Here is a 144,179-nt window from a genome sequence, read left to right on the forward strand (position 1 = left end):
GTGACTGATTGCCTTTAATTAACTTTCCCTATTTTGTTATTTTGAACAAGGGGTTAAATTGAGTTCCACTCCATCTGCAGATGTGAAGACTTAAAACATATTGATATATTATTGCATCCCAGCGACCCTGTATGCAGGATAAGCGGTTGACGATGGATGGATGGATATTATTGCATTATCTTTGATGTCAGTTGTGTCACTAATGTTGATAGGGGGCTGAAAACAAGATGTCGAGGTAACAAGTACTAGCCAATCACAGCACAGTAGGGCGGGACTTGTCGCAAAGCTGGTGGGGAAGAAAATAACAGCCCAGAGCCAGGCTCTTCATGTGGGTGAACTGCATGCAGGGTAGATTTAGTAGATATTGGGATGCATTGTATATTGTAGCGGATCTAAGTGAAATTCTTTTCAGACCATTTATACATGTGGTTACTTTTATAAATTGTTATTTTCTTGTATTGCTCTCAGTTAAGCAATTAGGTTAATTTTTCTTTTCACTTTCACAAATCCAAACTTTATCCAAACTCAACAAATCATGTTTTATTTCAAGTATACACACACACACACACACACATATATATATATATATATATATATATATATATATATATATAAATAAATGATAATATAATAATATATACGATATGAGATAGAATATATATATTGAATATATTGTTCATAACATTTTGACTTTAATGAAGAGTTTTTACAGAGTGATGCATTGCTCATTTGAATAAAATAAAGGATCAAAATGTTTCTTCCACCATCAGATATCCATATGACATAATGAAGTTTGTGCAGGTGGTGACAGTTTATTTATGGAATCTTGCCTAGTAGTGTAATTTTTTTTGCATTTTAACTATACTTTAGTATTACTCACTGTTATTAGTAGTAGTAGAAGAGCTGCATACTGCACATTGTGAAGTTATTTGTTTATAAAGGTGCTCGTGTGTACAGCAGTACGGCACGAACATGAAAGATGTGTGGAAGAACCCCCAGCCCCACGCGCGCCGTGGGTGACGACATACATGAGATTTGAGCTCTGTGGTGAACCGAGAGCCATTGGCTGAAGTTGGAAAATTCTGCATTCTGATTGGCTGCAGTGAATGTCATTTAATGTCATGCTTCTAAATACGCAATCCACTTAAGCAGTGACCTACTAACACAGATCCACGAGTCAGAATCCACCTTCAGAGGAGTTCGCCGAGGCAGGAAAACTAGGTAGGCTACTTCCTAACGTGTAGGATTTTATCGAGTTATTCATCAGTTGATGCGACTTCTAAACTTCCTCCATGTGTTTGTTACACTGTGGAAACCAGACCGAACCTTCCAACCAGGCGTAAGAAAAGGTAACGTTACAGTTTTGCAACCCGTAGCCTCACTGCTAGTGTTCCAGACAGTTGTGCGGGTGGTGTTCTGAAAACGGTCGGAGTCCAGCGGCGCACAGCTAGCTTAGATTTGTGTCATGTGTCTGACCTGCGGAGGTTAATCCCAGTTTAAAGTCAGAGGATCCACGTTAGTAACCGAACCAGGCTCAGGTTCTGTGTAACGTTATCATCCCGGTTGGTTGGCCGCTCGCTCGTGCAGAAGGTTAACGTTAACGTTACGAAGGCCTAATGATACGAGCTAGAGTTTATTAATTCAGACCAGGGTGGGAAATAAACTTTTTAAATGTGAACATAAACGCTGACAGATGTATGTTCACACTCAGCAGTGAATCCTGTTGTGTGGAATCTAGCCACTGTGATATGTTCCCAGCGTTTGGCTGCTGCTCATTTCCCATTTTGATTGCGACATAGTGTTGTAACCCAAACTGTGATGTGGCTGGCAGTCGTTATCACAGCCGTGTGGCTGCTGCAGTATTACATAGCTGCAGTTTTAGGACCCCCGCAGCTGCTGTCCGTTATCGTTTCCAACGCAAAGCTTTCTGTAAAGTAACATTACCTGATGAAGTTGGTCGTCACATTGTAACAGCTCTGTCGGGGCGGAGGTAGACCCCACGCTGCTGCCGTCGGGTCGTGAGTAAGCAAGGTAGTGATGTCATGTAGCAGTGAATGGCTACAGTGTTAAACAGCGTTCATTCTGTGGATTCAATAAGATTGAAGGCCCGTGGTGTTGCACACTGGTAAATATTGCATAATGCTGGAGGAGGCAGCGCGGCGCTGCGTTTACTGTGAAACAGACACAATGAAGGAATCTGGGGCAGAACGGCGAGCCCTCCGTTTACCACGGTGTTCCAAATTTACACTTGATGTCATATGATACGCAAAAAGGAGGATCCTGACCCATTGATCTCAGAAAATAGACAAGGAAATCTTTGGAGTGAGTTAATTTGCTGTGGCTGGTATTTCAAATAGTAAAATGGGAATTTCATAGAATTTTGTATTAATTTCGTAAATGTAGACCCAAGCCACTAACAAAGTGCAGACACAAAGTCAGGGGAGAGAGTTATTTGGGACATTTGATCTTTCTTTCTGTAACAGACATCTTTCTGCCGCAGTCATAACTAACATTAGTTATGTGGGAGTTTGTTGGATGACCGTGTCCTGTAGTTCTGTGCCTCTGTGTTTGAGCTTTTGCTGCGCCTCTTGTTCTGATTTCAACAGTTTGTAGTCCTTTCTTACTTCTCTGGATATACAGAGAAGTATGTGAGTTTGGATGCCCAAAACAGACTAAACTGCCTTTTTAACTAGGCTAGCACTCTACTTTAAACCGTTTTTAAAAGAGTAGTAAGTAGTAAGTAGCAGGGGTTACTTCAAAACTATATGCAGATTATATTTAAGATGATAATGAGTTGTAATAATCCACTATTGAAATCATCAAAGTACAAATTAATCAAGATATTGGACTGAAAATACAAAGCATTGTTCTTGTCTTAATATTACACCTTTTTATATTTGTATTTTGTAATATTTGTACCATGTTCCTTGTACTTTTTAAAAAGTGGAATTGGTGATTATTATGTGATTTCAGACTGAAGAAAACAATATTCACTCGTTGTGCCTACCATTCTCAAAATTGTACGATATATATATATTTTTTTAACCTTAACCTTTTTAAGCATCTGAGGAATCATGCTTGACTCAAAATGGAACTAATTCTGTTATGTTCCTTTCTTACATTTTAAGTTCATTTGAACTTGTAATCTCAGCAGTACTGAGACGTGAGATATACAACCAACTATAACCAGATACAAGGGTTAGTGGAAATACATTGCTTTAACTTTATCGTTAACCTGAACTTGACACTGACATCTAAACCACCTTTCACTGTCTGTTATTCCACAGATCTCCTCAACTGAAGTGGATTAATCCAATGTGGCAGTTACTGTATGCATACAAGCAGTATGGTGTACCGGTAAAGACCTGTTAACAGTCACCAGCAGTGATAATATGCAATCAATTAAGCAAGAGGTGGACTCCAATGAGTCCTACAGTGGAGATGATTCCCTGGTCCTGGCTGTCGCCTTACAAGGGGCTAACAGAGACCTGATGGGCCACAAAATCTCTGCAATTCCGTTTAAGGCTAAAGCTACCTGTCGCAGGAAAAGGGAGTTTATCCCAGAGGAGAAGAAAGACAACCTTTATTGGGAGAGGCGCCGCAAAAACAATGAGGCAGCCAAACGGTCCAGGGAGAAGAGACGTATAAATGACATGGTGCTTGAGAACAAGCTGATGGCCCTTGGAGAAGAAAATGCCTCCCTCAAGGCTGAGCTGCTGTCGTTGAAACTGAAGTTTGGCCTGGTGAGCTCGACAGCATATGCTCAAGAAGTCCAAAAGTTATCCAACTCCACCACTGTAAACCCCTACCAAGAGTTTGTTCCACTCAGTGCTGGCCAAGGTTCTTCCAGCAAAGATTTGGAGCCTGTTCACCTGCGCAGCAGCTGCATATCAGTCATCAAGCATTCACCTCACATCCCAGAGACATGTATTGCAACCACAAAGGGTAGCTTTAGTATCTGCCAGACTTCAGACGTCAAGCAAGAACCAGCAGAGAATGGCAGCTATGCACAGGAGAGCAGTAGTCCCTATGAACTCTATAGAAACTACAGGGCCAGTCCATTGTCTGGAGTCTACTCCCAGCCTGCTTCATTCCTGCAGATCACCAGATCATCCAGTAACTCCCCCAGGAGCTCAGATGATGGCGCTGTAAGCAAATCATCAGATGGTGAGGATGAGCAGCAGGTCCCCAAAGGGTTAATATCATATATAGGTGATCCAAAAAGCGTCATTGTCTCCACACACAAAGTGCCAGATGCCAGTTCTTCAGCTTTGCCCCATAAACTGCGGATCAAAGCCAGAACCATCCAAATCAAAGTGGAGGCCATCGACCCTGAATATGAGTCTTCTGGAAAGACCTCCTCTCCCATCAACAATTCAGAGGGAAGATGCTACCAGACCACTCAGGATTTTTCAGCATACACCCAGTCCCCCCCGTGCCCTTTGTCATTACAGGTCACTAACATGCAAGGCTGGATCCACCGGTCTGAGAAAAAGCATAAAAGCAGCACAAAGACACTGCAGAATGGCTGCAAAAGTAGCAGGCTGACCCCGAGCCCCGCCTCAAACAAAGCCGTTGACCTTGTAAAAGAATTGTCCTATGCACACTCAGATGCTGAGGACTTGTATATGAAATAGGGCCTTTCTGACCTCTCTGCCAAAGTGGCCTGTCCGAGGAGACTGATCACAACACAGCCAGGGTCTGTGATAGACAACCAAATGCACCACTGATCATCAAGAGTCATTATCAAAGCCATGTTCCTCTGAATGACCTTGGTATGGTTCACATTTCCACAGTATTTGCTGTTGCATTTTTTGGTTGATATTAGGGGTAAAAATATTTGGATTACTGTAAATTTTTAAATGAAAGGTGTTCAAGTAATGGCATGTGCATAGTTTCATTGAAGGCAGCTTGATCAGGGATTGGAAAAGAAGTAATAGCAACTGAAATTAATAGATGATTGAAAACCGTATTTCTGTGGAGAGCAGCAGAGTGGTGCGAATGACATGACTATTCACTATATGTTCCATGTTTAACAGGTAAACATGTATTAACAGCAAGTTAAAGCAGGAGCAGATAAGAAAACAGGGCAACCCGTTCTCACTCTCAACCAGGCCTGTCACAATAATTACATTATCGACTTATGTATGATACCTCATTTTAGCCAATATTGCCTGTTTACTTGCATGTTATTTTACATGAGAATGAAGATTGCAGCATTTCAGACAGTCGCGCTGTGTCTGTCCTCTTGTTTCCACAGGGCACGGCTGCGTCCGGTGTTATGAGTTTTACATGCCTGTCGAGAATTGCATGCACCTCCAAAAACTGCTTTTAAATGCAATAATATCCTTTTGTGGGCTACATCAATGGTGATAAATGATTGTAAGTATATCTTTTATGAATATTTACAGTTAATATTTGATTACACTTCGTATAAGAAGCATTCCTTATGATTCAGCAAAAATATGTGGTGATAACTGCGGTTGATCAGGGAGCACAACAAATTGTCTGAAATGGATCTTAAGAGGTGGATGCATAATTCGGCAGAACAGATGTTGTAGGCTACCTGCCGAGATTTGCATCCACCTCCTTTTCTCAGCATGAATTAGCGTTACCACCCGCGAGGTGCATGCAATTCTTGGCAAGCATTTAGATTTCAGGATAACACCAGAAGCGGACATCTTGTGTCTGTCTGCAGAACAAATGCAGCGGGTCTGTTTTGTGTGCCAAGCAGCACGGAGCAGATGAACAGGGCAAGAAGTCAAACACAGAAACAGCATAGAGAATCCAGTCAGTTTTCAAAATAAAACCACACATACTGCAGATCTTACATCAACAAGAAACATAATTAAGAGACAAAAGAAAACATTTAACTACATAGCCTACATAACGAAGGTAGAAGCACAAAAATCAAGGACTAATGACCAAATCAATAAAAGTCAGCAAAATCAGTCAGGTTAAAATCTCCACTTTGAAACACATCCAGTGGGATTTGAAGCTGTACTGAGTTGTTTTGGTTGTGTGGATTTATTTATTTAGGAGATTTCTAATTTATGAATATTCTTAAGAATAAAAAATAAGTTGCTCTTTAAAAGGGTGTGCTTCCATTATTATGCTATTATCATTAAATAATTGGCATAAAATGGTCTTAAAATGACAATATTGTTTATCGCAATTATTTCTGGGACACTATCGTCCAACAGAAGTAGCTATCGGGACTCCCAAGTCGCCACAGACGGACACAAGACTTCATGGTGTCACCTTTTAATGCAATGGGAGGCCTTTTAAGGTCATTGTTTAACTCTACAAGTAGGCCTAGTTTAAATAAGTGTTTCACCCAGTGCTGGTTTCCCATGTGAAACAAATGTGGTTAATGTTGATTCTTTTTTGCTTATGTAACTTAAGATATTTAACAGCATACTTATTTTAACCCAAACCATGATCTTTGACTCGACCTAACCAAGACGTTTTTGTGCATAAACCTAACCAAACTACCATTTCACATTAATGTGCCGTTTCACAATGTTAATTGCATGTTTTTGTTTCTAAGACTAGCCAGATGTTGGATATTTGTTATTACTAACTTGACTGTCGAGCCCGGCAAAATTATGCTAAAGGGGTAACTAGTGCGTTAAAAAGCAATGCTTGAGGTGTCTGTGACGAGTTGAGAGTGAGAATGTGTTGAACAGGGAACTTTTTAATAAAATATAATCAACTATAGTTATAAAACAATTTGTGCTCACTGCAGTAGAGGTAGCCCAAATAAAGGATTTGTGGGTACTATTTGAGAATTTACAGTTAATTGTTAATCACTAATGTGTCACAGACATCATTGATGAGGACATTATGTGTGAAGCTTTTATTTTAATTTTTCCAAATGAATCATGACTCTTGTCTGTATATACCTGTCACTGAACACTGTTGTGCTTTGATTTAATGGAGCTGGAAAAGGCCCCAGATATTAACGACCAGCTCCAGTCTGCCCTGCTGCCGCTATCATTACAGGTTTGGTTGGGTGGCACTTTAGCAAATGTTGCCAAAGGTCTGCAGTCTGGCCATTCTTTGCCTTAAAACTGAAATCTGTAATGTATTGAATTTAGTGTGGTTTTTTAATCCATTTGTATGTTGGTGCTCTGCTTTAGAGGAATGCTCGGTAATGCTTTATTTTATGGGTTTATAATAAATAAATAAATGTAAAAAAAAATAATTATATATATATATATATATATATATATATATATATATATATATATATATAATAATTTTTTTTTAATAAATTCCAAGACATTTCCTGGATTTAATTATGTTAGTGTACTAATTAGAGGAAAATATGTTTAATTGTTACACTTCCAATTACTCATTAAAATATACAGCTAATGTAAACACAGCATGTCAGCTATACATGCAGAAGTATGAGTTTGTCCATAGATGCACTTACACAAAGAATACATTTTTCAATAATGAATGAGACTTTGGGCATTCTTATTTTCCCTATAATTAATATCAAATTACAAATTATTTTCAGGAAGCTTTCTAAGAATCTATTAGAATATTATGGACCATAAAATGCAGCATTTCTGTTCTCTCCTGGCCTTGGTTGACTATGTTCATGCTTACCTTCATCACTTAAGTAATCAATACTGGATTCTTGTATATGTTGCAGTCAGTGACATTGTCACTGCATTCCAGCAGTGAGTTGAAACGCCTTCACAGACACCACACTACATACTCCCTTGTCTCTGCTGTAGTTTAAAAGAGCAGAAAGTTCCATATTTTTGATTACCTAAGTTTAGCGTAACTTTATAGACATTGCTTCTGTTTTTGTTTTGTAGCAGATTTTTGTTGATTATTTAAACCTTCCAGGCTGCTGATTAAACCAAGAATGTGACACTGACTGGATGGTGATTGCCATCTGATGTTACTGAAGAGTGTAACTGGATTTTATAAAGCACTGACATATTCTTCCACATTATACCCTTACAGTTCTTGTAATCGTAATATTAAATGTTAAATCCAGAACTGGCAGGGTTTCATCAAATTAATCTCTCCTAGTTATTTGGGGTAATAATATCATACCTTGTGACCTTCTCTGGTTTTCAATGTAAAACTGCTGACTGCCCTAGTTGATATGTCAAATAATCATTTCAGAAGAATGGTTTGTGCATTTGTTGTCATGGATTGGAATATCTCTATAATTATGGTGATAACTATTTGCCTAGCAGCCTGAAGTCCAGCTATTTGTATCTGAACACATTTCTCAAGATGTATTGTAATGGTGAGGGTTTTTTAAATAATAAATTTACTGTCACTGAATCATGTATTTCAGTTTTTATTTTTACAGACACACCATTTCTACAAAAATAAACTACCTTAAGATAGTGTTGTGTCCTCACAGAAAAATTGCTTTTCATTGCATCTCACATCTCCACGCTGGTGAAGAAAGCTCAGAAACGACTGTATTTCCCACATTCCCACACCAAGTTCTTTTCAGCTTTTACTGCTGAAACCAGAGAAGAGTCCCCTCAGCCAGCTGTCCTGAGTTTCTCTGCAGTAACAAGTTCCCAACAGCCTCAGGACAGCAACACCAACTCAAGCAGACCAAACCAAATTATCAACAAGCAGAAAGAAAAATATATTGAATACTGGAAAGAAACAACCAAAACACAAAGTAAATTACAATGTTATCTGACCCTAAAAAGAGAATTCACACTGGCAAATTGCCTGAGTACAATAAAATGTCCCAAACTAAGAAAAATGTTGACAACATCCAGACTGAGCTGCACTTTCTAAATGCCCTAAATACAAAACACTAAGAGAAAAACACTTTGCAAATATACCCCGAATTCAAATTCATACCAGACACACAGAAACTCCCCTATTTACTGGGAGAAATGCCCAAATGTGAAATAATTGCTGCAAAATATCTCATCATGCCATGAACTGATGACAACCAGTGGAATCTTAGACTGATAAATAATTGTACAAATTTTCAAATTATTATTATATTGATTGTTTGATATTTTAGTAATTGTTGTGTTTTTAAATCTCACATTTGATACTGATATTTTTCTTTTTTTTAATGAACTAATTTATTTAAAAATAATTCTCTGTTAATATACACACACATGTTTACAGATTTATCTATTTATCTATTTATTTTAATTTTTATATATTATTATAATAACACACACTACACTGTGTCATTTACTTAGTTTTTTTTTTTTTTTTTTTTAACACACAAACACGCTTACAGTTTTTTTTATTTTAAACCATATATATTTAAACCATAAATATATTATTTTCATTTTCTAACACACACATGCTTATTGTTTTACTTATTTTAAATATTTATTTTTACAGAATGTTTATATTTTATTTAATTTTTTATTGTTATTATTTTATTTTGTATTAACACATACAAATACAACTTTTGCTGTTTTATTTCCTTATCTAATAAAATGTATGAAATTAATTGTCCTTATGTACTTTATATGTGTCTCACAACCACAGTTCCAGAGCCAGAAACACCTGCAGAAAGTGAGTAACACGGGAACAGCTGATTGTTGAAGCAGGGTAAGTGCATCCCGAGTAAAGCCCAACAGGACTCTTTCATCCACCCATATTTTCATCATCTCAAAAATCATTGTTTACTGTATGAATCAAATAGCAACCAATGTGAATTAGAGAAAAGTAACAGGCTAATTTCCATCAGAAGGAAGCCATGCTCTGTTCATTCTGTTAACATGCTAGAATCAATCCGGAAATCACATGACTGATGTAAATGCTCTGTACTTGTATAGCGCCTTTCTAGTCTTTTTGACCACTCAAAGCGCTTTTACACTACATCTGCATTCACCATTCACACTCATTCATACACTGCCGGAACAGCTGGCAATTCGGGGTTCAGTATCTTGCCCAAGGACACTTCGACACACAGCCTGGAGGAGCCGGGATTGAATGCCAACCTTCCAATTAACGGCCAACCCGCTCTACCGCCTGAGCCACAGTCGCCCCAAACACCAACTCAAGCATCTACATTTGCTCTGCAGAGACTAAATACGCTTTTAATATGCTTTAAATACAATGTTAATTGAAAATTACACTTGCTGGTGTAACAACTGGCTTGTTATAGGGCGATGCAGGCTGCTTTCCAACACGGCGTGTCAGTCTATGCGCTCACTGGATTTACATTTGTTCAACAATAAAGCCTTGAACTGATAAGGTATTTACCTGATTTTTTTAAATATCTGTCCAGCTCATTAATAGGCTATCTGTCACAAGTGTCCTTCTCTTTGTACCACAAAGGAGACCATGGCTCTTCTGCGTAACCGCAAGCAATGACAGCTCATTTTGGTTAATGAAGCAAAATGCAGATAACAGACTAGTTAAGTTATGAAGGTATGAATGGCAAATGTAAGTTAAAATAAGATTAATGGGCCAAAGAAAATACACAAGCAAAGAGTTAAAGTACAGTTTTAAACAAGAAATGTGAAAAGTTGCCAACAACTTTTTTTTAAATTTAATTTTAATTAACTTTTCTTTATTACATACAATTCAACATACAAAAAATCTGAGGGCAGGACATCCAAATTTCCAATATATTTTTAGATTTTAAGATAATTTCTTCTGTTCTGTTAAATTATGTAACCCAAACAGCAAAACATGGAAATATAATGATACAGATGTAACATTTAGACAGAAATATTAAATTTAATGCAAATTTTCTAAATGATGAACATTGTTGTAATATGATAAGAAAAACATTTTCTTCAGTGAAGGCAAATGAGGAAATTGGTTCTTATGGAAAGAAGTGGGAATTTATCAAATATAAAGTAAGAGAATATTCAATTGATTATGGTAAAAGAATGAGAAAGAAGCAAAAATTTAAAAAACTACTGATAAATGACATCAATGAGTGTTGTAAAAGCAATGGGTTATTGGATATAAACAAGAAGAAGAACTAGTTAGGTTACAAGCTAAATTAGTTGAATTATATCTGAATAAAGCAAAAGGAGTACATATAAGATCCAGAGCAAGACGGCTAGAAGATGGTAAAAAAAATAGTTCTTATTTTAGTAGATTGGAATGTTAATACAGTTGTGACCAAACACACATAAATAGCAAATGAAATATATACGTTTTTAGAAGCAAATTCAGAAAAAAAATACATACATATACATAAAAATAGTACTGAAAGACTTTCAAGAGTTGACACTGTTAAGGTTCGAAATAGATTTTTTATAATTTTTGTTGTTTCCTAAAATGAAAGTTCATTTGAAAACAATGATTATCCATGTAATGAATTCTTAAGAGTAAGATTTAATTTGGATTGTAATGTTTGTACATTTTGTCAGACTGATAATGAACATCTTTTCTACAGCTGTAATGTAGTTAAGTTGTTGTGGCACAGAATATTTGATTGGTTAGGTACAAAGAATGTAACACCTGTGTTTGATTACCATAAGGTAAAGTTTGGCTGTTTTATGGAAAACAAAGATATTGAGTTCTTATCTTCATCGTAGCAAAGTTTTATATTATATAAGTGTAGATTTTGCTGCCCAAACTGTTTAATGCATTTATTAATGATTTGAAGATTTTTTTTTCGGTCATTGAAAATGCAGGAAAACAATAATGCCTTAAGATTCTCTGAGTTACTTTCATTTTATTTTGATTGAATCCCCTTAATTTATGTTATTTTATTTTTATTGATTTATATATTTTTATTTATTTATTTTGCCTATTTATTTAGTTTTGCTAATTTATTTTTGGTTGCATGCTGCTTAGTTGTACTTTAACGTTAGGTCTATGTAACGTTACAATGACGCCTGTTTGTTTATTGAAGATGCAAATAAAGTGGTTAAAAAAACAAAACAAAAAACAAAAAACAATTACATGTGCTGCAATTGTCTCATGTGATGCTGCTCAGCCAATCAAATCTGTGCATTCCGATTAGCACTCCGAGTCGAGTCTGCGTGATTCACTAGAGACGTTTTGGAAACACAAATTGAGGAGATGAAAGAAAAAAGACATTTCACATGGCTTTTAATCAAGAATGTAGAGATTCTGACATGTATATTCTTCCCTGGGGCAGACCAAAATATCTCATAGATCTCCAATCCTAGCTGGCAGGACTAGAGCTAGAGCTCACATTTCTGAACAAGAGGAATTAGAAAAGTAAGAGGGAATGAAAGAGAAGAGGAGGCATTACAACTGTTTATTTGTTAAGATGTGTTGAGTGTTTATGATAAAATAGTGTTGTGGTGGCAGCCCAGCTGACGGTGAGTGTCCTGGTTTTTTCTCCATTTAATCAGTTTTTCTGCCTTTTACTTGTTTCCCCTTCGAGGGAACTCGAACTGCGTCGGTTACGACACTATGGGACACTCAGGTCTGAACGTGAATGAAATCACTCCAATCTGGCTTGTTGCTAGAACGGTAAGGTGTGACGGAATAACCGGAGGAGTATAAAGCACACCTGTACACACTCATCATTAGCTTTTTTCTATTCAGCAGGCACTCTGTATGTTGTTTGAAGAAAGCTCCAGTCCTACAAGCAGTATGTCTTACCTGAAGAAGAAGTCTACCAGCATGTCCGGCAATCAGATGTACAGAAGGTGTGTTGTTTTCTTGCATCACGGATGTACCGCTGAGGCGGCCCGGCGGCTTCACTCATGGGTTCACAGCGTGATCTGTCGGAGGATTTCGGGACGGCTGAGGCTTTTTCCCGACCGTCATCCGCTGGCTCTGACGCTTCCTTTCCTCGTTCGGGAGCCCGTTCTCGGCTTCTCCCGCTCGCGGTTTGGATCCGGAGACGCTGCAGCAATCCGACTCCGAGGAGGCGGACGTGCTCAGCGTAGTGGACGATGACTTCCGGGTGTCGGGGCGGCGTCATCTGGCGGCGCCCGACAATGACGTGCTGCTGGAGGTGGTGACTAGAGCCGTGGCTAAGCTCAACATCAACTGGCCACAGGAGGAGAAGACACCACAGGCTAGTGGTAAGCTTGATGAAAGGTTTCTTAAGCACCACACGCCACCTCCACGCCGGTCTCTGCCATTCTTTTCTGATTTACATGATGAACTGAGTAATCATGGGGCAGACCCTTCTCTACATGGCTTTCCACACCCCGATCACTGAATTACAGTAATGTGATGGGGGTTAGGGACCGTGGTTATGGGAGGATGCCTCGGGTAGAGGATGCGCTTGCGAGCTATCTCTCCCCTCGACTTGCGTCCTCCCTGGAAAAGCCGGCGTTACCATCCAAACCATGTCGACCTGCTACAGGAGATAGTTCAGATGGTCCCTCTGAGGAAAATCTGGCGGAGCTTCGCAGAACCACGGAGCGTTAGACGCAGGGCGAAGCGTTCCGCCAGTACCTCCCTCGCCAGTCTGGACCCAAGGCAGCTGATGCTGCCAGGCGTAGGTCCCTTCCCTTTATGAGCTCCTACGGAGAGGAGAGGAAGCAGAGTGTCGCTTCTCGGGGGCCCCCCCGAGGAGCTGGGGCAGCGAGACGGCGCTCTCACCCTCAGCCGTCTGAGAGACGCGATCTGAGGACCGTCATCCAGTCACGATGGAGCTCAGGGAAGACCGCACCCCCCCACCCCCCCGGAGGCCTACCGAGGTCCCCTCCGCCGTGGCAACAGGTGATGTTATCCCGCCGTTTACACGTTCAGGACACACCTGCCACCATCGAGTCCACGCTGTACTGCCTGCCCCGAAGGTCTGCAGTCAGGCGGTGTCCCGACTCACTCACCGTGGATCTTCGGCGGCTCCCCCCTGCCATTCTGGGGCTTCAGGGGTCCACCAGAAGATCACACGAGACACCGACCACCAGCCCCGAGGGGCTGGTTCTGTTGGCAGACTTTGCAGAGGCTTGGCGGAGCCTGACGAACATTTCTCCGTGGGTCCTGCGCACTGCCATAGATGGGTATCGACTACAGTTCAAAACCCGCCCTCCAAATTCAACAGAAGAGAGGGGGTGGTTTGGACTGTGGTCCGCCCGGAGCAAGGTCCGGTGTTGGGACAGGAAGTTCGTACTCTGCTGAGGAAAGGGGCCGTGGAACGTGTCTCCCCCCCAGACAGAGACGCCGGTTCTACAGCCGGTACTTCATAGTCCCCAAGAAGGACGGAGGGCTGCGTGCCCTATTTTGGATCTGCGGGTTCTAACCGGTCTCTGAGGAGATTCAGGTTCAAGATGCTCATCATCCCCGCCATCGTGACGCACATCCAATCTGAGGATTGGTTCGTCACGATAGATCTAAAGGACGCCTGTATCCAGGTCTCCATCCGTCCTTCTCACAGGAAGTTCCTGAGGTTTGCCTTTGGGGGTGTGGCTTACCAGTATCGGTATCGGTTCTTCCATTCGGCCTGGCACTTCCCCTCGCACATTCACCTAGTGTATGGATGCAGCACTGGCCCCGCTGAGGCTCCAGGGCATCCGGATTTCAACTTCATCGACGACTGGCTCATCCTAGCCCAGTCTCGAGAGTTGGCGGTTCGGCATCGAGATGTCGTTCTGGCTCATCTGCGGTGTTTAGGGCTGAGGCTCAACGCAAAGAAGAGCGAGCTGGCGCCCACCCAACGGACTACGTTCCTAGGGGTTGTGTGGGATTCGACAACGATGCGGGCACAATTGTCTCCGGCACGTGTCGACACCATATTGGCTACCGTGAAAGTGGTGAAGTTAGGCCACGCCATCACTATGAACGAGTGTTGGGTCTCCTGGCGGCTGCGTCCAGTGTAATACCATCTGGACTGCTGCACATGAGACCCCTGCAGTGGTGGCTAAGGAACAAGGGTTTTTCCCCGAGGGGAAATCCTCTCCGTCTGATTTGGGTTATGCGCAAGTGTCTTCGTTCCCTATCAGTTTGGAAGGAAACTTGGTTCCTGTCCCAGGGGCCCGTGCTGGGAGGGTCTTGTCGCCGGCTGGTTATTTCGACAGACGCCTCCCTCACGGGCTGGGGCGCGGTCATGGACGGCCGCTTTGCAAGGGGATCCTGGCAGGTGCATCAATCCTAGTGGCATATCAACTGTCTCGAGATGTTGGCGGTGTTCCAGGCTCTAAGGAGTTTCCTGCCCGATCTCCAAGGTCACCACGTCCTGGTTCGTTCCGAAGAGAACAACACAGCGGTGGTGGCCTATCTGAATCACCAGGGCGGTCTGCGCTCGCGCCCTCTGGACAGACTGGCGCGTCAGATCCTCCTGTGGTCCCAGCAGAGGTTACTATCGCTCAGGGCGATGTATCTCCCGGGGACGCAGAATCAGGGAGCAGACCTGCTGTCGAGGCAGGGGCTGAGGCCCGGGGAATGGAGACTTCACCCCGAAGTGGTGGAGCTCTTGTGCGAAGAGTTCGGCCCCATAGACTTTCAATTCAATTCAATTTTATTTATATAGCGCCAAATCACAACAACAGTTATCTCACAGCGCTTTTCATAAAAGAGCAGGTCTAGACCGTACTCTGTGATGTTATTTACAGAAGCCCAACAGTTCCCACCAAGAGCAAGCACTAGGCGACAGAGGCAGAAACCTCGAGCAGAACCATGGCTCAGAGTGGGCGGCCATCTGCCTCGACCGGTTGGGGTGAGAGAGAGAGAGAGAGATGTAAGGAGAGAGAGATGTAAGGAGAGAGAGAGAGGGGAGGGAGGCAGCCTACACAATATACACACAGAGGTACACACAGTGAAGGTAATGTTGCTATAGACCAAATGAAAAATGGTACAGATATTTATAATAGTGTTAATGGTAACCATCGTAATGTTAATGATTATAATAACAATAATAACAATAAGACTAGCAACAATAGTCGTTGTAGCAGAGGGTGTCGAGCAGGAACACGGGGGCAGCAGGTGACCCACAGCCACAGCTCCAGACTCCACAGCTCCAGAGCCAGAAAACCTGCAGGAAGTGATAGGAGGAGAGAGAGAGAGACGAGAAAGCACAAGACTACCAGAAAGGGGAGAAGTTGTGTTAGTAACATGCAATAATGGGATAAGGTTGCATACAGAGGGAGAGAAAGTAGAGGAGAGAGGAGCTCAGTGCATCATGGGAAATCCCCCGGCAGTCTAGGCCTATAGCAGCATAACTAAGGGATGGTTCAGGACTACCTGAGCCAGCCCTAACTATAAGCTTTATCAAAGAGGAAAGTCTTAAGCCTACTCTTAAATGTGGAGATGGTGTCTGCCTCCTGAACCCAAACTGGAACCTGGTTCCACAGGAGAGGAGCTTGATAGCTGAACGCTCTGGCTCCTAGTCTACTTTTGGAGACTCTAGGAACCACAAGTAACCCTGCATTCTGGGAGCGCAGTGCTCTGGTGGGGTAGTAAGGTACTATGAGCTCTTTAAGATAAGATGGTGCCTGACCATTAAGAGCTTTGTAGGTAAGAAGAATGATTTTAAATTATATTCTGGATTTTACTGGAAGCCAATGCAAAGAAGCTAAAACAGGAGAAATGTGATCTCTTTTCCTGGTTCCTGTCAGAACACGTGCTGCAGCATTCTGGATCAGCTGAAGAGTCTTAATGGACTTTTTCGAGCAGCCTGATAATAAGGAATTGCAGTAATCCAGCCTAGAAGTAACAAATGCATGGACTAGTTTTTCTGCATCATTTTTAGACAGGATGTTCCTGATTTTCGCAATATTACGTAGGTGAAAAAAGGCGGTCCTTGAAATTTGCTTAATGTGAGACTTAAACGACATGTCCTGATCAAAGATAACTCCAAGATTCCTCACAGTGGTGCTGGAGGCCAAGGTGATGCCATCCAGGGAAACTATATCTTTAGATAATGCGTCACGGAGGTGCTTAGGCCCCAGAGCAATAACTTCAGTTTTATCTGAGTTTAACATGAGAAAATTACAGGTCATCCAGGTTTTAACATCCTGAAGGCACATTTGAAGTTTAGCTAACTGATGAGTTTCATCTGGCTTGATCGATAGATATAACTGAGTATCATCTGCATAACAATGAAAGCTTATGGAATGTTTCCTGATAATATTGCCTAAAGGAAGCATATATAAAGTGAAGAGGATTGGTCCAAGGACAGATCCTTGAGGAACTCCATGAGTAACTTTGGCGTGCATGGAGGACTCATCGTTAACATGTACAAACTGAAATCGATCTGATAAATAGGACTTAAACCAGCTTAGAGCGGTTCCTTTAATGCCAATGAAATATTCCAGTCTCTGCAATAGGATCTGATGGTCAATGGTATCAAATGCAGCACTAAGATATAATAAAACCAGTACAGAGACAAGTCCTTTGTCTGATGCAATAAGGAGGTCATTAGTAATTTTCACCAGTGCTGTCTCTGTGCTATGATGAGCTCTAAATCCTGACTGAAAATCCTCAAATAAACTATTGCTCTGTAGAAAGTCACACAGCTGTTTAGCAACTGCTTTCTCCAGAACCTTAGAGAGAAATGGAAGGTTAGATATAGGTCTATAGTTGGCTAAAACATCCGGATCAAGTTTGGGCTTTTTCAGAAGAGGTTTAATTACAGCTACTTTAAAGTACTGTGGTACATAGCCTGTTGATAAAGATAGATTGATCATATCTAGTATAGAGGTGCTGACTAAGGGTAGAACATCTTTAAGCACCTAGTCGGGATGGGGTCTAAGAGGCAGGTTGATGGTTTAGATGAAGAAATTATTGAAGTTAGTTGGTAAAGATTGAGGGAAGCAAAACAGTCTAAACATGTATCTGGTTCTACAGCTGTTTCTAAGGTTCCTGAGTTAAGACATAAGTCGGTGCCAATTGAGGGCAGGTCTTGGTGAATTTTGTCTCTAATAGCTAGAATTTTATCATTAAAGAAGCTCATGAAATCGTAACTACTGAGAGCTATGGGAATACTTGGCTCAATAGAGCTGTGACTCTCTGTCAGCCTGGCTACAGTGCTGAAAAGAAACCTGGGGTTGTTCCTATTTTCCTCTATTAATGACGAGTAGTACGCTGCTCTGGCATTACGGAGGGCCTTCCTATAAGTTTTAAGACTATCTTGCCAATTAAACGAGAATTTTCCACTTTGGTAGAATGCCAATTCCTCTCAAGTTTCCGTGATATTTGCTTTAATTTGCGAGTTTCAGTATTATACCATGGAGCTAACCGTCTTTGTTTTAGTATTTTCTTTTTTAGAGGGGCTACAGAGTCGAGTGTCATTCGCAGCGAGCCTGCAGCACTATCAACAAGATGATCGATTTGGGAGGGACTGAAATTAGCATAGGAGTCCTCCGTTACTTTGTGACTAGATAATGTATTTAGAGCTGATGGAATCGCATCCTTAAATTTAGCTATGGCACTATCAGACAGACATCTTGTATAGAAATTTTTGCCCAATGGCGAGTAGTTCAGCAATACAAACTCAAAAGTTATCAAACAGTGGTCGGATAAAGAGGGATTCTGTGGGAACACCACTAAATGTTCAATTTCAATACCATACACCAAAACAAGGTCGAGGGTGTGGTTAAAACAGTGAGTCGGTTCATGAACACTCTGAGAGAAGCCGATGGAATCTAACAGAGAGATAAACGCAGTACTGAAGCTGTCATTCTCAACGTCCACATGAATATTAAAGTCCCCTACAATAATAACTTTGTCCGTTTTAAGGACTAAAGTTGACAAAAACTCTGCAAATTCAGATAAGAATTCAGAATACGGGCCAGGTGCTCGGTACACTATAACAAAAAGAATTGGTTGCAGTGATTTCCAACTTGAGTGCGAAAGACTAAGAACAAGACTTTCAAATGAGTTATAGTTTAGTTTAGGTTTAGAGCTGATTAGTAGGCTAGAGTCGAAGATAGCTGCAACTCCACCTCCTCGGCCTGTGCCTCGAGGAATGTGAGTATTAATATGACTGGGAGGGGTGGATTCATTTAGGCTAACATATTCTCCATCACCCAGCCAGGTTTCAGTAAGACCAAATAAATCAATATCATAATCTGATATTAGTTCATTTACTAGTACACCTTTAGAAGAGAGAGATCTGATGTTTAAGAGTCCACATTTAACTCTCCTATTCGTTTGCACTATTGCTCTTGTGGTTTTAATTTTTATGAGGTTTTTATGCACAGCTCCTCTTCTGTTTACCTTTTTAAATAATTTCGATGGTCGGGGGGCAGACACCGTCACTATAGGATTTTCACTAAGTAACTCCTGAAATGGAGGAGCAGAGAAGTGTGTTAGACTGCGACTCTGCGTAGGGTTTTGGGTGGGTAACTGCTGAAAAAGAAGGGCAGAGAAGTGTGTTAAACTGCGACTCTGCCTCCTGGTCTCAACTCTGGGTTGTCATGGATTTGGTCCACTAATAAACTTGGCCAGATTTCTAGAAATGAGAGCTGCTCCTTCCCAAGTGGGATGGATGCCGTCTCTCCGGATCAGACCAGGTCTTCCCCAGAAAGTCTGCCAATGATCAACAAAGCCCACATCGTTTGCTGGACACCACCTCGACATGCGGCTATACATGTCATCACTGGTCAGATTTGGCAGGGGTCCAGAGAAAACTACGGTGTCCGACATTGTTTTTGCATATGTACACACCGACTCAACATTAATCTTAGTGACCTCCGATTGGCGTAACCGGGAGTCATTACCGCCGACGTGAATAACAATCTTACTGTATTTACGTTTATCCTTAGCCAGCAGTTTCAAATAAGACTCAATGTCGCCCGCTCTGGCCCCAGGGATGCACTTAACTATGGCCGCTGGCTTCGCTAAATTCACATTTCTCAAAATGGAGCTGCCAATGATCAGAGTTGGTTTCTCAGCGGGTGTGTCGCTGAGTGGGGAAAATCTGTTAGAAACGTGAACAGGTTGATGATGCCCCGTGGACTTTGAATGCTTACGACTATTCCTCCTTCGGACAGTCACCCAGCCCCCCTTTCCTGGCTGCACAGGGGATGCCGGAGGACGGCTACTAGAGGCTAACTCAGGCCGTTCCGCACCGACTACCGGGGACTGGCTAGCTACAGTAGCTAAAGACTGATCTACCAAGGTGCGGAGCCGGACTTCTAAGTCACTGAGCCTCGCCTCCATGTCTATAAATAAACTACACTTATTACATGTACCATTACCGCTAAAGGAGGCAGAGGAGTAACTAAACATCTGACACACCGAGCAGGAGAAAGTAGGAGAGAGAGAGGGAGAAGGAGAAGCCATCGCTAGCTGCTAAGCTAAAGTCGCTAACGGCTAAGCTAAATTACTGTAGCGTCAGTTACCAAAACTTTAGAACAACTATGGGATTGAACAGCAGTCACTAAAAGATGGAAAGAACTGTGAGTGCTTAGGCAAAATTACTGTAAAAAATAAGTGTTTAGCGAACAGTTGGCCGCTGTAATCAAACAAATGTAACTGTTATTTAGCGAGAGCAACAACACGGTACCAACACACAAGCACCGGAAACGGAAATGAGTCGACACGCTTACCGCAGTACGTCAGCAGTACGTCGACAGAGAACCACGGCAGAAGACAAAACATCAGACAGTGGTGTAGGACTTGGATCTGTTTGTGTCTCAAGAGACTACGCACTGCCCGCTATGGTTTCTCTCATTCCTCCAGCCCCGTTGGGTCTGGACGCCATGGTACATTCGTGGCCGAGGCTATGTCTGTACGCTTTTCCCCCAATCGCTCTGCTCCCGGGGTTCTGGAGCGGGTCCGCCAGGACAATGTCGGCCTACTGCTCATAGCCCCGTTCTCGGACATCATGTCGCTCCTGGACGGCCCGCCGTGGCGGGTCCCTCTGAGGAGAGACCTGCTGTCCCCGGGTTCTTCACCCTTGCCCCGCCATATGGCGACTGTGGGTCTGGCCCCTGAGGGGGCACAGTACCTAGAGGCGGGTCTAACAGCCGGAGCAGTCGAGACCCTCCTGAGCTCCAGGGCCCTGTCCACACGGAGGATGTACGGCCTGAAGTGGAGTGTTTTCTCCACTTGGTGTAGGGAGCGGTTGGTGGACCCTGTTACCTGCCCGGTGGTTCAGGTACTTGAGTTCCTCCAGGACCGGTTCTCTGCTGGTCCCCGCAAAGCCTGGAGTTTGCCCCGGGGAATATTAGGGCTATCCTGCACCCTCGTTCAGGATACATCCCTAAAGTGCCTTCTTGTGCGGCAGGGTCCACAGTGCTGCAGGCATTTCATCCTCCACCTCATGTGACGGCAGACTTTATCTGCTATGCCCTGTCAGAGCACTGAGTATTTACACTCTGAGGTCCTCCCGTTGGAGGAAGGCTGACCAGCTGCTAGTGTGTTTTGGGTCTCCCAGGGCCGGGCTCCCTGCATCCAAACATACTATTAGCAACTGGATTGTTCAGACTATTTCCCTGGCCTATCAGGTGCGCCGTTTGCCTTCACCTGTGGCTGTGAGGGCTCATTCTACCAGAGGCATGGCGGCCTCTCGAGCCCTCCTTTCCGGGGCCTCTTTGCAGGATGTTTGTTTAGCAGCTGGCTGGGCCACTCCGCACACATTCATTCGGTTTTACAGTCTTGACCTTCCTTCGGCACCTGGCACTCGTGCGCTCTCCTCTTAGTCGTGCCACTTTATTGCACACTGGGGCAGGCGGGGTATTCGGCACGGTTTAGTGGGTATCTCGTTCTCATAGTGTCGTAACCGACGCAGTTCGAGTTCCCTCGAAGGGGAACGTCTCGGGTTACGTATGTAACCCTGGTTCCCCGAGAAGGGGAACGAGACACTGCGTCGGCCCGCCGCACCTCTCTCCCCGCCTGAAGCGCCTGCTTCATAGTTTAAGCTAATGATGAGTGTGTACAGGTGTGCTTTATACTCCTCTGGTTATTCCGTCACACCTTACCATTCTAGCAACAAGCCAATAGGATTGGAGTGATTTCATTCACGTTCAGACCTGCTTCGCCTATAGGCGTTCCCATAGTGTCGTAACCGACGCAGTGTCTCGTTCCCCTTCTCGGGGAACCAGGGTTACATACGTAACCCGAGACGTTTTCTGTTCTCTGCCTGCCTCCCTGTGTTTTCTCCCCTGTGTGCTCTCTCTCTCTCCCTCTGCTCCTGAGCCCAGCCAACTACCTGCACCTGCATCTCATCAGCCACCTCGTCAGCCTGCCACACCTGCCAGTAATCACCTCATAACTGAATGTATTTCAACCCTGGTTCTCCATACCATCCTCGCTTGATCGTCGTTGCTCCATACCCGGTGCCACCCCCACGTTCAGGCTCTCCTGTTTCTTGTTTTATTCTCACATTTTCCGTGCTTTGTCTCTGTTATCCCTAACCCTGTCTCTCTGTCTGTTTCCCTCCCAGGTTCACTCACCCTCGTCCTCCGTTCAGTCGGCTGGTCCTCTCCTCCTCGGACCTCCCCCACGGCGTCCTCCCTGTCCTCCCTGTCCTCCCACCGTTCCTCGCTACCTCGGCCCCAGTGTTCCCCAGCTCCCTGGCCCCCAGGCTCCTTGGTTCCCCGTGCCTGTGTTTCCCTGACGTCCTCCTCTCCCTCCACTCCAGTCCCTCTCACCCTTTTTCCCTCAATAAACCTCCTTCCCTCAGAGTGCTGCATTTGGGTCCTCTCTGTCCACCCACAACACGACCTCGTAACAAAATTGGTTAAGACTACACTTCAAGCTACACTTTTAATTTCATTTTTTTCTGAAATTAAGCAATTTATTTTAGTTTACTTCAAATTTGAATTTATTATTAGAGTAGTTATTATTTATTAGCCCTCGAGTTTGATGTGAAAACTGACTATTGATGTGTATATGTTTATGATTATTTCATTGCATTTAGAGGGAGCAAGAAAAGAGAAAGAGAGATCGCATTGCTTACAGCTTCAGGGTGTATCTGCGACTTCTGAATTGTCCCTATAGCAAAATTCTCTCAATAAAAAAATATTTATTTATATTGGCCTGTTTTTTAAAAATGGGCCAATGATCAGCCCATAAACCATAGGCCTATACTGACATTGGGCTAGTGGGCCCCTCTGCTCAAGCTGTTTCTTGCGTCTATCATAATTTTCCAAATGTGCGAAAATTCAAAATCTAATTATTCTATCTAATTATTATCAATAGTAATTATAAAATGTATAATAAATGTATGCTATGTACATAATTTACTGTTGCTTTATAGACCTACTTTGGGTAGGCAGAAATGGGTGAGGGGGGGCTAAAACATGAAAGATTTCTGTGCTGGGCTAAGCCCCCAATGTTTCAAGAGCCTGGAAACGCCCCTGTTCCGGACCTTTGCTTCGGGAATTTTCCTCTAACCACTACTTTAGACATCTTGTCACAGTTGTTTTAACATGTTACTTTTGTAAAGATTGTGCATCAGAAATGACGAGTGGAACTGTTATCTGCTTTAGGACTTGAAGGGTAATGTGTTTGCGATACATCTGCACACAAGCAACATCGATTATTTTTAAACATCCAAAATGTAGCGTATTTGGAGAATTTGATTGGTATAGGCTGCAAATAAGTCATGTGACGACAGCACGTGACTGAGTTCAAAGTTGAAAGTCAAAAGCACTGCAGTTCCTCAACATGGCGGTCCTGATGGGACGCAGAGCTCTGTGGCAAGCCTTCCACGGGCACGCAGCGACCGTCTCCTGCTCGAGACGGCAGGTTTTCTCCGCGCAAGTCTGGTCTTCTTCTCGCCTGAACGGCCAAGTAGCGGTGACACGACAGTACAGCGCAGACTCCAAGGATGACCTGCGCGTGAGATACCTGGACGGAGAAGACGCCGGTAAGTTCCAGTACAGTCTGTAACAACTGTTGCAGTTGGGGCGAGTTCAATCTCAAAACGGTTTCCAACGTTTTCGGATTGAAGGACATGTTTCCTTGCAACATTGTGCAACGTTCCGCAACGGGCTTCAAGGTATGTTTTCTTCTGTTTGGTGGGCGTGGCACAGTTGTTACCCAATCAGCTGCGACAAGTTTGTAAACACAACGGTAAAAAGGCAGGGAAATGCAGTGCGCTTGCGTACACAACAGGGTGAAAAGGCACCACCGATTCTGCTGCGTTTTGAACTAGCCCCTGGTGTTATTGTTGAAACGATAGTCACGTTAGCGTTCCAACAAACGGAAAGTGACCGTGAAATGATGGATGGACAGCCGTCCAGATGCAAACAGAAAGGGAGCCCCTTCCATCAACAGAGTAGAGGGTGCGCTGTGACGTGTACCACAGCCCCCTGAGCTCAGTCAGCAGGTGGTTCCTGTAGCGGCCGGCATCAAGTCTGGCATCGAGCCAAATGTTTTTCATGGCGGGCCAGAACTAAGTCCAATTATTTCAAATCCTTGTAAACTTGCGTGCACGCTTAGCTCAGTCGGTACTGTGCGGGACTCCTGATAGGAAGGATGCAAGGTCGAACTGCGGATATATATTTTTTCTACTTGTTATACAAATTGAATAATAAGGACACTTTTGCATAGGCTCACAATAGTGCTGCAGTGTGTGTGTGTGTGTGTGTGTGTGTGTGTGTGTCTAGTGAAAGTCCTTCATAACTCTTCAAAGTAAAAGCTCTTAATAAACTCGACATAAAGCATTGCTGCAAAAAACGTTCTTGCGCTTTAATTTTGTAGGCACAATCACGAGATTATGTGAGTCACTGTAGCTGTCATCACTGAGATCTATTTCAGCACCAGCCGCTATCTATTTATTTTTTATTTTTCTGCTATCAAAGCAATTTGGCCACGGGCTAGATGATATTGCCTATTGCCGAAAGCTGCTGTATACAGTTGCAGGCTGTAGAGTGATAATAAATCAGACAGTTTTCCTAAATCATTTGACTTTTAATCTCCATGCAAGTACTTTTGTTTTATTTGTACAGGTTTGAGATGTCTGTCTCAGATGTGCATAAACCAACATGCCTAACGTGTGCAAAAACACTTGTAAACTGAAACCATATTCACAGCACTGAACTGTGTTCCACTGTCTCTGAGTCAACTGATACTACTTCCTGATTTGAGAGGTAGATGGATCATGTCATGGCTGATGCCTAATCTGCTTAATTGATATTTTAGTATTTTTAAACCTGGGCTATTTTCACATATTTCGTTGTCTAAATGACTAGTAGGTACAAACGGTTTTGGAATCCGTGCAGTAGATCAAAGTGGCATCCAAAAAAGTGCTTCTTTTTGCGACTGACAGGCTCAGACTGTTATATCAAGTATCTGATAAGATCATGGGAAGGATCCCTTCGGAGGTCTCCTGCTGACATCCATTGTTTTTAACAGGAAACTGAAGTCTCACTCAAGGATAATTCTCATTTTGAAATCTTGTGAGAGGTGAGTTGTTCCAGGAAGATACTGGTGGAAACGAGTGGCAGAGTTGGAGAGAGGAGTTTGTTTTGTTGGAGTAACGTTAGGAGATAACATCTTGCTAATGCTAGTTCCTTTACGTATACAACATTCTCCTCTCCCTCGTTTCCACCAGCTTTTCCAACTCGCCTCTCACAAGATTTTGAGCAAGAATTGTCCAAGAGTGAGACTTTAGTTTCCAGGTTAAAAACAAAGGCTGTCTTTGGGAGTCAATCTCACATAGCTTGAAGCTGTACTTGCGTGAACCATATTTCTGCCCTGCATAAAAACAACAACAGAATACTATTAGTATATTGTACATTAGGCTTGGCGATCTTCTCTATTTTCATATTGTCTGATCAAACCACCAGAAACATCTGTAAATGCACAGTACAGTGTTTCCCACAGAATTAATGTCTTTTCAGACGATAAGTGACACTCAGCGTGTGTAGTCACCATAGTCACTTGACCCCACATGTGAACAGACAGGGAGACGAGCGCTCCTCAAGTAAATGGTAGGAGCTCTATGGATAGTAACCCTTACAACGGCTTCTGTGCGCTACACAGCTTCTGTTGCTTATTTAAAATTATACATAATGTTACCTGATACATACGTGCAGTCGATACTGACTATGTACAGTAACAGCTGTATTCTAACGTTAACATAGCTCTCCTTATTAGCTAGGCTCCATGCTTGCTTATAACTTATTTGAAGGTGGGTCTCTGACATTGACAGCTTTGTGTTAAGAACATAGACTAACTTCTCAGAATTTACTTGAATTATTTAGTTTTTCTATAAACACATGGCTCCATTTCCGTCTGAGTGTGAGAGAGAGAGTAAGCGGAGGTGTGGAGCGAATCTATGTGCTGCGCGCAGTTCCACAATCAATCTCAATTTTACTCATATTAAATAGTATACAGGATGTGGCAGTCAGCGTTGATATTGTGGCGTGTTGTGTCGCCACAAATAAATCAATTAATGGGAAACACTGCAGATTCTGGAGACTTTTATATCATCTTAGTTCTGATAGTGAGTTGGTTCAAACAGCTTCAATATCGGTGCATGAAGACCCAATCGCTGATCATCCCTTCAATCATAAGCCTATTGTACATCCTATATACATCTACTGTACAGTATGGATTTGGGACACAGCATTTCAGTTTTCATGATGGGGTCTTTGCTTATGTTTTCCAGTGGTGATAAGCTGCTCTTCAGTAATGTACCTGTGTGTCCCTGTTAATCTGTATGTTGTAACACTGTTTTTCAGGTATTGTTGTTGTTGGGATAAATCGACCCAAGGCCAAAAATGCAATAAGCAAAAATCTGGTCAAAATGGTATGTATTTCTCTTTAACTTGTATTTAAAGGAAACCTGCTTTATGGGTTGGTTGTAGGCTAGTGTGCACTAGGGTTACAGAGGCTATGTTCAGACTGCAGGCCAATGTTACCCAAATCTGATTTTTCTTCTTTTTTTGTTTTTGCTCGTATGTGACTCAGATCTGATCTTTTTATAACTGTGTGAACAGGACAAGTCACCTGGAATCTGATCTTTTCCAGTTCGGATTTGGGCCACTTCAGATCGGATCTTTTTGAATGCCGACCTGAGTGTGGACACTCGGTATTGATGCGACTTTGACGTCACTGTAGAGCAGCTGTTCTGCTGTAAATGGAGTGCGCTGAATGAAAAAGCTCCACAAAAAGCCATAATTAAACACGTGGCTCTCTTCCTCCTCTACCTCGCCATTTCTTACACCTGAACTCCACCGGACGGCGAGCTCTCTTCTGAGTTATGTGCATGCTATTTGTCCGAGCGGACACAGTGGGGATAGAGGGGGAGACAGAGGGAGTGAGTTGTGGGGCAGTTGCGTTGTACAGCGCCAGAAACCGTAAAGAAAAGAACAGAAAGTTGTAAACGCTTGTCATAACTTAGGAGAAATGTGACCCAAGGGACAATGGAAAAAAAGTCTCCTGTGAGCTAACCGGAGCTAACATCTGTGGCTCCTTGTTTACTTCTGTAGCCTGCAACAGTGTGCTGTGAGTGACTTTGTAATATTCTTTGGCGCATGTGGGTCACTTTCAGGCTGGGGACAGTACACACTGGAGTCTGATATGGGCCACATTTAAACAACAATGTGAACTGTCAAACAAGAAAAATCGGAATTGAGCATTAAGGCCTGCAGTCTGAACGTAGCCTTAGAGACATTAGCTTGGTGGTTTCTTATACTTGTGTCGTATGTTTTATTTCTTTTCTTCATTTCTCACCCACCTGCCAACCCAATCCACTTACTTGACGCGCAGATCCGAATGACACACTGAGATTTCCAATGTGTACATGGCAGCTCCTCTGAGCCTCAGGAAACTATGGTTACCCATAATACCCATGTATGTGTATGTTTGCAGATACTTTATGAAGCCTCATTTTAGCTTAACTATGATGAATCAACAGTGTATTGAAAGTGGTCAGTAGCTCAAAAAAAATATTTTTGTATACCTTTTAACTGGCGTCAAGCACTCAGGTTTAGTTTTTTTTTGATCTTGCTTATACTTTCTGATGCCTGACTTTGTCTTAATATATGCTCCAGTTTATTATATGTTTGTTCTGTAAAATAAAGTGAGAAATGTTAAGTGCAATTTTATAGAAATAAATGTTTTGTCTTTCAGATGTTTGAGGCTGTGGAGGATATCAAGAAGAATAACAAAGTGCGCAGTGTCATTTTATGTAGTTTGGTTCCTGGGGTTTTCTGTGCAGGTACTGTGACCTTGTTTATTGCCCTATGATTTCAACAATGCACAGTTTATAAAAATCTGTGTTTTCCCTTGCATTATTCAGCTTAATTCAGTTTTATTTATATAGTGCTAATTCACAAAAAAGATTATTTGTTTTTGGGACAGACAGAAAATTAGTAATGGTACTGATAATTCTAGTAATTCTGATGATGATGATGATGATAGGGCTAATATTAATAATTGTAGCAGCAGAAGTCGAGCAGGAACACAGGGGCAGTAGGAAGCCTGCAACCGCAGATCCAGACTCCACAGCTCCAGAGCCAGAAACACCTGCAGGAAGTGATAGGAGGAGAGAGGAGAGGGAGGAAAAGCACAAGACTACCGGAAAGGGAAGAAGTCGAGTTGGTAACATGCATTAATGGGATGAGATTGCATACAGAGGGAGAGAAAGTAGAGGAGAGAGGAGCTCAGTGCATCATAGGAAATCCCCCCAGCAGTCTAGGCCTATAGCAGCATAACTAAGGGATGTCCAACGAAGGTTAAAATCAAGGGCAACTGGACTTGGTTGAAGATACTGGAAGACGTTTCGTCCCTCATCCAAAAGACTTCTTCAGTTCTGACTGACTGGCAGGGAAACTCAGCTATTTAACCTCAGTGGGGTCATTGTTGGTATCTTCACCTGAGGCCAGTAGGTTACGTTTGTTGAGTTTCCTGGGAAGTGATGAAAGGACCGCATTGTAAGTGGTGGCGTAGACCCCCCTCCTCGGTTCAATGACGGCTTCTCGACCCGGGTGTAGATGGCTTCCTTGACACCTCTTTCAAACCATCCATCTTCTCTGTCTAAAATGTCCACCTCAACAAACTAGTTGATAGTAAGGTACTATGAGCTCTTTAAGATAAGATGGTTCCTGAACATTAAGAGATAAATTCCATTGTGGATTTTACAGGGAGCCAGTGCAGAGAAGCTAAGACAGGAGAAATATTAAAGCTGAAAGCAGCGTTGGGCGGGCCCTCGTGCCATAATGCCATGTTAGTTTTGTGGTGCACATTGGCCGGAGGTAGCGAGATGCGGCTCCGAATTATCGAACGTTTTGGACTGGTTACGAAGATGTTAAACGTGACTTCCTCTGTAACCATATATAGCACTGGAGAACACCTGCTAATCATATGTGTACCGGTACATGAAGTATGGACCGTGCTGTGAAAATGTGTAAATAAAATTATTTTTGTTAGTAAGGTCATTAGGGCTGCAACTAATGATTATTTTCGTAGTCAACTAATCTGTTAATTATTAAACAATTGTTTTTTTCCACCCCCGAACCAAACATTTTAACAAATTAAATATATTTCAAGTGAATTACCGATCTCCAACACGCAGCCTAACTAGCTAACGTTACCATTAAGCAAACAAGGTTTACTATTCAGAATGAACACTAGTATCAACACCAGGGGGAAACCAGGGAAGAAGACAAGACAGCGTAGGCTACTCTTATAATTCACTGATTTACTATTGCATTTAACGTATTTGCTAACGCAACTAAAAGAGTGTTCTCTTAGCCAGCATCATCCAAAACCAAGAGTGCAAATAACTGCTGAGGTTGCTCCAAGATAACAGCCAGACCTTATCACCCAAAACAATAAGCTCACAATCTGATTTATTGCCAAGTAGGTATGAACTATAAAATGTTTAACTTTTTAACGAAGATTTTTGCTTTAGAACTATATAAATAAAAGCACATTAAAAGCAAGTGCTATAACCACAACTGTACACTAACGTAACGTAACGTAATGTCTATTGAGAATTATAAAGCGACAGCCCCCTTTCATAATACTTATGTAGTTTATTTGTGAGTAAGTGCTTACAAGTTTTATAATCAGAGAATGTTCTGTAGGCTACATTATGAGCCAGATGTTTCTTGAATTACTTTAAAATGTTAAACCATTACTCAGATCAAAATCAGAAGGAGCTTTATTGTCAAGTAGTGTTTTACACATATGAGGAATTTGCTTTGGTGATAAGGTACTACACGTAGACAAACATACAGTTGTTCCGTGTGTGGCTGCGTTCTGATCCACAGTGTATATAAACAGTACTCCGTGCTCCCTGCTCAGCGAACGTCAGTTAAGGGAACTTCCCTCGACAAAATTCTTCCATTGGAACACCCTGCAACATCATCAAAGCAGACTTCCGTTCCGCAGTGTGTTACCCAGGCAATGTAAACACCCTGGATACCCGCTGCTTCTGTATTGAAATTAAATATTGACTATGTATTAAAACAAAAGCTGATAACACTACAAAACTTAGAAGAAGTTATAGAAATCTATTTCTATTCCATTGAAATGTATGTAACTTGTGAATGAATGTGATTGAATTCATTTAGAAGATATGCAGCATCATTCTTAAAACGATTTATTTGAACATTGTTATTTTTAGGTAACCTAACCTGTGAATTTATCCCATAAATAATGATTACATTAGTTACAACGACAGTAATTACATATATATATTATATATAAACTCTTTTGTCTACTCCATTGTTAGTTTTTGCCGCTTGTATGAGGCAAAATGGCTGATGGGTAATCTGCCTTTGTCAGTTCGAATTGATGAACTCTTGTTCCCTTCTTCCCTACACAGTTCACAGTGGCCTTTTGAACTGAGCATGTTGGGAGCTCTGCTGTGAGAGGAGGGGAGGGGCTGCAGCATGATGGCTCTCTTGTTCTATTGGCTACTTCCACACTATATTCTGTGTTGATAGGCTTTTACTTGTGACTTGTAACAAATCAGCTAGTACTGTTGGTGGGACATTGCTCGAGGCCACCGAGTGGTGAGTACAGAGAGAGGCGGCTGCATCAGAGCCAAAGGAGCGCATTTTCTTTATATATATATATATATATATATATATATATATATATATATATATATATATATATAATCTATCTGGTTTTTTTTAAATGACCGATGCAGATTATTGGAAAAATGCTGAATATCTGCCACGATAATTGGCCAGGCTGATTATTGGTCAACCCCTAATACGGAGGCTGTCCTGCAGATGACCCGTGGAAAGAAACTTCTGGTAGTCCACTATGGTAACTTAATAACCTATTTAACAGGATAATTTACAGCACTGCATGCACTCCAACAATACATTCATGGTGAATTGCTCCCTATTAAATATTATAGTATTTTATTATCTTACAGTTGTCTTACATTCATTGTGAGTTTTCTCTACAAGTAACTCTCATTTAAATATCTCTATGAATATTTGCACGATCAAATTCACTGATATTGATGACATTTTTTTTATGTTTTCTATTTGAATTGTTTATACTTACACCACATGATTACACACTCTTTCTGATGCCAAAATGTGCTGAAATTGCAAAACACAGAATTCAGAAAAATTCAAACAGAAAACATGGAATTTTGAGAAGAAGTCAAATGGAATCTGGCAAAAATTCAGACAGATTTCACAGGAGGGCTTTTTGACTGGTGGAATCTGCTATTTGGAACGTCTTTCCATTTCAATCCGCGGTCTTCATACATTTTGCCAATTAAATGTTCATGCATCATGTTATGTATAATATTTCATATTGAGATCTTGACTCTGTAATGTGTATTTATATTCAGAAACCTGTATATTAACGTATTGTCAGATACCACACTGTGCTCTATTTTTCAGGAAGCCACAGGTGATGCAGATGCTTTGTTTCTGTGTGCAGGTGCAGACCTGAAAGAGAGGGCCAAGATGCACCAGAGTGAAGTGGGACCGTTTGTGGCCAAAGCGAGAGCACTCATCACAGAACTGGGTATGTAATGAGTGCTATAAGAATGATGGAATCCAGTGACTGTTTATGAATTCATTGTAGATTAATTTACTTTGATGCATTCTAGACAGTAGATGGCAATGCATGTTTACGCTCACACTTCTTGTGTTGCGCTATAGAAGAAGAAGAAGAAAGAAGTGAAAGAGATACATTAGTCAACAATGTACTTGAGTGGTTGTACTTGTCTGATGTAGTTGGTTTAATTTATTTGATTTATTTTTGTGAAGAAGAAAAAAAATCATCATTTTGTGTCTCTTCATTGGCACCATGTTGTTGTTTTTTTGTTTTTTTTTCAGGAAACCTGCCAATACCAACAATTGCCGCAATTGATGGAGCTGCCTTAGGAGGAGGCCTGGAAATGGCCCTTGCTTGTGACATCAGAATTGCATGTAAGGCTCAGTGGACATTATTTTGAGGTTAAAGACAAGTCTACTTCTGGTCTATGTACAAAACACTGCTAATGTTTATTAGCCGAGCAAACAGAGAATAGAAACAGCTGATGCTAACAGATGAAGCCATTTAAAATGAATGAGATGTGTAGGTTGTCTGTGTACCACCTATAAGTTAATATCTACTGATATCAAACATCTTCATCACAACTAAACACACAAACAAAAACAACATATAAAATCATGTGAGATCTGTAAAGCTTGTTGAGGTCCTCCCTCCTTCAGACAGCTGAGCACAACTCCAGCACAGTAAAGTAATCAGAGGGGAATCACTTGGTCGGATCATTTCTTCATCATCAGAAAAATAAGGAAATATCTCCTCTAAATTCATAATGGTTCACTTGCAGTAATTTATTGCTCATATGGCAGCTTAACAACTTGTTTTTCTAACCCTAGGCCAAAAACTCACCGTTTGTACAACTTTTAATAACCAGTGGGATTAGACCAGACAGCGAAAATCTCAAGTCCGTCAAACTATTTCTCTAGGAGGAGTTTGTTAAAGTACGGAGTGTGTAAATCATCCAAAAATGACCATAAAATTCAAAATGGCTGATTTCCTGTTGGGTTCAGGGAATCTCTCCAAGAAGCTTTTTGGTTCGTCTGGACATACATGTAAGTGAAACGTGCGGCGGGGGCTGCTTCGGGCGCTATGACTGTGGGTGAATGTTGTCTTGTACAGGTGTTCAGGGTGGGACTCTTAATAAACGTGTTTGTCATAGAACATAGCGCCACCTGCTGGCAACAGGAAATTACCTTCAACGAAGCAGCCCCTGCGGCACGTTTCACCTATGTGTACGAAATTTCTTTGGTACGTGTATCATGTCCAGAGTACAAAAAAGCCTCTTGGAGGTATTGCCTAAACCCAACAGGAAGTCAGCCATTTTGGATTTAATGGTCATTTTTGGATTTTTTTACACACTCCATACTTGAACGAACTCCTCCTAGGGATTTAGTCCGACCGATTTCAGATTTGTGCTGTGCACTCTAAACCCATTGAAGATTAAAAGTTGTACAAACAGTGTGTTTTCTTGGAAAGGCGTGCCCGTGGCGTCGACAATTGATGATTTGCCATAAAACAAGAATCTGTCATAACTTCAGTCTACATACTCACATCTGCACCAAACTTTACTTGTTTGATAAGAGTCATGCCCTGAACACATCTACAAGCCAAAATTCACCCATAGTCACAGCGCCACCTGCTGGCTACAGGAAGTGTCTATGTTTATGTTGTGTGAACCACTTTTTGCAGGTTGGCTATATCTACTTTAAAACTATCCCAGAAAACTCTTAACACATCGATGATGTCATGTTGTAATGAGTGTGAGTTTTCCTTCAAGGATGTATCCTTGGCGAAGTTCCATGCTTTGCTGTGAAACAGGAAGTCGTCATGACTTAATGATGCTCATGCTCAAATCTGTACCAGACTTTGTGTGCTTGATAACTGTCCTGCCCCGAACACATCTACACGCCAATATCCACTTGTAGTCGTAGCGACAAGTGCTCTGCAGCACCACAAAAGGGACACAGGAAGTGATGATTAACGCCTTCTTGCAGCGTCTCAAGCGCATAACACAGCTGCACGGGCAGAACTCCAGAATCTGCAACGCGGCCGCCTCACACCTACATGTGCAAGGGCCCGCCCAACACTGCTTGCAGCTTTAATTAAGTGTGTGACTAGATGAATATTTTTCTGTGTTGTGACAGCCTTCTTTGTGGCTATAAATGGCATTATTGATGCAGAAAGAGAGCTACACAATTGTTTATGATTGTCTAGTTACAGTTACCCTGATTCTAAATGATTTTGGCCTATTTACAAAGGGAGCTTAATATTTTAGAATACTTCTATAGCTGTTTTTCATGTTTCTGTTTCAGTCAGTACCGAATGTATACCTATTGATGTTTTATTTAATTAACAAATATTTAGTATTTATTGTATGTTATAATATATCTATACTAATAATAGTGGTGGTAGTAGTAGTATTTATGTGCAAGTAGTAATTCTGCTCCTTATACTGATTTCTCTAGCCAATACTGCAAAAATGGGACTAGTTGAGACCAAACTTGCAATTATTCCTGGAGCAGGTAAGGTTGGATTTCTTTTTTTTAAAATATATGATTTCCACTTATGTTTTGTATGTACACATCAAGACTTCAAAAAGTAAGGGTTAAAAGTATATTTATACAGAGGAAATTACTAGGCTGTACACATGGATCTGTTTGGTGAAATACACGTGATCTTGAGAGCTGCTGTCCAGTGCCATGAGATGCTACTGAGCTTCACAATCCCTATCAAAGGAGGATCTAGTGACAGAAATGCAATATAATATCCATAACCAGCGTTTCCCACAGGATTTTGTGAGACTATGGTGGGTGGACATCGACCCTCTAGTGGGGTTCCGGAGGCATGGCCACCTGGAAGAAAAATTTGTACATTAAAAGCTAAGTGCATTAATTTGGTGCACTTTAAAAGCAAAATAAAGACGGTAGATCAATGAAGAACATTACACTCCTGTTAAAAATGTTTTGCCCTAGTAAACAATTTCATAAACGGTGTATAGATGTAAATGGTAATGAAACAGCAAAAAAGTCAACTGATTTATTTGTTTCTCCAGTAACCCTAATTCAAAGAATTATTTGTAAGTAATGCCTCTAACATTTTATTTTACTTTTAATGGACGCATGTAACATGTTTAATACTAATCCTCTTAATTCCTAATCTAGTTAATCTTATTTCCATATTGAAAACCACATTGTCACATGTGTATCCTCGCTCAACATTCACCAACAACGCAATTTGATAAATTATATTGTATGTTGTGCTCGTATTGTGTACAATTAACACTTAATAGCCTCTCTTGAGGTAAGACGCTCATACTGTATCACTTGTCGTTAACCCTGCCTGTCAGCTCGCTCTGCTCCTTTTTAACTGCTTTATTATAAAGGCTCTAGAGTGAAATTTAGAGCCTAGTTTGAAGGCGTTCTCACAAACCAGTGACAGTGGAAACATTCAACACTGTTCAAACCCTTAACTTTACCATAATTGCCTCAAAAGAAAAGTGGTTGTCTCAAGTCGGATGTGTGAGTGCGTGAGTTTACAGCAGTTGAGCAAAACACGTTAGAAATCTTTAATGATAATACATTTTCAGTTAATTTTGAAACTATGGCGGAAAAAATTAGACTGTGCCAGGCCGCCATAGTCTTGTTAATTAATGGGAAAATCTGCATAAATATGTTTTCATTGGTGTATAAAGCCCTTGCGTAATAAACCGTTATGTTTTTATTACCTTAGAATGAGACATTTCTGTCTACATACACTGCGGGTCCCCCTTCCACGGACATCGCCATGTTGCGCCGTCATATTTCTACAGTAGCTGAAAACTTCAGTAATTTATTCATTATTATTATTATTGGCTAATCCATAAGTTTTTATCACAAGGGGAGATGCAGGGTGTTCAGGGTCTGTGGTTGAGGCCATGTTCCATCCAGGTTTCCCAACTCTCCTGTGCAGGTGGTACACAGCGTCTCCCCAGGGTGATTGGTGTCTCTCTTGCTAAGGAGCTCATCTTTGCTGCCCGGGTGGTGGATGGAACAGAGGCATGTCGTCTGGCTCTCGTCAGTCATTCTGTGGAACAGAATAAGAGTGGAGATGCTGCCTACCTGCGTGCTCTGGAGCTCGCCCGTGAGATCAACCCTCAGGTAACAAGACCATTTCACTGATGTGTATCAAGGAAATTATACATAAAGGGAAAAACAAAAAAGGAATTTAATGTTGACTTAATAAACAGCTTTTGTTCATTTTATATAATAATTGTAATATTTTACTCATTCATTTATATCACACCTTGTAAGCTTAAAAAGGTCTTGGATGTTTGCTCCACAGGGTCCAATTGCAATAAGGATGGCAAAACTGGCAATCAACCAGGGGATAGAGGTAAATCTTTTACCATTGCTGGCTGTTTTGCTGTATTGCTATTTTCATAACAGTGTTTCAGTTTGCAAAACTCTTATCATCTTTTGGAGTGTCTTCTCCACCCATGGCACTGCTTGGAGGTGATGTCATCACAATCATGGCCTGATGGAGAGTGGCAGGCTTATATGGACACCTGTCTTTCACCTTCCACCTCCACACTGAAAAGAACTATGATTGGTTGTTGGAATAGGGAGTAATGTGAAAGAAAAACAGGTGTGAATTCCAGATGATCAGCAGACCAGTCATTCAATTCAATAAAATTATATATATATATATACAGAGGCAAGGAAAAACTTCCTTTAAGAGGCAGAAACCTCGAGCAGAACCATGGCTCAGGGTGGGCGGCCATCTGCCTCCACCGGTTGGGGGTGAAGGAGAGAGAGAGTGGAGGGAGGCAGCCTACACAATATCTACACAGACGTACAGACAGTAAAGGTGATGTTGCTATAGACTAAATGAATAATGGTACAGATATTTACAGTAGTGTTAATGATAATAATCGTAATGTTAATGATTATAATAACAATAGGACTAATAACAATAGTTGTTGTAGCAGAGGGTGTCGAGGAGGAACACTGGGGCAGCAGGTGACTCGCAACACAGATCCAGACTCCACAGCTCCAGAGCCAGAAACACCTGCAGGAAGTGATAGGAGAGAAGAGAGGGACGAGAAAGCACAAGACTACTGGAAAGGGAAGAAGTTGAGTTAATAACATGCATTAATGGGATGAGGTTGCATACAGAGGGAGAGAAAGGAGAGGAGAGAGGAGCTCAGTGCATCATGGGAAGTCCCTCGGCAGTCTAGGCCTATAGCAGCATAACTAAGGGATGGTTCAGGACTCACCTGAGCCAGCCCTAACTATAAGCTTTATCAAAGAGGAAAGTCTTAAGCCTACTCTTAAATGTGGAGATGGTGTCTGCCTCCTGAACCCAAACTGGAACCTGGTTCCACAGGAGAGGAGCTTGATAGCTGAACGTTCTGGCTCCCATTCTACTTTTAGAGACTCTAGGAACCACAAGCAACCCTGCATTCTGGGAGCACAGTGCTCTGGTGGGGTAGTTCTTTAAGATAATATGGTGCCTGACCACCTGTCAGAGCACATGCTGCAGCATTCTGGATCAGCTGAAGAGTCTTAATGGACATTTTTGAGCAGCCTGATAACAAGGAATTGCAGTAATCCAGCCTAGAAGTAACAAACACATGGACTAGTTTTTCTGCATCCATTTTAGACAGGATGTTCCTGATTTTCGCAATATTAATTGGGTAAAAAAAGGCGATCCTTGAAATTTGCTTAATGTGAGAGTTAAACGACATGTCCTGATCAAAGATAACTCCAAGATTCCTCACGGTGGTGCTGGAGGCCAGGGAAACTATATCTTTAGATGATGCATCACGGAGGTGCTTAGGCCCCAGAACAATAACTTCAGTTTTATCTGAGTTTAACATTAGAAAATTACAGGTCATCCAGGTTTTAACATTCTGAAACATCCTGAAACATTTGAAGTTCAGCTAACTGAAGAGTATCATCTGGCTTGATCGATAGATATAACGGAGTATCATCTGCATAACAATGAACGTTTATGGAGTGTTTCTTGATAATATTGCCTAAAGGAAGCATATATAAAGTGAAGAGGATTGGTCCGAGGACAGATCTTTGTGGAACTCCATGACTAACTTTGGCGCACATGGAGGATTCATCAACCAACCGGTTGAGGCAGATGGCCGCCCATCCTGAGCCATGGTTCTGCTCAAGGATACTGCCTCTTAAAAGGAAGATTTTGCCTCTGTCGCCTACTGCTTGCTATTGGTGGGAACTGTTGGGTTTCTGCAAGTAACATCACAGAGTATGGTCTAGACCTGCTCTTTTATGAAAAGCGCTCAGAGAACTGTTGTTGTGATTTGGCGCTATATAAATAGAATTGAATTGATGGCCTTGCCGCTTTGGCCTTTTTTTGAGGGCACAAAGGTCAAATGTCAAGTGGCCCTGCCCTTGAAATGATGAGATTCCAGGCCTGATTAGTCATGTATGAGGAGAAAATATTAATCTAGATATTTTCAGCTGCTGTGTGAACATTCACAAAGATATGCAACATTCTCTTTCAGGTGGATTTATTAACAGGTCTGGCAATTGAAGAGGCATGTTATGCCCAGGTGAGTAATTCAATTACAATTTGAACTGCTGTATGAAATCTACATTTGGTTGTCAGCCTAGCCAAGACTTGTGCCACATTTGTGAAATGTCTGACTGAATGGGAAGAACATTGGCCGGCTGATATGAACTAATTGCATTTATATCGGCATTTAGAATCAAAATCAGAAACAGAAAGAGTATATTGCCAAGTAGTTTTTACATGTACGAGGAATTTGCTTTGGTGATAAGGTGCTCCACGTAGACAAATATACAGTTAACTTACATAAATGTAGAGATATATAAAAACTGGAATAAACAGATGCAAGTTATATCAGAATGAAAAAAGAATAGAGAAAAATAATCCAACTGTTTGCAGAGAAAGAACAACGTGGCAGATATTTACATGTGCATTAGTCCGGGTTTGAATTATACAGACGTATTACAACGAAGAGAATACAGTGTACATAAATATATAAATTGACAAAATATAAAAATATAGAATAACAATGATTAACAATTAACAACAAATATGTGCAATATGGCTGGTTTGTGCATGATATGAATTTAAATGAAATAATATTTACACATGCAGAGGCCGATCATTGACTTATGTCATGGTTGTTACATAGTTTGCCCACCAGAGGGCGCTCTGCAGCTCCTCTCTTCAAATAACTGCCACACCACAAAAACAACAAAAGAAAACAATCAGCTGACTGCAGTTTACCACAGCAGAGAAGCCTCTGACTGCAGTGTGCAGATCCGGGAAATTCTCAGCATGGGTGGCGTTAGTTTGACCCCGGCCACATTGAGCAATGCCCTTCTGAGAAGCCCCGTGGAGGCCATAGACTGTATTTAAAAAAAAAAAAAAAAAAAGGTCTTTGCCTCTTTTGTGGAGCACGAGTGAAGCCATGTGTGATGACTTATCAAACCTTGTATTTGTCTGTGTTTAATTGTTTAAACTGTGTTTGTTTTAGTAAAGATGATGTAGAAGTCACCCGCGTTCATTATTGATCTCTTTACAGGAAATGCTATAACTTAATGTACACAGATCTTTCAGCCCGTCAATATGGTATAGTCTGTCTCATGAGAAAAGTTAACAGTATTATTAGTATGATTGGCTAGTAACTGTATATATGCTCAATGAAATGAAGTATTTATAATATTTACAAAATGAATAGCCCTGGGCTCATTAATGCGTAATGCCGACAATTATTTTATCGCATGTTAATGCAGCGGCAATTATTATTTTGAAAGTCCGTTGCTCACTGGCTCTGAATACACATACAGTCAAACCCTGGGTCACAGGAGGGGTGGGATGTTTATCAGCCTGCAAATCACCCACCCAAACGAGCAGTGGAGGGAGGCTTCGGCAGAATACTTGGATTCAGGCAGTGGGAGAAATGAGACAGTCTCCGTGAGTAAACGGCAGCTCTATTGAGAGTAACCATGGCAATGGCTTCTAATATTGGAATATAACTAATTACTTTGAAATGACAGTAAATATAGTCATAATGTATTATATTTTGGAAGTAACTTGCCCAACACTGATCCTGTGTATGTGCCAGCCCAGCGACACATGGACGCGCACACAAAATAATGAGCAATTGTATTTGCAGCTCACCTTGCCTTCCTCTTCCAACGTACCCTGTGTTGAAAGCAAAAACAGAACAAAATCATACTCTTGATCTGCTCCCATACTGTGTTTAGATTTGTTTTTGTTTCAGACAGTCTTTTGTTCGCAACAAGAGACTTGCTCAGTACGGTAGGCTATACAGAGCATGTGTTATTTTTAAAAAGACACTGATGTGTTCCTTAGGTCAAAGTCTGCTGCCATACATTTCTATAGGTAACTTTAGCTAATATTTGCCAAAAAATGTCAAATTTAAACGCTGTTGCAGTTTTGAGTGTTAGTCATTGCAGGTTTCATCACATACATATACGTTACGTCACGGACACAACTATAACATCCAGCAATCCGCAAACTATATGTATGGCCAAAGTTTTTCAGTTGATTGTTGCTTATGAACTTACGCGTGACTCCGACTCTTTCTCCTGCTGCTGCTTCTTCTCTTGATTAATAGCTTTATTCAAGCGCTTGATTGACGTTGCTATCGAACTACTCAGTTCACAGAATGACTGATGTCTGTAGCAGTGTTGTGTTATTCTGTCGCTACTTTGCGGCGGACTGTTAACTGTTTGTGCAGCAAATACACTGACTAGACACTGACTGACAACATTTATACTTAAATGTTTTGATTACAGTTTTGCACTAGGGACAATTCAGTAGTCACTGACTCTCTCTGTCTCTGTGCATGCTGATACGGCCTAACGTTGGGGGGGGGGGGTCACATGTTGTTGTTGAGTTACATTTGGGGCTGTCAAAACAATAGAATAATGATGTCAGAATGGGTCTTTCGTCTGTCTACCGTCTGAATTTATGCTTTCTTATAGACAGACATATTTTTAAGCAGGCTATAATAGGAGCAAGTATGAGCTAACCCGAGATAACCCCTGGGCTCTTTGTTTACTTCCGTACGACAGCGTGCCGCGTGTGACATCGTATTATTCTTCTGCGCATGTGTTCTCTTTAATGGGGGTGGGGTTGGACGTTTGGCGCCCACGTTGAGCACCACCGCGATCTGCACACTGCAGTCCGGGGTACTTGCCTGAGCACGCAGAAACAATGAAGGAAAGTGGCTGTGTTTCCGTGAGTTGGTCACTTGTCACGTCAATTAAATGCCTTGCCTTCATTACTACTTCTCTCCATGACCATAATTGCTAACCCTCCTGTTTTTCATTGCTCTTGTCCCAGCTTCCTGCAGGTTCACACCAGTTTGTTTAATGTTACGGTAGTTGAGGGGTGGAGACTAGGCTGCTGACAGAAGTGATGTATTTCTGAAACAGTGTGGTGTTCCAAACTAACGGTCCTCATTTCTGATTTCTGGTCCCGTATCTGATGCCCCGAGACCATGTTGGTGCAGCAGGATCAGGTTGTGAAGACATTTGGCTACACTGTGGTGAAGCTGAGATGACCGAGAGCAGTGTCTGTTGTGTTAATGCTAATATGTTTAATAATAAATAGCTACACACAGTATATCATGCTTAAAAACTCCTTCTGCTTTCTGCCTTAATGTAAATATTCAAGCTGACAGTGTATGAGCACCCTGTATATAACTAGTCAAAAAAAAAAAAACTACACTTATTTTATTTGAATTTGACTGATGTAATGTTTCAACCACAGATGATCTTCCTCAGGTAAACCTGAAGAAGAGAACACATCTGTATTTAATAGGCAATAAATTATGAAACATCACAGAATTATCTCCTAATTTGATTTGTTTGCCAAATCATAATTTAATCAGGGACAACAAGAAAATAATTTGTTTTTAAGCAATCTTACAATACTTATTAGAGTATAAGTAAGACACTATAATATTAATGTACAATTTTGTAATCTCACTTGATGGATACCCAGCATGGACTGTATTTAAAAATACACAGTATTGCCTGGGCCCCATTTCAGAAAGCAGGATTTGTGAAAACTGTATGTTCAGCCCGAAACGCTGTTTCAGAGATTGAGATCAGATAGATCAGTAGCCATGGCAACTGATGCTGTGAACCTATCCTCCTCGGGAGATGGTTTACTTCAACAAACGCTGAGATTCTCTCCGAGTCCTTCCGTCCTGTGGTGCTTGAAGCGGCCGTCTGACATTTCCTAATTTATACTGTCGATATCAGAGCACATACATGAACGCATTCATGTCTTTAGAAACTTTAGATAGGTTAGATAGGCCATTAGTTTTTACCCGAACATGCTCTTGAACATGACCGCTTTTATCATCAATGTAGGCCTATGAACCAAGAGCATCCAGAGGATTTATCCTCAGCACTGAATAAAATCTAGAGGCTACACTTTCCTTCTTCAAAACAGTGACTGAAACACTTACCGTGGGCTTCATTACTGCAGTAGTTAAAACTAATGAGAATAAAACTGATCAACAAACGGTAATCTTTCATATTGTAGTTATTAATTAGATATGATGCAGATGGTTGTGGTGCAGCTGAGACAAGTTAATGTAGTTTTTCAGTATTAGCTGGATAGTCTGAACATGTTTGGACAGCATTTCATTAAATACGAAATGAGCAAGATTTTTTAAATGTAAAATAAACGTCTAAAACTTTACAGTCAGTTTGAAGCAAATAAAGCATGTGCTGCAGTTTGTGTACGTCCCAGCGTTTGATCTGCATTCATAAACCTATGGACACCAATTTTCATTTCCCTGAGGAAATTCAGGGTTAGCTGCTATCAATGTTTGATTGATTGATTTATTTTTGATTGATTTACTGTTTGATTTAATATTTTCAACTTTAGTTATTGTCAGGTTACAGCTGAATAAATAGGCCTATTTAAAATGAATGTAATGGGCTGTAGGAGAAGTCTAGCACTTTATCCTTCATTTGGGAAATTCCACTCTGGTAGGCCTAAAAGATGAATGAGCAACGCTGTATAAAAAGTAATATTGTTTATGTATTATGTATCCTTTCCCCACTCCTGGGTTTTAACATAAATAGCCAATCATGGTCTGCACACATTCATATTTGTAGCTCCACCCGATTAAAATGGAGGCTCTGCATTATTTACCTGTTGCTGCCGTGGTGAATTGTAATATCCGCGCACCTTTGATGTGTGTTTTTCTTTTTCTGATGATGATGATCATATTCAACATACACAGAGTTGACTGAACTACTTCTGATCGGCTGTTCAACCAAAAACTCACTTTTTGCAAAGTAACAGTACTTTTACTTGAGTACAGTTTTTGGCTACTCTACCCACGTCATTGTTAGATTTCCTGACTAACTTGCCCAACACTGCTCCATGGCATTGAGCGCCATGGCATCGAACATAATGAGCCCAAAACTCCGGCTGGAGGTTTTTTGTGCGACATGTTGTTGTTGGCAAAGGAGGGCTGGGCAGTTACTTGCTGCTAGTTGTTTCTCAGACATTGTGTTTGCTGAAGATACTGAGCTTGACTGAGTGAGAGCATGCGCAAGGAAGGGGGCTGCAATTGTGAAACTGCGTTAGAGACTGCTTCTGGCTCTGTTTGGTTGTTTTGTTCAGGTAGCGGTGGATTATTGCAGATGGCATCAGGAGCAGTAGGAGGAGCCAGTGTTACCAAGTAATTGATATTTTTTTTTTTTTTTTTTTTTTTCACATGCGTACCATGAATCAGCTAAATTTACATACGGCAGCAGCAAACACACAAACTGACGTGAATCACAGAGGAGATGGTTGCTGAGCTAGCTCCACAACAAGCTTGGTTGGAATTGCGGTCTAACGATATGAAATCCTCCCATCATGAAGCTTTTAATGTTCAGTTAGAAGGTTCTAATGTTTAGTTTTGTTGAGAGGTGTGGATTCAGCATTATGATCATTTGAGAGGCTGTAGTTTGTCTTCCACTGAGAAGTTTTTTTTACAATTAGTTTAAGGTGTGAAAATATAGCAGGGTTTCCCTGTGGAAATGGGTTAACGGATGCAGTAAGCAATGACTTGAGACTGAAGATCAAGAGTTCATCTTATTTAGTACTGACATATATGTGTTGGGGTTTTTTTTCAAGGTGATACCAACTAAAGATCGACTGGAGGGCTTGGCTGCATTCAAGGAGAAGAGGTGTCCTCACTACAAGGGGGAGTGAGGCCACACACCTTCCAGAAAAAATCACAGAATTCTGCCTTCAGCTCTCCTACGGTTCCACTGCTTCCAACATATTTATGGGTTAAGCTGTACACGTCAACACATTAACCTGTACAGTACCCAGGAGACATCTGTTTGACCGGAGGACATTAGGGTTGATCCTGGCTGGGGTTTATGCCAGTGACTTCAAAAATCAAGTGTAAAGAACTTTCTGTGTGTGTCAGCTACCACTTCAGTAGAAACCAAGCAAACTACTCAAGCACTGCCCATCATCTACAACATGAATAACTTTAAATGGTTATTGCTGTTTTCAGTACAACTGGCACTAACCAAAACCTCCATGACTAGTGAACCAATCAGAGAGCCATTGAAATTTCTGTAAGAGTCTGGATTCCCTACTCCCTGTGCTAGTTCCAAAAACACTGTACCAAGATGGATTGAGTGAAAACAGCGCATAGCCTAAATCAAGTATAAACACAATTGTTTTGGTTTTTTTCACTAATCAAAGCTTGTGCCATCAGAGTAAGGCAAAACACCTGCCTCAAAAATAACCCGTACTTCAGTTTCTAATTGAACTCATCGGCCTTGTGTGTAGTACAAAATTAGTCCATTTGAAATTATTAATTTGATTGTCCAACAGAATGCAAACCATGTCACTCAGAAGTTGGCCATCTCAAGCCCTTGCTGTACCTGGTAGGCTCATATCTGATCACATTGATAGACACTGATTTTGGAAGCTTCTTCTGTAAACAGTGGTAGCTTTAGCCCATCACTACAAAGCATCACTACTTCTACAGTGGGTACAGTCTGAACATGTTGGTTCCAAAACAACAGGAGGCTCACATGACTTTAATCAATATAATTTAAAAGATGTAATCAAAGAAACATTCTACATGTGGTGACTTTCAATAAAATAAAAAGCTCATTCTCATCTTGCCTAGAAGTTTTCAATGTATGACGCTTCAAATTGCTTAGTGATCTTTTAACACCAGAAAATGTAAATACATCTTAACGTATACATATTTGATCTAATGCCTTTTGTATGGAAATGTGTTTTATGACATCTTTCAACCCCTGGTTTGATTTCAGTTGTCAGTGACCCCTCAGATAGGCTGGACTGTAGATCAACTTTATTAACCCCACTAGGGGCAATTAGTTAAGAGCAGCATGCTTTCAACATTAATAACACAAAATACATTCAGAAGATACAAGCAGCAAGATTCTGCACATTTGAAACCCCATAAAGAGCCCCACAGGGAGTTTAAAAGTCTGATTGCCAAAGGGATAAAAGATTTGGAGTGGCAGCTCATCTTACACACAGGTAGTGCATAACGACGCCCAGAAGGCAACAGAGAGAATTAATCTGCCAGAGCATGTCCTGGAGAGGCTGGGATTCTTGCTGCCTTCTGGACTATTTGTTAGTTGCAGAAGGCATTAAGGTCTCTCTGTTTCACTCCAGTGATTTTAGAACAGATTTTTACAATGTTGTTCAGGCTGTTCCGGTCTTTAGCTGTCAGATTGTGAAACCAAATAAAAGAAAACCTTAAAACATTCTCACTAAATGGATGGAGGGTAATACAGGGCAATCTCGGAAGAAAACCTGTTAGTTGGCAAAACACATGAGATTGGGGCAGAGGTTCACCTTCCAGCAGGACAATGACCCTAAACATACAGTTAGAGCTACGATGGAATGATCAAAGCATATTAATGTTTTAGAAATACAGACATAAATTCCATTGAGAATCTGTGGCAAGAATTGAAAATTGCTGTTCACAGACGCTCTCCATCCAGTCTGACTGAGCTTGAGCTATTTTGCAAAGAAGAATGGGCAAAAGTTCCTGACTTTGACTGGCGTGACAGAGAAAGAGCCTTTTCCATGCTTACAATCATGGGGAGGGGTGACAGTCGTTAACGGGAACAACACATTTTAATTAGGGTTATTGGTTGCATTTAAAGCAATACGTTTTACATTCAATCAAAGTTTGGATGTTAACAAATAAATCAGAAAATGCAAAAGCAATTTATTGATATTCCAAAGTTATGGTCTTGACTGGTCTTGAAATAAAATCCAGAGTCCTCAATGTTTGAGACCGAGACAAGACCGGGTACAAATGAGGTCGAGTCCGAGACAAGACCAAGACCATCAAAAAGTGGTCTTAAGACTGGTCTTGAGTACTATGACACTATTGAAGACATTACTTTGATTCCCCTCCAAGCTGCACAATGATCCCCATTACTATACTTCCACTTAATCCTTATACATGATTTTAGCTTTCCTTATCCTGTTCCTTACTTCTCTATTGATTGCTTTCTTTTCCTGGCTACACTCTGTATAAAAAATTTGATTCTTTTTAGTCAGAACACTTTTTAATTCTTTAGTTCTATAGAGGGTGACAAGGGACTGGATTTTCTGTTTGATCCCAATCCCACAAAAGTCCTGTCCTGTCCCATTCCCAGAATAATGACTGCCATCCCATTTCGTTCCTGATAACAAAATCTGAAAATAGCATTTACTTACAATCAGAATCAGTGGCAGCTTTATTGCCAAGTAGTGTTTTACACATACGAGGAATTAGCTGTGGTGATAAGGTGCTACACGTAGATAAATCGTAAACGTAAAAACGTAAATAAAAAGAAATAAATATATAGATATGGAATAAACAAATGCAAGTTTTATTAAAACTGCTAATTTATATATATATACAGTGGGTACGGAAAGTATTCAGACCCCTTTAAATTTTTCACTCTTTGTTTCATTGCAGCCATTTTCCAAAAAATCAAAAAAGTTCATTTTATTTCTCAGTAATGTACACTCAGCACCCCATCTTGACAGAAAAAAACAGAAATGTAGAAATTTTTGCAAATTTAGGCCAGAAGAAGTCAAGTCAGTCTAATTTATGTAGCTTAGTATCACAACTCACAATTTCTCTGAAGGGGCTTTATAATCTATACAGCATACAACACACTTGTCTTTAGACCCATGACAATTAAGAATCAGAACAACTAAGACAGAAGAATCACTGCACATCCCACATTCAAAGCGTAAATGTTTCACCAAACCCATCTGATCAGATCACACACAAACACACAGCAACCGGTGTTATGTTGACCCTTGCTTGGATGGAACACAGCGCATACAGCTGTTTGTGGAAACCACAGGAAGATTACAACACAAATCCACTGCAAATAGGACTTTACGCATGTGAACTGATTACATTGAATTAAATAATTAATATAAAAGTAATGATCATGTGACATTTAATATTGTGGACTGCAGAAAATTGGCAGCTGGTGCTCTGGACTGAGAATGTGAAATATCTGGCTGCAGCAGAAGGCAGTTTGTTCGCCAAAGGGCTGGAGAGCGGTGCAAGAATGAGTGTCTACGGGCAACAGTGAAACATGGTGGAGGGTCCTTGCAGGTTTGGGGCTGCGTTTCTGCAGATGGAGTTGGGGATTAGGACAGAATGAATGGTCTCCTCAATTCTGAGAAGTACAGGCAGATACTTATCCATCATGTAATGCAATCAAGGAGGCATTTGATTGACCCCAGATTTTATTCTTCAGCATGACAACGAGCCCAAACATACAGCGAAAGTCATTAGGAAGTGTCTTCAGCTTAAAGAAGAACAAGGAGTCCTTGAAGTGATGGCATCATCCAGTCTGTCTGGGATTACATTAAGAGAAAGAAACAACTGAGGCTGCCTAAATCCACAAAAGAACTGGGAGGACTTCTCCAAGATATTTGGGTAAACCTACCTTCAAGAAGAACTGATGCTGTTTGAAGGAAAGGGATGGTCACACCATTGATTTCATTTAGATTTTTCTTCTGTTCACTCACTTTGTATTTTTTTGTTGTATTTTGTTAATTGATAAATATAGTCTACTAACATGTCTATTTTTAAAGGCATCTCACTTTACAGCATTATTCCACACCAGGCTGAAACTTTTGCGCAGTACTGTATGTGTGTGTGTATACAGTACACACTGAAGTGTGTGCGTACTATGTATTTTATATTGTTAATAAAAAATACATAACTCACTCTGTGATGTGAGAGATGTCACAGAGGCTACAGAGCATTCTACACTCTGGGATTAAGATTGAACATGCAGTGCTGATGGTAGGGTCAGGGTTACCATGAGGATATAAAAAGTAGGTGTGTGCGAGTCTGAACAGACTGTTGAGGCCCTGGCCAGCAGTTGCGTGCAGGCCTGCCCTGTGGCTTCATGCTGCTGCTGCACAGAGCCTGACATCAGGCTTCACATCCCCACTGTGGCTGGCCTCCTTCCGGCAGATGTCCCAGCAATAAGCCGGGGGGAATCCCACCACAAGCCAAAGTTGCGTAAAGAAAGACCGGTTCCCCAATACTGGAGGCCTGAACCCCAGCCGCTTCTCATGGGAAGCGTTAAGGGTCTAACTGTAACTGTGTCCTTCACAGCATTTGTAGTTAGTCTGTTTGTGTTATTTTTTTAGGGACACTTTTTGTCACCGCAATATAGCCCAGCCTGGTCATGCCCAGGGAGCTGCTTCTGTTTTAACTGTTTCTTAACAGGTGGTTTTGAGCCTTAAATTCCACTGGAGGTTATCTCAACGGTCTGTATATATTGCAGTAAAAAGTTTCAAACTTAGTTCATCTTTGGCTTCAGTTCAGATTTATGTTGTAGAAATTAGTGATGTCTGTACATTATCCTCAGTGGACCCTGTTTGGAAAAATGCACATCTCACATTCATTGCTGTCAGCTCCACAAACTAAATTCCCTTCACCTTCAGAGACATTTTGACATGACATACTATTAACATGTACTATGTACACTATGAGAACTGACAGTGAACCAGCAGCATGCACAATCCCTGGACCCTGAAACTGAGGTAGTTAAGCGGAATTCACAATCATTCATTTAATTATGGAAATGGATGGACAGCATTTTCCTTCAATGAATAATTTAACTTTAGTAGAGGTGTTACTTACAGGGTAGCCGTGGGGTCTTAAAAGTATTATAAAAGCATTGAAAAGGGCAGCCAAGAAAAGGCACCAACCATGGTCTCATGCAGCCTGTTGTTACTCTACATTTCTGTGTATTCCCATCTACACTGGGATTTGAAAATAAGCTGTTGACTTCCCGTTCCCTCAGTTACAGCTAATGCTCTACATACTGCCAGCTGTTTTAGTGGAGAGGATTGTTGCAAACATGTCCCTGGAAAAACGTGACGGTTGACAGGTAACTTATGCTTCTGTGTCTTATCAGTGAAGTGTGTGGATTTGCAGACTGAAGTCTCTGTTAGTGAGAACAGACGCATACATCTTCATTATATGCCTGTCTCCTGTGAAATGTCTACATCCTCACAACAATGCATTATTATAATTCATTCAGTAGAAGAGAGCAAAATTCAGCTTAATAAGTCTTTTTTTAATAGGCCTATGTATTTCATTATTTATCATTAGTTTGTTTGTATTGTACTGTATAACTTTAGTTTTGTTGTGTTATTTTGGTACAAACTACCATAAATAAGCTACAAAAAATCTGGACCTCACTAACTTCTGAACCCTGGTTACGGCCCTGTTCATTATATGTACATGTATAATGAATCTGTCAATAGAATGGTCCCAAAACAATTAAAGTGCACTCCAATTGGTCCATGTTAAAGAAAAGTCAACAAAGTCTGATAGTGCTGTAGCTAAATTTAAGGATGCGATTCCAACAGCCATACATTATCTAGTCACAAAGTAACGAAGGACTCCTATGCTAATTTCAGTCCCTCCCAAATCGATCATCTTGTTGATAGTGCTGCAGTCTCGCTGCGAATGACACTCGACTCTGTAGCCCCTCTAAAAAAGAAAATAATAAAACAAAGACGGTTAGCTCCATGGTATAATACTGAAAATTAAAGCAAATATCGCGGAAACTTCCGCGTTCCACCAAAGTGGAAAATTCTCGTTTAATTTGGCAAGATAGTCTTAAAACTTATAGGAAGGCCCTCCGTAATGCCAGAGCAGCCTACTACTCGTCATTAATAGAGGAAAATAGGAACAACCCCAAGTTTCTTTTCAGCACTGTAGTCAGGCTGACAGAGAGTCACAGCTCTATTGAGCCAAGTATTCCCATAGCTCTCAGAAGTTTCGACTTCATGAGCTTCTTTAATGACAAAATTCTAGCTATTAGAGACAAAATTCACCAAGACCTGCCCTCAACTGGCACCGACTTATCTCTTAACTCAGGAACCTTAGAAACAGCTGTAGAATGTTTAGACTGTTTTGCTTCCCTCAATCTACCTGCCTCTTAGACCCCATCCCGACTAGGTTGCTTAAAGATGTTTTACCCTTAGTCAGCACTTCTATACTAGATATGATCAATCTATCTTTATCAACAGGCTATGTACCACAGTACTTTAAAGTAGCTGTAATTAAACCTCTTATGAAAACGCCCAAACTTGATCCGAATGTTTTAGCCAACTATAGACCTATATCTAACCTTCCATTTCTCTCTAAGGTCCTGGAGAAAGCAGTTGCTAAACAGCTGTGTGACTTTCTACAGAGCAATAGTTTATTTGAGGATTTTCAGTCAGGATTTAGAGCTCATCATAGCACAGAGACAGCACTGGTGAAAATTACTAATGACCTCCTTATTGCATCAGACAAAGGACTTGTCTCTGTACTGGTTTTATTAGATCTTAGTGCTGCATTTGATACCATTGACCATCAGATCCTATTGCAGAGACTGGAACATTTCATTGGCATTAAAGGAACCGCTCTAAGCTGGTTTAAGTCCTATTTATCAGATCGATTTCAGTTTGTACATGTTAACGATGAGTCCTCCATGCATGCCAAAGTCAGTCATGGAGTTTCTCAAGGATCTGTCCTCGGACCAATCCTCTTCACTTTATATATGCTTCCCTTACGCAATATTATCAGGAAACATTCCATAAGCTTTCATTGTTATGTAGATGATACTCAGTTATATCTATCAATCAAGCCAGATGAAACTCATCAGTTAGCTAAACTTCAAATGTGCCTTCAGGATGTTAAAACTTGGATGACCTGTAATTTTCTAATGTTAAACTCAGATAAAACTGAAGTTATTGCTCTGGGGCCTAAGCACCTCCGTGACGCATTATCTAAAGATATAGTTTCCCTTGATGGCATCGCCCTGGCCTCCAGCACCACTGTGAGGAATCTTGGAGTTATCTTTGATCAGGACATGTCGTTTAAGTCTCACATTAAGCAAATTTCAAGGACCGCATTTTTTCACCTACGTAATATTGCGAAAATCAGGAACATCCTGTCTAAAAATGATGCAGAAAAACTAGTCCATGCATTTGTTACTTCTAGGCTGGATTACTGCAATTCCTTATTATCAGGCTGCTCGAAAAAGTCCGTTAAGACTCTTCAGCTGATCCAGAATGCTGCAGCAAAGGAACCAGGAAAAGAGATCACATTTCTCCTGTTTTAGCTTCTTTGCATTGGCTTCCAGTAAAATCCAGAATATAATTTAAAATCATTCTTCTTACCTACAAAGCTCTTAATGGTCAGGCACCATCTTATCTTAAAGAGCTCATAGTACCTTACTACCCCACCAGAGCACTGCGCTCCCAGAATGCAGGGTTACTTGTGGTTCCTCCAAAAGTAGACTTGGAGCCAGAGCGTTCAGCTATCAAGCTCCTCTCCTGTGGAACCAGGTTCCAGTTTGGGTTGAGGAGGCAGACACCATCTCCACATTTAAGAGTAGGCTTAAGACTTTCCTCTTTGATAAAGCTTATAGTTAGGGCTGGCTCAGGTGAGTCCTGAACCATCCCTTAGTTATGCTGCTATAGGCCTAGACTGCCGGGGAATATCCCATGATGCACTGAGCTCCTCTCTCCTCTACTTTCTCTCCTTCTGTATGCAACCTCATCCCATTACATTACATCCCGTTACTAGCACAACTTCTCCCCTTTCTGGTAGTCTGGTAGATGTAGTCGTCCCTCTCCTCTCTCCTCCTATCACTTCCTGCAGGTTTTCTGGCTCTGGAGTTGTGGAGTCTGGATCTGTGGCTGCGGGTCACCTGCTGCCCCCGTGCTCCTGCTCGACACCCTCTGCTGCAACGACTATTGTTGCTAGTCTTATTGTTATTATTGTTATTATAATCATTAACATTACGATGGTTATCATTAACACTACTATAAATATCTGTACCATTTTTCATTTAGTCTATAGCAACATTACCTTCACTGTGTGTACCTCTGTGTGTATATTGTGTAGGCTGCCTCCCTCCTCTCTCTCTCTCCTTACATCCCTCTCTTTTTCTCTCTGGTCCTCTCTCTCTCTCTTTCACCCCAACCGGTCGAGGCAGACGGCCGCCCACCCTGAGCCATGGTTCTGCTCGAGGTTTCTGCCTCTTAAAAGGAAGTTTTTCCTTGCCTCTGTCGCCTAGTGCTGCTCTTGGTGGGAACTGTTGGGCTTCTGTAAATAGCATCATAGAGTACGGTCTAGACCTGCTCTTTTATGAAAAGCGCCGTGAGATAACTGTTGTTGTGATTTGGCGCTATATAAATAAAATTGAATTGAATTGAATTGAATTGAAAAGTGGACAAAGGGTCTAGAAAGAAATATTCCTGAACAGGAACAACAAGAATACACATACACATACAGTCAAACCTGCTTTTCATATCCAACCCACCATATCAGGAAGAAGGCAATACAGTGTATTTTTTTAATATATTTTATGTGTCTTTGTTCTACTACATAATATAAATATTGTTATTATATATTAACTTTTTTCTTTATGTGGATGATTAAAACTATAATATCTGATAATAAACATTTCCTTCATTTTGGGAAAACAGTGGCCATTATTTTTATCACATGAAAGGAAAAGAAAATATCCAGAACTGAGGCCATGTTACTGAAAGCAGTCAGGAAAAAAATGCAAAAAGAGTCACATGGAAAGCAGCCTAGCTGTGCAATCATTACAAGTCATTCCTGTGGCTTCAGAAACGTTACTTTGACTCTGCTGCCACCTGCTGGTATAGCAGTGTTTCACAACTCATCAAAAACAAAGATTAACTGCTGGACTCAGCATATTTTAATCAATTTTCACAATTAAATAAGGAATTATTCCTAGCTAAGCTATGTTAAATCTCAGCTACAAATTTGCTGAGACTTTACATTCTGCACTTTTAGAACAGTGTGAACAGTGTAATGACCTAGAAACAGAGAACACACATTTTAAATAGTTATGTATATATTTTTAATAGCAAAATAACAATTCTTCTTGTTTTTATTTCACACTTGCTTTGGCAATGCAAACGTCTGTTCACCGTGCCAATGAAGTCCCACAAAATTAAATTGTTTAGGTCCGCTGATTTCATATCAAACAACATTGAGAGATACGCATTTCGGTTATAGAAATGTTTCTGTTTTCACTTTTGCGTATATTCTACAATTTGTTGATTTTTTTGTCCTAAATATTTGTGCTTTTGCATTTGTATGTGTTTGTCCTGTCCTGGCCACTGTAAAGTGATATACAGAACTTCTGAATAAATTTGGAGAATCTCATACTTTATCTTGGCATTGATGATGAGATTCTTGTTCATTTATTACAGAGATACATGTAAACTTGGTCCATATATGTTTTAGCATTAGTTAGGAATCACAATAATGGGATTTATTTATTTACAGAAACTGATAATCCAGTTTTATCTCTCTTGCTTCTGGACACTGTGCAGTAATAATCTATAATAATCCATGCTGACAGACAATGTGCAATAATAACCTATACTGCTAGACACTACTTGAACAGTTAAGTTATTTCTCATTTATACTTATTTAGCTCTTATTTATAGTTAATATTTAGCTCTTCTTTTATATTTCTTATTGAACTGGTTGTACTTGAACTTGTTTGTTTAAATTGTGAATTTTAATGCATCTTTGGGTTGTCACAAAAGTAATGTCGTGCTACACAATGACAAGAAAGTGCTTGAATCTTGAATATGCTAAAACACTTTCATTACATTTTTGGTTCAACTATAATGACCTTGCATGGTGCACCTATAATACATAAAATGCACTTATAGTATAAAACACATCTGCCAAATTAATCATTTGTGCATGCTTGTTCATAGAATAAGCTGGACTTGTATTGTTTATTACAACTTTCATATTCTTTACATTCAGGAAGGAACAAGAAAAGTAATAAAATAAATGTAATTTGCATAATTACGGTCTTTGTTCAAAAGTTCATCCTCCAGGTGAAGTCAATATTTTACAACAGAATTTATCATTCATAACCATCTCCATGATTAAATGCAGTTTTTCTCATCAACCAATAGTTTGCATAGTCTCGTAACATCCATGTGAGGAATCACTGTGCAATGTCATAATAATACTCTCGTAGTCTTGGCTCAACAACAGAAAATCCAGGCCTTTCATCCACCCTGGAAGACATGAAAACAGCAAATAGTTATCAAAAATTAGGTGTCCTACCACACAGCATATTATTCCTAGTTGGTGTAAGACAGTCTGTTGTTAATCCAACCATTACCTGATGATGATTTGCCACTTACTTGTATGTCCAGCAGGTCCTCATGAGGTCATACATCTCTGGTGGACAGTTTGCTGGGGGATCCATACGCTGTCCACTTTCAATCATCTGCATGACTTCATTTCCTTTCATTCCCTGTGAACAGTGGTACTTTAAGATTACGCAGAAATTGTTCAGTACCTCTGAAAGCAATAAAAAAATTGCTTATTGATTTTATATGAAATAATTTCTCTGGAATCTTTCATATAAGTAGTGAATCTTTTTATGTAATACCTCAGACTGCTCATTACATAACCTGAAACTTATACCCTGGGAGGACTGTGATACACACAATCAATATGTCAGTACAATTTGTAGACCACAGTAGCAGAAGTAGTCACTTTACACTATCAAACATAAAATGTCATACAACAACACCATAAGTGAACCACACATTTTCAAACATCATGTCTCAGGTTGGTTAGAACTTATTCATACCTTGTATGGTTTCTGGCCACAGGAGTAGGCCTCCCACATGAGCACCCCAAAGCTCCACACATCACTTTTGCATGAGAATTTGAAGTAGTTTATACACTCAGGAGCGTACCATTTCACTGGCCATTTCCCATGACCCTTGGCCTGGAAGAGGAACAGTGGGTGTTATTTTATGTAATGTTTCAGTTATTCTGATGCTCATGATATACATTTTTTTGTTTGACTATGATTAATGGCTGGGCGTTGAAAATATGCTCTTGGCAATGACATACAATATTAAGCAGATAGGATCTTGTTAATATTGCATGTATCCATACTTTTATTTCAATTTCTTTTCCAAAACATTATCAAAAGAACTTTATAATTATAAAATGTTGAAGGAAAAAATGTTTATGCTTGTCTATGCAACTCTTAAATACAAAAAGCCGGTTCACATAAATTCAATTAAAAAAATATTTTACAAAACCATTTCATAGAGGTTTATTAATATTGGGATATTCTTTAGACCTATTGCCCACTCTACTATTTCTCTGTAATGAGTTGGAAATAAGCCATGGGAGGTCTGGATGGGCTAATCCATCCATTCTCAGTCTACAACAAATAAACTGTATCCATCACTGTTTATCAGCTGTCTGTCAGCAGTTACCTTGTAGTAGTTTTGCTCCTCAGCGACAGCCTTGGAGAGGCCAAAGTCACTGATCTTGGCGTAGTGCTGCGTGACCAGCAGCACATTCCTGGCAGCGAGGTCCCTGTGGACAAAGTTATGCTCCTCTAGGTACTTCATCCCCATAGACACCTGGTGGACCAGCTCTGTGATGTTCTTTATGGTTGTTTGCCTGTAGATGATCAATTGCTTTTTTAACTATAAGAGTTGTTAAAATTATTTTATTTATCAAGTGATAGAGATGAAATGTTAATTGTAAAAAATCATTTGAGACACCTTTTAAACTGGAAGAAAACTTGGTAATAAAGTGTGAATAACTTAATAATATAGTTTAAATGCTTGCACCACCATCTTTAACTGAACTTAAAACTTTGATGAAACTTTCCATAAAATCTAGTTCTGTGATAACCCTCTCTACCAATTTGCTTACTGATTTGTTGTTCTAACTCTACTGGCGACCAGGATGATTCCATTGGACATGCACAGGTCGTTAGTCTACAGTTCAAGGTCTAATACACATAAAAAGACCCCCACACATAAAGGTCAAATAATTCAGTGGACACCGGCGTGCTGCTGAGCCATTCATGATAAACTTTTCATTCAACAAGACCCATATAAAGAAGCGCTGAATGCAAAGTAGGTTAGTAACAGCTCAGCATTGGCCATCTAACGTTAGCTTGCTTCTTGCTTCAGCTACGACCTATTGGAGGTTAACCCCGACTGTCCTTCGTTATGAAAAGATGAATGAGCGTTTGTTTACTTGCCAATCTTGTGGTAACGTTAATCAATTAACGTAATTATTTACTTCCCGCTGTTGTCTGACAGTATTTAATAAGCCGTCAATAATTGCATTGCACATTACATGGTTGTGCTCTGTAAGTGAAAAACAGGTTACACTGACAGTATTCCTTATAGCTGTGCAGATTTATGAACCGACTCACTGTTTTAACCACACCCTCGACCTTGTTTTGGTGTATGGTATTGAAATTGAACATTTAGTGGTGTTCCCACAGAATCCCTCTTTATCCGACCACTGTTTGATAACTTTTGAGTTTGTATTGCTGAACTACTCGCCATTGGGCAAAACATTTTATACAAGATGTCTGTCTGATAGTGCTATAGCTAAATTTAAGGATGCGATTCCATCAGCTCTAAATACATTATCTAGTCACATAGTAACGGAGGACTCCTATGCTAATTTCAGTCCCTCCCAAATCGATCATCTTGTTGATAGTGCTGCAGGCTCGCTGCGAATGACACTCGACTCTGTAGCCCCTCTAAAAAAGAAAATAATAAAACAAAGACGGTTAGCTCCATGGTATAATACTGAAACTCGCAAATTAAAGCAAATATCACGGAAACTTGAGAGGAATTGGCGTTCCACCAAACTGGAAAATTCTCGTTTAATTTGGCAAGATAGTCTTAAAACTTATAGGAAGGCCCTCCGTAATGCCAGAGCAGCGTACTACTCGTCATTAATAGAGGAAAATAGGAACAACCCCAGGTTTCTTTTCAGTACTGTAGCCAGGCTGACAGAGAGTCACAGCTCTATTGAGCCAAGTATTCCCATAGCTCTCAGTAGTTACGATTTCATGAGCTTCTTTAATGACAAAATTCTAGCTATTAGAGACAAAATTCACCAAGACCTGCCCTCAATTGGCACCGACTTATCTCTTAACTCAGGAACCTTAGAAACAGCTGTAGAACCAGATACATGTTTAGACTGTTTTGCTTCCCTCAATCTTTACCAACTAACTTCAATAATTTCTTCATCTAAACCATCAACCTGCCTCTTAGACCCCATCCCGACTAGGTTGCTTAAAGATGTTTTACCCTTAGTCAGCACCTCTATACTAGATATGATCAATCTATCTTTATCAACAGGCTATGTACCACAGTACTTTAAAGTAGATGTAATTAAACCTCTTATGAAAACGCCCAAACTTGATCCGAATGTTTTAGCCAACTATAGACCTATATCTAACCTTCCATTTCTCTCTAAGGTCCTGGAGAAAGCAGTTGCTAAACAGCTGTGTGACTTTCTACAGAGCAATAGTTTATTTGAGGATTTTCAGTCAGGATTTAGAGCTCATCATAGCACAGAGACAGCACTGGTGAAAATTACTAATGACCTCCTTATTGCATCAGACAAAGGACTTGTCTCTGTACTGGTTTTATTAGATCTTAGTGCTGCATTTGATACCATTGACCATCAGATCCTATTGCAGAGACTGGAATATTTCATTGGCATTAAAGGAACCGCTCTAAGCTGGTTTAAGTCCTATTTATCAGATCGATTTCAGTTTGTACATGTTAACGATGAGTCCTCCATGCATGCCAAAGTTACTCATGGAGTTCCTCAAAAATCTGTCCTTGGACCAATCCTCTTCACTTTATATATGCTTCCTTTAGGCAATATTATCAGGAAACATTCCATAAGCTTTCATTGTTATGCAGATGATACTCAGTTATATCTATCGATCAAGCCAGATGAAACTCATCAGTTAGCTAAACTTCAAATGTGCCTTCAGGATGTTAAAACCTGGATGACCTGTAATTTTCTCATGTTAAACTCAGATAAAACTGAAGTTATTGCTCTGGGGTCTAAGCACCTCCGTGACGCATTATCTAAAGATATAGTTTCCCTGGATGGCATCGCCTTGGCCTCCAGCACCACTGTGAGGAATCTTGGAGTTATCTTTGATCAGGACATGTCGTTTAAGTCTCACATTAAGCAAATTTCAAGGACCGCATTTTTTCACCTACGTAATATTGCGAAAATCAGGAACATCCTGTCTAAAAATGATGCAGAAAAACTAGTCCATGCATTTGTTACTTCTAGGCTGGATTACTGCAATTCCTTATTATCAGGCTGCTCGAAAAAGTCCATTAAGACTCTTCAGCTGGTCCAGAATGCTGCAGCACGTGTTCTGACAGGAACCAGGAAAAGAGATCACATTTCTCCTGTTTTAGCTTCTTTGCATTGGCTTCCAGTAAAATCCAGAATATAATTTAAAATCATTCTTCTTACCTACAAAGCTCTTAATGGTCAGGCACCATCTTATCTTAAAGAGCTCATAGTACCTTACTACCCCACCAGAGCACTGCGCTCCCAGAATGCAGGGTTACTTGTGGTTCCTAGAGTCTCCAAAAGTAGACTAGGAGCCAGAGCGTTCAGCTATCAAGCTCCTCTCCTGTGGAACCAGGTTCCAGTTTGGGTTCAGGAGGCAGACACCATCTCCACATTTAAGAGTAGGCTTAAGACTTTCCTCTTTGATAAGGCTTATAGTTAGGCCTAGACTGCCGGGGAATTTCCCATGATGCACTGAGCTCCTCTCTCCTCTACTTTCTCTCCCTCTGTATGCAACCTTATCCCATTATTGCATGTTACTAACACAACTTCTCCCCTTTCTGGTAGTCTTGTGCTTTCTCGTCTCTCTCCTCTCTCCTATCACTTCCTGCAGGTTTTCTGGCTCTGGAGCTGTGGAGTCTGGATCTGTGGTTGCGGGTCACCTGCTGGCCCTGTGTTCCTGCTCGACACCCTCTACTGCAACGACTATTGTTGCTAGTCTTATTGTTATTATTGTTATTATAATCATTAACATTACGATGGTTACCATTAACACTATTATAAATATCTGTACCATTTTTCATTTAGTCTATAGCAACATTACCTTCACTGTCTGTACCTCTGTGTGTATATTGTGTAGGCTGCCTCTCTCTCTCTCTCTCTCTCTCTCTCTCTCACCCCAACCGGTCGAGGCAGATGGCCGCCCACCCTGAGCCATGGTTCTGCTCGAGGTTTCTGCCTCTTAAAAGGAAGTTTTTCCTTGCCTCTGTCGCCTAGTGCTTGCTCTTGGTGGGAACTGTTGGGCTTCTGTAAATAGCATCATAGAGTACGGTCTAGACCTGCTCTTTTATGAAAAGCGCTGTGAGATAACTGTTGTTGTGATTTGGCGCTATATAAATAAAATTGAATTGAATTGAAGTGAATTGAATTTATAAGCAGCCTGGATTAAACGCAGCAGGTGATACAACATTCATTATTACCACGAGAGACTTGACTTGCTCAAAGACTTGTGATCACCTCTGATATATAGATGTATCAAAACTCTGTGTAACATGTCAAACCACCACAGCTATCTTGAGAAACTATCAACTTTCAGTTTAATATTTTGGAGGGCCACAGTCTATATGGATTGGGGCCATTATAAATCTATAGGTACGACCGTCAAAAAATTAAGATGAAATTGGTTGTTGTTCTTTTCATAACAATGGTAGTACACTCTTGAACAAAATCTTAAGACTAGGGGAAACATTGCAAGTACTCACATTTCGCGCTGGTGGATCATAACCGGGTTGTAAGTACTGCTTCAAAATGACAAAAGAAGAAACAGGAGCAAGAGACAAAAAATAAAGAGTAGGCAATTTATTGAAAACTGCATTTAAACTCAAACAGGCTGTTCCAGCTGATCAAAAGTTTAAGACCATAGCCCAAAAATAAACCTACAACAGAACTAAAAGTGTCAAAAAAGGACTCAGTAGTGAGTAACCCCACCGTTCTTGTTGATCACTTCAAACACTCGTTTCGGCATGCTTGATGCGACTGTTCCCAGGAGGCTGCTGGGAACGTTGCTCCATGTGGTGAAGATGGCTTCACGAAGGGCATCCACGGTCTGGAACTGATGTCCGTTTTTGTAAACTTCCCTTCCCATCCATCCCCAAATGTTCTCAATGGGATTTAGATCAGGAGAACACGCAGGATGGTGTGAGCAACGTTATTCTCCTGGAAGAAGTCCTTCGTCAGGCGGGCGTTGTGAATTGCAGTGTTGTCCTGTTGAAAGACCCAGTCATGACCCTCAGTCAAGAGGTATGCCCGCTGCAACATGTCCACATAGCCAGTCGCCGTTTGACGCCCCTGGACAACCTGAAGCGCCATTTTCCTATTGAAGGAAAAAGCACCCCAAATCAATGGAGCCTCCTCCACTGTGCCACGTAGAAAACATCTCCGGTGGGATCTCCTTGTCATGCCAGTAACGTTGGAAGCCATCAGGACCGTCCAGGTTAAATTTTTTCTCGTCAGAGAATAAAACTTTCATCCACCTTTCAATGTCCCATGTTTGGTGCTCCCTTGCAAATTCCAAACGGCAAGTTTGTGGCGTGGGAGGAGACGTGGCCTTTGAAGACGTTTTTTGTTCTTGAAGCCCTTCTCTCACAGATTACGCCCATAACTCTCAGGATCTTTTAAGAAATGTAAAATGACTGTCTTACTGCGTCCAACCTTGACAGTGATGGCGCTTTGCGAGAGGCCTTGCTTGTGCAGCTCAACAATCGTGCCACGTTCAACAAGAGAAAGCCTTTTTGCCTTTGCCATCAGGAGATCATGACAGTGTGACTGCCTGAAGATCAATGACACGAAAACTATATTTTTGTGCAGATTTGACCTTTTTATGCCTATGGTCTTAAACTTTTGATCAGCTGGAACAGCCTGTTTGAGTATAAATGCAGTTTTCAAGAAATTGCCTACTCTCTATTTTTTGTCTCTTGCTCCTGTTTCTTCTTTTGGCATTTTGAAGCAGTACTTACAACCACCAGTGCAAAATGTGAGTACTTGCAATGTTTCTCCTGGTCTTCAGATTTTGATCAAGAGTGCATAACAAAAAAATCTTTGCATTGTTACCTTGTGTACTGTTTAGTTGCCTTGATAGAGAAAAAGTACTGTATGAGAGATGCAACTTTATTACAAAGATCACTGTCCTTTACTGCCTTTTCTTTGATGTTCAATTCAGGGATCAAGAAATTGTCTCCTTTGCCACTGAGAAGAAAATTACACTGCCACAGGCCAGTATCTTTAAAAACGTAACTTAAACTAAACAGGTGTGTATCATAAATCTGAACTAAGCAATGTCTGCAGAATACCTCGTTGGAGTACATACTTGTTTTTCTGCAGGAACTTGTTAAGTGGTCCTAGCTCAGCCAGCTCCATGACCAGCATGAGGTTTTCTGCCTCACAGATACCAATCATCCGGACAATATAAGGATTGTCCAGCTGCTGCATGACATTGGCTTCTCGCAGCATTTCCTCTCGTACGGATGGGTTGTTGTCATCATTCTTTAGGATTTTGACTGCAACTGGCTTCTCTGTCCTAATACATAGGGAGGATTAGTGTTAGGATGGTTTGTATTGACACTCACAGTAAATCACATCTTTTAAACAACACAAACAAGGATCAACACAACGCATTGTTAAGGATGGGATAAGGTTAGACAAGTACACAAACTAAGTCTATATATATCAATACAATAATTCATCATTCAATCATGTACAAATAAGATAAAGGTTGTTTAAGAAGGAATTCAGAACCACTATGACAAAGAGGCCAACATTTACTGAAATGTGTCTTTCCTGTTTATATTGTACAGTCTTTTTTACAATTGAGAAGGTGCATGAGCTTTCTAGGAAAGCGTAGGTTGCAGAGATCTTTGGCCAGTTAAGGATATTAGAATTATCTTCCATCTTTCTATGTTATCTGCATCATTGACTGTCTGATGTAGGATAAAAGTGAGTTTGTAAAGTTAGAGATATGAAATCATGAGGTCTCTTATTTCAAATCCCATTACATTACATTTATTCATTTAGCTTACGCTTTCATCCAAAGTGACTTACAATTACTATATAGAGGTCACACGCCTCTGGAGCAACTAGGGGTAAAGTGTCTTGCTCAGGGACACATTGGTGTACTTGAAAGATAGGTTCACAGCTCTTCATATCTATCTTAGGTGCCCATATCAGTTTTTGTAATCCTTCGTCCTGCTCATACTGGCCATTAAATCATTTCTTTCTAATGCACTTCACAATGTAAGGGATGGGAGACAAAATCCCCTGTAACCTTTCAGTGCATATGCATTCCAAGGTTTATCTGATGTTGATGTGAGGCTTCATTAGTCTGAGTTAAACAAATCAAGTGAGTATCCTCTTTTTAATTCCCAAAATTCCCTCTTTGTGTTACTTTCCCTCCACTGCAGCACATGAACACAAAGAGTGAATTTATACTAAAAATTACAACTGTTGCCACTTGTTTGATCACTGAAGCCTCATATTTGCTTCAGATCAATATTTTAATAATTTTATGCGCAATTGCATGCATGCATTGCAGTATTAACAGGAGGAACGATTACAACAAACAAAAACTACACTTAAGCAGTTTTAAAGGGAAGTTATGGAGTTTCCAGCAGCCACTAGCGGTGTGTTTTTAAAATTGCTACCAGGCGTGTGCTCGTCCACGTGCTCGCTTGAACTCATGAGCAAGCATAATCCGAAACACAACCACTTTCCTACAGAAATCCTGCAGTAAATGCAGAAACACCATGTAGTGAACAACGGTGTGGATTTGTGCATTTTACATTGAATAAATTTGGAGCTACCCTAAATTCCTTTCTCCTCCCCAGAGAAGATGGGGAGGGGTCAAAGTTGCTTTCTCTAAGTGCTAGCCCGATCATAAAACTGGCACCTTTTTGATTCCGAAGCTGATAACGCGGGGCCTGACTGTTAAACTGACAAAGGGACACGAACCAGCCATTGGCATCTCCCTGAACAGCCTATCAAAACTGGCCCCCCACACACGTTTCCGTGGCAACTGACCTTATTCTTTGTTTTATTACCACATCCAAAAAGGAAAACCCCTGTCTCACCCAAGTGTGACATGGTCCAGACACTGAACTTTCAATGTAAAAGGACTGCAGTTTCCAAAGACTCAAAGCATTTAATTAAGTTTAATTAAATCTTTAGTTACCTGATTATGTTTGCCTCCATTTGAGTAGTTATGTTAACTGTTGTTGCTATCTGTTGTTGATATTAGTGCTGAAAAGAAGTTACTTGTGCAGTGTTTTTATTTTCAGCAAGACACTCATTCATCTAATGTAACCAATGCTTGGTCATAATACTTTCCTACAAAATTCCTTTAGAAATTATGACAAAGGAAGGTTTTACTATACTCTTAACTGCCGGCTTGAATTTAAGGATGAATCAACAATATTCCCAGTTCCTAAGGACAGACGATCTTTGATTTAATCTAAGCTTTCCTCATGTAACCTGAGCTCCCCCAAGGGGACGAAATAAGTATTACATGCCCTCGTTGGAAATGCCATTAAATCTGTAAATATCCTGACCAATAATGTGACAATTGTTTCCTGTTACCAAATGCCTAGAACAGTACAACCGTTCAACCATTGAGGTTCGATTGTGGAAAATATTTGATTATAATACGTGCAAATAGATTTCTTTTCTTTAGACATTAAGTTTAGAAAGGCAGTCCCATGGGAAACCTGAGACGCCCCCTGGGAAACCACGCCCCAGGCAACAAAAGAGCGACACGCGACCTCGCTTTGTTCTTCTCTTCGCTATTGGCTCTCTTCCACTCTGCTCTGCCCTCTGGACACTTCAGCCTTCAGTTTGTTTTATTTTCTTTATTTCTTTTGTTATCAGTCCGTTAAGTTACACTGGACTAATTCAGGAACGACCAAATTCCATTTTAAGCCTTTTTCGTCGAGCCAACTTCACCGAGGTCAGACCAAGCCACGTGGTCTCGCCAGCTACAACGAAGGAAACCTGAAACAGCTGAATTGCCAGATGGAGGAGGCGTTTTCAATCAGACACGGAGAACGTCTCGGGTTACGTATGTAACCCTGGTTCCCCGAGAAGGGGAACGAGACACTGCGTCGGTTACGACACTATGGGAACGCCTCTAGGCGAAGCAGGTCTGAACGTGAATGAAATCATTCCAATCCTATTGGCTTGTTGCTAGAACGGTAAGGTGTGACGGAATAACCGGAGGAGTATAAAGCACACCTGTACACACTCATCATTAGCTTAAACTATGAAGCAGGCGCTTCAGGCGGGGAGAGAGGTGCGGCGGGCCGACGCAGTGTCTCGTTCCCCTTCTCGGGGAACCAGGGTTACATACGTAACCCGAGACGTTCCCCTTCGAGGGAACTCGAACTGCGTCGGTTACGACGCTATGGGAACGAGATACCCACTAAACCGTGCCGAAAACCCTGCCTGCCCCTGTGTGCAATAAAGTGGCACGACTAAGAGGAGAGCGCACGAGTGCCAGGTGCCGAAGGAAGGTCAAGATTGTAAAACCGAATGAATGTGTGCGGAGTGGCCCAGCCAGCCGCTAAACAAATCCTGCAAAGAGACCCCGGAAAGGAGGGCTCGAGAGGCCGCCATGCCTCTGGTAGAATGAGCACTCACAGCCACAGGTGAAGGCAAACTGCGCACCTGATAGGCCAGGGAAATAGTCTGAACAATCCAGTTGCTAATAGGGAGAGCCCTGGGAGATCCAAAACACACTAGCAGCTGGTCAGCCTTCCTCCAACGGGAGGACCTCAGAGTGTAAATACTCAGTGCTCTGACAGGGCAGAGTAGATGAAGTCTCCTGTCCTCCGCTGTCACATGAGGTGGACGATGAAATGCCTGCAGCACTGTGGACCCTGCCGCACAAGAAGGCACTTTAGGGATGTATCCTGGACGAGGGTGCAGGATAGCCCTAATATTCCCCGGGGCAAACTCCAGGCTTTGCAGGGAAACCGAAAGCGCTTGGAGATCCCCCATGCTCCTCAGAGAGGTGATAGCAAGGAGAAAGGCCATCTTGAGGGTCAAGTGCTTAGCCTCAGCTGACTCCAGGGGTTCGAAGGGGGCCTCAGCCAACGCCCGAAGAACCACCGCCAGATCCCAAGTGGGAACCTTGGACCGAGTCGCAGGTCTCATCCTCCGGGCACCACGGAGGAAACGTACAACCAAGGGAAGTTTCCCCAAGGACCCCAGAGGGGTGTGGAAAGACGAAATAGCTGCCACGTACACCTTGAGGGTGGAAGGGGAAAGACCAGCAGAGAACCGGTCCTGGAGGAACTCAAATACCTGAACCACCGGGCAGGTAACAGGGTCCACCGACCGCTCCACTTCAGGCTGTACATCCTCCGTGTGGACGGGGCCCTGGAGCTCAGGAGGGTCTCGACTGCTCCGGCTGTTAGACCCGCCTCTAGGTACTGTGCCCCCTCAGGGGCCAGACCCACAGTCGCCATATGGCGGGGCAAGGGTGAAGAACCCGGGGACAGCAGGTCTCTCCTCAGAGGGACCCGCCACAGCGGGCCGTCCAGGAGCGACATGATGTCCAAGAACCACACCCGGGTTGGCCAGAACCGGGCTACGAGAAGTAGGCCGACATTGTCCTGGCGGACCCGCTCCAGAACCCCCGGGAGCTGGAGGAACGAGAGAAAACCATAGCGGGCAGTGCGTAGTCTCTTGAGACGCAAACAGATCCACGTCTATGGGGCCGAACTCTTCGCACAAGAGCTCCACCACTTCGGGGTGAAGTCTCCATTCCCCGGGCCTCAGCCCCTGCCTCGACAGCAGGTCTGCTCCCTGATTCTGCGTCCCCGGGAGATACATCGCCCTGAGCGATAGTAACCTCTGCTGGGACCACAGGAGGATCTGACGCGCCAGTCTGTACAGAGGGCGCGAGCGCAGACTGCCCTGGTGATTCAGATAGGCCACCACCGCTGTGTTGTCGAAACGAACCAGGACGTGGTGGCCTTGGAGATTCGGCAGGAAACTCCTTAGAGCCTGGAACACTGCCAACATCTCGAGACAGTTGATATGCCACTCGGATTAATACACCTGCCAGGATCCCCTTGCAAAGCGGCCGTCCATGACCGCGCCCCAGCCCGTCAGGGAGGCGTATGTCAAAATGACCAGCCGGCGACAAGACCCTCCCAGCACGGGCCCCTGGGACAGGAACCAAGTTTCCTTCCAAACTGATAGGGAACGAAGACACTTGCGCGTAACCCAAATCAGACAGAGAGGATTTCCCCTCGGGGAAAAACCCTTGGTCCTTAGCCACCACTGCAGGGGTCTCATGTGCAGCAGTCCAGATGGTATTACACTGGATGCAGCCGCCAGGAGACCCAACACTCGTTGAAAGTGTTTTATAGTGATGGCGTGGCCTAACTTCACCCCTTTCACGGCAGCCAATATAGTATCGACACGTGCCGGAGACAATGTGGTGCGACATGGCTGGAGGGTAACGCCGGCTCCTCCGGGGAGGACGCAAGTCGAGGGGAGAGATAGCTCGCAAGCGCATCCTCCACCCGAGGCATCCTCCCATAACCACAGTCCCTAACCCCCCATCACATTACTGTAGTTCAGTGATCGGGGTGTGGAAAGCCATGTAGAGAAGGGTCTGCCCCATGATTACTCAGTTCATCATGTAAATCAGGAAAGAATGGCAGAGACCGGCGTGGAGGTGGTGCGTGGTGCTTAAGAAACCTTTCATCAAGCTTACCACTAGCCTGTGGTGTCTTCTCCTCCTGTGGCCAGTTGATGTTGAGCTTAGCCACGGCTCTAGTCACCACCTCCAGCAGCACGTCATAGTCGGGCGCCGCCAGATGACGCCGCCCCGACACCCGGAAGTCATCGTCCACTACGCTGAGCACGTCCGCCTCCTCGGAGTCGGATTGCTGCAGCGTCTCTGGATCCAAACCGCGAGCGGGAGAAGCCGAGAACGGGCTCCCGAACGAGGAAAGGAAGCGTCGGAGCCAGCGGATGACGGTCGGGAAAAAGCCTCAGCCGTCCCGAAATCCTCCGACAGATCACGCTGTGAACCCCATGAGTGAAGCCGCCGGGCCGCCGCAGGGCCCACGCCACGGGGAAAACACATCTGGCCATCCTCAGAAAAGAGAGCCATGCGGGACCTCAGTACCCGCACGGAAAGGGCTTCGCAACGAGCGCAGGCAGCCCCCTCGAGAGCTGCCCGGGCGTGCTCCATCCCCAAACATGAGACACACATCTCATGAGACTCTCCGTGATGTACCGAGGGCAAGAAAAAAAAACACACCTTCTGTACATCTGGTTGCCGGACATGCTGGTAGACTTCTTCTTCAGGTAAGACACACTGCTTGTAGGACTGGAGCTTTCTTCAAACAATATACAGAGCGCCTGCTGAATAGAAAAAAGCTAATGATGAGGAGTATAAAGCACACCTGTACACAGGTGTGCTTTATACTCCTCCGGTTATTCCGTCACACCTTACCGTTCTAGCAACAAGCCAATAGGATTGGAGTGATTTCATTCACGTTCAGACCTGCTTCGCCTAGAGGCGTTCCCATAGTGTCGTAACCGACGCAGTTCGAGTTCCCTCGAAGGGGAACCCCAGAGAATCCCTAGCAAAAAGCCAGGATCGGGCAGCTAGCGTGGGACCCGTACAACAGGCCAAAAGCAGGCTGTCGACAAGCAGTAAGACTTAACACACGTTCTGTGATCAGATGTCCATTTCAACTCCTAAACTTTAGCATTAGTTTACTTTCATTAGCTCTTCTATGCCGTATGAGTTAAATGCTTCCCACAATCGAACCTCCAGGCTCAATTCTCATAAATTTATTAAAATGCATAACTAAAATTTTTTAGGTCTGCTACAACCAGCATGCAGGCTGTGGCTTTTCATTCAGACATGTTCAGGCTCTGTTACTTCAACATTCCCATCTCAGAGGCAGATCAACACTGGCACCGTACCTTTCATTCATAACTGTAAGCCGTTTTACTCCCCCTGTGAGTTTGCTTAATTCACTCTGGTCGGTGTTTACATTCCGCCCCAGGCCAACGTTCAGGACGCACAGAGCATGCTGGCCGACCAGGTACTGTGTGTGAGTAGCTTGTTATTGTTCTTGGTGACTTTAACAAAGGAAAGCTCTGCCAAGAACTCCCCAAATCCAGACAGTTTATAAAGTGTTCAACCAGAGAGGGGAACACTTTGGATCACTGCTACACCACAGTTAGTAGTGCCTATCACGCCGTCACACGCGCCCCACTGGGACACTCTGATCACGTCATGGTCAACCTGATTCCTGCATACAGGCAAAAAGCTCTGTAAACCTGTATTGAGGACATCAAAGAAATGGACCAATGAAGCTGTAGAGGATCTTCAGGCGTGCTTGGACTGCACTGACTGGGATGTTTTCAGGACTGCATTCCAACACGCACCACTCAGACAGCTGAGGTTGGAAAATGATGAGGCATTTAGGAGTGGGGACCAAGCTGGGTGCAGGGCGTTAAAGTACAGGTTTAGAAAGGAGGTGCCAACAGGTCTGTTGATGATGCAGTAAACATGGCCCTTCACTACATCCTCCAGCTCTGCTTTCAACACCATCATCCCGGCCCTGTTGCAGGACAAGCTCTCACAGCTGAACGTGCCTGACTCCACCTGCAGGTGGATCACAGACTTCCTAACGGACAGGAAGCAGCACATGAAGAAGGGAAAACATGTTTCTGACTCCAGGACCATCAACACCGGTTCCCCTCAAGGCTGCGTTCCTTCCCCCGTTCTCTTCTCCCTGTACACCAACAGCTGCACCTCCAGTCACCAGTCTGTCAAGCTCCTGTTTGTTTGCAGACGACACCACCCTCATTGGGCTCATCTCTGGTAGGGATGAGTCCGCCTACAGGTGGGAGATCGACCATCTGGTGACCTGGTGCAGCCACAACAGTCTGGAGCTCAACGCTCTGAAGACCGTGGAGATGGTCGTGGATTTTAGAAAGAGCCCAGCCCCACCCTCCCCCATCATCCTGAGTGACTCCCCCGTCGCCACTGTGGACTCCTTCCGCTTCCTGGGCACCATCATCTCCCAGGACCTCGAGTGGGAGCTGAACATCACCTCCCTTACCAAGAAGGCCCAGCAGAGGATGTACTTCCTGTCGCAGCTGAAGAAGTTCAGCCTGCCAAAGACAATGATGGTGCGCTTCTACACCGCCATCATTGAGTCCATCCTCACCTCCTCCATCACCATCTGGTATGGTACCATATGTCTCTGCACATGTAAACACTATTTCATTTCACATCATGCACAAACCTGGCATATTGCACACATTTGTTGTTAATTGTTAATCTTTGTTGTTGTATATTTTTATATTGTCAATTTATATATTTTGAAGCAATACGTCTGCACTACACAAACCCAGAATAACGCACATGTTCAGCAAATAGTTGTATATTCTGCAAATAGTTGTATTATTTTTCTCTATTCTTTTTAATTTTCTTTTATAACTTGCATTGTCTATTCCATATTTATATACAGTATTTCTACATTTATTTATGTCAGCTGTATGTTTGTCTGCGTGTAGCACCTTATCACCAAAGCAAATTCCTCGTATGTGTTAAACACTACTTGGCAATAAAGCTCCTTCTGATTCTGAATCTGAAACTGTACATTTGGGTTTTGTCTAATTGAAGCTACAAGGCGTTTGATTAATAGGATAAATAAATAGGGTTATATGATGATATTCCTTGTTTAAATCCCAGAAAAGAAACACAGCTCTTGTAACCTGTCAGCCACCTTTCTCATCTAATGAGGCTATGATGCATGGTGTTTCAAGATGGGATTGAGTGGTGTCTTTGGATAGCTCTATTGAAGGTTGGCAGCTCCAACACTGTTGGAGAATTTGAATTAGAATTTTCTTTAGAGAAACTAGGTAGGTAGGTAGGTAGGTAGGAAGGTAGATTTATTGTCACAATACAAGTTGTAGAGTGAAATTGAGTTTTGTAACTCCCTTCTAAAACATAGCAGACAATATACATTAATAAAGAATCAAACTAGAGAAAGAAATGTGATTGGTTATCTAGTTATCTTATCTTTTATTTTAGTCCAATTTTTTTTATTTTAAAAATTCACTGCAATTGTAGGTTGTTTCCCCTTTATGCTGTTTAATTAGTTTGGTAGTATTTTTCCAATTGTATCCTGAAGCTCAATTACTGTAACTTACTATACTTACTGTAAATCATGAGTATGATTTATGATTAGGAGAATAATATCAATAGGGTATTATGACAATATATGACAATCCATAATCATGGTATCATAAAATACTGGGTAATTAAAGTGGAGAAATGGTGCTATTTGTATGCAGGTGTAATGTGATGTGATTTAGCATACTTCCTCATCTTGTAGATGCCCTTCATGACTGTACCAAAGTTCCCAGAGCCCAGTTCTCCATCCTCCAAGAAGAGTTGGTTGCGATCGACCGTGGAACTCCGGAGTTCATCTGGATCTGCGTATGGACTCTCATATACCTCTGTGTCCATTGGCATGGCCTCTGATGGAGAAATTAACATGTCACATAAGATGAATAGTGATGGAGTGACTGACACATCAGTCTGTCTTGCAGGGATGTACTGGGACTGAAATTCAGCCCGGGACTTTGAGACGGAGAGGCCTTTTATGCGAGCACCATGATTTCTTTCCCAGCCCTGCACACTGCCCCTGTACCTGTCACTGTTTCTGGTTCCATTGACCTCCTCCTGCTGCTTCTCTTCATCGTGCTTCTCATGCAGCTCCTCCTCTTCCTTCTTCCTTCAACTGCTGTTTATAATATAGCCATGAATATATAATATAGCCTATATGCCTATACATAAATGCATTTATAAATAATCTCAGGTTATAGACTAATAGCATTACTTAGCAGTGCCTGTGCTGCCACAGAGATCGCAGAGATCACAAAACTCCCAGCTGGAAAGTAAACTCCTTTGATCGACGCCTTTGAGCCAATCAGATTTCAGCAAAAACAAGGATCGGTCCAAGTTCGGAGGGGCCGCATGTATCCCCCCTCTATATTGAAAGTATTGGTTTGGTCCAGTCTGATAGACACAGGCTGTGTCCGAAATCACCCACTACTCACCATATAGTGTACTATGTAGTAAGCTCACCATTTTGTGGTGCTCTACGAATGTACAGTGAGAATTATTATGCCATGTATCCCAGAATGCATTTTGAAAAGTAGTGTACAACCGATGGTCACTAACCAAGCCCTATATACCATCATGCATTGCGCTGATAGAAAAAACACTGCCCGATGGCAATGACGCAATTAACGGCGCCGAAATAACGATCGGGGTAGTGCTCGAAAGTGTTGTTTTAATAATGCGAGTGAGCTCACTATATATTCCTCTACATACAACTCTCTACATATAGTAGTGAATCCAAAGTTTCACAAGACCAGATTTTTTTGTCCATCACAATTTTTCTGTACATCATCCAGATGTCTCTTGATTTAAGTTAAAACCTTAGAAAATTACTCAGAATTTAATGACAGAATAACAGCAGTACGAACGTTAAAACTATCTTACAGCTGTGGGTCTTTGCCGTTGTTGCTGGACTCTGCCGTGTTGGCTACAGAGGTCTGCATGTCTGAGGGCTCTGTGAGCTGATCTTGCCGGCTGGCTCGTTAGCTTTCCCCCGCGGGCTGGTTCACTAGCTCCCCCCGCTGACAGTTGCGTAGCGCCACTCCGAAAATGATTGAGCACATTTTTGATTTCGCCACATTTTTAGTAAAATTGCCAATATTCGACGCCTACACAGTTGATTTCTCACCTCAAAACTTCTCAGAAGTGGATATAGTGATGAAACAACATATGAAAATAGTAAAATAAACGTTCTGTTGTCGGCCTCTCTCTCAGCTTCTTTCCGCCCCTCGCTTGAATGCCGAAATGAATGCTGGGATATCTCTGCCGTCAAGTTCACACAAGTTACCAACCGATGCATCTTCGGTAAAATGGGCGTGTCAAGAACACTTCCGGGATTTTTAACCATTCTTGCCAAAATGTAAACTTGTGTATTGGGAAAGTACATGGGCCACAAAAGATGACGTTTCACAAGAACACAAGAACAGAAGTACAGACAAGAACACAGATTGAGAAAGGCCCAGTGTTCGCTACAGCCAAATGGGAAGCTTCCGGTTAGCAAACTGATGCAAACGCGCAAGTCCCTTAAACCTGCATTCTATCAAACAGCCAGCGACTTTTCTTTTGCAAAAAGAAGTCCGGCTCCATTAGAATAAATGGTAAAATGACCCATTTCAGCTGATTTATTACCTGAGTAAACACTTTCCTAATGAGTTAATGGTCTCAATCGCTAGTGTCAGTTCATTCAGTAAATTATTGTCTCATTTAGAGGAAAATAGACCATAAAGCAGAGTATGCCTCAGGGCGGGATTATCTATGATTGACAAGTCATTACCATAGCGACCTGTCAATCAGGCTTGAGTGACTCGTACCCATGGCACTGTGTAAATTTTGTTAGCAGCTGGCTATTCACTTTCTCTGGTGATTACATTTATTTTTAAGCCTGTTGTTTGCTAGACAAATTGTCAGCCCTGTTAAAATGACAGAGAACGTGAATAACAGATGCACCTAGCAAGCTGGCTAGCTCCACACACGGCCATTAGCTCCACTCTCTCATCCAAATATGGTCAAATATCAGCCAAACTCAGGGCTTCAAAATGGCAGTCCACAAACCGAGTGACATCACGATGACTACGTCCATTTCTAATATACAGTACTCTTGAACAATTCAATTCAGTTTTATTTATATAGCGCCAAATCATAACAACAGTTATCTCACAGCGCTTTTCATAAAAGAGCAGGTCTAGACCGTACTCTGTGATGAACACCATCTGGTTTGACCTGAAATGGACCAGCTGTTCAAGAATGTTCCCAAAATTCCCAATTGCGCCCCTGCTGTCTTGTACAGTATGTGAACTTGTAATCCAGAAGCCTAGATTGTCAGTGGCTTCACATACATTCAAACATTTCAGTTTGATCATTCTGTAGGCACCTTACTCTGTCATTGGACTGAGCCATTTTGCTACCCATATCTTCTCCATATCTGAAGTTTTTGTCAAGTTAATATGAAGCTTCAGCAGTCGGAGTTAGACAAATAAGTTAAGTACAGATGCGTGATAAGTTAAAAGAAAAGCCAATATGAATTGTCTTAGTATAGATCAGGCCACCACGAGTCTCCAGAACAGCTTCACTGCTCTGCCGTGAAACTCTGTTGGACAGATGAACACCGTTCCTCCACATCATATTTTTATTAATTAATATATTTATTATTATATTCCCTTATTTATTTTCAATCTTTATTTAATCAAGTAATGTCAGTTAGATAAAGACCTCTTGTGCAAGAGAGAACAGCAGATAGAAAGGAAAACAAACATAGTCAGACATAAAAGGACATCACTAAATAGATCTGAAGATCAAAGTTCATATCATTTGGGCTTATGGTGTACTACAAACTACTCAGACTGCTGAAGTGCATTAGAAATTGTAATTTTAATAGCTAATATAAACAGGAGGAATGACTACGACAAGGAAAAATTGTGTTCATATGGACATGCCACTTTAAGGCTTGGTTAAAGGAAGACTAAGGTTTTCCATCAGCCAGCAGTGATGGGATAAGTAGAAGCCATAGTCACAATTTATAATTTCCGTTCTTTTTTAAAGGTCCAGTGTGTTATATTTCTGATGCTCTATTGAAAGAAATACAATATAAGATCCATAACTATGTTTTCAGTGGTGTATAAAGGCCTTACATAATGAACCGTTATGTTTTTATTACCTTAGAATGAGACATTTATATCTACATAACCGCTGTGGAGGTTGCTGTATTTTGTCATCATGTTTCTACCGTAGCCGTCAACGAACAAACAGGCTACCGAGAGCGTTTCGTCATCACGCCGTTCTTCTTCTGCTTGTGTAATTCTGGTAGTGTAGACGCCCGTCACTACATTAAATACGTACAAAGAAAAAGAAGAGGGAATAATAATAATAATAATAGTAATATACAGTCTCTGAGTAGTCTTCTGGTTTATTAGAAGTAAGAAGAGAAGAGACATTTGGACAACTGAAGGAGCACACAGGTGTTATATAGCACGAGAGCCGACAGCCAGACGGAGTGGGGACAGACAGCTGAAATCACGGATTTTGTGGATTTTCCCAGATGGAAGGCTATAAAGTTAATGTGGGACAGATGTTTTCAAAGCGGCGCTGAAGTTGTCTGTTTACTGCTGGACAGGTAATTAACTTTGTTTGTCAGACTTTAGCAATATAAATGCAAACTGTTGTTTGATAGCTTTAGCAATTAGCTGGCCATAATCACAGAGAAACTTAACATGTTTCCCCTGTCAGTGATGTGAAATATGGATTCATTTCATGTCGCCTACTTATTCTCCAGCCTGTGGTTTGGCTTTGCTGGTTACGGTTACGTTAGCGAGACAACCAGCTGATCAGTAACATTAATTGGCAATAAAACCGTAATGTTAGTTTAGAGCATGGAAGCATCAGCCAGCTAAACTTTTACTGCGCTGAAAAAAATATGTAGGTGGATTGTAACTTCATGTAGTTCTTCTCCAGCGCTCTGTTATGGCTTTGTTTGTGGACAGAAATGTACCATTACCTTCCTGAGACAAACAGATGATGAATATTATTGGTAATGAAACGGTAACAGCATGGAAGCTCAGATCAGCAGCTAAACTTCACATCTTACTGCCCTGGTGGAAAACATGTATTTCTTTTTACTGCTAATGGTGATCTATAACAAGACCTGTGCCTCTCAAGTGACCAATAATGAATACTTTCCGAATTTGCATTTAAAAAACCTTATTGGATATTGCGTCCCACTGTGCACACAAATATATAATTTGTACTTTCACATGTTAAATTCCCATTAAAAATGTTGCACCGTTTTACCACAAGCTGAAATTATGTCTGTTATATTTCTAAAAATTAAAAAGACATTTTGGTAATATTTGCATGCTTAGCGAGGGGAGCCTTGATCCTCCCCAGCTAATGCCTTTGTAAACTTCATGTATTATGTGGTTTAGAATGGGCTGTGGTGCAGAAACAGTGAAGCTTACATTGTCCTGGTATCTGTCAGTGGTCATACTGGATGCACTAGATGTGATAGTTTTTGAGAATTTCTTCATTTTCATTTTCTTCTATGTTAGTCCAGATGAGCCAACACTCCCAAGATGTAAAATAATGTATTACAGGAGTATGAGACATCATGTAGCACTTCATTTCTTCATGTGGCTGTTGTTTATTAATGAAAAATTAACAATAATATTCAAAAGAACATTTGGTTTTACATAATTTATATCTCTTTTATCTCATAGATGACATCTTTGTCCTGTCTCAGGCACCATAGCTATACTGCTGGCATGGGTAGGGGAGTGGGGGTGCAATTTGCAACACTCACCACTAGATGTCACTAGAACTTACACACTGAACCTTTAAATGTACTGGGATCCTTGCATCTTACTTGCTGAGTTATTGAAGTGCCTGTAATTAGGTTTGCAAAGTGAAAAAGCCCAAAGTCCAGCCCAAAGGGAGTTCCCATCTCCCACAGAAAACAGCTCGTTTGTAGTCCAGCCGTTTCCCTTTCATCCCTGTGACGTCACAGAGACGAAAGCAAAATGCGCCTCATATAATGCTCGCCAGGCGGCTACTCTGACTCACCCTCAAAAACACTGGTGGAAAAACTGAGCTGCAGCACACACCTCCTCTCCCTTCCAAACACTAGCTACCCTCCAGGCAGTCAGTGGACATAAAGTTGTTACTGTGATGTAGAGACAGAGCTCAGTTAAAACTTTATGGATGAAAGATACTTTTGTTACAGATTAACAGTTAACTAAATGCATAGCACTGAAAGTGTATTCATTAAAAAGGCTTTAATAGACAACAATATTTAAAATGTTTAAATTTGTTTACTAATGCTTTGGCTAAACATATTAAATAACCATGAAACTGACAGCCTTTCATCCCCATCAATTACTGTCATAAATAGCCACCTATAAAAACTGAGTGTCCCTAGCCTACAATATGATAATGTCCATATTGAAATGTAAAACTTCTAGTTTTAATTGACTTGGCCTATAATGTGTAATATAATAAGTGTTGGCTTCCACCTCGGACAACAACTTTTGCTCCTTCTCCATGATACACCTCTAGACAAATGTATTTCTTTATGTAGGGAAATTGGAGCATGGCAGTATACTGATGGAAATAAATTTAGAATGATTCTAATTCACTACAATGCGCACTGCTGTAAGAACAAAATTGGCCTGTGTCCAACAGTAAATATGTGTGCACATATTAGTGAACCCAATGGGTTGTTTAATTTGCACAGACTGACCCTTTAAAGGGAAAGAAAATATACATCTGTACATTTCTACAGAAATCTAAATAATAGCAGACACTGAAAAGAGTGTGCAATACAGTATTTTTACAATACAATATTTTTACATTTTAAATAACTTACCTTTGCTGGCTTCTTGATTGTTGGGCACCCTGGTTTCATAAGGATTGTGATTATCTGTGGTGTTGTGTCGAGGTCCTATTCTCTGTTATCAGTTTATCAGAAAAGAGAGAACATTGAGTAAAAATAAAGCATATTTTCACAGTGTACACTGCTGAAATATAATCTACTCTAAGTAAATTAATTCAATACTAAACAACAATAAAATGTTACTCTTTATGGAACCTGTCAGAACCACAATCAGAAGAAGCTTTATTGCCAAGTAGTGTTTTACACATACAAGGAATTTGCCTTGTTGATAAGGTGCTACACGTAGACAAACAGTTTACATAAATAAATGTAGAAATATATAAATAAGGAATGAACAGTCTGGAAACAGTTTTCATTGTAATTGTTTTATCTTTAAGACTCCTGAAAATTATATTTTTGTAATTTGTGTCAAATTGTGTCCCCAAATTGAACAAAGCATTAAATGTTAACATTTTATTTTACTGGTAATAATTTCCTAGAAAGGATCTGATATACGAATCTGATTTCTTAGGAAAGATTCTGGAAATTACTATATAATTTGATATTAATAAGGACAACCACATTTGTGGCATCATACAAGGGACTTAAAGCTGGAGTGCATGACTTTTACATATATATGAACGTCCGTTACATTCAAGCCCTTGCCAAACAAGTTCACACAATAATGATTAAGCTGATCACTGCAAGGTAAGTCTTTAATGTAAATCTGTTTATGGCAACATTCCCATGCTGGCGCACCAGTAATGACGGGTTTTACGCTAACCAGCAATGACTGGTTTACCAGAGCTGAAGGGGGAAGTAACTCAGAGCCACATAAAGTGTAGCTTTTTGACTTAGAATTATACATTTTATTACATTTATCTGACACTTTTATCTAAAGCAACTTACAATTGCTATACATATCAGAGGTCACACACCTCTGGAGCAACTAGGGGTTAAGTGTCTTGCTCAGGGACACAATGGTGGATGGGTCACAGTGGGGGATTGAACCCGGTAAATGTGTATCAAAATCAGTTTTATAATAATTGTTTATAAATAGTAACAAATTAGATTAGTTCATACATAGTGAAATATTAAGAAACTACAGAATGCATATACAAATTGCCTGTGAAGATTGTCAGTCATCCTGGTTGTAGTTAGAGATAGCCATATCATTTTTCTTTTTTCTTAAAACTCACTTCAAACCAAACTAAACCAAGTGCACAGTACACATAAAAGGAGCAAGCTATGTACTGGGACACAGACTAAGACTGCTGTGGTTCAGGATGTAATTGCGGTGAGTAACCTCTAGATGGTGTTAGATTGTAGCCACAAAAGCGGGCCAACTATAATGTCAGACAAACTGCACACTACTGTGACCAAAAGGTGAGGAGGCAGGAGGAGTGCACCTTTTTTCGGCCAGGTATGGGAACAGTTTTGAGTCTGGAGAGAATTCCACCTGCTGCATTGTGCTAGAAAACAAAATGTAAGAGAGGTTATCAGAAGGGGACCTGGTACTGTAATTGCCATGCATATGATCATTACAGAAAAAACAGATTTAAGGGAAAGGTTCACTCCAAAGAAAGATGTGTCAAGTTTATCTCTTAGAGCATACACTGAGACATCTTACTGACTCATTCAACTGCCAACTACAGAAAGTAGAAATATACTGTATACAACATTTCCATGTTGGTTTCTCTGTCCAGTATGGCTGTCTGGAGGGAGACAAAAATGAAAGGGTTGGTTCTCCTGGTATTTATCCATGTAGACAGATTATTTGCTCAGGTTCTGAGATATCCCTCTATCCCTCTTTCTGCCTCCATCCTAATTCAGTAGAGGTCAATGATCCTGTGATACTCAGTAAATAAAATCCACAGCAACATCTCTTTCCAAGAACAGTGTCCCGGCTAATCCACAGAACACACTTTCCACAGTTTTCATATAGGGACTACTTATTTGGTAGAAAGAAGTTCACTGAAAACTGTTGAAAGCCCATTCTGTATAGATTATCTGGCAAAATCAGAAAAAAGATATTGAAATACAGTATATTCTAGGGTAATTTTTCTTTGTTTTGAGCACCACAAAATGTACAGAGAGCAGGGAAAAAATAGAACTTTTAGCCAGCAATTTATTAAATTTGTTCTCTCAAATTACTTCCCTCATGCTCTTTAACTAATAATCCATGTGCTCAAACTAATAATTAGTAGGGATGAGTAATTTATGTGCATAAATTACTCATCTCTGCTCTTAAATTTAGAAATGATTTTTATGAATTACTGATTTGTATTCCTGTGTTATGTACTAAATGCTCTTAAATTATAATAAATTCATTAATAATTCAGTGAAAATGAACTAAATGGCATTAGACATATTTGATGTGTGACATTTTACCATATGTTTAAGGGAGGGGTTACATTTTCCTTTTTTAACTTTTGATTACAGCCCTCAACGTACACTGAAATTACTCTGGAACTACGGTCTAATGTGTTGTGCTAATGGGGGGGTACCAGTACAGTAAGCACCAAAACATATGTGTAGGTACTGCACAATTCGTAATCTTACAAAGAACTAATAGGTGCCTATTATATGATTATGGGGTATCTATGACCTACTGAGCACCACCATGAGTATTTCCATCTGGATGTTTGGGGGGAATGTAGAGTGACTGTATACTGTAGTTATTTAACTATTACCTGCTCTATTACTATTAGAGGGTACATAATGACCATAAAACTGAGCGAAAATCTGGACATGTCAGGGATAGAGATGGAGTGATTTCTTTTGCTATGCTTAATTAATCTTATGGGCATACATGCCTTGTAATAAAATAATAGCTACCCAGTTGGGTTTGTTTGTATGACACCAGCCGAGCTCTGTGGTGTTGGGATTTCGTTAATAATCTCAGAGACAAATTTCTAAAACAAATAACAAATAAACTGAAAACTGAAACTATCTGCATGAATAGATTCCAGAAGGAAGTGAGAAAATGTATTTTTTGTTTTGGTTGTGGTAATTTGGTTTACATATTAGCCATCCACATGCAAGATGAACAGACATATTTTAATCTAACTCTGAAATCCTTATTCATAATTTATTTTGACAAAACATAAAAGAATTTCATCCATCATTTAAACCCATTTCACAAAGTTGTCATTAACAAAATCTCTAATCTTGGTAGTTAAAGGCAGCATCCTCATTTCCTTTCACTAATCATACGGGACATGTAAGTGAGTGGGTTGCATCACTTCCTGTTTTTTGGACACTGGCTCAGGACCATGATAATATGCAAATGCATTAATGCCACTACACACTCACACACGCAAACACACTTAAGCACAGGCAAGAACTTACCAAAGCAGAACTTATTCCAGGATGGTCCCGTGGGAGCAGCGGTCGCCCTATCAGCCCTATGAACACAGCATATAACAAATGGTGATCAGGTTTGAATATATTCCTACACTTATATAAATTATTATATATTATATATATTTTAATTAATATGCAGTGGATTTCACTTGAATGACACTCTTACTGTAGACATGTTATAATAAGCTGTGTGTATTTGTTACCAATTTCTCCATCAGGTCTTGGACAGGGCTCTGTTAGCACTCGAAGCAGGCCGTCTGGTTTGTAGGAGTAGTGCTCTACCAGCTGTGGTAAAGAAAGAAGTTCATATATCAGACACTCATTACAATGGTCAGGAGGACATGAGGACATGCATTAATAACTACACAAGACTAGCGTCTTTTAAACATTCAGAAAACAAAACTTCATTTCATTATACCCCATAAGACAGAGTTGACATTGTTATTCTTAAAGACATCCTAGTAGTAGGGCTAAACATGAAAATATTTCCCCTGAGGGTGAGGCTAAAGTAAAGGTCCTCTGATCCTCTGGGGAGCATGCTAGGCTGCAGCTACAATTTTGTTTCTAGGAATGTGGAAAATAGTCCAACTCTTTCTGAGAGTGAGATGGATATTGATGTCATGTCTTTGTGCTAGGTCCTGACTTCAGTATTTCTACACATCTGGCAATGGAGCCTGAATGTGCTCAGCACGTTTTAACACAGTGTCCATAAGGGATATGTATGAAACTATAACAAAATCATAATATTACTTCTGAAAGAATAAAATGGGTGATTGAGGCATTGAGCAACACTTCAGACACCTGCTGGGAAACCCTAAACCTAATCCTGAGAATCATAAAAAAAAGAATAACCAGTTTAACCTGCCACAGGGTGTCAAACTTCTTGCCATCTGGGATAGAGAGTTTGCCAGCCCTGTCCCTGTCAATGCGATAATGCATGACTTGTCCTTCATGTAGTAAACACAGAGCATAGGAGCCATTCAGATCCCTCTGTCGGATCCTGCACACACAAGAAGAAGAAGAAATGGAACAAAGGTCACAAAGTAGAAGAAGGTGATGTCGGTAGAAGAGAAGACAACACCTGCATGTAGTTTGCTATTCCTATTGCTCAAATCCAAATTTTTACTGAACCATTGCATTTTAGCCCAAGGTTTCAACATTATTACCACATCATACTGTGTACATACTGTGTGGTAAGAGATGGTGATAAACACTGTTTAATTAGTCCAGGGCAACGAATGTCCAAAAATATATTGTGAACAAAATATTATAAAGAGAACACAGTCATTCATTACAACAATTGTCATCAGTACAAAAAATAAATCAAGAATAATGCATACAGGAAATACATCCTTACAAGGTAAGGTTACAAGAAAAGCTTGACCTGACTTGAAGAGTCTGAAGAATAGACACGCAGTAGTTGGAATATTTATATTTGCTCTTCTTCGTAACTTCACTACCTGTACCAGTGTATCAATGTATCAATGTTCATGGTTTATGGTTTAAAAACTTTGGTGAATGGATGCACCTTTATGTAACATTTTTGATATTTTAACCTTTAAAGGGACAGATTTCAACAACAACTCTTTCTCAAATTGTTATAAATTACTCTTATTTGCTAATAGCACATAGACACAACCAATTTAAAACTTTAAAAACAAATATATTTAAATCTTTACACCAAACCAAACCACTAATTGTTTAAGTAAAAATCTGCTTTTCTATTTCCAATGTTGTGTCACATAATGATAAAACCTTTCAAATTCAGTTTGTGTCATGTATTTTCTATGTTGATTTTTACTTATATTTTACTAGTATCAAATACAAACTTTCAACAGTATTACCAAAGCAAGCCTGATAAGCTGTGCACAGAGGAAAATTACATACATCATTTCATATATTTATTTTTATCTGAAATGTGAGATAATTAATTTTATTTGCATGTGTGTATTTGTGATAAATAGTACGTACAGTGCTGTACTGTTAACTAGTAATGTATTGAACTTGTCTAATGTCTAGTCCCAGTAGCACTCGGCAGCAGATGGTTCAAAACGTTTTTATTGGTTCCATCTCTGAAAACAGCCTTGGCTGTAAATGTAGAACATCAGACTTTGATGTTGACATCAATGTGACACAAAGCTCTCATTTCACTGGGGGTATTTCAAAAGCCAGAACCGATCATTCTGCTCTGTTTTGTGTTGGTCTAGACCTGCTCTTTTATGGAGATAACTGTTGTTGTGATTTGGCACTATATAAATAAAATTGAATTGAATTGTGTTGCCATACATGCATCACATTTAGATCATTAAATCCTTACACACAGGCTCAAGCTGAAAAAACACACTCTCTTCTTCAGTTTCAATTACCTGGTTTTCTTTTTGTCTCATGGGTTTTACTAATGCTTAATGCTTGCTCTTTTTGTATTCATTACTGTTATTTCTTTTATCTTTATTGTTTTAGTCTTTAAGTATCAAAAATGTGTATATGCCCATGTAAAACACCTTGTAGCCTAGTGAAGTATAGTATTTAACCCCACTTGTTACCTTACTTATATATCAGCTATACCTTGTTGGTTGATAAATGTGTGCAGCTATTTTCAAACATTAAGATCTGAGAAAGAACCAGCACTGACATTACAGTAATAAAGACAAGCTCAGTTACAGGAACTAAACAGGAACTGAAACAGATGGCCTGTGTGTCATTATTTACAACTGTGCTGGTCCCTTTTGTCATCTAAATTATATTATATATATAAGTGAAAAAACATTACAGAAAGAAACAATGTGTTGTTGTGTTGCTGGCCACTCTTGTAAGCCCGAGCCTTGGAAGTAAATGGGAACACAAAGTTTTGTCCTACACGTTTCATGAGAAAAGGGCCAGTCACATCTCACCCTGCTGTCATTCTTTCTCTTGTTTGGCTACTTCAGGAAGTCCCTTGCAAACTGCCAGAGCGGAAACCACAGTGTGTGTGTGTGTGTGTGTGTGTGTGCGTGTGTTCCTCTTCTTAGCCGAGACCACTGCCTCTCAACTGAAGTTTCAGCTGCTATAAATACTCTACACTTGCTTCATTCAAACGTAACAAAGCAAAAGACACATTTTAAACATCTGAAGTATTGAAATAGAAATATATATAGACATATTGTACTGCTGTAGTTGTTCATTTAGGATGACAGCTTATGTAGCATTTCCATTCATTCACATTTCACACCATGACAAAGCAGAGCTATATGACAGCCATGAGGAAAGGAGCATTGCAACTGTAAGCGTTCTGTGTCCATTGTCTTAACTTTAGAGTCACTTTAGTAAATCACTATCACTATATCAGCTTCAAAACTAAAAAAATATGTTTGTGGCAAAAACAAAACAGTACATTAACAGTACAGTAACATTTTTTTAGTAAACTTTAAAACAATATATCTTAACAGACATTTTGTCACAGTTCTTTCATGCTTTTGTTAAAAGCTAAACTGTCCAGATAGACAATATCTGGGAGGGAACTATTAGAGCTAGACCTGCAAACTAACTGAGTTTCTGGATCTGGATTTGGGCTGTGCTCAGGAGGTGATACAACATGCATACATCAAGGTACTAAAAGAAAAAATAATATCAGTGTTACTTCTTCCATTGTTGTCTGTCTACCGCCACTATGCACAACCACTAACTACAATTGCCTACCAAACAGCACATAAAAAGGATGCAGTCAGTCCCACAGTTAAAAAAAAATCTTGATGTTGTAAAATATAGTGGAATAGCTGGAAGAACCTTGGCTCTTAAAAGCCCCAGGTTTACTTCCTGCAGTGGAAAAGAGCTTTGTGATATACCAGGCAGTTTAACGCATATATTACTAATCTTTAACAAAATTAAGCAGCTTTTTGAATGTCTTTGGTAATGTATTTGTAATGTATTTGCTTTTTGGACATAAACAGGATCTAAACAAAGAGCTCCAAAGACATGCAAGACATAACTGCTTTGCCTTGGTCAGCAATTATAAATCCTTTTCAGCAGTCCTCTAATTTAATTTCAATTTCCATCCCTCCTGTCATATTTTGCAGTCCCAAGTAAATCATTCAATTGAAATGAAAGCTCATTATTCATAGAAATGAAAGCAAACTCCTGCCTTACATTGGGATTGAATGCGATTTCTTCCAGACAACAGATTTTTTTTCCAAGGAAAAGAAAAGCAGAAAAGATAAAAACCAGGCTGGAGAATGATGTCTATTGACCAACAGACCTGCCATGTTTAGCAGCACCTTTGGTGTCCCGTTCAGGAATTACTTATGTTATAATTATTAATTATGTTATTAGTATTAATTATGTTTCTATGTATTGTCCCCCAGCAGTGAGATGAAATATCCAACCTTGTCTGTTTTGTTTAATTTTGCCCTAACCAATCAGTAATGGGTGAAATATCCATCCTACCAATGTCTTTTTAAGTTGCCATAGCGGCTACGGTAGCAGTTGCTAGGGGCAGTTAATGAGCGTTTTTCTCAACAATAAAGTAAATAGGTTAATTTAAGACTTTTAATAATTTCTGTAACAACCTGTACAGCTGCATAAATCTCCTTCACACTTTGAATAACAGGTTTCCCAACTACAGATACATAGGTCTTGTCTAGTAGAAATGGCCAGTGACTCATTTTATCCAGCAACATTTCAGGAATGAAGCACAAAATAAGACTTCCTCTAATCTGAAAAGAGCAACTATAGTGTTTTCAATTAGAAGCCATATCATGTTTTCATTTTTGTAAAACGGATTCCTGAGATGGTTTTAATGATATATTTGATGTCATTACAAGTATAAAATGAGGTAACCCAATCCTTTGAGGTGTTTTCTCCCAAGTAAATGTAAATGCTCCATACTTGTATAGCGCCTTTCTAGTCTTTTCGACCACTCAAAGCGCTTTTACACTACATCTGCATTCACCAGTCACAAACATTCATACACTGAGCCTAAGTGCTCAAACGGTCACGGTCAAGGACACTTCGACACGCAACCAGGGGCAGCGCCGACCTTCCGATTAACGGCCAACCCGCTCTACCACCTGAGCCACAGCCGTCCCTTTATTCATTTAGCGGACGCTTTTATCCAAAGCGACTTACAATTGCTATACATGTCAGAGATTGCACGCCTCTGGAGCAACTAGGGGTTAAGTGTTTTTGTCAGGGACACAATTTCTCACAGTGGGAATCGAACTCAGGTCTCCCACACCAAAGGCAAGCATCTTATCTATGCACCATCACCACCCTCAAGACAGGACAGTTTTTTTTAGGGTCTACATAATTCAGATAGGGTAAAATGTTTGAAATGGTTTGCTGAGGTTTGGATTTGCAAAAATAGTTGTGGGACTTGGGAGAAAAACCTGCCTGAAATGATTACTTCAAGAGTAAGAAAGTTTCCTAGAAATGAACATTTGCAATGAAGTAGGTTTTTTTCAGGCTGGGGTTTGATTTTGTGTGACGGTGGATCTGAATTAGATTATTTAATGTGGAGAATGGAATGTTTGTGAGTATATTCTTAATATTCTGGATATTGTGAGCTTTGGATAATAATTGGTGAGATTTGGATGCATTTGTTTTACATACATTTTACGCCATTTACCAAAGAACTGCCTAAACCTGTACAAAGACACTTGTGAGATACTTACAGGAATTTTCCATTTGTACGGGAGCCATTTTGAAGCCTGGGCTCAGAGTCTTCTCGTGTTATTGCTCCATGGAACCAGGGCATTTTTTCATGTGCAGTGGTGGCAATGAGCTTCTCCAGCTGAGGCCTCTGGCTGATGATGGCCTGCTCCAGAGCTGCACCCTGCACACACACAAACTATGAGCCCATGCATATAATAAGAAGAATATGCATGACAAGCCTGGTAAGCCACTTGCTTGTATCTATGGTTTTATATCTGCATGATGGCTACCCTGCGTATCCTGCGTTTCTTTGGAGCATTGGTTGTGGTATTGATCATCATGGAATTGAACACTTGAAATAGCAGTAAAGTAACAACAAAGTAAATCATTCACCGGTCATTTCAAATTAACAAATTAAAAATAATTCAAATGGGCTAAGAAACACAACAGTAAAATTATTACACAAAGTGTAGGTTAGACTGACTTCCTGTTAAACGTTGACCTACCGTACTTGAAGTTATGAATCATGTGCCATGAGGGATTGTTAGCGACATTTCAGGTATGATTGCTTTCAATTTTACCTCCAAGTAAAGGATAGATAAGGTTAGATAACCAGCTTCTTCCGCAAACTACGTGATTGTCTGACTGGTTGTGCTTCTTGACTAATTTTTAGCATTTCAAAATTTCAGTAAATACTTTGGTGAGTACAATGTAATCATAACAGATGTAATAAAACATATTTTTTATATTTTTTAATAAGTAGTCTGACTGTCTTTTGAGCTCTTGATCTACTTCACATTTTAGATATTCCAAATGACCTTTCATCTGCTTACAGGACAGAGTTGAAACTAACCTGAAGGTTCCAGGTCTGCTTGACATACTCCCTTATCAGTTTTTCCTTCAGGTCTTCAAATGGCCCAACCTTTGGCTGCATGTTCTTGGGCCTGTTGCAGGGCTTCTTTAGCAGACACACAAGCCCATCCATCTCCTGGGAGTGGTAGTCAATCACATCCACAGGGGTCCTGTGGCTTTTACCACCAGCAATAGCATATGTTTCATTGGGTTCTCTTTCAATGGTGTAGTGGTAGCAGCGGCGTGAATGCAACACAGACAGTGCAAAGCCTCCAAGATAGTTTCGGCTTTGCCGTAGCAGGTATAAGCCGTTGCTCATGCCTGTCTGCCGCAAGTAGTCTTCCGCCTCCTCCCTGGTGATATTGCCATAGAAGAATGGCAATGTATTTACCATGTCAGCCATGTTGGCTTCTGGATTTTGGCTCCCTTAAGGAAGTCCTCTCACAAAATTCATCCACCAGGATACAGTTATCCTAAAATACAAACGTACAACCATTTACACAGTGAGCAGAGAACACTACTTCTGTATATGTGATATTTAGCTTGGATTCTCCTCAGTGTACAACAAAAATGGAGCTTAAGTTCAGAAAGACCAAATGATCGTCACTGATCATTGTGAGAAGAACCACACACATTGACAGTCTTGCACCATTAAACTGTTTGCTACATCTGTCAAAATGTGCGCTTTTATGTTAAGTTTGGCCATGGTGTTTCTTGTACCATGGTATAACCCCCAGCCCCAAAATTTGCAAAAACTTGACAGGGATTGGTGTTCCAGCAATCTGGAAGAATCTCGTTTAACCTGGCAAGATAGTCTTATAGGAAGGTCCTTCATAATGTATTAAGGAAGGCTGACAAAGAGTCCTATTCCTATTACCCTTAGTGGTAACGACTTAATGAAATTCTAATTTTTATAGACAAAATCCATCATCTCCTGTCCTCAACAGGTACCAGTTTATCTTCAAAGTTAAGAACCTTAGAAAACCAGATGTAAGTTAAGCAGTCTAAACTGGTAAACTAAACTAATCTGGTTTGCTTCCCTCAATCTTTACCAACTAATTTCAATAATTTCTTCATCTAAACCATCAACCTGCCTCTTAGACCCCATCCCGACTAGGCTGCTTAAAGAAGTTTTACCCTTAGTCAGCACTTCTATACTAGATATGATCAATCTATCTTTATCAACAGGCTATGTACCACAGTACTTTAAAGTAGCTGTAATTAAACCTCTTCTGAAAAAGCCCAAACTTGATCCGGATGTTTTAGCCAACTATAGACCTATATCTAACCTTCCATTTCTCTCTAAGGTTCTGGAGAAAGCAGTTGCTAAACAGCTGTGTGACTTTCTACAGAGCAATAGTTTATTTGAGGATTTTCAGTCAGGATTTAGAGCTCATCATAGCACAGAGACAGCACTGGTGAAAATTACTAATGACCTCCTTATTGCATCAGAAAAAGGACTTGTCTCTGTACTGGTTTTATTAGATGTTAACGCTGCATTCATCACCACTGACCATCACATTCTATTACAGAGACTGGAGTATATAATTAGCATTAAATGAACTGTTCTAAGCTGGTTTAAGTCCTATTTATCAGATTGATCTCAATTTGTACATGTTAACGGTGAATCCTCTATGCACACCATACATATCAGTTCCACAAGGTTTTGTGCTTGGACCAATCCAATTCACATTATGCACACTCAGAACTAGAACAACATGTTTAATAATAATAATAATTATTACTATGATGTAATAATTAATAATATAATTTTTTATGGGTGGGAGATGTCCTGATCATCTCAAGGTCCCTGCACTTCCTTTCTTTCAGGTTTCTGGGATCCACAATCAGAGGATAGACTTTCAGTGCCAGCTGAGGAAGTTCAACCTGCCTCAGAAGCTTCTGATCCAGTTATACTCTGTCCAGTTATAACCCAGTCTGTCTTTTGCAAACTCATCACTGTCTGGTTGAGATCAGCCACCAAATAAGATGGAAACAGACTACAACAGACAGTACAGACCGTCAGGACTGCAGAAAAAATCATTGGTTCCAACCTGCTCTCCATTCAGGAAATGAGCAGGAAACATCACACCATGAACACAACCTGTTCCAACTTTTTCCCTCTGGCGCTACACTGTATACCAAAAACAACCAGACACAGGAACTGTTTCTTCCCACAGGCCATCACTCTGCTGAAAACTTAAATCAGTCAAAGAGTGTCAACACTAAAACCTGTAAGAGTAAAACATACACTTCCATTATAGATTATATTATTAGTTTAAAATTCACAATTTTGGGGTGCCCTGTACCATGTACCAAGGCTGAGTCCTTCACAGAGCCTGTCAATTACCTATGTACACACTCAAACAGAGACTGACAAACCGAAACTGTCATACAATCTGGCCTGCAGATCTAGAGCAATTTGGGGTCCAACATTACACAGCTTAGTAGTTACACTACCTGACAACTACAAATATGTTGGATTATTGAGAGCAAACTGTGTTATGTTAATAACTTGATGTATAAAGGGTCTTTATTACTCAAAAAATTAACTCTTTATGACTCTGTTTTCTTCCAGTTTAGCTCTGGATGATTACATGTAATTAGGGCCCGAGCATGAACCGTGCAAGGTCCCTAATGAAACTGAACTGAAATTTTGGGGGCCTAAACATATTCAAAAATGCACCAAACTTTGCACATAATTCAGACACAGCGAAAAATTTCGTATTTTATGGGTTTCGCACATGGGCGTGGCAAAATGGCTTGCTAGCGCCCCCTACAGAGCAGCCCCCAGACAAAGTTTTACCTACATGTACACAATTTCTGTAACACATGTATCATTTCCAGACGCATAAAAAAGCCTCTTGGAGCGATGTCCGACATCCAACAGGAAGTCGGAAATTTGGATTTAATGGTCATTTTTGCCGATTTACACACTTGTACACACTGTACTAGTCTGATCAACTTCAGATTTCCGCTGTGCAGTCTAAACCCATTGATGATTAAAAGTTGGACAAACTGTGAGTTTTCATACACGAGCATGCCCCTGGCGTGGCCTCGAAAATCAACTAAACAGGAAGTTGTTACTTCACTATATGCTCACATCTGCACCAAATTTGATATGGATAAGAGTCACGCCCTTAACACATCCATCTGCTATCATAAACTCAACGTCATAGGGCCACCTGCTGGCAACAGGAAATGTCACGTTTTATGCTATGATGGACTACTCTTAGCTGGTTGGCCATATCAACTTCAAAAGTGTCCCAGAATGCCCTTAACACGATGCAGAAGCCATGTTGTAAAACAAGTGAATTTGCAGTTAACGGTCCCACACTACGCCATGACACAGGAAGTTGTTGTAACCTGACTGTGCAAGCTCAGATCTGTACGAAATTTTACACGTTTGATAAGAGTACTGCTCTGAACACATGTACATGACGATATTCACCCATAGACATAGTGCCACCTGCTGGCAACAGGAAGTGACATTCAACAAAGCAGTCCCTACGGCACTTTTTACCTACATGTATGAAATTTATATGATTTTTTTTTTTTTTAAATCACACTCCATACCTTAACAAACTCCTCCAAGAGAATTAGTCCGACCGACTTCAGATTTTCCCTGTCTACTCTAAAGCCATTGACAATTAAAAGTGGTACAAACATTGGTGAGTTTTCGTGAAACACCGTGCCTGTGGCGTGGCGTCCAAAAACGATGATTTGCCATGAAAGAGGAAGTTCTTTTAACTTCAGTTTACTTGCTGACATCTGCACCAAACTTTACGTGCTTGATAACAGTCCCGCCCCGAACATATCTTCATGTCGTAGTGCAAAGTGCTATGTAGCACCACATTGGGGACACAGGAAGTGATCATTGTTTGTGCAGTGTCCGAAGCCCTTGGCAAAGATTCACAGCCACACTGGCAGAGCTCCAGAATCTGCAACGCGGTGGCCTCACACCTCGATGTGCTACATGTGCGAGGGACCGCCCAACGCTGCTTGCAGCTTTAACTGTGTATGATTTGCATTTTGCTGTAGTTTCTGACTGAATATAAGTACGTGTACATCTCTATGTACGCCATAAGAGAAGTTGCTGTCAGTAGCATAATGACCTGCTTCCAGAGACAAACTGTATTCCAGTATTGTTAGAAACGATACAGGGGACATTTTGAACATCACTCTGAAGATCTATAACAGAACAAAATAAGTAATGAAATGGTCAGTTTCTCCAAAATGTTCATTAAGTTTTATTCACTTTATTTTAAAGTAGAGCAATGACAGATTCATACCTTACTTGGCAAGAGCAGCACAACATATTCACTCTGCCACATAGTCAGACATAGTCAGATTACACTCAGGGTTTTGATGCCCTCATACTCAGATTTTTTATGTTATGTTTGATGTTTTGAAAGTTTTTATTCTCTGGTCTTAGATAAATACTAATATACTTCAATTTATGGTCCTTAAAATGTAGGCCTCAATGATGATAAGTTAATTTTGCTGAGCAGCAACAAACAGCACACAGATTACTAATATTGTTGTTAATAATATCTCAATGTCAAAATAAAAACACAAACAATTGCATTCATAAAATATAACACATATCTGAATCCAGGATTAGTACTTTATTTAAGAAATATGAGCGTCACACACACACAAATTTACATCTCTGCCTTTTTTCTTTTCTTCTCAAAGTAGCATCTCTCCATAATTATAACGACTCTAAAGTGGCTGGATACATTGGTTATGGTAAGGCAGACATATTTAATAATAAATATGGCCGTGTGTCAAGTCCTGAGTTCATCAGTACAAGAGTAGCTGTCTCTGCCGATATGAAAAACCAGATAAAGAAGTACCCTTCCTGCAATTTGTGGTGAAATAATAATTAAAGAATGTTTTTTCTACTTGGCTTGCCAACTGCTTCCTGTGATCATCTTTCCAGTAGCTCAAAACACACATGAAAATATGATCATGCTAGAAGAGTTACAAAACAATATAAGTCATGCCTATACAAATCTTTTCATGTCCACTATAAAGACCAGTGTTGGTATAAGAACCAGCACAAGTCCTGAATTTTAAATCTTACTGAAGTGACGTACAGAGGTATGATCAAAATGCACTTAAAAATTTAGGTAAAAATACCTCTTCTACAGAGAAATGACCATTGTGTGGATATATTATTATATTTAAAATATATTTAAAATACTGTAGCTGTTCAATATGAAGGTAGTTTTACCACCTTATTTCCAGTTAGGTATATTATATACTATATATATATACAGTTAGGTGGTTTAATACAATGGTTCCCAAACTCGGGTTTGGCCCCCTCTAAAGGGTCACAACAGAAATCTGGGGAGTCATGAGATGATTAATGTGGTTGGAAAGACGCAAGATAAAGTTGTGCTACACACATCAATAAGCAATTTTTTGTTTGAGAAAATGTATGCTTTTATCCTATTCCGTCTCAAACTGTTATTGAAATGAATTTAGTGGGAAATGTCTAACCATTCATAGACATCCCAAATAGGACAAGGGTAGAGTAGACACTGGGGTTGCAACTCTGTTTGAATCTTTAATAATGCATTGTATTTTATAAACTTCTCATGTTTTTTTATATTTATTTTTAATGTACAAAGTGACTACAGCTGTCAAAAAAAATTGTAAAAAACATTTCCCTCTGCAATGTAGTGAAGAATATGTTTTTAGCAGCAGAAAATACTAAATACTAAAGTTCCTAAAATTGAACTAAATACAGTTCTTTGTTAAATGTCCATTATTTTACACCACTAACAAAAACCTGGACAAACTCTATCATGAACATAAAAGAGTCGTAGTCAACTGAGTCCGCACCCAACATGTAAGAAATCCTTTACTGAGTCCTAACATATTAATTTAAGAAAACTCTATCAGTGGGCTATGTTAATAAAAGTGTGTTAATCAGCAACAATGTCTGCTTAACCACAACCAAGGCAATGAATTTGTCTCAGAAACACATGAAATTATTCTGTGCTGTTGTCTGTTTTATTCACTTGAAGATAATTATTAATTTCCTTAAACAATGGCAACTGCACTGGTGAAAAGTGGCCTGATCTCACCTATAAGTCAGCAAAGTGAGAGGTGAAATAACATGGTGAGATATAACACCCTGTAAGAAACTATAATTCTTGGGTTACACAAAAAAGTTGAACATTTTGGAACAAGAAGTTTTGGTGATAAAATCCAAAAAGTGTATATTAACCAGGCAAAAAAGAAAACACTAACACTGCACTTACTGAATACAATGTGATGAAGTTGTTTCCGAATGTTGACCCTCCTCTAGTTTGGTTCCTTCAATCCATCAGCAGTCCGAACAACATGTTAATAGGTCATCTTAAATTCAGCCAGCTCCTGACTCCTCAAAACCACATGAACATGTCACTCAGTTGATCTGGCGTGTTTTCCCAGCTAGAGCAAATTAACAGTCAGTGTACTGACATACACTGAGGTGGTAGAGCACTGAAACTTCCTCATTTGAACGACTTCCTTAAAATTTAATTTTTTTACTTCCCTTTTTTTATCTGAACACTGACCACCACATCTGCAGCAAGCAGGACATTATATGACAAATGCATTGACACAAGTGGCATTGCTAATGACTGCAGAGTTCAGAATGATATATTATATACATTGTTTAATTTACTATTAAATTAAATTGTGATTTAATTTATCATGATTTTTCATTTATATGTTGTTGCTTGTATAGGTGGTTGGGTACTTTAATCTGCACATCATATGTCATGCATCATATAAGTTTTCATATGTTTAACATAAAAATGTGAATCTGAAAAGTAACTAACAACTATACAGTAGCGGTCAGATGAATGGAGTGGAAGTAAAAATACAATATTTACCTCTAAAATAAAGTGGAGTAGATGTATTAAATAACTTAAGTTAACTTAAGAAAGAATTTTAAATTCAAGTAAATGTACTTATTTCCACCCATAGTTTCCTGACTGAGACACTGTTTGAGCAGTGACAGTGAAATGATGCAATCAATGATGAAACTGTGTGTTTTGGGCTGCTTCAGGCTCACACAAAAAATCTCAACTTGTTTTGACTTAATTTGTCTTTAAATGATGTATAAATTATTTAATTTGATGAATTTCTAACATGTTGTTGATTTTTGTTTTTCAATTTAAAACTGTGTCTTCAAATTGAATTAATTTGTCTTGTGCTTTAGCAACTGCAGGTTCTGTGTCATCCACAGTTTCACTTAAAAGACACCTCTGCTTAGGACATGTAGGCTGCCTGTGAGTGTGTCTGTATGTGTTGGAGTGTTAGCACTGAGCAGTGTAAGCAGGGACAGTTAGTCAGTCATGTGTCATAAGCAGAACATTGAGTTTACTCAGGAAGTGCCAGCTGGCTTTGGTGTGTTTCACACTCACAATACAGTCAGTAAAACACACACACACACACACACACAAACACACACACACAGGCCCAGAAGCTGCACCCTTTTACTGATTAGTAGTAATGTCCTACAATGTTATATCATTCAGTTTAATTGAGAAATAAAATTTCAAAAAGTGTTTTTTTCATGTAAATCTAAAATGGATGCCTTGCAACAACATGAGCAGAGATGACTTTGTATGTTGTTAAGGGTTAATGTATGTTAAGGGTTGGGGTTAGGAATGTAGTTGTGATGTTTATGGTTAGGTTAGAGTTATGGGCTAAACAATTATGCCCAAAAGTGTCCTCGCTTTCTGAACTTGCATTTCACTAATGTATTTTTCAAATGTTCTGATCACACTCGTCTTGCATACTTCTTATTCTTGTATGCCTTTTTTTGTACATTTAGATCTGGAAAGACTTCATCTGAGAGAATGAATAATTTATTGACATGTACACTTTGAAAATGACAAATTGTGAATAGTCTTTGGTGATTAGACCCCATTGTGACATCATAGTATTTAAAGGAGGTGGTGAAGCTGTTAAATTGCATCTACAACTAAGCTAATGCAATAAGAGGTTTTGAAGTCTTGAAATATAACACCAATCTGCATCAATGTGCACAGCAATCACAATTGAACATTTCTTCAGAAAATTCTTCTCTAGTTTCCAACACATGAACATGTGAACACATCCATATTTTAGGTTCTTATAAATTTCTAAAAAAAACCCAACATTAAATACTTGAGTCAAATATAATTTTCTTGATCCTGCTGCAACAATCTGTGTCAAAAGAACAAAAGAGCTATCTACAACAGAGCCTGAAAGAAATTGTGCAACGTTGTGGCATTTCAACCTAAATGGGCTACATGCAGAATAGAGTTTATCTTCAAGGTGAGTTGGCTTAAGTTTGGAACACTGAGGAATGGAAAATATCACCAAATGATGTGTACTTTCACTTTGTTGTCTTTGTAATGTCACTTTATTGTAACTATGTCAAACTGCTCATGTCTCTTCCCACTGAAGGAAGTGAAGTGTCTTCACTTCCGCAGCTGTTACTTCAGTCGAAATGTGGCCTTAAAGAGTTATGTAGGTCTCAATTTAAAGAAAATCATATTAGAGGATTTCAGTTCCACAGCATAAACAATATCATACAGACACAAAGTTAGCTTAACATAGGCAGAGAAGCCCACAGCATGTTTCTGCTTTATAGAAAGACCAAAAACAAAACTATATTTTAATATTTTTACTCTGTACTTATTTTGAGTAAATGTCTAATCAGATATTTTTATTTTTTCCGCATAACATAACCACATAACGAATACAGCTGCACAGTGCACACATGCTGTAGACTACAGAAAAACTCTTCATTTGGAAAATCTTGTATCCTACTGTATATTATTTTGAGTAATATTTGTGAAGAATTGTGCTTTAGAGAAGTTAGAGAAACACCCCTCTTCATCTCTACTGAGAACAAAATTCTGAAGTTTGCAGTTTCCAACAAACAGCCCAGTGACGTCTCTGAAGCCCCCTGGTGGCCTTTCTGCATTCTGAGTCTTTCTATCTTTTTTAATGCACCTAAATGATGTCATTCTCTGTGAGTGGCAATTGTGTGCTCTTTTTGCTTCTGTAGTGTTTATTAGGGTTCAAACCGCAAAGCGGTAGAACCCTTCTATGTTTGTCTGTCTGTTTTAGTTATTATTATTATTATTATTATTATTATCTCTGCGTCTGCTCAAATTCCCGTGAGCTGGAATGAGCTAGAAACATGAAACCTAGGGGAATAACTGGAAATGGTGTGCATAAGCTTCCATAGAAATATGTATTCAATCGGCAACACATGGTGGAGCTGTAAAAAAGGCTTAAAAATGCAAACTTTGAATGGCCGCGCCCCTCACGCCATAAATCCGATTGACTTGAAATTTCTCACACAGGTGCAGCTCAATGTGCTCTACAACAAAGCCTCAAGGACCATTAAGGTCCGCCTATAAAACTTTGCCACCAAATTTTCAGTGAATCATCATTGGATCAAGCCTATTAAAAGTATAAAGCATGTCGATATCTCAATTACTTTTCAAGACCAATGAACTTTGAAAGGACCGTGCCTCTGGACATAAATGAACACAAATCAGCAACCGTAGGGCCGATCATCACAAAACTCACAGGATATGTTCAGATAGGTGCCCCAGGTATACCCGGACAGTTTGATGTACATACGTCAATAGGGGGCGCTACAAGCACAAGAAAGGTGCTTGGCATTACACAAATTATACTTTAAATGACATATTCTCCAATCATTACAAATCTCTCAGGATATGTCCTCATAAGTAACTGACACACGCCCTGAAAGTTCAAATCAAACTGAACACCGGGAGGTGCTTTAAATGCAACAAACCGCAGGTGATCTAACGCAAATCAGGCTACAAATTACAAAATGTGTCCAATCAACATAAAACTTCTAGGATATGTCTACATCAGCACCTCACACATACACTGCAAGGTTCACTCAAATCGACCACTATGGCGCTATGAATGCACAATAACTGGACGTGGAATCATAAAAATTAAACTATTGATCAGAAAATACCTCTCCAATCATTACTAAACTTGCAGGATGTGTTTCATTACAATATTGAACCAATGTGTGAAATTATTTTGATGGCAATATTGCGAAAAAAGGTTTGAACCCGTGAATCGCCGCTTGCGGCTATATTTTTTTATTTAAAATTTTTATTGAAATGTTGATGCATGCCGTAAAGGCATTTTGTTGCCTTTTTGTGGCTAGACATTTGTATGCTCCATACTTGAGTCATTGTTATTCATAGTTTCTCATTGTTCTTTCACTGTCAAGAGCGGAAACCAATTTTGGAAATTATTTTATTATAAACCCATTTTACTATCACATAATCATAACCTGATTTTAAGACTGGATGTCCGTGATTAACCCTACAACTACCACTTGTTTGTTGCCCCATTAAAGCCAGTTTACAAAGTAAATATATTTGTAAACATAAAAAATGACAAAACACAAAACATACACATGATAAAGGTGACAAAAAGACACTAAATTCTATAAGCCTGTAAGAGCTTATAAAAGATATTATGAAAAGAGGCAAAACCAAGAGGTAATCAGTGTGACAAAATCAAAAATAAATAACAAAATCAGTTTCACTGTTCATATTTTATTGCACAAACTTCAACTTTACAGACAGTTCTGGATAGTTACTACACTCATGTATGTCATCAGATAAGTAGTTTAAATGTCAACAGCATTGCTGATATAAAAAGCAAATTTATTATCACACAATGGGAAGGCACCATTAATGTTCCCCCTTGCTTTCTTGTAGTTGGTTTGTACCTTTAAATGTTGAAATACTAAGGTCAATATAATATTATTATAATATTATGATATATAAGGTCATATTCTGTAAGTATGTGGAAAACCAAAATGACAAAAAAGAGAAAAAAGTGAGTAAAATAAATTAAAATGTAAAATGGTCATAAGTCATATAAATAAGTAAATAAATGTGCTTCTGTTTCCAGTGTTAAGCAGTAGAACCATGATAGATGATCTGTAATACACGATTGAAGATGAAACTGGCTTGTCTCAACAAACTGTATTCGACATCTTTATCTTGTGTGTGTACAATCAACAATAAGATTAGGAGCATGTTCAGTATGTGACACACTGTACACTGACATCTTCTTTTCCCTGTGACTCTGTTAACAATAATAAAGCCATAATTGCCATAAATGCATTTTTAAACCAAACCTTTTTTCTAGAAAGCTAAAGTAATGTGTGTATCACATTGGTTTCTATGGAAGCGTAATGCATTCACTTGAGAAAAAAAAAAAACTGCACTTTTTTGGAATTAACGAGTTAATTATCTCAGAATTATGAGAGAAGTCTTCATGAAAAAAATATTTTGTTCAGTTTTTCTGAATTAACGAGATCCCTCAAAATCCTGCAGGAAGCTCTCACCTGTAGTATTATTATTATTATTATGTATTACTATTGTACCATTGTATTTAGCATGCTATACCAACAATAATGTTGGATATATTCTGACATTGCTTCGGTTTCTTTAGTTGTGCCCTCTCTTTTGGTTTGTTACTATGCATCTATGTGTCCTGTTATTGTTTTATTTGTTGATATTTTTCTAAAACTGTGTACTTGATGCATTCAATAATTTGGAAACAAAGCTATCTTTTTGAAGCTTTCCAAAGCAAGTTATATATTTCTCAGAAACTATATTCAGGTTGTGCAGTGAATCACAGATAAATGAGTTAATTTAGCCTGTGTCTCAACACTATTGATCTTGTTGTTGAGTCTGGCCTTCTCTACGCTTTGAGTAATGTTACTGTCAAAGGTGAGCACATTCAAATGCTTAAGACAGTTTGACTTCCAAGTGATAAGAACAGCATACATATACAGTTGATACATGAAGCATCCATATTTAGCAACGTTATCACACTCTTAGCCTTTATTAATGTTCTCATAAAAATGCCTAAATACATTTTTGAGATATTTAAAGCAATTACACTTTTGAGGGTACAGTCCTAAATCTGTTTATATTTGTGGTGCAACATATTTACATGCTGCCTTTTTCCGACATTTGTACAGGGCCAGCTATGGCTACGTCTTCAAATACCCCCCTCCCACAAGATGATGGTTTGTGGATGTTTCTTCAGAGCCGAGGGATTCCTGAGGAAAATATTCAGAAAATGCAGCAAGATTATGTAGGTGACAGCACATTCATTCCTGCAATATATTAATTTTAATTGTTTTACATTTTACTGAATCTCTGCAGATTCTACAAGTAATCTTCATAAATTGTAACCCTATCACATTTAGTGCCAGTGCTTCCAATTTCTTTTTTTATGCCAAGCACACCTGCCTCTCCCAACAATGCATTCATGTCTTCCCTATTCTAGCCCTGTAAAATAAGATTTATGGGTATCATTAGGAGTAAATTCACTTTATATTTTGGTCTCTACTCTACATAACCAAGTAACAGTAGTTGGAGTGTAACATGCAGTAGCATCACCTTTAAACATTCAGGCAAAGTGCTGACTTATATGTTTGAAATAATAAATAAATACACAAAAGAAAATATTCTGCCCTTACAATCACTCCTTTCCATTTTATTGTGATTTGATATTATTTTAAAAAGATGGAGAAGCCAGCACAGGCCTTGGTTGGGAGCTGAAGTATGGAATCAATATGGAATAGCAATATTATGGAGTACATAACAGCAGTACTATGTGGGAGAAGTACTTTTCTTGTAATTGAGGTAAATGGTTATATAATTAAAGAGGAATATATGAAAGTAGTCCGTTCCCTGCCTAACTTTGATGTCAAGGATTTTTACTGTTAATACACTGTATTTCCAAGAAAGCCACAAAAACAGAGATTCTATTACATGCTAAAAAGCTATTTTTCCCCAATGAGAAATCGAGAAAGGGAAAGTGGGAAGAGTTCAGTCACAACATTGTTGACTTTCAGGAAGCATACCTTGATGAGGGTGTTGTGGAAGAGCTCTATGAGACACATAAATTGGGGATTTTAAGATTTTACTTGTTCACAGAGCACCTGACAAATGGAGATTAAATGTTCACATAGATGACAGAAGGAACTGATGAACAGACAGATGCAGCAAGGCTAAGTGAGCGACAGAAAAACACAATAGAAGATAATGAGCAGCTGACACAAAAAACACATGACAGTGAACAGCAGAATGGAAATCTGTTGGTAGGATAATGGTCAAGGGATTAAAGGACCATGGATATTTTCCTTCTCGGCTGGCTCAAGCCTTTACAGCAGCAATCACATTTGGTGAACACACCGTCTCTTCTGATTTATTGTTTGACTCACTAATGTTGTATCTTAGTCAGTCTGAGCTCGATCTCTTGTCCACTGCTTTACAAGAGGCACTTGTTGGTGATGATGAAGATGAGCTTCTTGATCTTATGTATCGCATGGGAGTAAAAACAGTACCAACACAAGAGAACTTGAAAGCTGTCTCCAAGTGGCCCACAAGCAAATAATCCAGCAACCAAAATATGCACTGGATAACACTGCAGCAGTGGCAGGACCAACTCTCAGGGAGTTCTTCCCCAGTGTGCTGGATATGCAGAAGATGTATGAGGATCTTAAACCATCAACCCGAAAGGTGTTAAAATTGATCACGGCCTCTCCAGCTACTCCAGCAGAGAACCAAAGTTTGCGATTTTTACATCAGTACATCAGGGGATTGGATGAGACAGGCCTCCGGGAGATGTTGAGATTCGTGACAGGGTCTGATGTCATCTGCGTTAAAGAAATTCAAGTCATATTCACCACTTTGGAAGGGTTATCACGGCGGCCTATTGCACATACTTGTGGCCCAAGTTTAGAGCTGCCATCAACTTACAACAGCTATCCTGACCTCCAAGCTGAAATGGAGACTATACTGTCCAGCAAAATAGAAGTGTCTCACTCACTCACATGTACACCCTCTTCCTTCTTGCACATAGGGAAGTAATTAGCTCAGGAGGTGTATTATGAGTTGTAATGATTTTTTATGTTTTTCTTTTTCAGTTTTATCCAGAATGTCTTTACCAAACTTACTGTGGAAACATGTTTACTGGCTGAACATTTTGTTGATGGATTTGAAACACCAAAAATATCCAGCCCATAGAAACACATGATAACAAGATACAATAATCAGTTTGATTTATTGATGATTATACAGGACCATTCAGATGCCATTTAGGTTGCCCTGTTTGCAGTGGGCCCAAAGTTTGTCAAATCACATTTTGGTCATGCTGAATAGTTCCACCATGAGGACAATTTTGCCATTTTGATCAATGGCAACATGTGTTGCAACGTTTCACAGCAGTTGCTGTTATTACCAGACTTAATCTATCTGTAGAAACATATTGAGTGGCTGAATATTTTGTTAATATACTTTAAGGTCCACTTAACCAAAAAAACAATTATAAGCCTTTTATACAATGTTTGTTATAAATGCATGTCGATACATTTTCCTTTTTAAATGAAGATACATGTACCGGTATTTTCAATGTACAAATGTACTACTTATGTAAGCCATCATTTCTGTTTAGGAGCATACTTTTTTGGACAAAAAAAGAAATGTTCGTGTAAAGTAGAATTTTCATTGAGAAAATATTATTAACTTGGACCCTGAGGTAATGTCAGCTCATGTTAAATATTTATATTGGCAGATTCTATTGGGGTTTTTTTTACTATGAGAGGGTGCTCACATTCAGTCATTTGATCCAGTAAAACAACTTGTGATTAATAAATTTGGGTACGTATGTAAGCACGTAAGCTCAATGGCTTCCTCTGGAGAGGTTGGTGGATGAAGACCATGGCAACTATGTTTGTAAATAACCCAGTATATGTTTAGCTCTACAGAAGAAATATTATTATTGAACAGTCATTTCAGTAGGCTTTATTAAGTATTTTACCTTGTTTAAGCCCTAGTGTCTTACTTCCTGTTCTGACTAGAGGTGCTTTTATTTTGAAAGCCACCCGCTGGCACCGTAACTAGTTTTCCTGCTACTTGCGACGGAGAGACTGTAATATGCACACACAGTGAAAGATTTAACGTTTTAGCACCCCTTTGAAGAGGCACAAGGTTAGTATTTATCATAATACTGTGATATTAACATCGGGGTGGTGTTTTTGAAGTAGTTTGAACAATTGTGGCTGTTTATAGCTGTGCAAATACTGGGCTTGTGAGTTAGTGCTAAACTATGCTAATGCTCTGAAACTATATGGTAAGGTAGCTAATGCGGTTGTTGTTTGTGTTGTTTATTTTGTGACCAGCTCTTATGTTGGTTTTGGGATTTCCAATAAATCTAAAATCATCAGTTCAAGTGTCAGACCATCTTTCGGAGGGATGTGCTACAATGCTTATGCTCAGAAAAACAGTGGACAGGAAAGGTAGGAAAAAGTGTGATCTATAAAAAGTAGCTGGTAGCCTAATTACATAACTAATGTTTATCGCCCTGTTCTGTTATTGAACAGTATGCTGCATGTCACAACATTTTGGCGTGTGGACAAAATCTACAGCTGAATAGCATAACACAATTTACATGTCTAAAGCATATTTCTTAACTCTGTTATTTCAAGACATGTCAACTGTATTAAGACTTTTGTCTAGGAAGTCACCGGAGAAGCTGTCACAATCTTTTAGATCTTGAAATAGGTTGATCCAGAACTGTGCATGCTCCTTCCTTAAAAATCCCCACCAATGCTCTATCCGTTGGTTATGATTGCTTGAGCCATACAAATAGCAATTTCTCGAAAAGACGTCCATATGATCATGTCTCATGAACATCTGCATCTGTTCCATGTAACAGTTCTCTGTCCCCAAGTCTGAGAGAATTCGGGTGGCTGTCCCATTCCTTGATAACACCGCATCAATAAAGTATCCAGCGATGACCTTGGGATCACTACTTGTAGAGTATGCATGTAGTCATATCACCATTTGTGAAAACCCGTCAATTGCACCATTGATGCAGATCCCATATGGTTTGAGTTTATCTTATGAATCAACATGCCATAAAAAGTTTCCAGCGCCTCAGTTGCACTCCATGGGGATCCAGTATTTTCAACAATTGCCTGATTGTCTCTTGTGTCACCATGTAGCCAGCCTGAATGCATTTCAGATGCATCATCTTATATCCGTGAAGCATACCATATCGGTTCAACTGATCCTGGAGAAACACAGCAATGTCCAGCAGATCAGAATGTCTGAACAGGCGCAAAGTGTTGAGGTGCCTACGCAAAGTTGACACACTAATAACAATACCATTTATATTACTTAAAGACAGAAGTATCTCCCAATGTCTCAAACCCAAAGTAAAATAAAACGGGATTAAACCTGAAAGGCAGGGCATATTTACTTCCATGCAATCCAGCTAAAATAGAGCTTCTGGCAGGATTTTTAGGGATCTCGTTAATTCAGAAAAACAAATTTTTTTTTCATGAAAACTTATCTCATAATTCTGAGATAATTAACCCTTAAGAGTTCCTTTAAAAAAAAAAACCTTAATTGTCCCTCGTGACAAAAAATGTGTTGTTCCCAAAAACTGCTGTAAAAATGTCATAAATTAATATTTTTTTTCACTTTAAACGAGTCAATCTTTCAAAGCTACTTCAGCCTGAAATATACATATCGAACATTAATTATGTTTGGGGGATTTTAACCCTTTAAATGCCATTATGTTGACATAACTCCACTGTTATTTTATCAAAAAAATATATAGCCACAAGCGGCAATTCGCGTTCATACCTTTTTTTGCAATATCGCTATCAAAAATATTTCACACACATGGTTCAATATTGTTACAAAACACATTCTGCAAGTTTTGTAACGACTGGACAAGCCTTTTCTGATCTATAGCCCGATTTGTTTCATTCCACGTCCAATTAATATGCATTTATAGCGCTTTCTAGTGGTCGATTTGAATGAGACTAGCAGGGTATGTGTGAGCTGCTTATGTACACATATCCTGCAAGTTTTGTGTTGATTGGACTAGCAATATGCATTTTGTAGCCTGATTTGCGTTTTAGCCCCTGCCGTTTGTTTGCATTTATAGCGCCCCCTAGTGGTCGATTTGAATGAAACTTTCAGGGTATGTTTCTGGCACTCATGTGGACATATCCTGTGAGTTTTGTGATGATTGGACCAACTGTTGTGGATCTTTGCTTATTTATGTCCTGCACCACGCCCCTTTACGAGTTTATTGATCAATATCTTAAAAACGAAAGGAGCTATCACCAAGCATTATACAACTTTATATGTGTTAAGTCCAGCGATGATCCAGAGAAAATTTGGTGGCAATCGGAGCTACGGTGTAGAAGGAGATATAAAAAATGTGTTTGCATTATGGCAAGCAGCTATAAAAAATCCTGTTTTAATGTGTTATGTATCTGTATGTGTTGGGCAATAGTTCTGTAAGAGCATCCTGCAGGTGCAGAGAAAAACACCAAATAACCTGTGCAGAGCAGAGCTCGGCCAATACCCCCTCCTACTAAAAATACAGAAAAGATCACTTAAATTTTTTCAATCACTAAAAATCAGTTAACCCCCAGACATATCATCACAAAGCCCTAACATACATACCCAGATATACCCAGAATTCGAATTCATATCAGACACACAGAAACTCCCCTGTTTACTGGGAGAAATGCCCAAATGTGAAATAATTGCTGCAAAATATGTCTCCTCAAGCCATGAAGTGAGGACAACCTACGGTGGCTCCCAGGGATCAGTGAGGAATATTTTTTTGAGGACTATGAATTTTTTTTTGAGGACTACTTTGCGTTACCTCGCAATATGTTTTGCATTGCCTCGCAATACCTATCTTCTTCCGTTGCTTCCGAGCCATAGCTGTCTTTCCGCTCATCTTGGCTCAGGCAGCTGCTCCCAGCTCCTTTTAGGTGCCCTGACCTTAAGTTACATGAGCTGTGTACAGACAGGTGCTCCATTTCAGGTAAAGTTGTGTGTTTTAAATGACACAATGTAACATCGAATGTCAGCATTTCGCTGTGGGCAAAGGGGAAAAACGCAATGATTGATAGTGAGGTGGTTCAACTCCTTTAGACTGTAATGTTACCACAACAGTGGTGTTGTCAGTGCGTTTAACGTTACGGTTTCTGTAGCGCTGCGTGATTGTCTTTCATTACAGCAGTAGGCCTGTTAATACGTTGTTTATAAACTTCAGGATTGTCGAACATTAGTTTCACAATGTTCACTTGAGTGAGTAAGCTAACTTTAATGTCATTATTGCTGCATCTGTAACATATAGACAACAACATGCAGTGTCAATTAATGGACTTTGGAATTAGCCATTGTTTATTAGAACTTTGTAGTTTACAGTAATAACATAATGCTACAGCAGTAACGTTAGCAGTGGTTAAGTGGATCTTATCCATGAGGGCCTAATGTGGACACTTTTTGCTAACATGCTGATAATTATGTGACGTTTACCATGCAAAGGATTTTCTTTCCATAATGAAAGAGTTTAAACACCTCTGCTCTGAATGTCATACATGTCCTGTCTCAGATTTGGTTAGCTTTGAAAGTTTCTGGCACCAACTTTTTCTCACCCACTGGGAAAGACTTGAAGAGACAGTAATTCCTCTGAGGTTCTTTAAAGATTCACTTACATGTGACACATTTTTATTTAATAAGATTTTCTGTTTGTCTGTTTTTTAAAAATAGTTTTGCCTTGTACAGTATATGTAATATGAGATGTCAGCTTTGTCTGGCATAAAGTAAAGAATGTAAAGAAAGGTCAAAATGACTGAACTAATAACCAACTAATGTATGTAGACATGGAGGAGGACCTTGAGGACTTCCTTAAGTCAAGGAATGTTGCAGAAGATATAAACCGAATGAAAATGGACAAGGTACTGAATGATATAACTACCCTTGAAAATGATCTTTCCAATTAATAACTTATTTACTCTCTATTGAATATATTTCCGATATATTGTAGCCTAAACATTTTTCAGATTAATGTTGTCTGCACCCATTTGAGTTGTACTCAGTTAAAAGAAATGTAAATAATTTTGGGTTTTAATTTCTAATTGCAGATTGACCAAGCTGTCTTTTGTATTATGACAGATGAAGAAAGGGCAAAATATATCTATTCATATGGCAACTGCTTGGCTGTTCTTTCATTTTGTAGACAGAGGGAAGGAAATACTGACCAAGAAGCAGTTTTAATATAGAATTGCCAAAAGACGGATGAAAAAGGCAAGGTCTCTTGGAGAACCAAGTCGAACTTCCGCTGTGCAGAATGTTGGTGCAATGGCAAGACATTTCAAATTCTAATGCTTAAAAAAGGATAGAGGTTGGGTGGCTGCATTTCCAAAACGATGACTTTCATCAAGTGAGGTCCAAGAATGGAGGAGGAACTGGGCATCTGACACTGGACAAAAACACTACAGTTGCACGGATCATGGACACTGCGAAGGATCTGTTTTTTCATGAAGGAAGATCACCAACAGATCCGCCAATAACTTTAAATTTGTAATGTAAATGCTCCGTATTTGTATAGCACCTTTCAAGTCTTTTCAACCACTCAAAGCGCTTTTACACTACATCTGCATTCACCATTCACACACTGAGCCTAAGTGCTCAAACAGAAACTAACATTCACACAAATTCAGGATTGAACCGCCGACCTTCTGATTAACAGCCAACACGCTGCTGAGCCACAGGCGCCTAGTGGTCAATTTGAATGAGACTTGTGTATGTGTGAGGTCCTTATCTAGACATATCCTGCAAGTTTTGTGTTGATTGGACAAACAAAATGCATTTTGTAGCCTGTTTTGCGTTTTATCCCCCTGCAGTTTGTTGCATTTGTTGCGCCTCCTAGTGGTCAATTTGAACCCTAATAAAATAATTTCCATAAAATACAATTCAAGGAGTATTTGATTATTATTATCATCATCATCATCATCATCATCATGGGCTGGGATGGGTCACTGATTGGCAGCAACATTGATTTTGATGCATTGGTTTTTTTCTGCAGTGGCAGATTAAAATTCATAATCATAATCATCATAATGATATATGATCATTTCCAGATTCTCCTGTGTGTCCTGTCTGTCTTGCCATCTCCAAAATGACTACTCCTGCACTACTGCTCATACTTACACTATTAGGCACACCTGATCAATTGTTTATCAACACAAATAGCTGGTCAGCCAATCACATGGCTGCAACTTAATGCATTTAAGCATGTAGACGTGGTCAAGACAACTTGCTGGAGTTCAAACATCAGAATGGTTGTTAGTGCCAGACTGGCTGGTCTGAGTATTTAAGAAACTGCTGATCTACTGGGATTTACACAACCATCTCTAGGGTTTACAGAGAATGGTCTTAAAAAGAGAAAATATAAAGTTGTGTGGACGAGAAATGCCTTGTTGATGTCAGAGGAGAATGGGTAGACTTGTTCAAGATGACAGAAAGGCAACAGTAACTCAAATAACCACTCGTCACTCGCAAGGTATGCAGAATACCATCTCTGATGCACAACACGTTGAATCCTGAAGCTGATGGCCTACTGCAGCAGAAGACCACACCGTGTGCCACTCCTGTCAGCTAAGAACAGGAAACTGAGGCTACAGTTCACACAGGCTCACCAAAGCTGGACAATAGAAGATTGGAAAAACGTTGCCTGGTCTGATGAGTCTCGATTTCAGCTGCACCATGGTTGGGTCAGATTTTGGCGTAAACAACATGAAAGCATGGATCCATCCTGCCTTGGATCAACGGTTCAGGCTGGTAGTGGTGGTGTAATGTGTGGGGTAAATTTTCTTGACACACCGAGCCCCAGTGACCATTGTACAAACGCGACATCCTACCTGAGTATTGTTGTTGTCCCTTCCTTTATGACCACAGTGTACCCATCTGATGGCTACTTCCAGCAAGATAATGCACCATGTCACAAAGCTCAAATCATCTCAAACTGGTTTCTTGAACATGACAATGAGTTCACTGAACTCCAATAGCCTCTACAGTCACCAGATCTCAATCCAATAGAGCACCTTTGGGATGTGGCGGAAGGGGAGATTCACATCATGAATGTGCAGCTGACAAATCTGCAGCAACTACTACTCCTACTACGACTACTACATGATGCTATCATGTCAATATGGACCAAAGTCTCTTAGGAATGTGTCCAACACCTTGTTGAAAATATGCCACGAAGAATTTAGGCCCTGTCTATTTGAACACGGGTATTTTCAAAACTGTGACTTTTTCTATGCGGTTTGGCCGTTCGTACCATACACATGGAAACGTAGTATCAGGTCACTGAAACCAAACATTTTTGAAAACTCCTGCCAAGGTGAAGATTTTAAGAAATGCTGCAAATGTTGCAGTGTTGCTGTGTTGACAGTAAAACCAGAGTTTTTGCCTTGTGATGTAAGAGTGCATGCACTGTTATCTGCTGTGTTTGATGTCAGATTGTGGGCCACTGCCTGCTTTGTTTCCGATATTATTAGGTACTGATTGGCCAGCATGGCTTTACGGTTAGGGTCATATTGCATGCTCTTGGCAGCGCTTGATAGCGTGTTTTTGCATTTTCATGTAGACAGAGATTATTTTTGAAACACAGGAAAAACTCCAGTTATAAAAAATACCCGCATCCGTGTGGACTAGGCCAAAGGCAGTTCTGCATGCAAAAGGGTCTCCAGTCCGGTACTAGTAAGGTGTACCTAATAAAGTGGCCGGTGAGTGTATAACCATGGCTGCAGTGCACCTGCATAAACAACCTGAATGAGAACAAAAACAATGTCCCAAGTTTGTTTTGGTTCTCGCTGCTCATCGTTTTCATTCCTGGATTAGTTCATAATGCAGCGTGTGGCCTTCAAAGAGAAAAGACTATGAAGATGATGTTGGATACACGCGTGAGCATCCACACACACACGCACACACACAGACCTTTCTTTTACACAGACACCATCATCCAACATCAATATGACACACACATCATTTCATGAGCAAGACACCCTCGCAGAAAACAGTTAAGTGTAAAATTTTGCTGCATGCTATAAAAGGGAAAAAAGTAGCACAAACTGAAAATTTGAGCTATATACATTCAACACAGCCAAAATGGCTTGAAAATAAAAAAGGAATGGCACAAAATGTCCCGAGGAACTCTTAAGGGTTAACTCATTAATTCAAAAAATCATAAGCTCACAAATATTTGCAAAAAACACACTATAAACAGGAAATTATATCATATCTTAGGTTTGGAATGCCCGATCGACACCAAATTTGGAGCATTAAAGTGGGACGCCCCCCTGAGTGCCTGTGTTCCTCTATAACCAAAAGTGACATTAACATGAAACCTGAGCGGAAGTATTCAGCATGGTCCCTTCACTACATGCACCAAATTTGACCCAAATATGCCCATAGGTGGTGCTGTTATTGCAGATTAAAGACATCAAAAAAATCCCATTGACGTACATGCATTTTATATCTCCATAACCACAAGTCAAATTGATACCAAATTTGGGTCATTTGTTCCCCATGGGCCCCTGATAACACCTAAAAAATTTGCTGCAATTCGGCTTATAGGTGGCGCTATGATCGAAACTCAAATGCCATGGAACAAGCCCATTTATTTCAATGGGATTTGGAACTAAAGGACATTTTGCCTCATAACTACATGCCACTAAATTGCACATTCATAAACCTTATGTCTACGTGTTCGGGGGATAGTGCCGATTCCTATGATATAGGACACGCCTCTGTGCGATGACGTTTTCAATTTCGCTAAATTGTGAAAACTGAAAAACCTATTTTAATTAACTCCTCTGAAACCAAAAGTCCGATCGACACCAAACTTGGCCAGACCATCTCTGGCCCGAGCCGATAAAAGTTTGTAGAGGGAATCTTAATATGCCAAAAGACGTCCGAATTATAACCTAAATTTTTTTCCCCATACGCAAATAACTGGATATCATGTCATATCTTCCATTTGCAATGGCCGATCTATACCTAACTCGGGGACCTTATCAGCCGCGCCCTTCTGACAGGCTGTGTGAAATTTGGTGTCAATCGGCCTCTACGTGGAGCTAAGCTACTAAGCATTTATCAAATAACACTGCCATAGACATACATTCATTTAAGATCTCCATAACCGCAAGTGCTCGTTTATTCTCCATCGGTTTATTCAATACCCCCGAGAGGCGGCGGGGTGCCCGGGTCGAGGGGGGCGACTGGCGCCAGGAGGCTTGGAAGTTTTTCCTTGCCTCTGTCACCAAGTGCTGCTGTTGGGTTTCTGTCAGTAATATGACGGAGTGCGGTCTAGACCTGGTCTTTTATAAAAAGCACTATGAGATAGCTGTTGTTGTGATTTGGGGCTATATAAATAAAATTTAACTGAATTGAATAAATAAAATTGAAAAACCACAGGCAATATATAAGAGGTGGGACACATGAGGAGTAATCCCAACAGGACACAAGCTGGATAAACAAACACAGACAACTTCAAACTCAAGTAGGAAACAGAGCGAGACACTTAGACACGGACCAAACTCATAGAGAACTCAGAAAAAAATGTAACTTGACACAGACAGGTACCAAAGATACTACGATCAGAATACAGAAACAGACCAACTGGTGAACCAGAATAAAAAATAAACAGAACACAGAATAGACCTAAATGGGAAACACTGGACTAGAGAACAGATCTAAGAACCAAGATTCAAACCTAAGAACTAAAACACAGAACCAGGACTAAACACTAAGGCATGAAGTAAGACACAGAACTAAGATCTTAGATTAAAAAAAACAAAACAGGAATGAGATAGAACTAAGCTGATCATGTAAATAACCATTACGGCTGGCACGAATGTAATTTTTTGAGCTTTGACGCTTTCATAGTAATTAAAAGCGAATAATCGAAGTCCAGAGTGAGACAGTCTGATCCGAGCAGGTCCAGAGCACAATTCGGGAATAGTTTAGCCGGCGGGGGTCCAAGCGGAGAGCACACAGGATGATCAGTGTTTCCGGTAGCGGAACTAAATCTGACGCGCAAAATTCACTTTTAATTTTAATTATAGCGAAAAAATGCTCTTCTTCTACAATCGGCCTAATATAATTAGGCTTATTTAAATGCGTTCGAGCGTTCAAGTCTCCACAGAGTAATACATTTCCCATGGTTTTATAATGGTTAACTTCCTCCTCAAGAATAGAGAAAATATCTGGGTTGTAGTAGGGGGATTCTGATGGAGGTATATAGATGGCACACATGTAGACATGTTGCTCAGCACAAATAATCTGTTTGTTAATTTTCAACCATATATAAGATTCTTTTTTTTTAATAACTGTGATGGACTGGCTCAGTTCTGATTTACACCATATAATCATGCCTCCTGAATCTCTGCCTTGGGTTATTGTAAGATTTTTTGTTGATGTTATAATAATCTCAGTGTAGCCGTGAGGACGACCAGTGGAAACATCTTCTCTGCACCATGTCTCTTGTAAAACTATGAGTCTTTTAACTCGCTATTAAAATCTGGATTTCTGCTCTTTAAACCAAAAGCTGATGATCTCAGACCTTGAATGTTCCAACATGTTATTGTAAACGATTTCATCTCTAAGTGTAATCTGTTCAAAAATCCTCGAGGAAAGGGCTGTGTCATCCTTCAGCAGGTGTAGTGGGAGTCTGGCTGGATGTGGTCTGGATCTGAGAGGCGGGCACAGGGGGTTGTGTGGAGTTCAATCTGGCTTGTAGACTGAGCCTGTCCCTGTTCTGTAGCTATTCTCTCAGAGTAGCCAACTCAGTTCTGCAGTTGTCTCTGTTCTTCCTAAGTTCCTTCACCTCCTCACTGAGATGATCCAGCTGTCTTCTCTGACAAGTTAGTTCTTGTTGAAACTCTCTCAGCTGTGAGTTGACACTGTCCTGTTCTTTCATGGCCTGGAAGACAGGGACAGTAGGAGAGGTAGGCTGCTGTTGGTCTAGCTGCTCTCTGATCTGTACCAGTTCTATTTCCATCTGGGAGAAGTGTTCTCTCATGATGTCCAGGGCTCAGAGTGCTGTAGGAGGAGAGGATCAGTGTCAGCATCTGCAGGCTGTCTGTCTGGAGCAGGGACAGAACAGACTTAAGACAGTTTGAGCTCGACTTTCCTGGCATTTCCATTTCATGGCAGTTCCATTTTTGAACAGGTTTATTGTTATTCTGCTGGTGTCAGAGTCATTTTCTTCCAGTATACGTATTTTCCATCCATTACAAATGCCTGCTCTCTTTATTGCTGGGTAATGAGAGTTGAACACATTCAGCCAGGCATATGGTTCATCTGTCCAGAAGATTAAATTGCAGGATCTTCCATCTTTGTAGTGGTCCAGGAACAGGATTTCTGATCTTTCTCGAAGTAATGTTTGTTTATATTTTCCCCTTGCAGTTTTGCTTTTGATAGCTGGGGGGTAGTCAATGGTTTCAGAGTGTGTAGACATCATGAAACAGTTGTTGATCTTCAAGCTTCTGTGTTCTGTGTTTAAAACAGCACTACTGTTGTTTGATGCCGTTGCTAGGTAACCACATTCCAGTGTTAGCTTGTTAGCTATTAGCTTGAGTGTTTCAGATGGGACTTGTTTTATGGTAATTAATGCAAAAACTTACTAATTTCAGTGTCCAGTAGTTTGCTGTAACTTGCTTGAGTCCCTCTATCCTCTTCTTGTTTGTTTTTGTTCAGTTTGATGCTCTGTTTTGAGCTCTGTTTTCTGAGCTCCTTCTTCAAACTGCATCTCTTTTCCTTCTTTCTCTTTCTTTCTCCTTTTTCCTCTTTTTCTCTTCTCTGGTGTATTCTGATCACTTCTTTTGCATTTTCCTCATAAAAGACCAAAAACAAGCGTTTTGTTTAGCAGCAAGTCTTAAACATGACTTCTCAACAACAACGGAATTCGGAACTCTTCATTCTTCATTTTACCGTCTAGCTTAACTATAGACCTGATTTATTCCGGCTATGAGTAACCCACTTCTACACCATTCACCTGAGAGACTGAATCGAATAACTTTTCGGTAACAAAGCTCTTTTAGTGACCGAGTAGCGGTAGCTTTCACACACGCTACATTTTCCCAAGCATTTCTGAAGGATCGGTAAGTCACGCCACCACCACACACGGACCGGTATGTGTAGCCGACAGAAGCACTTCCTGTGACATCACGTACGATCCTTGGGCTGATGCAGAGCTTTGCTGCAGGGGAGTAAAGACATGCACGATAGAGTTTACTTTCTATTGTGATAGTTACTGTAACACCTCTTGTGAGAAGGATCAGGGTCCAGCCTGGACAGCTCTTCCCTCTACTGAGGAGGAAACTTTTATGTGTAGTGGTAGAAACTTGTTTCCATGAGATGAGATGGTTCTCCATTTGTTGCATAAGGAAATACATTTAGCTGCAATGATATGGCACTAAGTAGGAGAGTTTCTGTGTGTCTGATTTAGCTCTCTCTCGCGCACACACTGTTTGGAGCAGGTTTTATTCTTTCTTCAATTGTTACTGTGAAATGAAGTTAGTTCAATACAAACTAGGCCTATAGCCTACATATATATAATGACCTAACTATAAAATCTTAAAAAATTAAAAGTAGCTTAGATGTAACTAAGTTACTTTTGCCACGTTGCTGTAGCTTAGCTTGCTACATTTCACTGGGGGGTAGCTTCATTTAATGTAAAGTAGTTTTCCAAGTAGCTTGCCCAACACTGTATAGTATTTAATTTGTTTGGATGGATTTCCATTAATGAGAACCTGTTAGATTCCTTTGTCTATTAGAGGTATGTAATCATTCAAAAACTGTCTATCTGATGACTAGTCTAGGGCTATGGTTAGACGTCTATTAACTAGCCTAGACCCATTTTCACCGTCTATTAGATGTATATGTTCAATAGAGGTCTAATTGATGACTGGACTATTTTTGGGCTATGGTTAGACGTCTACCAAACTTTCAGGGACAGCCCAAATTCAGCCGTTTTAGCGTAGACAGCTCCAAGCAGGCAACAGCATAATTTTACCGTCTAGGTTTACTATAGACCTGATTTAGTCCGGCTATGAGTAACCCACTTCTAGCCACAACAACTTTACATGTGGTTACATGACGTTTTTGCCAAAATAACTTGCAAGGTGTATGATATGCATCACGTAAGCAAGGTCTACAGTGATTACAAGGTTTTTTGTTTCATTTCTTTCACATGTTTTATGTGCAGCCTGTGTGTAGCCGTGATTTAGCTCGTAGACAGACCTGCTATTTGTAGCCCACTTTTAGTCTAAGTGGTCAAAAATGATTAATAATGGTTTTTGTCCTGGCAGCATGTGAGATGGTTGATATCCCATTATTTTTTCAATGTCAATAATATCTACAAGATATTAAGTTTCATTTAATTGACATGGTAGTAACCACAATTTAGCTCTTGTGGCAACGTGTAGTCTGCTTTTAGCCCACCCAGCGAAATACAGGGAATAAGTGGTCTAAAATCAACAGCTTGGCTGTAGCCCTGTTTCAGACCAAAGTGGTTACATGTAGTTTTCACCCATGCAGCTGTTGAGGTGTGTGATATCTTGTCATCAAATGCAAGTAAACGTTTGAAACATTTCAACTATCTTTATTTTTGCTGAAACGTTCACTGCATTAACTTTCATTTTAATTGAAAACAAAATGCAATTACTATTTTCATATCATTTTTCAATGCGAGACTTAAAAGTTAGACATCAGAGTTGCCAGATCTCGCGATAAACAAATCCGCCATTTTCAAACGAGGGATACGTTACGACTTCGGCCTTACAGCGAGCAACGGCAAGAGTTTACTGCGAAAAGCGAAAAGACATTTACTTTGGTCTTGTAAGTATCTGTGTCTTTGTTTGACATGTCTTCATTATTTATCTACATTATTTGTTAACGTGTGTAGAAACCGTGACATTTCAGCGGGTAACAGTGTAGAATAAGGCACGTTGTGGTTAGCTTGCATGCAAGTCTTACTTATATTCATATTCCTACATATTCAACATTTATGGATCCCATTTCCCCGAGAGACTGGGGCCAACAGAGAGACCCATCTGATGCTCTTGCCGCATCAAGTAGCACCTTAGATGAAGGTCTAGATTTGGATGTAGCCAACCCATTTATTTTGTCATTATTTATGTTTTTATTACCACATGTTGTTAAAATTGGTAGTATTTTCATATAAACTGTTTTGTATTTATAATATATCAATAATTCCTTTATATTTTCATCATGTTGTATTTTCTTAAGTTGTCTACGTTGTAATCCTTTTTCTTAATAAAATCTTTATATTTAATTTGTTTGGACGGATTACCATTTATGAGAGCCTGTTATGTTTGAGTAAAAACAAGCCTTTAGCCACTATTCTGTTGTCTATTAGGAGGTAGATATGTAGTCATTCAAAAGCTGTGTATTTGGTCTATTATTGGGCTATAGTTAAACGTCTAACTTTTCACTGACAGCCCAAATTCAACCTTGTTTTAGCCTAGACCCATTTTCACCAATACACGTCTATATGTAGCCGTTCAGTGGTGGTCTGATTGATGACTAGACTATTTTTGGGCTGTGGTTAAACGGCTATTAACTTTTCACTGACAGCCCAAATTCAACCTTGTTTTAGCATAGACGTCTGGGCTCTGTTTAGACAAAAAAAACCCTGCTAGCTGGGGTCCCCGCGACGCGCGACATATTTTGGTTCGGTGGATCACCTGATCATTAGGGATCTCTGTTTGTGTCGTTACGTCCTCTGCATTACCCACGTCCTTCTGTGGGTCTACCGGGGTATCTGCCCCTACGACTGATCATCTAACTTCACCAGGCTAACTCGTCCTACACTCGCCGTCTCCGCTCCGTTTCATATAGCCTACTAAAAGGATTTAATCTAAAACGGTCAGGATGCTGTGATTAAAAGAATCGTACTGACCTTGTGGAGTGCAGTCCATTTATTCCAGGCAGTCCTGTCTGTCACCCAATTGCATTATTATTCTTTACGGTCGCCTAGAATTTTAACCTAATTTGCAAAAAGAGCATCAATGTCAAAAGAACTGAGCGTGTTCTCACGGCTCAGGAGTAGCATCGCTGCTTTTAAATGTTTATAGATGCAGAATATGTAGGTACTTCCGTTCCGGAGCTCCTGGATTGCTGGATCACTTCCTTTTGGTCGATAACAATAAATACCAAAATTAGATTACGTCGAGATATGGTCCATTTCCATTAGTGTATGTTTTGTGGTTATCGATAATTTTTATATTTCAATATAAAAATCCGATGTAAAATAAATACAACCTAAAAGCTTTACATGCCTTAAACATATCACCAGCAGGTGGTGCTGCTACATTAGCAGTTGATTTTTGGACAACCACCACACTGGACAGTCTGTGCTTAAGTCTCTTAATTGATGTCTATGAAGATTGTCAGTCATCCAGGTCATAGTTATCCAACGAAGGTTAACATCAAGGGCAACTGGACTTGGTTGAAGATACTGGAAGATGACCCAGAACTGAAGAAGTCCTTTGGATGAGGGACGAAACGTCTTCCAGTATCTTCAACCAAGTCCAGTTGCCCTTGCTTTTAACCTTCGTTGGATAAGTCTCTTAATTGCATCCACCTTTGTCCAGCCCACCAGGGATGCATAGAGAGACGCAAGAAAATCTGTTAATATACTATTGAAACTCTTGTCTAAAGGTGACCAACTAGGTGATAACATTTTTTAATAGAATCTCAACTGTATATTACAGGAGGAAAGTAAAATAAGTTTGATTCTGATCAAGGGAAAAAGTTTCAAGGTTTGGTTCAAGGTTTGTTTAATCCTAATGTTAGTCCTTTCCCAGCAACCAATAGCCGTCATTTCACAATAACTTTACATGTTATCATGTAAGCAAGGTCTACAGTGATTACAAGTGTTTTTGTTTCATTTCTTCACGTTTTATGCGTAGCCTGTGTGTAGCCACAATTTAGCTCGTAGACAGACCGGCTATTTGTAGCCCACTTTTAGTCAAAATGGTCAAAAATGATTAATAGTGTTTCTTGCCCTGGCAATAATATCTACAATTGACATGGTCTATCTATTCAATTAAATTTTATTTATATAATATAACAAAAGTTATCTCACAACGCTTTTCATAAAAGAGCAGGTCTAGACCGTACTCTGTGATGTTAGACTGCACTCTGTGATCTGTAGCCATGATTTAGCTCTTGTTTGGACAGGCTATGTGTAGTTAGTTTTTTGCCCACCAAGCAAAATAGAGGCAAACAGTTGTCTAAAATCTATGGCTTGGCTATACCTCTGTTTCAGACCAAATTGGTTACATGTAGTTTTCACCCATGCAGATGTTGAGGTGCGTTCAGAATCAGAATCCGCTTTATTGCCAGGTATGTGTACACATACGAGGAATTCGACTAAGGATTATACATTGATCACGATGTGCTTACTTGTACAAAAATACCATAATACAATAATAAAATAAAATCAGACACAAACTACAGAGTAGACAACACTAACATACACACTATGAACAAAACATTATAGACATATTGACAAATAGTTCAGTGATCAGAGTGCAAAGGATGCAAGAGTAAACTATTATTCTCATTATGTACATGTTGAAGGTGGATATGATATACAGGTACACATACATGTACATATGTACACGGTGTGATGGAACATAGTGCAAAGGATGCTGGAAAAAATAAATAAGACCTATGACCTTATGACCTGAGGTAGGTGTATTGGTATACAGTATATACAATATGACATAGTATGAACAGCACAGAAATAGAGAATGGTGAATAAATAAATAAGTGGAAAACAGTAAACAGGTGGCTGATTAGAGACAGAGTTACTGGATTATTGCACAGGAATTGTTCCAGACACCGTGAGTCAGAAATGAGCTGTTGGCTTGTGGGAAGAAACTGCTTTTGTGTCTGTTGGTTTTGGCATACAGTGCTCTGTAGCACCTACCAGAGGGGAGAAGGTGGAACAGGTTGTGTCCCGGGTGAGATGGATCTGCAGTGATGTTTCCTGCCCGTTTCCTGACTCTGGAAATGTAAAAGTCCTGAATGGAGAGCAGGTTGGCACCAATTATATTTTCTGCAGTCCTGACTGTCTGTTGTAGTCTGCTCCTGTCTTTTTTGGTGGCAGATCCAAACCAGACAGTGATGGACGTGCAGAGAACAGACTGGATGATGGCTGTGTAGAACTGGATCAGCAGCTCCTTAGGCAGGTTGAGCTTCCTGAGCTGACGCAGGAAGTATATCCTCTGCTGGGCCTTCTTGATGATTGTGTCAGTGTTGGGCTCCTACTTCAGGTCCTGGGATATAGTGGATCCCAGAAACCTGAAGGATTCCACAGCAGACACAGGGCTGTTGAGTATGGTGATGGGGGGCTGAGCGGGGGGGGCTCCTCCTGAAGTCCACGATCATCTCCACAGTTTTGAGCGTGTTAAGCTCTAGGTTGTTCTGGCCGCACCAGAGAGCCAGCTGACCGACCTCCCGTCTGTAGGTCGACTCATCACCGCCCTGGATGAGGCCGATGACCGATGTGTCGTCAGCGAACTTCAGGAGTTTGACAGATGGGTCCCCTGAGGTGCAATCGTTGGTGTAGAGGGAGAAGAGCAGGGGGGAGAGCACACACCCCTGGGGGGCGCCAGTGTTGATAGTCCGGGTGCTGGATTTGATGTTTCCCAGCCTCACCTGCTGACTTCTGTCAGTCAGGAAGTCTGTGATCCACTGACAGGTGGAGGCTGGCACAGTGAGCTGGGTGAGTTTGGTGCTGAGGATGTCCGGGATGATGGTATTGTCCACAAACAGGATCCTAGCATATGTCCCTGGAGAGTCGAGGTGTTGCAGGATGTGATGCAGACCCAAATTGACAGCATCATCCACTGACCTGATAGCCCTGTAGGCAAACTGCATGGGGTCCAGCAGGGGACCTGTAATGTCCTTTAGGTGGGCAAACACCAGTCTTTTAAAGGACTTCATGACTACAGATGTCAGGGCGACAGGTCTGTAGTCATTCAGTCCAGAGATGGAGGGTTTTTTTGGGACCGGGATGACTGTGGAGCATTTGAAGCAGGAGGGAACTTCACACAGCTCCAGTGATCTGTTGAAGATCTGAGTGAAGATGGGGGCCAGCTGGTCCGCACAGAGTTTCAGGCAGGATGGAAGACACCATCAGGTCCAGGAGCCTTCCTGATCTTCTGCCTTTGGAAGAGGTGGCTCACGTCCTCTTCACAGATCTTGAGTACAGGTGAGAGGTCAGAGATGGAAGGTGACTGTTTGAAGATGGCGTTGGAGTGGGGGAGAGGTGTGACTCTGGGCTTTTCAAACCTACAGTAGAAACCATTCAGCTCGTCTGCCAGTCATTGAGTACCAGCAGTGTTGGGGATGGTCTCTTGTAGTTTGTGAGTGTCCATAGGCTTCTCCACACTGACGCAGGGTCGTTGGCTGTAAAGCTGTTATTTAGCTTTTCAGCATAGCACCTCTTTGCAGCTTTGACCTCTTTAGTCAGCGTGTTCCTGGCCTGGCCCCGTTCCCACTTCTGAAGGCCTCCTCCTTGGTCTGACGAAGCTGCCTGAGTTTCGTTGTGAACCAGGGTTTTTGGTTGTTGTTGTTGTTGTGATGTGTGGAAGGTTTTAGTCGGCACACACATGTCCTCACAAAAACTGATGTAAAATGTCACAGTGTCAGTTAGTTCGTCCAGGTCAGTGGCTGCAGCCTCAAAAGCACTCCAGTCAGTGCAGTCAAAGCAGGCCTGTAACTCCAGCTTTGACTCGTTGGTTTAGCAGATTTCAGTTTTTGCCTGTGTGTCGGGATAAGATGAACCAGACAGTGATCAGAGAGTCCCAAGGCTGCACGGGGAACAGAGCGATGTGTAGCAGTGGTCCAGTGTGTTAGTGTCCCTGGTGGGACACTTAATATGCTGTCTGTACTTTGGGAGTTCATGACTGAGGTTAGCTTTGTTAAAGTCCCCAAGAACAATGAGCAGGGAGTCTGGATGTTTTTTCTCCACGTTAGTTATCTGGTCAGCCAGGTGTAGTAACGCCTCACTAACACAGGCCTGAGGTGGAATGTAAACAGTGACCAGAACAAACGAGGAAAACTCCCGCGGTGAATAAAACGGTTTACAGTTTATAAATAATGTCTCTAAGTGAGGGCTGCATGATGTCTTCAACACTGTGACATCTGTGCACCAACCTTCATTTATATAGAAACAGAGTCCGCCTAACCTTGTTTTTCCCATGAGCTCCCTTTTGCAATCCGCGCGGATGAGATTAAATCCCGGTAGGTGAAGTGCGCTGTCCGGGATGCGCTCGGTGAGCCAGGATTCGACTGAGGGCAGCAGATCTGCAGAAGTCTGAGTTGGTTCTGTTGAGGAGCAGCAGTTCGTCCATTATGTTGGCCAGAGAGCGAACATTCGCCAGGTGGATTGAAAGGAGCGCAGTGCAAAATCTCCGCTGTCTCAGCTTAACCAGCGCGCCTGCTCGTTTTCCCCTGCGCCGTTTCCGAAGGATCACAAACAGAGCTGCTGCTCCTCCAACTAATACCTCTGGGAAAGTTCCAGGGTCAATAAGGAGCGGTGGAATAGTATGAGCAGTAGAAAGTCCAATGTTTAAGAGCTCTTCTCTGGTAAAAGTTACCAGAGAGGGACGGCAGAAAACAGCGTTAATTAACAAAAACGAAAAAAGCACTACGGAGCGTAATCCCAAGGCGGCCGTCTGTGGCGCCATCTTGGAAGCATTTGGACTTTCACTCCATTTATGTGACAGCTGAGCATGCATCTACCACCAACTAAACTGACTGCTTGCTTCCTTTTTGATCCACTGTTTCGTTTGTATGACTGGGTAGCTGGTGGTGTTTCATCTCTTGAGGTAGTATTCATAGTGCCAGTGGACTCTACATTGACCAGGGTCACTGGTGATCCCTCCCCAGTGTGCGCACTCTGTTTTTCAAAAGACAGCCAATGGCTCTGTGTCCCTCTTGCTCACAACAAAAGCAGTGGATGCAGCTGTCATTACCTTGGGCTATACACTGCTGGTATTTTCCTTTAATTTCTGACTTGACCGGTGGTTTTGTGTGTGGGGGTGTGGCACAAGTGTTTTTTGAGGACACTTTGACATGCAGCCTGGGATTGAACCCCTCACCTTCCGATTAACTGCCAACCCACTCTATCTCCTGAGCCACAGCCACTGCATGTAAGGCAGTGTGGTTAGCTTGTACTTCTGCCTGCATCTGAACAGCTTTCTGTCTGTCTCTATCCTGCTGTGCTGCATTGACACTGATCTTGGTTTGTGTGTCTGGCCCAAACGGTTTTGTCTCTCTGAGTCCTCACTAACTGACCGTGTTATCTCTAGAAAGAAGTCGTCAGTGACACTCATGTTTGAGATGTGTGGTTTAATATCTCTTCTGATGTATGCGTATTTCTCATTCATTCCTTGGTAGAATGAATGGAGAAATACTCCCTGCACCTGTTTACTGTCATACTGGAATCCTGCACTTTGTCTGGAAGCAAATAGGCCACGTTGTTTCAACCTCATCAGCTTGTCCATAAACTGTTGTGGACATTCTCGGTCATTTTGTCTTGCGTTTCTCAGCTCCTGACACAACTCTGAACTGCTTTTATCTCTAAGATGTGCCCTTAGAAAACGCTTCAGTTCATCTACCGTCAGGCTCTCTTTGGTGATAAGCATATTTTTGAATGTACCTGGCTTAATTATGTTAAGCACAGTTCTAATGATCTCAGCTTCTGTAAACCTTTCGTTTAGCCCCTCATCAATTTGTTTGCACAAGCTGTTAAAACTCAAATCTGAATCAGAAATTTGACCACCATGAATCTTATATTCTCTACGTGGAAGAAATGCTGCAACATCAGTCACGTGATCAACATCCACTGGTGTTGGGGCTGTTTTACTCATCACTGGTGCTACCACTACTGGTTCAGTCTCTGGCACCAGATCAGTGCCTCTTCACCAGATGCTTGACTGTGTCCATCAGCAACCGCCTGAAGGGAATGCAGTTCATCAATGAGGTCACGAATGATAAGCAGGCGCGCCATCCCTTGGTCGTCCAGATCCCTCAATTGTTTACTTCTCAGGAAGTCAACAATGAAGTCAAAGAGTTACACATCGGTCGCTTCCTCGACTGGAAAATCTTCTTCCACCTCAACTTGGCACGATACTGCAAGCTTGAACAGTAGATCTGTGTTGGCAGTGCTGCCGGCAGCGCTGGGATGTCCCATCGCAATTCTCGTAGAGTGGTCATTTGTAGATCCCTGAAGTCTGTCGCTTAGTTCATCAGCTCAGGAAACAGGGAATAAAGATACAGCAGTTCTTGGATGATTAGCACCAGTCCACCAGGAGGCACCAATCCTGGACGAGCCCCCAAAATTGGTTGCCTCCCTAACTTGACAGCCAGGGTGGCAGTAGTTCCTTCGATCTGTGCTGTAATAAAGAATAGAAGAGACACACACGTTGAGCTGGTCTTAACTTCTCGGCAACTTATTTCACAGCACTGAGCTAGTAACAGTTTCTGTTCTAAGGCTACAACTCTACTAAAGCTACGTCACCCACATCCACTTCATATTCCAATATGTATTCCCAACACTTTCATTGTACCAGAAAAGCAATATAGAATTCAGTTGAGTTTGCATTTTACCAGGATAAACCAATTAAATGACCATTAATGATAGCAGTTGACACCTTTCTCGTCTTTTTACAGTGTGAATATTTCACTTAAGATGGCAAATTTCTGTTACACAAGCTTTCCCAAAAGCTGTATTAAAGTGTGGCCATAACTCACTGTGGCAGCCTAATTTTGCCACTGTATTTAAGACTGTATTCACCACAATTACATTTGACTCATTTAACCATTTTTAAGGCACTGTGTTTGCTATTATGCTTTCCATATACATGCAGTTGCTGTTTTGAATAGTAACTACCTCACAATTGGCTTGGTATTTGGCAATAAACCACAACACATGTCCTTATGAATAACATGATAACTAGGACATAACCTCTTGTGTAAAAGAAATACCATTAAAAAAGTGCTTAAAAGTTTAAGTGCATTTCATTTTGAGTTTACATGGTTTTCTGTTGTTATGAATCAACATTCTCTACACGACTTCTCCCGACACGTCCGCTAGCATTAGCTAGTTAGCATACAGGCTTCTAGGTCTGTTAACACAGAATTCTCTAACAACACATTCCGTAACTTGACACGTGTAACAAGATATAATAGATTACATGTTCCACTACCACGTACACTAAATTTATGCCGTGTTTTCTGACCTGTGATAAAGAATAAAAGAGACACACACGTTGAGCTGGTCTTAACTTCACGGCAGCAGGATTTATTCTGCCCCAATGCGTGGCTGAGATACTATCTTTTACCACCCAAATGTGATGTGCCCTCTAGTGGCATGGCTGTCAAATAACCAAATGTTGACTCAAAATGAAATAAAAGTAGGATGAAGTGAGTGATGAAATCAATTATAAGAACAACACACAAAACAAAAAAAGTGGTGTCTGTTTTTCTTTCTCTCTTTTTACATATTCTTCTATTAACTGCCTTTCAGGTTTCATGTTTTCAACCCTCTATACGATCTTACTTTGTTGCTGAGCAGAAAAGTGCTAGTTTAAGTCCAGGATTCCGTATTTAGGTCAGATGACATTTATCAATATCAATATCAATATCAGTTTTATTTATCAACCAAGGTTGACCAAGGTGCTTTACAGGTTAAAATACAACAACAAGACACTACTTATGCAGCAGAAGTACAGCAATAAAACATTATAATATATAGTATATGATATATAGTGATGTTAAAATTGCCGGGAATAATAACAGACTTAACTCAAAGGAAAAGCCAAAGAAAAGAGATGTGTTTTTAACAGTGATTTAAAACGTTCAAGAGTTGAGGCAGTTCTGATATGGACTGGGAGGTTATTCCACAGGTTAGGGGCAGCTACACTAAAGGCCCAATCACCTCTGGTTTTAAGTCTGCTTCTTTTATTTTTTATTTTTTATTTTTTAAAACCTGTCCAGCCTGGTATAGAGTATGATGACCTGGATACCATATTGTGCCAGACAGATTTTACTTTAACAAGAGAGTATTAATATACTCCTTTGTCTGTTTTATTATTTATTTAATTATGTATTGATTTGTGACTGGGCCACAAACAGACAGCACAGAGAAAGGACAAGACCTATAAGAGAAGGGGGATGGAAGGTGGGGACAACAGGGAAAAGCAGTGGGAAACACCAATTGCAGAAAGCAACGAAACCTGCAATAGAACAGAGAGGGGGGCTTGGGGAGGAGAAAAACAACAACAAACTAACACAACAAAAACAAACAATAAAAATAATAATAATAGTAAAAGACAACCAGCCGAACAGCAGCAATAAACAGCTGACATAGTATGACAACTAAGAGAAAAATGAAAACAAGAAACAGTCCAGCACATTAAATAAGCAACACAGCAGAGCCACGAGAGTAGGAACAACAACAATTAATTTAAATAAGTAACTGAAAGAAAAGCATCAGGAATAATTCTACCAGGGACAACCTAAATTTGTTTGTGTCTATGTGTGCGACTGTGTGTGTCTGTGTGCGAATTTGTCTGTATGGTATGTGTGTGTGTACGTGTGTGCGCATGAGCCTGTTAAAGAATGTAGTTGTTAGTGAGAGTGGGACGCCATGACTGTGCCACACCTACCCCAGCAACAGGCAGGCAAGAACCCCAATAGCCAATAGGGGTGAAAAAAAAAAAAAATCAATCAAAAAAACAAAGACTCCCAGATGCACCGCGATGCAAGACCCCGACCCAAATGCCGACGGAACGCAAGAAGCATAACCCGCGGAAGAGCAGCGCCCGGACCGACCGCGGCACGCACACAACATAGACCAGTGCCACCTACCCGTCAAGGGCTGAGAACTCCAGGCACAAGCCCAGAACAAACCGGAGAGCAGCCCTGCCCCGCAATCACACTGCACATCCCGAAAACTAACTATATACCTCAGCATCCAGAGGAGTCCAACAACTGGCCGACAGAGAGATGGGGAAGCATGGATCCGAGTCCAACGAAGCAAAACAGGGACGCAAACTGGTCCCTCCAAGTCAACGAGGAAATGCCTTCCCCAGACTCCAATGCACAAACTAAACGCCCAGCAGCCATTCAAGACCCTGCCCAGGGGAAAAGCACAATGCATCAAGATGCATCGACAATCGCCCTACAATCCCACCGCAGCCCTCCAAACCGCTGTCCCGCTAAATCTGCTTCTGGGTACATCCAGGAGGAGGAGATTGGCGGATCTCAGGACTCTAGCTGGAGTATGTACATACTTTGTTAAGTACAATGGAGCCAGTCTATTAAGGCATTTAAAAGTAAGATTTTAAAATCAATGTCATCCTGGATAACCTGTGTCCTCTATCCACCAAGCCTGCTCGCCCAAACCAGTCCCACTCGTGGCTAACTGATACCGTCCATGGGCTCTGTACTGATCTCAGAGCAGCTGAAAGAAAATGGCGAGAAACCAAAGACCCCAACGGCCTTAAGGGCTACCAATTGCTCCTATCCTCCTTCTCAACAAGCATCAGTGCTGCCAAAACTGCGTTCTATAATAACAGAATTAGCAGTGCCACAAGGAAATTATTTTCCACTTTTAAAGCGCTACTAAATCCTCCTCCACCTCCACCACCCACAAACTTGTCTGCTGATACCTTTGCTGCCTTCTTCACAGGCAAAGTGGCGGCTATACCTAGCCAATTCTCTGAAACATTCAAACTCAAACATTGTAGCAGTCCTACTACATCTTTTCCTCTGCCCTCCCAGGTCAGTGGTTCTTCACTCTCCTCGTTTACTCCTCTCACAGAGAGCGAAGTATCAGAACTCTTGACCCGTAGCCGTCCAACTACATGCCCACTGGACCCAATTCCTCCAAGCCATATCTCCTACGGTGGTCCCGACTCACTCATGCGATAAACACTTCTCTGGCTTCAGGAACCTTCCCGACCTTTCAAAAAGCCCTCACTTGACCCTACTCAAGTTGAGAACTATCGACCAGTGTCTCTTCTACCATTCTTATCCAAAACTATTGAATGGTCAGTACTCAAACAGGTCTCAGAATTCCTCTCACGGAATGACCTCCTACATCCATATCAGTCTGGTTTGTGCCTTCTTCGTTGTGCCCACTCTACTGAAACGGCTCTTCTGTCTGTAACAGAAGCCCTAAGGTCAGCTAAAGCTGCAGCCCAATCCTCGGTTCTTATCCTGCTTGACCTATCAGCTGCCTTTGACACAGTCAACCACAGGATCCCGCTATCCGCTCTCTCAGCAATGGGCATCTCGAGTAAAGCACTCCTGTGGTTCGAATCCTACCTCTCGGGGCGTTCCTACAATGTTTTGTGGCAAGGACAATTATCCTTCTTCCACTGCCTCTCCACAGGGGTGCCCCAGACTCAGTGCTAGGGCCCCTTCTCTTCTAAATTTACACCACCTCACTGGGTCCGATCATTCGCTCGCACTGCTTCTCTTACCACTGCCACCGCCTCGCCGCGGATCACGGACTGTCTCTCGGACATATCTGCATGGATGAAGGCTTGCCATCTTCAACTAAACCTCTCTAAGACTGAACTCTTAGTCATTCCAGCCAAGCAATCTATCCACCATAACATCACACTACAAATTGACTCCTCAACCATCACTCCAACTAAGGTGGTGAGAAACTTGGGTGTCATGATTGATGACCAGCTGTCCTTTTCATACCATGTTGCTGCTGTCTCTCGGTCATGCCGCTTTGCTCTATACAACATAAGGAAAATCAGGCCCTACCTCACTCAGTACGGCACCCAGCTTCTGGTACAGGCCATGGTTATCTCTTGCCTCGACTATTTATTTTTTATTTTATTTTTATTTATTTATTTATTTGACAGGGACAATGCAAACAAACATAGTGTCAAAACAAAGCTTGTCACTGAAATGCTGCATATAAATTTTATAGCTAATGCTAATTTTCAACTCCTGTCCCTGGTTGGGATTTTATACACATTAGAATTTACATACTTTACAAAAATTATATAAACATGATATATAAACATGCATATCATATACAACTCTTACCTACTTACAATAATTAAAAATGAGTACACTTTTGGTTTGTCTTTAACCAGTTTTTAAGCCTGGAAGTAAACATTTGATGAGTTCCAGAGTTTAGAGCTCTTCACAGAGAAAGTCGTCTGTCCAAAGCTGGTCCTGCAGTATGGTATTTTACAGTCATGATTTGTGGAGCTCCTAGTGACTCGAATGCTGTTTTGTCTCTCACCAAATGAATTTAGTGGCTCAGGTGCTAAGTGATTAATGCACTTGTGAATCAATTTAAGGAAGCAAAGATTGCTAAAGCTATCAAAATTCATTAAATTATATTTCTTAAGGATGGTACAGTGATGATGGCGTATTCGTTTTTTATCCATAATTTTTATTGCTCGGTTGTATAGAGAGCCTATGCGTTTGGTTGCAGTGAGAGCGGCTTGTGCCCATGCTGTCATGCAGTATGATATATGAGAAAAAAATCATAGCATGCATGTACAGCAGGGCTGCCTGGTTTGGTATGTAAATGCTCCGTAGTTGTATAGCGCCTTTCTAGTCTTTTCGACCACTCAGAGCTTTTACACTACATCTGCATTCACCAGTCATACACATTCATACACTGAGTGTGTATGAATGTGTACGAACACTAAGTGCTCAAACGGAAACTAACATTCACACACTGGCAGAACAGCCGCCAGGGGCAAATCGGGGTTCAGTATCTTGCCCAAGGACACTTCGACACGCAACCAGGGATTGAACCGCCAACCTTCCGATTAACGGCTCACCCGCTCTATCTCCTGAGCCGCCCCATGTAGCTATGTAGCTTCTGATTAGTTTGAAACAGTTGAGATTACTTTGTATTGTTTTTGAGATTTTCTTTATATGCTTGTCAAATTTAAGTTGAGGATCTAAAACTAATCCTAGATATTTAAATTCTGTAACTGGATGGATTTCTTTATTTTGTAAATTAATATTAAATCTTTCTTTTAAAACAAGTTTTTTAATGGAAAAGCACATCGAGACTGTTTTTGAGAGATTTAGAACTAGCTGATTTTGAATGAGCCACTGTTGGATGTCAGACATACTGGTGGACAGTACAGCTGTAGCCTGCTAAGTTGACTTGGCGGTTGCATAAAGAACTGCATCATCTGCATAGAGCTGACAACTGGCACTTGAGCAGTGCAGAGGTAAGTCATTTATAAAGAGACTAAACAGCAAAGGGTCAAGTATAGAGCCTTGCGTATGGGATGCCCATTTTTATGTTTGAGAGTGCAGATATGTCTTGATTAACTTTAACACACTGTACTCTAGACTGGAGATAAGATGTAAACCACAACACTGCCTCATCTGAGAAATTAAAATTTAACATTTTAGATAAAAGCAAACTGTGGTTGACCGTATCGAATGCCTTTTTAAGGTCGATAAATACAGCTCCCCCAAAACTGCCCTTGTCCAGGGACTTTTTACATTTTCAATTAAACAGCAGTTAGCTATTTCAGTTGAATAACCTGGTCTAAACCCAAACTGGTGTGGATGGAGGAGCTGTCTGGCTTCGAAGTGGTCAATCAGTTGCGCTGCTACAACTTTTTCAATTATTTTAGATAAAACTGGTTAAATCGATATAGGGCGATAGTTGCTCATTGAGTCTTGGCTACCACTTTTGAACACAGGGATGATTATTCCTTTTTTCCACGCACTGGGAAATGTACTGGTTCTTATGGAAAGATTAACAAGATGGGTTTCTACTTATCATCTTTACATCTTTATACTTATACTTATATCTACTTTTTAAGAAAACAGCTATTCATCCTAAAAATGTCATTGAATTTGGAATTTATTGGAATGTGTTGAGGTGACTCTCAATGAATGATTGAGAGAATCGACTGGCTGGAAATCTTTTGATAATTCTTCAACTGATTGTACAAAATATGAATTTTATTGTGGTGGCAGCCCGGCTGACGGTGAGTGTCCTGGTTTTTTCTCCTTTTTATCAGTTTTTCTGCTTTTTTCCTTGGTTTCCTGTTCTTTGCCTGCCTCCCTGTGTTTTCTCCCCTGTGTGCTCTCTCTCTCCCTCTGCTCCTGAGCCCAGCCAACTACCTGCACCTGCATCTCATCAGCCACCTCGTCAGCCTGCCACACCTGCCAGTAATCACCTCATGACTGCCTGTATATCAACCCCGGTTTTCCACACCATCCTCGCTTGATCGTCGTTGCTCCATACCTGGTGCCACTTCTGTGTTCAGGCTTCCATGTTTCTTGGTTTTTCACACTTACCCTGTGCCTTGTCGTTGTCTTCCCTAACTTTGTCTCTCTGTCTGTTTCCCTCCCAGGTACACTCTCCCTCGTCCTCCGTTCGGCTGGACTCATCCACTGGCCCACTCCTCTTCGGACTTCCCTCACGGCGTCCTCCCTGTTCCCCCGCCTCTCCTCGCTTCCTCGGCCCCTGTGTTCCCCGGCTCCCTGGCCCCCTGTCTCCTTGGTTCCCCGTGCCTGTACTTCCCAGACGTCCTCCTCTCCCTCCACTCCAGTCCCTTTCACCCTTTTCCCCCCAATAAACCTCCTTCCCTCTGAGTGCTGCATTTGGGTCCTCTCTGTCAACACACCACACCCCGTAACAAATTGAATTAATCAGCCATAGTGGCACTATCGGTTATACTATTGCCATTGATAAGTTCTGTAATCTTTTTGTGTTTATTTGATTTGTTAGTCAGATTGTTTAAATGCTTCCAAAGTGAATTATTGTTGCCTTTAGCACTGTCAATTAGTTGAGTGTAATATGTGGCTTTTGCTTTCCGCAGCTAAAATACAACTTTATTCCTTAAACTTCTGTAAATGAAGAGATCAGTATTAAGTTTAGATTTTAGAGATCTTTAAAAAAAAAAGCTAAATCTCGCTTTTTCATGAGTTTTCATATTTCATTATTTATCCAGGGCACCGTAGATTCTTTTTGTTTAGATTTTATTTGCTTTGTAAATTTTCATCATTACAATCAGACTTGTAATAGCTGTGGTCATGGAATTACAGCACTCCTCTACCTCATCTAGTGTCATAATTTGTTCGCAGTTTATGTCTTTAAGTTCCCTTTCAAATTGCACAATTTTACTTTTAGGAATAATGAACTGTGTTTTTTCATGATCAGGTTTACCAAAGTACTGCAGGTGCTTCTTCGTCAGTTTCCTAACAGTCAAAGTCATGTTGTGGTCCGAGAGTCCAGTAATCAAATTGTAAGTCCTTGGTATTCGTTCTGGTCTGTTAGTAAATGCCAAGTCAATGAGGGTCTTCGTCTGCCTTGTTATTGTGGTGTATAACATATGTGCATCTGGCCATTACGTGCATCCGGCCATTACAGTTTAACATAATGCTCTGCAGCTGGTGAGAGGGACAGTGAACCCTTATGGGGAGGTAATGATTGATGGGTGCAGTGTTAGGGGAAGTAGAAATTAGGTATAAAGAGATTAGTGTGTATAAAGAGATTAGTGTGTATGAAGGGACTGTACCCTTCTGTGGTGTCTAATAGATGGTTACACTTATTCTACAGCACTGTGCCCTTATATGGTTTTTAGCAGAGACCTAAACATGTCCTATATAAGCTGTGTTCGATGTACAGAGAGACAGAGTGGTCATCGGGCTGGGTCACTCTCCAAGCTGCTGCAGAGCTTGTAATTGATGCTGAATTCTTTGATGTAATAAACTTTTATAATCAAGAACAGTGTCAAGCGGATTTCTTCTCAACACATCATCGCAGCATTATCGTTCGGACACCACAGAAATTGGCGACCACGAAGGGACCGTGTTGTGCCTGAATTCATTGTTCCATCACAGGCACCGTCGAGCTGACTCGCGCTCCAGACGCTGGCGTATATGGTGAGTTTTCTCATAAACTGTGGGCGCTGGTCAGTTCGTGTGTCTGTGTGTGCGTTGAAGGGTACACCGGTTCGATCCCGTGTGAATGCTTGCGGGTGGATGTGTGAGAAGACTCCGTTCTAAATTGTGTGTGCGTTGTGGATAACGCAAAAAGGCTGTGTGTGTGTGAATGTAATGAAGACAGATAGATAGATATAAAAGGAAGAAAAAGGAACAGCCTAGGAGTAACGGGAAGTGAGGTTTCATAACTTTGCAAAGATTAAGAATATGGGCCCTCAGATTCTTATAACCGTAAGTCATGTGGGATGGAAATTACTGTCGCGTGAAACTAGGCTTTAAGGAATAGGTAAATTGGAGTAAGGGAAAAAGAGAGAGAGTGTAACCCTGGCCAGGGTCATTCGGCTTGAATACAAATTAATAAGGATAAGGAAGAAAATATAAGGTTAAGGAAAAAGGAAAATAAGGATTAGGACGCCGCAGATCTGGACAAAAAGCCCTTGAAAGGCGATCTTAGATGGGCCGCAAATCCTGGAAAGGAACTAGGTGAATTTTCGGGTCCGTTCAAAGGAACTGGGAGCTTGTAGAAGAAAAATTTAATTGTAAGTTACCTCTCGATACATGTGTTGACGAACTATGTCCGAAGTGGCCTCTCATTAAATATCTGCAAACTCGAGGTAGCATAAATTTAGGAAGGAAAATAATAAAGGAAAAAAGGTGCGGCGGAAGCATGCTTTATAAACAGTGTGAAGAAATGCATTCTTGTTGACTGGATAGCTATTGTGTGTGTGTGTGTGGAGAGCTGCCCTGCTGTGTCTCGGTTGTGTGTGTGAGAAATAGGAGAAGCCTAGTGTGTGTGAGAGACTATGCAGAGGACAATAAGGCTAGGATTCAAGAAAACATATATATGAATAATAGAATAAATAAATAAAGAAGGAAGAGAATATACATATATATGAATAAAGAAATAGAGAAGGGAACTTGATCAAGGGGAAAACTGTGTTTTGAAATTTGGTAAAGTTATTGATTAATGCTGCTGTATGGTTTGGGTCATTTCAGAAGCAGCAGTGGGGGTTTTTCTTAGCCTAAGTTACTTTTTTGGGAAGTGCGCATTTGTTTTTCTATATTTACTTGTATTTCATTTGGGGTTTTTTATGTGTGTAAATACATTTTGAAAGGCATTTTCATTGGTATTGAAGAACGGTTGTTAATAGAGTAAGCTTTAAATAGGAGTGAAGAGTAGTGTCCCCAGCATCCCCAGTGTAAATGACACCGAAATTCCTTAGCTTGCATGTTAACGTAGATATGTTAAAAAGTTAGGGAAAATAGATTATGATTATTCAGAGAGGTAACACTCTTATTTTTGGGGGGAAATAACCTTGTGAGTACATAAAAGGACTAAAGTGTTGTTTGCCTTTTTTTGGTTTTTGTTCTCCTGTGATCTGAGAGACAAGAAGGAGAGAGAGAGAGAGAAGGAGAGAGAGGGTGCCGTCCAGCGCGCCACAGCAAAGCAGCCCCGGATCCAGTCTGGCCAGTATTGTGCAATCCACAAACTCTTTACAAACACCTGTGCATATGTGTCTATACTCATTTATAATTATTACGGATGATACACATTTAGTTTGTCTCCTTTCAGGATATTATAGACACATTTGTAACAAAGAGAGTCTATTCGTGTATACCTGCCATATTTCATGTTATGACTATCTAAGGGGAGACTTGGCAACAGACTGATCAGTTACTGTATTTGAATATTACATATGGGAGTTTTTATGCAGGGGTCGTTTGAAGTCAAGTTGTGTTGGGAATTGAGTGGTATTGAGCTTTTGGGACAAAACTAAGGTGAGAGGGTGCTTATTAGGTAGGAGTTGGCGCCGTGTGATGCTGGATAACAAGATTTTTGTGATTGCTCTGGAGTTGACAAATTCCCTTGATTTTCTGTTAGCGGATGTGGTAAGATTGCCACCTATCAACAATTAAGTAGAATTAAAAGAAAAATAAACAAATAAGTAATAAGGAAAATAATTTACAATAAAGAAATATAAAAGAGTTGTCACTATGCGGAAAAAGGACATTAAAACGTTGAAAGTAACTACTCCGGTTGATGTAGTGCAAAAAAATAATCCTCTAGTTGATGGTATTGTAAAGTTATCTGAAAAATGGCATAAGCGTTGGCCTAATATTGAACAACCATGGCCTGTGGAAGGGACTCTTAGGGTACTTAAAATAATGCAAGTACTTGTGTCCACATATAAGTCGGATCAAAACAAGGGGAAAAAGGGGAACGACGTAAAGAGAAGAGACGAAGAGAGCTGGGTGTTCTTAAGTTGTTCGAACATGAAGGTCAAAAACTGATGAAAGAGACGCAAGAAAAAATGGCAAAAGAGGCAAAGATAACAGAAAAATTAATGGCAGAAGTCAACAAACCCTTCTCACATACGGATTCAGCAAAGAGACCTCCACCATACGAGGAGGAAGCGGAGTTTAAGGATGTCTATCCTCAGCTTCCAGTGATCATTCAGGAGGGTGGTATTGCATCAGAGATGAAGATGAACGAGTCATAGAGAGAGGACAAGCAGAAACAACTATAAAGATGAATCCAAGCTCCAAAAGTAAGAAGAAAATGACACGTTTGGAAACTAAGGGTAGAGCGAGGTTTAGGAGAATGGAAGATGATGATGAACAGAGTGATGTAGAAGAGATCATGGGTGGATATGATCCTGTGATCAGACGGAGGCTGGCCAGAGCGGAAAGAAGGGGTGATGAAAGTTGGAAGAAGGATACAGGAGATCAGATCTCCGATGAAAGTGAAGATGGAGACAGCGATGAAGAGTGGGAGATTAAAGGTGCTTCATGTTCAGAGGATTTTATCCTCCAATGACTACTGAAGAAATAGAAAAAGACATGGATCGATGCATATCATGCTTGGAGAAGTCGACTTATCCAGAAGAAATAAGAGAATTGGAAGAACATCTCGAGAAGCTGACAATACAGAGGGAGAAATTGAGGAAAAAAGGGTCTCAAAAATTGGAGAAGAAATATGCATTACGCCCAAGGAAAGGGAGCACAAGTAAGAAGATGCTGCCAGTGATAATCTGGAGTATAAGCCTTTGCAGAATACCGATATGTCAGATATACTTGAGAAGTTGCCTATTCTTCAAGATGGAGCACATCCTTGGATCTCGAAGTTGGAAGAAATTACGGTAGGAACACAAACTGCCATAGGAGATATTAAGAGGCTTTTTGCTAATCTCCTGGGGATTCCAGGTATGGAAGAGTTTTTCAGAGAGCGGGACTTAATCGATATGTGGGGACTGCTGTAAATGATCCTGAGTTGTTCGCTGCAAGTAGGAATCGACTGTGGAGAGCACTGAAAGACACGTTTCCCACAAATGTGCATCCTGACAATATCTTGATTGATTCATTGGGAAAAGAAGAGAATCCGAGAGCCTATGTGTCGAGAGCTCATCAGGTGTGGAGAAATATCACAGGAAATGATCCAGAGGCGAGTCAAATGGAGCGGTCAATTTTGCGAGCTAAACTACAGATGGGGTTGCCCCCACCAGTAAGGAGCAAACTGGCAGAGGTGGTTGGACTTGGAAGCATGGCAATAGGAGTCTATACAGATCATATAGCCCATCAAGTGGATCTATATAGGAAAAAGGAACATGATCAGAAAGAACAGGACCAAGTGACTCTCAGGAAACTCAATCAAATACAACTGGTGGAAAATAAGAAGAAGGAGAAGAAACAGGCTTTGGTTATGGAGGAGCAGTGTTTACCAAAGCAACAATCACCACCACAGCTTCAGTCAAGCCAGGAACAACCGCAATTGCCCCAACCACCACTAGTGGTCCCAGTTGTTTCATATCCACAGCCAGTTTATGGACAGATGCAGAACTGGAGAGGAAGAGGACGAGGAAGCTCAAGAAGAGGAGGATTTAATCCATACTTTCAGCAATCTCCAGAAGTGTGTTACAATTGTGGACAGGTTGGTCACTTTGCCCGTGAGTGCAATAGCTCAGGAGGAAATTTCAGAGGAGGAAATTTCAGAGGAGGAAATTTCAGAGGAGGATTCAGGGGCCAGTCAAGGTCGCTTGGAGGACTGGTGAACCCTCACAGGGGCCCAGAGCCAGGATTCTAGAGGTGCCCAGAAAATCCGAAAGGGGGGTGTCAGCTGGTAGCATCAGGGCCAGAAAGAGATCCAACAATTGAGGTGAAAGTAAATAACCGACCATTGGAAGTAATGGCGGATAGCGGAGCGGCTTTCACCTGTGTTCGGCCTGAAGATGCTACACATCTTCCTATGTCCAATCAACTGATTCGGACAATCGGGTTTGAGGGAGTGAAGCAGCTGATTCCTCTCACGGAACCAATTGAGCTCTGCTATAAAAATCAGAAAACTACAATACCCATATTGGTATCAGAACATACACCTATTGCTCTACTGGGAAGAGATGCTTTGTGTAGATTGAACTGCACAATAAAATGTACACCAGATGGCTGTCTGATAGAGTGCCAAAAGAAATGGTCCACCAACTATTGATGACAACAGAGATGGAGTCCTCTGCAGTATTCTGGATTGGAAATCTCAGTGCAGATTTCTTGGAGCCGGCTAAGATATGGGAGAAATTCATTGTGGCAAACATGCCAGATGCGAAACTTCCAGAATATCCATTCCATTGTACGCTCAAGTATTTCAAGAATGCTGCCCAATCAAACCCAGAGGAATGGTTGGCTCATCAACCAAAGGAATTCAACTAAGCTCAAGTTGCATAATTTTGGGACCACAAGGAGCAGCTATGAAGGTAAACACTGATGATTATCTGGAGAAAGAATTCAAAATTGAGAAGAGTGTGCCACATGTGACTTTGTTGGTTTCTGAAGACTATGAGCAGAAACACATAGGGGAAATGATGACAGAAGCGGAGGAAGCTGTTTTTGTACCGATGAAAGAGAATTTGGCAATTTGGAGGAGTACAGATCAGCGATTTGTTAAAATCATGATTTCAGCTAAAGGAAGGACAGCCACAAGCTGTACGGATGACACATGAATCTATTTGTAGTGCCAAGATGGACTCGGATTCTATGAAAGAGGAGATGTTGCGACAAGTTCCAGAATGTTTGTGGTCTCAACACAGTACCGATATTGGACTTGTGAAATCAGCCCAACCAGTGAAAGTGGAACTTCGACCAGGAGCTAGACCTCCTTGGAAGTATCAGTATCCATTGAAGGATGAAGCAATTCAAGGAATCGAACCACAAATTGAAGGACTTTTGAAAGCAGGTGTTTTGAAGAAGACAACAAATCCTCAGAGTAACACGCCTTTGTTGCCTGTGAAGAAACCTGATGAGACTTATCGTATGGTTCATGATTTGAGAGCAGTAAATGAAGTGGTAACTGATTTTCCAGCAGAAGTTCCGGATCCACATACTTTGTTAGCCCAAATCCCTCCTGATGCAACACATTTCACGGTGTTAGATTTGTGTGGTGCATTTTTTAGTGTTCCTCTTAGTGTAGAGAGTCAGGGTTTATTTGGATTCACATATAAAGGACAGTTTTATGAGTATGAGAGATTGCCACAGGGATTTAAACACAGTCCTCATATATTTAACAAAGTATTGAAAGACGATTTGGTAGGGATAGATCAGATATTGCAGAGTACTGTGATTCAATATGTCGACGATATTATGATCTGTTCACAAGATGAAGAAACATGTCACAAAGACTCAATTAAATTGCTACAAATATTGGCAGAAAAGGGGCATAAGGCCTCACAAAAGAAGTTGCAATATTGCCAGGAGAAGGTTGTATATTTGGGTCAGACAATAACGCATGGACACAGAAGCATTTCTGATTGTCAATTGGAGGCTATTCGCAAGGCTCCAAAGCCCAGAACTGTCAGAGAGATGTTGACGTTTCTTGGTATTGCTGGTTATTCTTCAGCATGGGTTGAGGATTATTCTAGTTTAACGGGACCTTTGAGAGCTATGGTTAAGGATACTGGGAACGCTCAACTTCACAGCAATCTGTCCTGGACACAGGAAGGCCTTGTGGCATTTGAAACAATCAAACAGAGGTTACAGGAGGCGCCAGCGCTCACACTACCAGATTACTCTAAGAATTTCTTGTTGTATGTGTCTAATTCCACTGGAGGTAAATATGCATGTGCAGTCCTTTGTCAGCCGACAGGTACAGGGTCGAATCCTCAACCTATTTCCTATTATTCGACTGCATATTCAGAAGTGGAATTAGGGCTACCACTGTGCTACAGAGCAATGGTTGGAGTTTATTTAATGTATGACAAAGCATCATCCGTTACGATGGGTTACCCAGTGACAATTCTTACCCATCATAGTCTCAGGAATCTCCTGAACTATGGAAAATACACATTGACTATGCCAAGGCTTAGAGACTATCATAGGCTCTTAGAGCAGGAGGATGTCACCCTGGTAAGGTGTGATACGGTAAATCCAGCTGAGAATTTGCCAACGTCAGAGGATGGTGAGCCACATGATTGTGTTCAAGAGGCAGAGAAATACTCAAGGCTTAGATCAGACTTGCAAGCCCTTCCACTACGTGAGGCAGACCTGGAGTATTGGACTGATGGGTCTTGTTATCGTGTGGGAGAGAAATTGTGTGCTGGCTATGCAGTAGTAAAAGCTCAAGGAACGGGATTTGTTGTTGAAAAAGCTGAAGTAATACCACAGCCTGCGTCTGCACAGCTGGCAGAACTTGTGGGGCTAACAGAAGCGTGTTTGTTAGCTGACGGGCAGCGAGTGACAATATATACTGATTCGGCATATGCACATAATGTATGTCATTTGTTTGGAGCAGTGTGGAAAGGTCGGGGGTTTAAGAGAACGGATGGTTCTCCAATACAACATCACGCACAAATAATAAAACTGTTGCATGCTATGATGAGGCCTAAAGAGATAGCGATAGCTAAGTGTGCAGCTCATAAAACAGATGCGTCAAGAGTGACCAAGGGAACAAAGCTGCTGATGAAGCTGCAAAAGCTGTCACAGGAGCTGACAAATTGGGCAAGGTTTTTCTGGTCACTCATGGGGTGGACTTGGAAGACAGAATTACGCTTAAGGAAGTGATTTTGATGCAGGAAGCTGCTCTATGATTGATAAACAGTTGTGGCTGGACCGAGGTGCTGTTAAGGATTCTACGGGTCTTTGGAGAAATCACGAGGGACTGATAGTAGCACCTCTGGACCTGTTAGGTTTGATGATTCAGGAAGCACATGGGTTAGCTCATGTTGCCAGGGGGGAGGTTAGGAGAAAAATCACAAAGGAGTATGGTTTTTGGGCACCATATTTGCTTGAACAGATTGATTATGTCATAGGCAGGTGTACAATCTGTCTGAAAAATAATGTCCGCAGGGGTATGTCTGTTCCTCCTGGTTACATTCCCACCCCAAGGGGTCCTATGCGTGAGTTAGTTGTTGACTTTGTCGATATGATAAAACCAGTTGAAGGGAAAAGATACATGTTAGTGGTTGTGGATAGATTTTCACGATGGCCGGAGGCCTGTCCAACCAAGCGGAAAGACGCTCAGTCGGTTGCCAAGTTTTTGTGTAGAGGTCATAAGCAGGTGGGGACTTCCAGATCGAATATCATCAGATAATGGGAAAGAGTTTGTGGATAAAACAGTGAAATTGATTTTGCAAAAATTGGGAATCAAACAACGTCTTGGAGCAGTTTATCACCCACAAAGTCAAGGGGTGTGTGAAAAAATGAATGGGGTTTTGAAAAACCGTATTGTCAAGATTTGCCAACATACGGGTCTAAACTGGATAGCGGCGCTCCCTTTGGCGTTAATGGTGTGTCGCTCAAGTGAGCTGCGTGATTTACGTATAACGCCCCATGAATTGGTCACAGGAAGACGGATGCCTACGCCTTGTTTACGAACAAGTGGCAAGGGTCCAAGTTTGGCTCTTTTGGAAGACGAAATGAGAGCGTATGTCACGTACATGGCCAATTTCCATAAAAATTGTCCACATATGTTTCTGACAGGCAAAGGAAAGAAGAGGTGCAGGAGAAGCTCGATGAGCAAAAAAGGAGCACAGTGCAACCTGGGGACAAGGTGTTCGTGAAGGTCTTTAGGAGGAAGTGGTATAACGAACGCCGTGAGGGACCATTTGAAGTGGTTCGTAGTACTGGAACAGCTGTCCAGGTTAGAGGGTCTCCAACGTGGTATCATTTATCACATTGTGTTAAAGCGCCTAGTGAAGAGGTGCCGCGGGTGGATAGCCAAGATGGTGAAGGCTCAAGAGAGCTGGATGACAATAGGGAAGAACAGGCAGAAGGAGAGATGCATGACAACATCCAGAACCAAAACCCAGAAGGGGATATTGTCCATTCAGTGGACAATGTTGGTAATCATGTGCACACTTTTGATGATGCCAGATATGACTCTGCAATTGATGGAGAGGAAAGGAGATTTGGGGACATTGGTTTTCAATATGTCCCAGAATCAGCAGGGCCCATTTCAGTGGAAGGGGAAGTCGCAGAGGTCACCAAGGGCTGCACCTCTGTTACAGGAGAAGCCAGTGTTCCACTTAGACAAACAGCCCCAGACCAGTTCGGAAAAGAGTCAGACCAAAACGATATGAAAACTAGAATTGAAGCACCTCTAGGAAAGTCAACAACAGTTTCTAAAAGTATAAATGTAACACATTTGACTACAGTAGCGCCTCAGATGATTTCATCAACGCCAACTTCATTGTCTACGGTGGTTAAGGTTAAGTTTGGAGGTTCGGCATATCTTCCCTGTAAATGTGAGAAATGGAATACGGGTGGTAATGTACCTCCCAAGTGGTTAAATAGTCGCGGTAAAGATGTGTTGTTATCAGGACTGGAGGGTGTACCCCCTAGTCAAAGAAAGTTTTCTCTGCTTAATGATATGAGGCGGTGGAAAATTGTTGGTGACTGTTCACTTGTTTTGCGTAATGCTACCCGGGAAGACTTAGGGGAATATAGTTGTACGTATTTAAAGCCAGATTTTAAATTTGTTCCGTTTCAAAATTATTGGATACAAGGTTATGTGACCCGTAAGGTGACGCTTATGATGAAAGATTTAGAGCCTGGTGAAGTGACAACAGTCACCAAAGGAGTTCAGGAGCAGTATCCTACAGTAGTCACTCCAAGAGTGAATAATACACAGAGAACAGTTGTCATTGGGCCCTTGGAAACAACTGAAAGAGTTAATACATCAACTAATGTGATTGTTTTAGCAGAAACTGTGGAAGAAATGAATGTTACAGAGGCGATAACAACCATTGTAAATATGACACAGACACCGACTACAATTTTTCGGGAAGTAAAGGAGTTGGTAGACGTAACTCAGAAGCCTGCGTTACAGATGAAGATTGGGGAGCAAAGAATGCAAGAAAATGATGAGGAGTCATCTGAAACCGTCCAGAATATTATCCCACATGTACCAAATGAGTTCTTTACTTTTGATAAAATACCAGAAGATATGACTGATCAATATCGCTCGTTACAGAAGAGGGAAGCTACATGGAAGGCATATGGGTTTGATTCTTCTGTTTTGAAAATTACAGATGGCTGGGCAGGTAGGAATTTATGGTTCCAGCAGTTAACTCATTCTGTAAGATCAGTTAAGAAATTAGATGGTCCATGTCTGTTGAAAGTTCCCGCACCAGGCACGTGGGATTCAATTTTAGAGACAGTGGCCCAACCTCTATCCGTTATGTGCCAATCTTATGCTTTATCATGGCTGTCGTATCAGCAACAATCGTCAACAGATATAGTGATGTCGTGGTCGTCGCAGTTGTTTAGACCTAGACTTAATTGTTCTTGGATAAATGAATTACCCTATGTGAATTTGTTAGATCAGAAGGAAAATAAGTTAACGGCAATTCCTGAAGCAATGGAGGTAAGACCTGTGAGGGCTAGTAGCTGTTTTGCTCAAATAAGACGTATGATGGGCCAGGGATGTTTATGGGAATATCAGAGTGTGATGAGTATATGATGTCTTTGGATAAGCATGACCGTAAGGTTAGAGGAAACATATACGAAGTAACTTTTGCTGTGCCATCTAGTAAGAAGGGAAGGACTTTGATGGTAAGAGATCAGCTTTTGCCTGGCAATGTGACGATAGGGAATTTTCAAGATATTTGGTGGGTTTGTGGTGATAAGGCATATATATTCTTACCTTATGGATGGATAGGATGTTGTTACATGGCGACGCTAAAACTTCCGTATGAGGTGTTTACAATCCATAAAGGGGAGACACCTGCTATAGCTCATTCTGATCCGGGGGTCGGAAATAGGGTGAAAAGGAGCATGGCACAATTTCATAATCTTGAAGCCTACCATTGGAGGATAAGTCTAGGTGAGAAGTGGGGACTTGGACTTTTTCCATGGTATGGTGTAACTTTTTTGGCAGATCACATTGATAATATTACTTATACTTTGCAGGGATTTGCAAATGAAACTATACGAGGGTTTAATCTTCTGTCAAATACTCAAAGAAGTCACAGACTGACATTGTTGAAACATGACATGGCTCTTGACTATATTTTAGCCAAACAAGGAGGTTTGTGTGTGGCTATGAACTTGACGGGAGACGGTTGTTATACTTTGATCCCAGATAGTTCTGATAATATCACTAGTGTTATAGATGCATTAAAGAGTATAAGGGATGCGTTTGGTCAATCTGAGGGAGCTGGATGGTCAGCAAATACTTGGCTACAAAATCAGTTAGGACCAGTGGGAGCAGTGGTGGTTCAGATTTTGGTAGCAACCTTTGTAGCGCTGTGTTTGATGTTTTGCTTTTGTACGGTGCTATTGACTTTTGCGAAAACTATGATATTGAGATGGGTTGGAGTGGTAATGCCTGGGGAGAACACTCAGATGCCTTTGTTAACTATGGCTGATTCAGATGGAGAGGATGAAGGGGAACCAGATGAATTAATGATGGAAAATATCCATTTTAATGTTACTTTGTATTTTCATACATTGAGGTTTTAATTTTCATGTGTTATTTGCAACAAGATACTGGTTGGTGTTTTCTTTTCTTCCAGAGTATATGGGGATGTACAGATGGGGATTCAAATACTCAAACAAGGACAGTGTGGATGGACTCTGGACAAGGACGGTGTGGAAACGTCTGGATTGCATCGACACTGCTGAGGAGCTGCAGTGGAATACCTTCCTATGTCTACTTTGATATAGATATGAATACATATGCGAATGAATAATACTTAATTAACAATTATATTCTTTGTGTGTTAACTGTGTAAAGACTTGTACTTTCACTTAGGGAGTTAATATTTGGGGACCTCAGGTTTTTTTCTTTTTCTTGATGCTTAGGGATATAGGGTCTAGGCAGGGAAAGGTCTGTTGGAGGGTCCGATGGGTTGACCAGCCTGAATTCGGACATTGTTTTGATTTGTTTAATTTCCTGAGGTTTTCACATGTATTGGCTTAACTGTATTTCTGCATTGACTGATAAAGATGTCGTTCATTAATTGGACTGGAGTACCATGCGTGGCCGCCTAAGGCAGAGGGGCCGTGAGAAAATTTTCCTGTCTCGATTGTCTTGGAGGGAATTTGGAATGAAGGCTGCCGGACAGGTTTTTCGTTCTCACACTCCATAAAGTTGATATGTTGTTAAAAATAATATGCTAGAAGTGTGTGTTGGAGAAATTTATCTCTTTTTGTTTTTCGAGACTCAATTAAGTCTCGTAGGGGGGAATATGTGGTGTATAACATATGTGCATCTGGCCATTACGTGCATCCGGCCATTACAGTTTAACATAATGCTCTGCTGCTGGTGAGAGGGACAGTGAACCCTTATGGGGAGGTAATGATTGATGGGTGCAGTGTTAGGGGAAGTAGAAATTAGGTATAAAGAGATTAGTGTGTATGAAGGGACTGTACCCTTCTGTGGTGTCTAATAGATGGTTACACTTATTCTACAGCACTGTGCCCTTATATGGTTTTTAGCAGAGACCTAAACATGTCCTATATAAGCTGTGTTCGATGTACAGAGAGACAGAGTGGTCATCGGGCTGGGTCACTCTCCAAGCTGCTGCAGAGCTTGTAATTGATGCTGAATTCTTTGATGTAATAAACTTTTATAATCAAGAACAGTGTCAAGCGGATTTCTTCTCAACACATCATCGCAGCATTATCGTTCGGACACCACATTATCCTTGTGGGTCCTTCAATCATTTGTCGATAGTTGAATTTTGTCATAAGTGCTTTGAGTTTATGTTTTTGTCAGACCAGCTGATATTTTAGTCTCCATATTGTCTCTCTATAAGAGTCCAGTTGTTTAAGTAAAACATTTAATTCATCAAAAAATGTAACATTATGAGAAGGTGGATTATAGAGGACAACAAAATTAAAATTTATTGTAGGCGATAGGGTTACATTTAAGGCTAGACATTCCAGGGGGGTGTTCAGGTCAATTAAGTGACATTTAATTTATCTTTGATGTATATTAATACTCCTCCCCCCTTGCCTGTATTTCTGTCCTTTCTCAAGCACTGATACCCAGCAATGTCAATCATATTAGTTGAAATGTTACTGTGAAGCCACGATTCTGTTAAACAGAGGTAATCCAAGTTTGAGTCCTGGAGAAGTGCAGAGACCTGATCACGTTTAGGGATAAGGCTGCGTATGTTTAACTGCACACGGCATGATTGACAGTTTGGAAGAGTAGGTAATGCTTTTGTTTCTGTGCAGCGCGACTATCTGAGCCATCCAAGCGTGTTTGTAGAGTGTTGACTGTTTCCCCAGACTCAGAGAGATTACGCTCTGCTGTAGCTATAGCCGCTGCTCTGTCTACCGACCGAAAGCAAAGGCCCTCGCCGCCCCCCACAACCGTAGTAGCCCCCGGTCCAGTCCTCGGATGGGGATCTGTCAGGCGGGGTAACTCACCGGTATGATCACGGTCTGATGTCCTCACACGGGGCTCTGATGCGCTCCGCTTCCCTGCATGACGCTGCTCCGGCAGCTCCTGGCGCTCCGCGCCACTGCGTGAGACGCTGGTGTAGTCAGGGGCGGTATTCACCTGCACGGCTTCACCTGTGTCAGGCATTACCTCCACAGAGCTAGCCTGGTGTTCAAGCGTAGAGCCTGGGTTCAGATGTATGTCTCCTGCCAAAAGTATTACCACCATTATTTAGATTTATACTTGCATGCGCTCTGTCTTGACGTGACGTTGACCTGATAGCGGTGTTTCTGTCATTCTTGCACAGACTTTTAGTTGCCCAAATAGACAATGGACAATGGACAGTGGACAATGGCGTGTCCATGTCCAAAATAATAAAGTTTAGTGTGTTCACCATCGTTCAGACCAACCAGGTTGCCCTTATTATGCAGAGAAAAGTTGTAGATCTAAGCACTCAATAACATTAAAAAACACTGTAAATACAAAGGGCATGAGTGGAGCCCAACAACCCTCTCCTGCCCTCAGCAGCCATCTTGCTGACCAATGCCCTCCTAGCAGGTCTTCCAGCTTGTGCAGTGAAACCCTTACAAATGGTTCAGAACGCAGCAGCACGTCTGGTTTTTGATCAGCCCAAAAAGACTCATGTCACTCAGTGACCTCCA

At 40.9% G+C, this 144,179-nt stretch overlaps 3 protein-coding genes and 1 long non-coding RNA gene across 6 annotated transcripts; 2 read left to right on the top strand and 2 right to left on the bottom strand.

The window, feature by feature from the left end:
- The first annotated feature begins 1,148 nt into the window (after positions 1-1,148).
- Positions 1,149-6,089, top strand: nfil3 (nuclear factor, interleukin 3 regulated). 2 transcript variants are annotated; one of them, XR_005446824.1, is made up of 3 exons: positions 1,149-1,349; positions 3,288-4,775; positions 5,261-6,089. XR_005446824.1 is itself a non-coding variant. In XM_038734196.1 (2 exons), the coding sequence occupies exon 2, from the start codon at positions 3,393-3,395 to the stop codon at positions 4,635-4,637; it is 1,245 nt and encodes a 414-aa protein (XP_038590124.1). In that variant the 5' UTR covers positions 1,149-1,349; positions 3,288-3,392; the 3' UTR covers positions 4,638-6,089. The 2 variants fall into 2 exon arrangements, 1 of the variants encoding a protein (XP_038590124.1); XM_038734196.1 differs by having other exon boundaries at positions 3,288-6,089.
- A 17,342-nt stretch (positions 6,090-23,431) lies between these two features.
- auh (AU RNA binding protein/enoyl-CoA hydratase) lies at positions 23,432-44,955 on the top strand. The gene is made up of 10 exons (XM_038734198.1): positions 23,432-23,674; positions 26,496-26,563; positions 27,889-27,976; positions 31,675-31,761; positions 32,076-32,168; positions 34,254-34,310; positions 35,737-35,924; positions 36,109-36,159; positions 38,303-38,350; positions 43,948-44,955. The coding sequence occupies exons 1-10, from the start codon at positions 23,473-23,475 to the stop codon at positions 44,023-44,025; spliced, it is 960 nt and encodes a 319-aa protein (XP_038590126.1). The 5' UTR covers positions 23,432-23,472; the 3' UTR covers positions 44,026-44,955.
- A 9,158-nt stretch (positions 44,956-54,113) lies between these two features.
- syk (spleen tyrosine kinase) lies at positions 54,114-93,144 on the bottom strand. Of its 2 annotated transcripts, XM_038734199.1 has the most exons (14): positions 92,943-93,144; positions 86,669-87,140; positions 85,836-85,996; positions 81,052-81,190; positions 80,394-80,475; positions 80,176-80,231; positions 78,234-78,296; positions 76,819-76,900; positions 70,660-70,819; positions 61,614-61,823; positions 55,660-55,849; positions 55,017-55,157; positions 54,562-54,674; positions 54,114-54,432 (listed from the first exon to the last, which is right to left on the bottom strand). In XM_038734199.1, exons 2-14 carry the CDS (start codon positions 87,068-87,070, stop codon positions 54,360-54,362), a joined length of 1,872 nt encoding a protein of 623 aa, XP_038590127.1. In that variant the 5' UTR covers positions 87,071-87,140; positions 92,943-93,144; the 3' UTR covers positions 54,114-54,359. The 2 variants fall into 2 exon arrangements, with proteins under 2 accessions (XP_038590127.1, XP_038590128.1); XM_038734200.1 differs by lacking the exons at positions 81,052-81,190; positions 85,836-85,996; positions 86,669-87,140; positions 92,943-93,144 and having other exon boundaries at positions 76,819-76,902; positions 78,235-78,296.
- Positions 93,145-97,264: 4,120 nt separating this feature from the next.
- On the bottom strand, positions 97,265-115,726 carry LOC119915055. The gene is made up of 2 exons (XR_005446885.1): positions 115,561-115,726; positions 97,265-98,803 (listed from the first exon to the last, which is right to left on the bottom strand). It is a non-coding gene; the product is annotated as an uncharacterized LOC119915055 (long non-coding RNA).
- Positions 115,727-144,179: the final 28,453 nt, after the last annotated feature.

This window comes from Micropterus salmoides, unplaced genomic scaffold (assembly GCF_014851395.1).
Source record: "Micropterus salmoides isolate LMB-PRFRI ecotype aquatic unplaced genomic scaffold, ASM1485139v1 Ms_hic_scaffold_20, whole genome shotgun sequence".
In the NCBI taxonomy this organism is placed as follows: Eukaryota; Metazoa; Chordata; class Actinopteri; order Centrarchiformes; family Centrarchidae; genus Micropterus; species Micropterus salmoides.

Coding starts and splice junctions, on each gene's coding strand:
- nfil3 (XM_038734196.1), top strand. CDS start 3,393: ATGCAATCAATTAAGCAAGAGGTGGACTCCAATGAGTCCTACAGTGGA.
- auh (XM_038734198.1), top strand. CDS start 23,473: ATGGCGGTCCTGATGGGACGCAGAGCTCTGTGGCAAGCCTTCCACGGG. Junction 27,977..31,674: donor TCCTGGGGTTTTCTGTGCAG/GTACTGTGACCT, acceptor TTCTGTGTGCAG/GTGCAGACCTGAAAGAGAGG. Junction 38,351..43,947: donor AAGAGGCATGTTATGCCCAG/GTGAGTAATTCA, acceptor TTTTTTTTCAAG/GTGATACCAACTAAAGATCG.
- syk (XM_038734199.1), bottom strand. CDS start 87,070: ATGGCTGACATGGTAAATACATTGCCATTCTTCTATGGCAATATCACC. Junction 80,232..80,393: donor AAGACCTGATGGAGAAATTG/GTAACAAATACA, acceptor CTGTGTTCATAG/GGCTGATAGGGCGACCGCTG. Junction 54,675..55,016: donor GTGGCCAGAAACCATACAAG/GTATGAATAAGT, acceptor CACTGTTCACAG/GGAATGAAAGGAAATGAAGT.